The 144,179-nt window shown below is 35.0% G+C and overlaps 1 protein-coding gene across 6 annotated transcripts; it reads left to right on the top strand.

Moving 5' to 3' along the window:
- The first annotated feature begins 10,245 nt into the window (after nt 1-10,245).
- LOC123541182 (zinc finger protein 236-like) lies at nt 10,246-118,270 on the top strand. 6 transcript variants are annotated; one of them, XM_053526993.1, is made up of 5 exons: nt 10,246-10,526; nt 75,944-75,967; nt 82,329-82,460; nt 88,270-88,412; nt 110,432-118,270. In XM_053526993.1, exon 5 carries the CDS (start codon nt 110,506-110,508, stop codon nt 113,554-113,556), a length of 3,051 nt encoding a protein of 1,016 aa, XP_053382968.1. In that variant the 5' UTR covers nt 10,246-10,526; nt 75,944-75,967; nt 82,329-82,460; nt 88,270-88,412; nt 110,432-110,505; the 3' UTR covers nt 113,557-118,270. The 6 variants fall into 6 exon arrangements, with proteins under 6 accessions (XP_053382968.1, XP_053382966.1, XP_045182521.2 ...); XM_053526991.1 differs by lacking the exon at nt 10,246-10,526 and adding an exon at nt 24,176-24,271; XM_045326586.2 differs by lacking the exon at nt 10,246-10,526 and adding an exon at nt 29,835-30,012.
- The last annotated feature ends 25,909 nt before the right edge of the window (nt 118,271-144,179 follow it).

Consider the following 144,179-nt stretch of genomic DNA (forward strand, 5'->3'; position numbering starts at 1 on the left):
AAGTTATGAATGGATGACGATACAGTCTAACCTGTCTTAAGCAGCCAGCCAAGGGAAGCAGACAATTTGGCCGCTTAAGCCAGGTGACCGCTGATCGGAGGTGCAGCCAGTATATGTATTTTTCAGACTTCTGACCAGTTTAGCCTTTAGGCCCATTTCTTTTTTTTCCATTATTATTTTACCAGGATACAATGACGTGCATTTGCCTTCGCAATACGAATGGTCTTCTAAGCAGTCTAAAACTCCAGCGTGGTTTTTTTTACTACAAAAATTGTTACAGACAATTTTCCAACTTCAAAACAAGTTTGTTTACAATTTTCGCCATTTTGGTAAGGGAAGCTACTCTCCGCGCTTATTGTCTACGCTAAATCTAAGATTCCCGTTACGTTCCATAAATAAAAAAGTGGTTTATATTTTTTTTTCAAGCACAATTAATTTCGTATGAATTCAATAATATTTTGATGACAGAAGTATAAAAAAAATCACAAATATTATGCTACTAATTAGTTATCGAGTATTATCTTTAACCGAGGTCAAACTGTGAACAACAAAATTGACACGAGGTGACAAGCTAATTGCCGATAATTACTGGCCATTTGATCATAACAAAAGGGATTACACCTTTGGTTATCAGTTTTAATTGAGAAGCTCATGTCATTTTGTCGTTCTTGTGGTGAAGTCACGCGAAACATAGCAACACGTGCTTCTCAAAAATCGGTTATCTTCGGCGATTATTGCCTAAAAAATAATTGGTTTTCGAAGAAAAATGGCAGCTGAAAGGGGTCAAATACGGCGGTCGGGAGGCAATTTCGGTGGCCGCTGGCCGCGGACGGCAGGTGGCGGCTGAATAAAGTGATAAAATAGAGGAAAATCCGTCGGGGGTGTCATAAAATGGCAGCTGAACGGAGGTGACCGCTGACCGGAGGTGACCGTTAGTAAAGGTTAGACTGTATATGAATGAATAAATGAATTATGCTTCTGATTTCAGACAATTCTATGTATTATGTTGTTTTGCATGAATGTAAAAAGATGCCAGTTTCTATTATACGTATTTTTTTGTAAACAATGATTTTTGACATGTTTACATTCTTCATTGAAATATAGTGTTGGATAATGCTTGAAACCACACTTAAACTGTACAAGAAATTTTTTAATCCAACAGAGGTCTATTTAAATTTTTCCAACATCATATCTTTAGACTAAAGTTGCATGTTGTACAGGAAATTTTTCTTGCAATTTGGTATGACATGAAGTAAAAGGACCATCTTATCGTTTCTCATGTAATATCAAAATGTTTTGCTTTTGTTTACACCAGGTTTACATTTTCACCTTTTACCCATTTTTTTCTCACTTTGTCCAAGAAAGTTGGCTGATTTCTTTTTCCAACCAGGTAAAATAATTTGATGGATTCCATACATAGAATTAGATCTTCCATGTTTTGATTTTTAATGAATGTAAGACTACTTGAGCCGCGCCATGAGAAAACCAACATAGTGGGTTTGCGACCAGCATGGATCAAGACCAGCCTGCGCATCTGTGCAGTCTGGTCAAGATCCATGCTGTTCGCTAACAGTTTCTCTAATTGCAATAGGCTTTGAAAGCGAACAGCATGGATTTTGACCAGACTGCGCAGATGCATAGGCTGGTCTGGATCAATGCTGGTCGCAAAGCCACTATGTTGGTTTTCTCATGGCACTGCTCATTTTGTACAAATTTTAGACAATATTACATTTTCATTGAAGCTTTCAAGTCTCATGTTTAAGTATTTAGTGCATAAATGGGTGAATTCTATGGTGTACCATTTGGGTCTAAAGTCTACAATTTTGTTTAATTAGATTGAGATGCAAACCTTTGTAGTACCTGTCAAGATGCCAAGTTCTAAGATTTGACCAAAATTTATATGAAATAGTGCAAATTGTGTTTTTAAAGATAATTCTCTTGGACCACATCACCATGAATTTTATTCTGTCAAGTACAATTACTTAATGTGAAACAGCAGATCTGGTTGAAGAGATTTGTGTTTTATAAGTTTTTCTATCAGTAAAAAACAAAAGTAGCAAAAATGACTTATGTGGCAGATGTGACTTTAACCTTTAGCCTGCTAAATTTCTAAATAGACTGGTCCAATTTTGGCAATTCCATTACTCACTGAAAATTTGCTGACTAATAGCAAATAGTGCAGACCATGGTCAGCTTGTCACAAAGGCAGAATTACTTGCAGCCAGCGAGTTAAAGGTTAGAAATTCACTCCAGACATTCTGTTTGATGATTCATATACAGTCAAACTTTGTTCACTTGAACTTGGATAGTTCGGACACCACCTGTTCATTGGGGTCCCAGCAAAATCGCTATGATATTATTATACTGTTTGAGGGTTTAAACTACTGATATACAAAATTTGCAAGTCCTGTTGAGTTTGACGAACAAAGTTCAAATGTATTTATTTGTTTCGACTTTTCACAGATTGCCTTGCTACAACACTTGCTACCACAACATGAGGAACTTTACCCAAGTGTTACAGCTTGCTTGTTTGTACTGGGTGTCTGCAGCATCTGTTGAAAGATCTTCTAGCACAGTGTGACTGATCATGGTTTACTTGAGGATCACCACAAATACTTAAGGGTCACCACAATGATAGAGGGTCTCTCAGACCTAAGGCTCCTGAATATGCATTGAGGGAAAAAATTAAATCTGATGCAGTGGTTAAGTATTAAATGGACAGATCTATTCACGAATAATTAATGGTGTTTGCTCTTTCTTAAATATTGAATTACTTTGTTTTTTATTAGCTCACCTGGACTTCGTTCAGAGTGAGCTATTAGTAAAGGTTGATGGTCCAGATTCTGTTGTCTTGCAGTCTGCGTTTGGTGTCAACATTATTTATTTAAAAATCTTCTCCTGTGAAACTATTGGTCAGAATTGCACTAAACTAATGAATGGTCAGAAGCATCCTTCAAAAGACCTCTTTCAAGTTTGTTCAAACGGTTTACTTTGCTCCTTTCAGGGGCCATCAGAGTTAGAAGTAGAAAAAACTTAAAACAATTTGTTTTCATGTACCACTTGATGGATCTTCATTAAACTTTATCTGTAGCATCATTATAAGGTATTCTCCCAGTTTTGTTCAAATGGGGGCACTAAGTCTTGGTGCTCAAATTAGAAATACCTTTTATCAGATTCTTATTATGAACTACTAGATAGATCTTCATCAAACTTGGTCTGTAGCATAATGATAATGTCCTCTCCTAAATTTGTTCAATCGGGGTGATTTGCCCCTTTAAGGGGCAACTTTGCTAAAAATACAAATACCTTAAAATGGCTTCTTCTCAGGAACTGCTACATGCTATAAGTTCCTTTCCTAGTAATCTTCAGACTGGGGCAGGGCAGCTTGAGCTTAAATTAGAAATGCCTTTAAATGACTTCGTCTCATGAACCACTTGATGGATCTTTGTCAAACTTGAGTTATAGCATCATTATAAGGGCCTGAACCACCTTGATTCAATTTGGGCACCTAAGGCCCCTTGTAGGAAAATAAAGAAAAAAACTTTCAGTAACCTTTTTTAATGAAATGCTGAAAGGATTTTCAAGAGACCTTAGGAGCAGGGTCAAATAGTCAAGGTCCTCTTCAGGTGGGTGACTTAGCCTCTTGGTACCTTTATGTTGATTGTGGAGCAAGTTTGAAGAATGTAAGATGACTACATTCTGTTTTAATACTCCTGTCTCTGAAAGAGCTGGGCGTTTTATGTGAATAAGTCAAACAGTTTTCATCTGATCTTCACCAAACTTGCTGACAATGTTTGTAGGCATAATATCTCAGCCATGTTTGATAACCAGCCAAATCGCCATAAGCACTCTTGAATTATGCCCTTGAATTAGAGTTAGTGTACCTGGTTTCTACTCCAAAAACTGCAAATTTAGCCTTGTCTGCTCTCTAAGTCGAACAGTTTTCATCCGATCTTCACCAAACATGCTGACAATGTTGATGGGCATAATATCTCAGCCAAGTTTGATAACCAGTCTAATCACCCCAGTCACTCTTTAATCATAGCCCTTGAATATTTATGCCAAGTTCGATGAAGGGCGTATTTTGTAACAGTCTGTCACTTTTGTTTAGATTTATGAATATTCATGACTATAGCCCTCTCCCTCAAACCCAATGTTTTTTGGGAGCAGTTAGATTTGTCCCTTTGACAGCCCCACCAACCCAATGTTTCTTTTGGTGATGGGAGTTAGATTTGCCTTGGTCAATTTGTCTGTCTGTCAATCCATCTGTTTGTGTGAACTTGTGTGAGCATATCTCAAAAAAGTATCTTACTTAGAGTCAACAGAATTTATGTTCAGCAGTGAAATTGTGCACCTTTTGTTTTAATTGGGATTTCACACAGCCACACTAGAGTAATGGCCTTTGACCTATGCACATAGTGATAGGAGTGGGGCACTAATGTTCTGTGGAAATGGATCTAGTTTTTGTTTGAAACACAAAGATGTTTTACAATTAAGAATATACACTAGTTTGAAGACTGGGCAATCATACTTTAAAGACTAATTTCATCTCTTAAAATCTCTAAACTTGTGGAGTTTCTGATCCGTGGGAGAGGGTTGCTCCCTTCCTTAACCCCTACCATGGCATTGTCATGAACTCAAAATGACCCCCACTTTTTGGTGTGTACACTTGATTTTGGTTTAGCTATGCTTATGGCTTAAACAAGCCTTTGAGTGGATTTACTTCTTGCCAAAAAGAATTATCTGAAAGTAGGTTGCTTTCAACAGTGTAAGTTTGCTAAATGCTTTTCAGAAAATATGGCTTCAAAATCCAATACTTCTGATGCAAAATATTCTTAGATTCTATATTGTTTCTTGGTAACATGTATTTTTTCTCCATATATAGTAAGTTAATGATAAATTTAGTGCTGCAAGTTGAGTTATTTGTCTACCTCTGTGTTGTCAGGAAGATGTGAAAAATGCTTGGTTAAAGGTGCTTTCCTCCAGATTTTTGTAAAAAAAAAAAAATTAAATGGTTATTAAGTACTAGGGATGTGCCAGCTAATCATATTGTTGACAAATCACTAGATGGCCCATAACTTGATCTTTGTGAAGTCCGACATTACCACATGCTGAATACCCAAAAATATGTATCAAACTCTGTATCCTGTTCCAGTGACTGAGTAGACGTTCTTATTAATGTCCATATAGATGTTTTTTGATTATAACAGAATTATGAACAGTTGACCAGTCATGGCCATTATGTTTAAATGTGCAAGGTTATAGATCAAAATCCATAAAGCAAACTCATTTGACTAGTTTTTGTTATTAGCAATATACATTTCTGATTTTAATCATGAATGATTGCCTATTCTTTGCGGAGTGGTGTGGACATTTTGACTGGTCCTCAACACTACACATTCTGTCATGTGATAGTGGTTACAGTAAAAGTAAAATACTTTTGTTGAAGATTTTTCACTGTTTATTAATAAAACAATGTGCAGTAACACACTGCTAACTCTAGATATTAATTTAGTCTTCAGCATTTTTTCATATATTTTCGATGTTTGGATTATGTTTGAAACCCAATAGGATAATTGCAAATGTTGGTTATCCCCTTGGGACTCCAAATGATAGAGATGAGCTGTTGTGATTGGACTGTGTCCATTGGCCGTCATGTTGTCTCAGCCTTTTATCTTTAAACGACTTCTCACAAACCTCATCACCAAACTTGATCAGCAGAATCCTTTTAAGGTCCTTTCTTAAGTTTGTTTAAATGGTTCTGCTTAACCCATTTAAGGGGCTGCCAGAGCTGGAAATAGAAAAAAAAAAACACTTTACAGCTTCTTCTCATGAACCTTTTAATGGATCAGCCCAAAACTTGGTCTAAGCATCCTTGTATGGTCCTCTTGCAAGTTGTGCAAATGGTTCCACTCGACTGATTCTAAAGGCCATCAGAGCTAAAAATATAAAAACATTTAAACAAGTCTTCTTCCAATGAACCTCTTGATAGATCATCACCAAACTTGGCCTGTAGGCTGTTTGTAAGGTCCTCCATTCAAATGTTTTTAAATTGTTTGCTTGACTGATTTAGGAGCGGCCAGAACTAAAAAAGTAGAAAACCTTTAAACAAGTCTCCTTCTCAATCATTAAACACCTTGTCAACAAGCTTGGTCTGTAGCATCCTTATAAGGTCCTCTCCAACATTGTGCAAATTGTCCTGCTTGTCTGATTATAGGGGCAAGTCAGACCAAAAATAGAAAACCATTTGAACAACTTCTCATGAACTGCTTGATTGATCATCACCAAACTAGGTCTGAAACATCCTTTCAGATGTATTCAAATGTGCAAGGTATGAAACATTGCCGACTGATTTTAGGAGCCACTCAAGTTTATAATAGAAAATAAAACTTTATTAAGTCACTTCCTATCATGAATTGCTTGATGGAAGTTACATCACCAAACTTGGTCTGTAGCAATCTCCTAAGGCACTCTCTCATATTTGTTAAGATGGTTCCACTTGAATGATTTTAGGGGCCACTAAAAATAGAAAAACCTGTAAACAACTACTAGATGGATTTTTACCAAACTTGGTAGGTAGCATACTTGTAAGGTCCTCTCTCAGTTTGATTCAGATGGTTCTGCCTGACTGTTTTAGGGGCCAACAGAGCTGAAAATAGATAAACTTTTAAATGATTTCTCATCTTGAACTTCCTGATAGATCATCACCAATCTTGGTCTGTAGCATCTTGGTAAGGTCCACTCTCATTTTTATGCTTTATAATGGGTTAGCTGGACTGATTTTCTAAGGGACTGCCAGAGCTAAAAATAGAAAAAACTATCATACTAAACAGTTGATTAAGTAGGTTATTATGATTAAGTGTGTCATACATACCAAGGTCAAAATTGTTTCAGGTCAGCGACGTAGGGCCATGATGGTCCTCTTCTTTGAAAAACTCTCTACAGCACAAATAGAAGGACTGAAGCAGAAGTGTATATCTTGGTCATAAATATATATCAGTGTCAACACATACTGTATAAGAAGATATATTTGCGGTTCATAAAGTTCGCAATTTAAATGCCATTTCCAGATGTATACTGAAGTTCTAAGCTTAGATTGTTTATCTTTACTTGACTGTGAAGGCATGTCTTGGTGAATGTGGGGATGTAGGCAGGGTGATGAATTTGCAAAATTCGTGAATTTTCCATGTTGCAAACGTTTCCACCTATACAGTAATCGTCAAGCACATTGACACCTGTGAAATTATACAGGCATATTTTGTGATCACTCTATGTTTGAAAAATTGCAGCTGATGCCATCCACAAGTTGTCCCAGTTCTTATCAGGGCAAAATATCTGCCCAGTCTTGATAGCCAGTGAGTCCTAGTTATGGGTAGTGGTCAGTCAGTCAGTCTAGTGCATATCAATGCCTTCTAGTCTAAAATTCCATCCCGTCCAATATATTTGCATTCAACGCATTGCATTTTGAGACCATTTAATACAAAACTTCATTCCATGTATTTAAACGTCAAAGGATGCATTGAAAAATTTGTTGCAATGCACCGTAATTAAGAAATAATTTATAGCAAAACAGTGCTTTATCACTATTTATACACGATGGGTGGTTATACGTCGGGTGTAATAATTTCACGAGGGTACAGCCCTAGGGAAATTATTTCGGACGACGTATAACCGCCCAAGTGTATGAATAGTGATAAAGCACTGTTTTGCTATAAATTATTTCAATTCTTATATGTTCTTTATTGTAAAATTTATATCAAATATGATGGAACTGTTTCTTAGCAGAGATGGCGCCAATAGTAGGTCTTCGTTAAAACACGCCAGGACCGGAAATGGTAATAAGTCTTGCGGCAGAGTTCAGTTCGGGCGAAAATAATTACCAATTATTCAGCAAAGCGAATAACTAACTTAGTATGTGTGTAAATTAATCAACACATTTGTGCATTGTGACATTTTGTTTAAAACATGTTATTAAGTTGAATATTTCATGAAATTTGAAAGCTCTATTTGTTGATGCGTACATGGCACTAAATATCATGTTGACGTGACGTCAACATAACATCGTTGTGATGATTAAAGCATTGATAGTCATATTAGAATATGAAATCATCCAACAAAACATGATACCATGCAGCTCAAAGTGAGACTGTTGAACACAACACGAGTTGGGCGGGGGGCACCAGTCCGGAACGAAGATGTCACCGCCGAGGTGCATAGCAAGGTATTGGAGGGGGGTGCCTTTGCCAGTATTAGGGAATTCAGGGGGGTCTTCCCCAGGAATTTTTTTTTGAAATACAGGTATGAAATGGTATCCTCAGGTGCATTATTGGTGTGTGTACTCCCCTCATATTAGGGAGGTCAGGGGTCTCTCCTACTGGAATTTTTTAAATAAAGGCATGAAATGGTGGCCTCAGGTGCGTTTTAGGTCTAAATTTTGAGGTATTGTAGGGGTACGTTACTGCCCTCTTGATTGGGTGGTCAGGGGGCTCTCCCCATGGAAAATTTTGAAATACAGGTATGTAATGGTGGGTTCTGGTGCGTTTCTGGGTCTAAATTTTGAGAGAAAAAATATTCCTTTACCAAAATAGTAGGGTGAATCTTTGATGAGTATAGGTCACTTCTCAGCCAACTGTGGTGGTGGGGGGGGAAACATGGGCCCCCTTGGCCCATCCCTGGATCCTGGCTTGTTTGTAAACGGAGCGAGCGTAGCAGATACTTGTGGAGATATAGTTAATACTTGTATGAAATCCAGGAAACTGACTGTCCAACTTAAACGAAATACTGTTCAAAAACAGCATAAGATCTTCCCCACCACCCACCCCGAAAAAACAAACATTGATAAAACATTGTATAGCGAAGCACATGTAATTTAGACATACTGTCTAAAAACATAAAAATGTTAACATTGATTTTATATTATTAATGATTAACTCAAAGAAGAAAGATGTTTCGTTTCACAAACGAAAAGTATCAGTTGTGCTGCTGTTGAAATCTAACAATATGTTGTGATTTTATCATCTTGAAAAATATCTTTTGGTGTTTTTATCAGAGTTACTTCCCTTACACAATTCCTTAATTTTGTAATGGTAATTGATAATGTATACATGAACAGGCTTATATGTCAAAATAATGTGCATGTAACCTTCTGGCATAAAGCTTTCAAACCATTTAGCTGGAGAGCAAATACCCATCATGTTACTGTAGATTAGATAATTTTCACAACACTTTTATTTAGAGATTTGATAAACAACAGGTGTGCTCCGATGGACTGCTCAACATTTTAACATTTTTGTTCTGATCTGAAACTCAGTTGTTCCGTTAAAAAGAGCTTAAACACCTGTAAGCATGTCATGACCATCTTGGCCTTCATTTTAATGACAATTTCTTTCCCCCCATGGTTATTTCTGACACTGTTGTTTTAGTACCAGCAAGAATAGTATTAAAAGATATTGCAAACCAAAAATCTTCTTTATAATAACTGACCATTTTGATAAACCTTCTGTCAGAAAATGCTTGATTTATATTCTGCTGTTGATATTTTGAAATCTCTCACTAAAAGTGCATTTTTCATGCCTGAAGTTTGCCTAACGAAACTGATCTGTATGATATTAAATATTAAAACTTGTGTGATGTCATGTTACCAAAAACGATGTTAGATGTTATCATGGTATATTTTTACAATTATTCATCCTGTATGAATGGAGATCCTCAAGTGTCACTCAACCTATGACCTTAACAGGATATTTATGATCGAATTGCAAGCAATTATATTTTGTTGTACACCTTTATGAGGCCTCGTGTTTGCGATATAAAGTGCATCGACCGTACATTTTTAAATGTTCAACTTAAGCTTGAGTCAATATTCTGATTAATGCCTATTCATTGTGATCATACAGTCCTGCACGCAAATCAATGGTATACCGATAGAAGACCGGCGTTAAAATCCAATAATTCGCATTTAAATATTTACATACTTTCAAACCCTGCACAGATAACGAAGAATTTTGTCAATAACTTTTATGAATAAATGTATAACATACCAGAAAACGTGGGTACTTTTTAATGAAATATTTGAAGCTGTTTTCTCTTAATTTGTAAATGGGTCACTCCCTCTGGGAGCCTAGAAAATGGAAGAACGGCTGTTTTGCATATGGATTGCACCGTCAGTTCTATATTCCAATATCGCCCTACATCAACTGCAGCTGGTTGTATATATACATTGCCTGTTAGATATATGTATAAATATGTTGTACATGTATCTCTGCTTCACACTAGAACTGAGTCAACTATTGGCAAATGAATGTACACTTGAGCTAAAGTGAAATTACTTATCATACATATTACATTATACAGATGATCTGGTAGTGAAAAAACTTTAACTTTTGAGGCCAATTTTGGCTGTATATAACAAATCAGCTTTGAGAAAGAAAATAGCTGTTATTATTAAAGTTGTACAGGATTTTTACAGCACTTGGCAGAAAAGAAAGAAAACCAGCTGTGTTGTTGAATAGTTCTTGAAAATAAAGGTAAGTTTTTTTATCAGTTGTTAAGTTTAAATGGTTCATGGTTATTTTTGAAAGCTGTCATTCAGAAATAATAACTGTATTAAAATGTACTATAAACCTATGATTGTAGTTTATCATTTCAACATTGATTGGTACATTACAGATTTGATATTTTAGGCCATTACAAATCAGTTGCTAGAATACCGTCCAATTTTCATTTTAAAAAAAATGGGGGTGGCAGGGAGATCATGCGAGCTAGAATTAAAATAGTTAAAGTACAACAGAAAATAAAACAATAAAACACTTATACAGATACAAATATGATTCTTTTTTCTAAGTAAAAAAATCTTAAAAAGAAAAGTTTGTTTTTTTTAAAACTGAGTGGCATGAAAAATCTGGAGCAGATTGGGTTGATAAGTGAACAGTTAATTCATTATGGCCTTATTTGGGGTGACAGATTTTTAGTCTATCAGGTACTTCATTTATTTGAACTTAGGCCTTTTTTGCTCTCATCCCTTTTAACAGATACAGTCACTTTGTTTTTGAGAGAAGCAAGTTGAACCCAATTTTTTTTAAATTTTTTTTTTAAAGACCACCAACTGAACATTTTTAGAAGTAATTTTCCTTAATACTATCAAGCCAGAATGCCTTATTACGATCCCTTTAAGATTAAAAAATTTATTTTTTTTAAATAAAATTGGGTTTACCATAAATATTCTAATCAATGCCCAATGAGAAAAGTAGTAAGTACAGTATTTCGTTATAAGTGGTGGGTGGCTGATTGAGATCTGTTTTTATCCAACAAACTGATAACATCAAAATACCCTTCAAAATAGACCTTTTTATCTTAATGTACATTAGTTTCTGTAAATACGAAAATGGGGATGAGAGGTGGGGGCCGTACTTTAAAGGATAATGTTGCCCTCCACATCTAACACACACAGAGTTGGGGGGTTGGGCTTATGGGGACAGGAACTGATACCATCTGCTTTATCCAAACCTGTGACTTGTTACCTACCCTGATGTTCTGTACCAGAAGTCACAAGAAATCACTACAGATAATCAACACAATACAGCCATGAAGATTCTTAACAACATAATAATTATTTAATTCTGAAAAGAGGAATAAAACCCAAATATATAGAATATTTTCTTTTATGTATGTAGAAGTATCATGAAAGGAGCATTTCACGGTATGGTGTATTTCGTTTAATGGTCATGTACTGTTACTGAAGGCACAATGTATCTACAATAGAGTGCAACTGAATAGAACTAATAGTATTTTTTCTTTGTCTTTTCTTGTGTTTGCAAGTTCGATTATAAACAGCATGCGGACAAATCAAACTTGTAAGATTTTTCACTGTGATATATGTATACAAGCTGTGACATGTTTGTACATGCATATTGAAATACATGTACTTGTTTCTTTTTACAAATTTTACTTCAGAACATCAAAACTTCTTACCTGTTTGCAAGATAAATACCATATCTGCTGAAAGTTAAAAGGTTTTTACATTTGTCAGAATGTTAAAATTATATTCATTTGTCACTCAAAATAAAGGGGTAACTACCTTTGCGAAATGAACCATTATAGTTCATGAACTATTCATGATTTGTTCATTGCAAGTTCACATACACAATTCATGAAAAATCATCAAAAATTCATCATTGCTAAATGAGAAAAATCTTGAATGGTTCTTAAAAATAGCTGTTCATGAACTGTACATTAACTGTGATCATTTCTAGAACATTTTTGTCTCAAATATTCCTCAACAGTTCATGAACTAGCCAAGCACAACATTGTATGAACAGTCCATTACCTGTTCTTGAACTTGTTGTCCTTGAATAGTTCATGAATTTCTTGTTATGTAATTGTATATTCTCATTTAGAAATCGTGAACTTTCTGAAAAATGTTCTTCAACAGTTCATGAACAAGTCAAGCAAAAATTTTTATATCTACTTCAAGGGCTATTCTTGAACTGGATGTTCTTGAATAGTTCATGAACATTATAAATGGGATATAAAATTATAAAATAGAACAAGCCAATGGCACATCCTATGAAATCTGACAACTGTAGTAGTAGCCAGAGACAGTTTGTTTAGTCTTTGAGTCACTGTGACAATGACATTTTACACACAAGTAAGACAGTAAACTCAGAGTGGGATTGGGAGCAAAATAAAAAGTAAACAATTTCTGCATAAAATACAAAACATTGTGTTAAACAATGTATAATTTACTTTAATCTCCTCAAGATTGAAATTTAGAAACTTGCCTTGCTTCAGGATCATGAAAACTTGTGACATTTTAAAAGGATTCCATATTTTTCAAAATGAATGATAAAGATGATACCATAATTACTTATTTAATATTCAATGCACTCATGTTCCTTTTAAACCATTCCTTACTGTAGTATGATAAATATTTCCTTCTTATTTGCTATAAAAACTTCTCAAACATTTCTAAATCCCATGTGTAAAACAATTCCCAGCATGCAACAAAATAATGGAAGCTGATCATGTGACATTATGAATTTAATGTTCATGAAAGTTCATGAACTTATTATACGCCCAAGGGGACGTAGTATGTTATGACGCTGGTGTCCGTCCGTCTGTCCGTTAGCAATTTCGTGTCCGCTCTGTAACTCTTGAACCCCTTGAAGGATTTCAAGGAAACTTTACACAAATGTTCACCACACCGAGACGATGTGCATACCGCATGTTTTGGATGTCTCACTTCAAGGTCAAGGTCACACTTAGGAGTCAAAGGTCATATCAGTTTGTTTAGTGTCCCCTCTGTAACTCTTGAACCCCTTGAAGGATTTCAAAGAAACTTGACACAAATGTTCACCACACCAAGACGACATGCAGAGCGCATGTTCCGGATGACTGGCTTCAAGGTCAAGGTCACACTTAGGGGTCAAAAGTCATATCAGTTTGTTTCGTGTCCGCTCTGTAACTCTTGAACTGCTGGAAGGATTTCAAAGAAACTTGGCAGAAATGTTCACCACATTGTAACGATGTACAGAGCACATGTTCCGGATGACTCGCTTCAAGGTCAAGGTCACACTTAAGGGTCAATGGTCATATATGACAGCTTTGTGTATATTGCTCTGCATTGCAGTGGTCTTGTTTTTATTTGGCAGATCTCTTTTTTGTACTTACAATAATTTTTTTTTTTAATAACTTCCCTTTTATGTTACTATAAATAGCTTATTTTGAAACTTTTTTATTATTGGCCGTAGGGAAAAACCGAGACCAGTTTTCTGTGGTACAACATGGATGGTACCTCCAATTTTAAGGTGTATTTTTACATACCTATACCTGATAAGGATTTTTTTGTAGACTTTGATTTTTTTTTTGTGGACTTAGATTTGTTTTTTGAAGTTTTCCTTTTGTTGTTCCAGTCCTTTTGGGCTACAACAGTCAAGTTCTTAAAATTTTGCTCCAATCCTATGATGTAAGCCTTCGGGCGTATATTGCCCGCATGGCGGCGCTCTTGTTCATTATTGTAATAGGTTGAATAAACCTGTGTATATAATATTTATTGATACAATATTTTTTTTCAACTAAAGGTAATAATGTCCTAGCATATCTATTCATAAACCTGCTAATTTGGCTAGATCTATTAGATATTTCTTGAGTTATAAAATGTTCCACATTAATTCATAAAGTGTTCATATATATATATATATAAAGAACATTTCATGTGTAAACGTTCATGATACAAATCTAAGAAGAATTCAAGAGCTGTTCTTCATCAACAGTTCCTAGTTGGCTTGAAATACTCATGAAATCATAAACTACATTTTGCATGGGCAGATCAAGGACAGTTCATGAATTTTAAAATGTTCCACATTCATTCATAAAATGTTCATGAACACATTTTAAGAACTGTTCATGTTTAAAAGTTCATGAACGACTTACAAGAACTAATCAAGAGCTGTTCATGAACAGTTCCTGATTGGCTTGAAATGCTCATGAAATCATGAAATGCATTTCACCAAGGTAAGATTTCCCTGAGAGCACTGTGCACTCTGGACTTAAGCCACAAGACTGATAATAAACATATTTCTTATTGTCTAGTTCCTTTCAAAGAGACAAAAGCCAGTCTATTCTTAGAGATGATGTTAAAATTGTCAGACTATGATATTGGACATAGGATATAGACTGGCTCTGTTCACTACATTCAGTCATAAAAAGCTTGTCTAAGAGCACTGCAGACTTAGCCAGAGAACCAGATTTGAGAGAATGATATCAGCCAGAGAAATTTGGACTTATCCGTAAATATTTCAATAAATGCCTCATGTATGATTGGCAAACTTTAATATAATGTCCGATTAATGTTATGTTTATACAGGACAGTATGTGAATTGTTTCATTACAGAAAAGGTACAACTTTCATCAACAGCAGTTTGGGCTTTCAGTGAATGGTTGACGTATAATCAGAAATTTTTTAATATAATGTACAAGAAGGTCTGTGGCGTTCTCCATTTTTTGTTCACAAAGTTACAATTTTCTACCAATCAGTTAGCAGCACTTCAGAGACGGAAATTAAGTTTATACTTTAAATTTTAAGAAACACTTAACAAGTTTCTTATAATTATTAGTTATAAAGACCAAATTCTTTGTATTTCATTGTTAAGCTTATAATTTAAAGTAGTAAGACATCTTGAATAAATACAGTTTAAACCAAGACATCTTGAACATTACTTTATTGTACACTTGTGCAACACTTGTAACTGCTAAAATGTACATTTCGGAAGTAGTTTATTGTGTGGTTTTCTATGTTTTGAAATACATAACTTCCTGTTAGATAACATTTTTTTTTTTAGAACAATGGACAAAAAAATCTTGCAATATTGTTACTCAGATTTTCTTTAGCGATTACTTTGTTTAAATGCAAGATATATTACAATGTTTACAGCTAAACATAATTTATACGTCAAGCTATCCAATGCTCATCTTTCACTACTATCATAAGGTATTTACTTAAAATGTAGAGAACTCTCATCAGACCTATTTAACTTTACTACATGTATATATAAATTATTTTTATGCTCGATTTTTCAACGAAAAAATAGAACTATTGCACTCGCCCCGGAGTCGGCATCGCAATTAGTTAAGTTTTTGATAAAGTCAAAATATCTCTGTAACTATCAAAGCTATTGACTTGAAACTTAAAATAGTTATTTACTATCTAAGTCTTCATCAGGAGAAACAATCCCCATAACTCTGATTAGAATTTTGACAGAGTTGTGCTCCTTTTTAACTTAGACATTTTTGTTAAAGTTTCTGATAAAGTTAAATTACTATCGGAACTTTTGACTTGAAACTTAAAATAGTTACTATCAAAGTCTACACCAGGAGAAACAATCCCAATAACTCTGATTTAAATTTTGACAGAGTTATGCCCCTTTTAGCTCACCTGAGCATGAAGTGCTCAAGGTGAGCTTTTGTGATTGCCCTGTGTCTGTCGTTGTTCGTCATCCGTCGTCCATGATCGGCAACAATTTGACTGTTAACACTCTAGAGATCACAATTTTGGCACAATCTTAATGAAACTTAGTCAGAATGTTACTTTAAATAAAATCTTGGATGAGTTCGATATTGGGTCATCTGAGGCCAAAAACTAGGTCACCAAGTCAAATCAAAGGAAAAGCTTGTTAATACTCTAGAGGTCACAATTTTGGTCCAATCTTAATGAAACTTTGTCAGAATGTTACCCTCAATACAATCTTGAACAAGTTCGATACTGGGTTGTCTGGGGGTCAAAAACTAGGTCACCAGGTCAAATCAAAGGAAAAGCTTGTTAACACTCTAGAGATCACAATTTTGGCACAATCTTCATGAAACTTAGTCAGAATGTTACCCTCAATAAAATCTTGGACGAGATCGATATTGGGTCATCTGGGATGAAAAACTAGGTCACCATGTCAAATCAAAGGAAAAGCTTGTTGAAACTTGGTCAGAATGTTAATCATGATGATCTCAAGGTCCAGTTTGAATCTGGGTCATGTAGGATCAAAAACTAGGGCAACAGGTCAAATCAAAGGAAAAGCTAGTTAACACTGTAGAGGCCACATTTATGACCGTATCTTAATGAAACTTGGTCAGAATGTTAATCTTGATGAACTATAGGTCATGTTCAAATCTGGGTCAGGTGGGGTCAAAAACTAGGTCACCAGGTCAAATCAAAGGAAAAGATAGTTAACACTTTAGAGGCTACATTTATGACCATATTTTAGTGAAACTTGGTCAGAATGTTAATCATGATGATCTCAAGGTCCAATTTGAATCTGGGTCATGTAGGATCAAAAACTAGGGCACCAGGTCAAATCAAAGGAAAAGCTAGTTAACACTTTAGAGGCCACATTTATGACCATATCTTAATGAAACTTGGTCAGAATGTTAATCTTGATGATCTTTAGGTCAATAGATCAGGTGAGTGATACAGGGCCTTCATGGCCCTCTTGTTTAACTTAAAATATTTTGGTTAAATTTAAAGCTCTAAATCAGAGTCAAGCACTGGGAAAAGTTGAGCATGCTGTCTTACGGACAGCTCTTGTTTATATAGAGTTAAATCTACAATTTAATGTCATGCAGTAATACTCAGTTGTTTATTTCTTTCCGACTTATTAAATTTAAATTTGTCAAAAGCACTATCAATACTGCATCTTGTTTTGTCATTACACACATCACAATTCATCATAAAAATTGTTGTCAGTATATTTATGTGTTTTTAATGATGATAAGTAATAATTCACAGCTTTCAGAATGATTTTTGTTCCACTAATGTTGACATTCCTGAATGAAATTAAAGAAGATCCTCTCAACCAAGTCAATTGTAAACACCCATTTTTTTCGAGTGGTTTGAGATGGGGAGGGTGTGGGGAGACTTTTTACAGCCACCAGAGGCAAAAAACCAAACAGTAAGAGCCAGCTGATCAATACAAATTCCAGCTATAGGTCCATATTTTATGCCTATAAAAAATTATACTGTTTGATGTATAGCTTTGACAAAAATAACAACTCTTTAATATGATTTAGTGGCATGCATATGAACATTTCTGGATTAATTCTTACAAGTCGCTTTTTACACTCCCAGGCGTACTATAGCAACTGAACTGTCCATTTGTCCGTCTGTCCAAACTAACCAGATTGCCTACAGTTCACATTTAGGACCTGATTTAGTTCATAACCACATTCAACATTCCTTGTGGCAAGACCTACAAACTGACCTACATATAAATGACCTTGACTTTCATATGACCTTCACCTTCAAACTTAAAACCTTATTAAACAACATTTTTGGTCCTACATCACATAAATGACCCATTTGGCCCAACTGCTTTTTCGTGAAAAAAATGTGTAGATAACATATACACATTTACAACTGGGTGAAGTGTTTGAGAAAAGTACTGAGAACTGATGGCAGAAACTTTGTGCGTAGGAAAGCGCTCATTTTGCTGTCTTTTACCCTCTTTATCTTATGAAAAGCTGTCAAGTAATAAGGAAAATATAGGCAATATAGTACTCGTATCACAACGTTTTCTCTTTGTGTACATTATCCAAAACATTAGCCACCCTGAACTAGCTGTCTGTTCTCACCTCTTTGTGCTTACTTCAAGCCCTCAGTGCTCACAATATGCTGTCATCCATGATCACAAGATCTTGGGTTATCACAAACTCTCAAGCCTGTCTGTGCTGAGACTCCACAAACTCTTTATGATCACCACAAGCTCTGTATGGTCACCATAAACCTTGTAAGCTTATCAAAAGCTCTTACAGCTCTCACAACCTCATGGTGCCCACCACAGGCTCTCAATGCTGTCAATGCTGTAAGCTCTCTGTGCTCACCAAGGGCATTCTTTTCTCAGGGTCTACATGTACTCACCACAAGCTCTCTTTTTCACCACAAGCTCTCTTCTCACCACAAGCTCTTTTTCCTCTCCTTAAGCTCTTTTTGCTTACCACAAGCTTTTTTTTGCTAACTGTGAGCCTCTTTGCTCACCATGAGCTCTCTTGCTTACCACAAGCTGACTTTGCTAACTGCAAGGTCTTAGTGCTTTTCACTTACTGTTTGCACCCCTCAAGCTCTCTGTGCTCCCTACATTAGCTCTCTTCCCCTGTCAAATGTTTTTCATACTTCATGAAGTACTCATGAAGCATTCATGACTTCTTCATGAGGAGACTTCATGAAGTCTTCATGACAAAAACATGAAGTGCAAATGAGACAAATGCATCAGCAGCTCATGAAAACAGATTCATGAATTATTCATGAAGTGTTAAATGCATTAACAATGCATGAAATTAAGCATAGCCTGTGTTCATGAAGAATTCATGAAGTTTGTATTTAATAATCTTCATGAAGAATTCATGAAAATATTCCTGAAAAAAATACTTCATGAAGAATTCATGCATTATTTTGTTCTTTATTTCAATGTCTCATTTGCACTTCATGTTTTTTCTATGAACACTTCAAGAATAAATATTCTTATAACTTCATGACATTTTGTGCTTTTCTTGAATATTTCATGAACAATACAAAAGATTATAAAAGGACTTCTTTGCCTTAAATGATACAATATTCCATCATATTTTCAGTTTCTAAATAATACCTGTACCAATTAAGTAGTACCTATGCACTTGTTATTAAGAGCTGAGATAATGTATTGAAGTTCATGAAACATAAATTTTGATTTTCATGAATATTTGTTAAAAAAACAAACAAATTTCATGAATTTGTCAAGGTAACCTGGTAGGAGTGTAACACTATGAAACCTGAGAGATCTGCATGTAATGGAATTCTTTGGACAATATCAGTATAGCTTGATACAAGAAAAATTCCTGTAGGTCAATCAGTTAGTGGCTAGAGATTGTTTTTGTCTCTGCTGAGTCACTGTGACAAAAGACATTTTCCACCCTCAACAAATGACATGTTGAGTCAAACAGTAAACTAGAGTGGGCTTGGGAGCATAATAAGAAGTGAACAATAATTATTGAGCACTGTATAAAATACAAAAATGTTTAATTTACTTTAATCTCAAGATTGACATTCAGATCAGATACTAGCTTTGTTTCAGGGTCGTGAAAACATGTGACATTTTAGAAGGATTATATATTTTTTAAAATGAAAGATTTATGACAACACCATAATTACTTATTTGATATTCAGTGTACTCATGTTCCTTTGAAACCATTCCTTACTGTAGTATGATAAATATTTCCTTCTCATTTGCTCACAAACTTCTCAAAAATTGCTGAATCACATGTGCAAAAAATTTCCCAGCATGCGACATAATAATGGAAACTGATCATGTGACATTATGAATTTAATGTTCATGAACATTCATGAATAGTTCATGAACTTATTCGTTTATTGTAAAAGGAAAACCTAAGTTTTAAGTTTAATGAATGAACAGTTCAGAAACTCACAATTGGGTTCAAGAACTGGTACTGAACTAAAATTTTAGTTCTTTTAATGAATCATAGATATACTCATTAAATGTTCATGACTTTTTCTTAAGAACACATCAAGAATATTTTAAGAATTTAATATTCTTAAACTGCTCATAAAATGTTAATAATTTATTTCAAGAATTTTTCTTGAATTCTATAGGTATATTGACATTCATGAAAAAATCTTGATTCATTCTTAAACAAGTTCATGAATATTTCAAGAATTTTATGAATCTGTCAGTAATGCTTGATATCTTCATGAAGTAGATCAAACAACACTTCATGCATAAAACTTCATGAAGTCAGATTAAGAAGTGATCCAGAACAGTTCATGAATAATTCATAATGGTGATGAAAAATTCATGATTTCATGAATTCCATTTCGCCGGGGTAAATTACTCACCATAGATCTCAGTGCTGACCACAAGCTATCAGTATCCATACTTCAGCTCCTGCACTTAGTGGAGTTTTCAGCCAGAATTAAACCTTTTTTAAGGTAACTAGTTATAACATTTGTATTGATAGCTAAAATGGCAAAATAGAGTTACGAGAAAGTTGACAAAATTTATATGCCTCCTCTACTGATGTTTAACAAGAGGGGTCTTACGGTTTGCAAACCATGACTCCCCACCATCTCCCCCTCCCCCCACACCTCTCCCCATTTGTCTATCAATCACACTAAATGGGTTCCTGCAATAACTTCAAATTTTTTTTGGAAATCAAGTCCTTTTTCATGAAATTTGGTACATAAATAGATGACAATATGAAGTAGCGTGTTCTTTCATTTTGTTGCTGGGGCAGCAGATGTGGTAGCTATGGCAACAAATAGTCGAAAAATTTGGGAAGAGAGTAGATTCAGGGATACTTAAAAAGTACTAAAAGCACTACTTAAAAGTTGCTGGGGGGGGGGGGGGGGGGTGGGAAGTGTGGTTGCTATGACAATAGAAAAATGTAAAAATATAACAGGTACCATTTATGTTTTCTTTCAATAAATGTGGTTGCTATGAAAACAGGTTGTCAAGAAACATAAGAAATAGGTAGATTCATTAGTAAATTAAAAAAATACAAGATATTTTTTCATGAACTTGAGAAAACAGGTAAATAGGTAGAGGGCAATGTGAAGGATATGCACATCACTTTATTTTGTCAATTTATCAACTGGCACCAGGCCATACTCTACAAAAAAATACAATAGCCCTATTGCGCATTTCTCACCTTTAGCATGCATTTCCGCAAGCTTGCATAATGAACAGTAACGGTTGGTATTTTATCTGCAACCATGTACCAATCCAATGTTTCTTTTTGCAAAGACAATCTGCTTATCTCTCGGGTAGATTATTGAGAGAATTATGATGCAGGTTCAACAATACTAAATTTCAGTACAACAAAATGTGCTTCCAAATATGACAAATGCCTCGTGGATGATTGTCAATTGATTAAACCATAAGCTTTAGGTCACCCTTTTATTTGAAGGCTCATACCATTTTAAATTAGAGCTACTTTTGAGAAAAGCACATGTCTCCTACAACGGCCTAATCATCTGAAAAGTTATGTATCTGAGTCAGCCATCGATGCACCAATACATGTATCACTGGCATCTCTGCATACAGAGTGATTTTCGCATATTCAAGGGCCATAATTCTGAAGTGCCTGGGCTCATTTGGCTAGTTATCGAGGACTTATTGGCAAACACATTTTGTTCAAGTTTGGTGAAGATAGGATGAGAAATGTTCGACTTAAGAGTGTGGACAAGTGTGTACAGAGCTATTTTCAGTAATTCAAGGCCCATAATTCTGAAGTACCTGGGCTGATTTGGCTAGTTATCAAACTTGGCTGAGGACTTAATGGCAAACACATTTTGTTAAAGTTTGGTGAAAATCGGGTGAGAACTCCTCAAGTTAGAGCACAGACAAGAGTAAAAAGGCCAATTTTCGGTAATTCAAGGGCCATAGTTTTGAAGTGCCCATGGCGATTTGGCTTGTTATCGAACTTGGCTGAGGACTTATTTGTAAATACATTTTGTTAAAGTTTGGTGAAGATCGGATGATAACTGTTCAACTTGGAGCACGGACAAGATTTGTGACAGACAGACAGACAGCAGTAAATCAATATATCTCCCATACCACTATGTGGTGGGAGACATAACAAGAGCTCGTAGAACAGGAAATGCCCCCCTTGATGCATTTAGTAACTGCACAAGGAACAGTCACTTTGCACTGGACGTTTGATGTACTGACTTCAAATCATTAACTAGAGCTGCTTTTGAGAAAAGCCCATGTCTCCTACAACTGCCTAATCATCTGATAGTAAGGGCTACATTCATAGACAATACTCCAACACCACTCTCTGAGTACACTCAAATAAATTGCCTAACGGTCAGTCTTTACTAAGGAAAGATTCGATTTGTATTCATAAAGGTGAGTGAGAGTCAAGTTAACTCCCAAGAGTGAGTGAATGCTGAGGGAGGTCCTGGGGACACTTGAGTGTTTCTCAAGGTCTCATAATGTAAGATAAGATGATAAATTTACAATATTTAATTAATTAGAAGGTAAGATAACAGTGTCATGTATGTATTTAAACCGAAAGTTCATATTTGTGCAAGGTATTTTGGAAAAATATATTTTGTTCTTTTTTAATACATGTTGCTGAGGGCGACAAAAACGCAAAAAGACCCAACAAATTAAAGAGAGTAAATTGATGCAAACGGTTAAAATAGATAAAGAAAATCAAATAAACATTTACGAAACCTAATCTAACGGGGCTCAGAAAAACACATCGTTGTAACAAATATTTAAATTTCACAAGCCTAGATACTGGTTAATTCATACATTCCCTTAGATTTAATGCCATGAAGAAAACCTATTTTTATTAAATCTCATTGTTTAAATGACAATGGAAACATTTATTTTATAAAAAATGCGTTTGTAATAATTGAAATTTATTTAGAAAATTCGGGAAAACACAACAATTAACGGCAGAATTAAAATTCAGTTGTTAAAATTAATTTCAATTTCAGCGAAAATTAAACTCATTTATCATGTATCTTTAAGTATAAATTTCATTCTACTAATGCTGATGAGTAGACTGACTGGCAGACGAGCCAATGGACTGAAGGACATATTGTAAAACAAACAGACGGACAGACGGACAAACATACAGACTAGCAATAAGATAACTATTCTATTCCAGCAGAATAGAAATTTTGATTTTATGGTCCGTGAACATTCTTTCTATGCATGCATATTAAAGTTGCTTTTAAGTGTGCAAACTTTTGTTTAATGCCTGATCTACAGGGGAAACAGTGACTAGCTGTCCCAGCTGGTAGCGTTCATTTTCATTTCAATGATATTTAGTTTAAAAACTTCTCATAACAAAATAGATTAAAATTTGTGATGTACACTTGACAACTTTTGTTAGTAACTGCATGTAAATCTCTGCAGAATATTGACAAATTAACAGTGTTTAAAATTTAATAATCATTTTATTTTTATGAAATTAACAGTGGTAACAATCAGAAACTCTTCTGTCCTTACTTCAGTCATCTCCCTTTATTTATTTTGTAGTACTTATTTTTTTCAGTTATCTCCCTTTACTGTCTTTTTTTCTCTTACATGACATTACTCTTATAGTACAGAATGTATGTATATGCAGTTCTGATCTAATTTCTGTAGTTTCCATCATGGGTTTATTAGTTATAAATGAAATTAAACTAGTCTGTGTAGTAATGTGTTATCCAAACATTGACCCAATTCAGTTTAAATGAAGCAGTATGGAGGGCTTGGGGATGAGGGGGGAGGGGGAGGGGCATGACTTTTGTGCTTTACTGAAGCAGTATATTGTTTTTGGTCTTTTTCTTTTTTTAAGTAAACGTATTCTCCTGGGGTAGAGTATGAGTTCATAATCTGCCTTTTTCAAATTAAGCATTGTCAAAATTTGTGCTTATTTTTAATGTCCTCATTAGGCAGATGGTAAACTATTTATCAGTTGTCATTACATGAACAACAAAACCATTACATCAATACGCTCCTGTATGAAAATTGAACTATTTCATTTTTATGTCCTTCAATTCATCACTGCAAAAGATGATAATATCTCTTTTTCACGCAAGCGTAAACATGAGTGTACCAACGAACGTGCTTCTTCTATCGATTATACTGTATTACATACTTGAAAGCATTTGTAAAAAAAAACGAGTTTTACACTGTACATAAACGTGAAGCGATGCAGAACACTGTTAAATGTGAGCTGCAAGGACATTGTGTTTTCGTGTGACGTCCTTTTTAAGGAATTGTGTTTTCTATTGACCGTAAGTCCTATACATTCCTTTTATTTTAAGTTTGAACTTTTAATTTGATTATAATTCTGTTGGGTTTATAAGAGTACTTTTACAGAGTAGAAATATGTTGTTATTTATATTAGGTCAAGGTTTAATAATCAAATGAATTGTTGATAATTATGATTTATTAATGTTTAATGTTTGTTTTCAGAGTTGATTCATGTGGGATTCAGCCTGGATGTTTTTCTCTGTATTTTTATTTAGTTTTCTATTAATATTGTATTTATTGAAATAGTTTGTGTATTTAAAGCTATTATTGAGCTTTATGTAACATTATTGTTAATAATGATAAGAGACCTAATTAAATTCTAAAACAGGAAATTTCTAACCATTTCTATATTTTTCTGGAAATAAAAGATTTTATTTAGGTTTCAGGTTCATATTTCATTATATAAGTTGGAATTGTTGTTTAGGTAAAACATAGCAGTAGGAGGAACTATTATGTCCTTCTGTTTTATAGAAACACGATAAATAATAAGTTTTTATTGTGGATGAAATTTCATGGTTTGGCCAAAAACAGAATTTTTTTATGGATTTAATTGGAATCGCAAATATAGAAATAATTGGGATTTTATTTAATGGTTGGGATTTTATTTCATGGAATTACATAAGTACAGAATTTGTACTCCCCCGCCCCACCCGATGAATATATATGATGCCACAGTTGCTAATTATAGAACTTTAACCTTTAGCTGGCTAAATTTCTAAAATGGACTGGTCCATCATTCAATTTGGGCAGTACCATTTATTATTTGAAGAGATATTCACTGAAAATTGACAGCAGACCAGACCATGATCAGGCAGGTCTTGGTCTGCACTGGTCTACAAAATGTAATAGTTAATTAGATTTTGTTTGAGACTTTAACAATTGACGATTTACACTACATTATGTTCACAAGGAGGTGTTTTTCAAATTTGATTTTCCTATCCCAGTCGCCCAAGCATTATAAATTTTAAGCGTATTAGTTTAAATTTCATAAACATATATTGCCGTAGGAATACAAGAAGTACTATATTATAATTGTCAAAAGATTTGCATTAAGAAATATGTATTCAGCCAAAATTCATAAGAAATTCAAATTTGTATTATTACCTCCCTTTTCCTATTTTGGTTGCACAATCAAGGTAGATTGGTGATATGCTGCACACTGACTTAACTTTTAGCCTGCTGGCAGCAAGTGATTTTGCCTTTGTGACCAGTGCAGACCAAAATCCATGCAGGCTGATCATGGTCTGCATTGTTCGCCATTCAGTCAGTATCTTATTTGGCAAGCACCCCTTTTAACAGTTAATGGTACTGTCCAAATTGAAAGATGGACAAGTTCATTACAGAAATTTAGCAGAGTAAGTGTTAAAACTTGCCTTTTGGTTGAGATTGTTGAAATGTCCAAATATCTATCATTAAACGCAAAATTTATTAATGTAAAACAATTTTTTTTATTGAAGTCAAAAGAAAGTGAGGGGTTGGGATGAGGATTACATTATTTTGTAATTGGGATCTAACTCTGTAATGGGTCTCCTTTTTCTTAAAAAAGAATCTAACAGAATGTTCAAAAACTGAAAAATGTAATTCTTTAAATTGTGAATGACCACCCTTTAGGCCAGCTACAGTTAGTGTTAGAACACCATTCTGAATACTAAGTTGACGGTAGAATGTTTGAAATTATGAAGCAAAGCAAAACAGCTTGTAGTCTCCAAAATAAAATAAAAAAGGTACAGTTGACATATTTCTAGGTTTTACTGGCAAATGTTCCCCTTAAGAACTATAGAAGCTTTATTTGCAGTCCGCTTGAACAACAGCAAAGATTACATTAATATAATATTAATGAGTGCATAACGTGGTTTGCTGGTAGTGAGCCACATGCTGTTTTACATTTTGCAATATCACCAATCCTCATTCCCCTTGCTGCTATTATTGATATTTTGTGTTCTTTGAACTTTCCTCAGATGATGGAGACGGAAACATTATCTTTGTGGAGGGACAGCAATTTTATCGGCTTTATGAAAGTCATGGGTTTATTTGATGCAAAAATACTGTGAAAAGTGGACTAATATTCATAGATTTAGTTACCTGAATAAACATAACATCTGCAAATTCATTTCCCCTACAAAATAACCATTTTTACCTGAAACGCTAATGCAATAACATAATTGAAAAGTACAGTTATCTCCCTTTAAGAAAAAGATAATGCAGCTACAAAAAAACAAAACAAAAAGAGTCGTATGAAATTTGTTAATGTCACATGACTTCACGTTTGAAGATGCTCCTGTAAACTATATTTACATGTACTAAAAAATCGAAATGTGTTTGCAAATTTTGACGCAAAACTTCTTGAAATATTACAGTGTTCCAGACTAATATATTACTTTGGAAATTCTTGGAAAGTCTTATTGCAAATTGACACATTGTCTGCCAGGGTTGCAAAATGTAATATGCTTAAGATACTTTGGGGAATGTTCATTTTGTCTGTAGAAAATGTCGCCTGGAATAATCAGAGGTGACTGGAAGGAGACTTCTGATAGATCAGCCATGGTGTAATACTTAGTACTGTCTGTTGTTTTCAGCTATATCTGGAAACTTCTGCCATAAATTTTACGAGGTAGTTTTTAGAAATATTCTTCCGAAATAATTTAAGTGGGATGAATGCTCAAAGTTGTCAACAGAAACCAATTTTTACTTTTCCGTGTCTTTTTTTTTTTTTTTTTTTTTTTAAGTTATTTTATTTTATTTTGTTTTGTTTGTTCTATTTCGTACACACATTTGAATAATTCAGATTTTTCTCAATGATAACTAAATTTACATTTGAAAGGGAACCTGGTAACTGGAGACACATTAATATGCAATAATCTAATTTTGCCATCAGTCTGAGATGTATTCTGAGTTAAAAAGTAATGACTGTTCCCTGTAAGTAAAACAACTTATAACTGTACAATGACTGTTCTCTGTAAGTATCACAACTTATGACTGTACAATGACTGTTCTCTGTAAGTATCACAACTTATGACTGTACAATGACTGTTCCCTGTAAGTATCACAACTTATGACTGTACAATCACTGTTCCCTGTAAGTAAAACAACTTATGACTGTACAATGACTGTTCCCTGTAAGTAAAACAACTTATGACTGTACAATGACTGTTCCCTGTAAGTATCACAACTTATGACTGTACAATGACTGTTCTCTGTAAGTATCACAACTTGTGACTGTTCCCTGTAAGTAAAACAACTTATGACTGTACAATGACTGAACAATGACTGTGTTCTGCAAGTATTACAACTTATGACGGAACGGTGACTGTTCCCTATAAGTATTACAATTCATGATTGAACAATGACTGTTGCTCGTAAGTATAACAGCTTATGACTGAAAAATGACTGCATGTCCCTGTAAGTATAACAGCTTATGACTGAAAAATGACTGCATGTCCCTGTAAGTATAACAACTTATGACTGAACAATGACTGTTCCCCATAAGTATAAAAACTTTTGACAGAAAAATGACTGTTCCCTGTAAGTATTACAACTTATGACAGAACAATGACTGCATGTCCCCGTAAGTATTACAACTTATGACTGAACAATGACTGTTCCCCGTAAATATTACAACTTTTGACAGAAAAATGACTGTTCCCTGTAAGTATTACAACTTATGACAGAACAATGACTGCATGTCCCCGTAATTATAACAACTTATGACTGAACAATGACTGTTCCCAGTAAGTATTACAACTTTTGACAGAAAAATGACTGTTCCCTGTAAGAATTACAACTTATGACAGAACAATGACTGCATGTCCCCGTAAGTATAACAACTTATGACTGAACAATGACTGTTCCCCGTAAGTATTACAACTTTTGACAGAAAAATTACTGTTCCCTGTAAGTATTACAACTTATGACAGAACAATGACTGCATGTCCCCATAAGTATAACAACTTATGACTGAACAATGACTGTTCCCCGTAAGTATTACAACTTTTGACAGAAAAATGACTGTTCCCTGTAAGTATTACAACTTATGACAGAACAATGACTGTTCCCTGTAAGTATTACAACTTATGACAGAACAATGACTGTTCCCTGTAAGTATTACAATTTATGACTGAACAATGACTGTTCCCCTATGACTGAACAATGACTGTTCCCTGTAAGTATTACAACTTATGACTGAACAGTGACTGTTCCCTGTAAGTATTACAGCTTATGACTGTACAATGACTGTTCCCCGTAAGTATTACAACTTATGACTGTACAGTGACTGTTCCCCGTAAGTATTACAGCTTATGACTGTACAGTGACTGTTCCCCGTAAGTATTACAGCTTATGACTGTACAGTGACTGTTCCCCGTAAGTATTACAGCTTATGACTGTACAGTGACTGTTCCCCGTAAGTATTACAGCTTATGACTGTACAGTGACTGTTCCCCGTAAGTATTACAACTTATGACTGAACAGTGACTGTTCCTCGTAAGTATTACAACTTATGACTGAACAGTGACTGCTCCCCGTAAATATTACAACTTATGACTGAACAATGACTGTTCCCTGTAAGTATTACTTATAACTAGACATTGTCTTTAACCTGTAAATTTAAGACCTATATGAAAATAATATTAATTGTACTCTGTAAGTATGATAATGACTGAACATTGACTGTACATGTACTGTACTCCACATGTTACCTTTCAAGTATAAAGATTGATGACAGAACTTTAACAAGTTATGACTGAACGTCAGCTGTATCCCATGAGTATAACAACTTGTGCAACTGAAAATAAACTGTACCCTATGAGTATAACAACTTCTGACTAAACATAAACTGTACTCCAAAAGTATAACCATAATCATAACAGCTTGTGACTGAACATTAACTGTACCCCCTGAGTATAACAATTAATTGTAATTAACTGTACCCCATAAGTATAAAGACTAAATTTTACTGAACATGAAAACTAAGAATATAGTAGATAGATGGGGTGGAAAGTAATAGTGGGATGTGGTTCTTTAAGAGTTTTTATTTTAACGTTATTTAACATTCTCATTTAGAGATTGAAAAACAATTAGTATACATTATGCATCTGTTCTAAATAAAGACTGTAAACAAGTAATTGCTATATAATGTAGGTCGCTTTAAGGCCAAATATTTTATCAAAAGTACACAGAGTAGGTCCGCTTGATAGTAAATAATGCACTGTAGGGTATAGGTTTATAGATTTTTCTGTTCTAAAGTTTATGCAAGCATGCACAGAACTACACTGTATGTTATGTAGAATATTGAGTAAAAATTGAGTAAGTGTGTGGGCAGGCAAGTACGTCTTTTTGGCCAATCTTATAAAATGACCTAGTTTAAAACACTTGGCAGAGATTGTACGCACTTTCTTTCCCTCAACACACACGGTAGGTATATTTTTAACCTATATGCTCCAGTTAATTTTAATCTGTTTTATTCAGCGTAAGCCTGCTACTGTACAGCGTGTAATAGTATTTAAACTGTACAACAGTAGTATGGTTAAACCCAGTAGGTTATTACAGGATATTGTGCAGTATGGTTAAACCTGTGTGTGCGGAGAGAGATTTTTTTCTTCAATACTGCTCTACAGTTTAGGCAGTTATGTGAATGTTAAATTGAGGAGCACTGGGGAAAAATATATCTCAGTTAATATATTCTGGAGGCAATATTTTGGCAAGAAGGATTGGCTTTGATAAAACAGTAAGTGTTAATAAATCATAAATATGCTGTTTAATTATCTATCTTTCATTTTCAAACTGTAAGGACAACTTGAATTATCTGCGGGTGTATAGTAAGCGTGACTTAATGTTTTCACATTTGTTTGTAATAAAAAGTGTACTCTACAACTGTAAAGGGGTTACTATATGTTTTCTGTTGTATTTGATAAAAGTATTTTAAACTATTTGAGATAATATTAGAGATAAGCGAACTTAGTATCTAAAGGTTACTGTAAAAGTTAAATCATTGAGGGGAGATACATTTTTGACAGCCTGTACCTATGTAGTTTTAGTTTAATTCAGTTCAATATGTATATCAATGGAAATGATATATATCTATCTATCATTTTACAAGTATAAAGGAGAGAAATTGTTGTGTATATTGATATTGTTATGCTGCGGAAATTTAATGAGGCCTTGAATAAAATTTAGGAGGGCCAAGCTGTATATTTGTGAAGAAATGAATGTTTCGTTTCAGTATAAGTTTTTATTTTTAAATGGGTAATAGCATTTTTCACAGATTTTTGATTGAAAAAAAGAATTTTAAAAAGTTATTGGTAAATGTTGAGAGATCGTAAAGGTTTTTACCGTTCATGATCAGGGATATTTTTCAGTAAAGTCGATATTTAATAATTTAAATATAATTAAGGACTTTGTAATACATCATAGTCTTAATGCATTTTTTATATTTTTACAGACTACTAAAGTGCTCTTATTTTTTAATAGATATTAATCAGAATGGTTAAGATTTTTTTAAGAAAGTGAAAATGCTTTAAAGGTGGTTAATCAGATTTTGGTCAACTAATGGATTTGTTTAAAACTTTAACAACTATTCATTTAGACTTAGTTCTTAATACATTCTAGAATTTCACTAGCATTTTTAAATTTGATTTTCCTATCCTGGTAGCATTATTGCAGCATAAGTATAAATCAAATAAATGTATGTTGCCTATGGAATATAATGAATATAAGCACTATTGTATTTAATTTTTCAAAGATTTGCGTTTTATCAAGATATTATTACCTCCCTTAATTTGCATATCTCGGTTGCGCAACCAAGATAGAGTTGAAAATAGATGAATTCCAAAGCTGCATGCTGTTTTAAAACTTGCCTTTTGTTTCAGATAGTTGAAATATCCCAATATTTATCAAATGCAAATGTAAAACTAAAAATTATATTGAATTCTAAAGAAATAGTCCACTTTTATATTAAAGGGAGGCTTCTGTATAAATTACAAAATTTCATGAAAAGTTAAAAAATATACATTTCCAGTAGGGATCTAACTATATATAATGGGTCCTTGTTTTCCTTAAAATAAATCTCTATCAGAATATATGAAAACTGAAAAGTGTCATAAAATGCTGCTCAAAATGTGATTGACCACCTTTAAAATTTTGAAAAACTTGACTGCGTGCATACTGGTTTTTCCACGCTTGAGAAAATGAGTTGATGAGTTGAAAGTAAGAAACAATGTACAGTGCAACCTTTGTAGAGCAACACCCTTTGAGAGATATAAATATTGATTGTTATGTAGAGGTTGTTGTTCTGGAGAGGTAAATTTGATAGTATATTTCAGCTTAGGGAAATTTTGATGATGTTGCAGAAAGTTTTTTGCTCAAGAGAGGGCCACTCTGGAGAGGTTGTACTGTAGTATTAAACTACAAAGGTGATTGAGCTGTTGTTAAAAAATGCATATGCATAGGTTATCTTCCAGTTATTCATTATTACAATTATTATTATCATTATTAAATGTCGTCATGAAAGATCTTAGAACAGAAATTGATAGCAGTGTACTTTCCCTGCTTTATAAACTTCCTTATTTGAACAATGACAAAATCTATTTATAGCAACAAATAGCAGAAAGTAATGAAAATGTAAAGAAAATTAGATTTTTGCTGTTGATAGTAAACAATAAATTTAAGGAAACACCTGTTACTAATAAGTTAATAAATTTGTCTTTGTCGCCAATCAACATTTAAACTGATACTTGATCCTAGGTTACTAAGCTTGTGTTTGGACACCTAAGACTGACGAGTATGCAGCATCTGATTGGTTGATTTTGAGCACTGTTTTAAAATTGACCAATGGCATTGTTGTATTCAAAGACTTGTCTCCAAACTCAAGTCCATTGAGAATTTTCTTTAAACATTATCATTATGAATGCAAAATATGGAAGGATAATAAATATCTAGTATATGGAGCATTATTTTATTCCATTGCCCATATCAGAATTCTCATCGTGACAGCAAAAGTGCTGCAAATAATGTATGACTTTTTGTGAAATATTTTACAGAAAAGAATATCAATCTGAGTGTGAGATTCTTTCAAGTCACCCGAATTCTTTGCAGTTAACAACATTTTACTTTGAATTAATTGAAATTCAGTGAAATACTGAATGTATTGCCATATACTATGGTAATTCCTTACATGTACCTTAATTTACCAGTTAGGTCGATTTTACAAGAATTTCGCACATTTCTCAAATTATAGGAAGAAGAAAACCTCCGCAGCCTGTTAAACATAATTATGTATCATAATACAGAACGATAGCTAATTAACTAATAACCTTGAATTTAGGAAATTTATGAAGGGACCACACCTGAGCATAATGCAGTGCTAAAAATTTGTACTCTTCTTCAAAGAACTATTATGTAACGTAATGTCTGCCAGTTGTAATGCAAAAGGTATAGTTTTAGATGGCAAAGAGTTTGATCCTAATTGGCTAGCCACAATGTTTCCTGTGACTTTTGCCTGAAACCTCAGATTCATGTAAGAGAGGTTGTTAAATACTTACGGAGAGAAAGTAAGACCTGGTACATAATACAGGAACACCAGTTACCCTAAATTGACCATCACACTGTTAAACACAAACACAAATGCCTTATATCAACCTTAGTATACAAATAGGGAGAGCTTGGATATGTTTAAATACTGATGGTTTGGGGTTATTCTGTCAGAATTGTTGCACTTTAATAATACTCAGAAGCAAATTTGACAGTAAATCTTTAAATGTAACGTTTTTGGCCTTTACCTCTGCATGGATCATTTTTGGCATATATTCAAATAACATAGGTAGCTGCAACCTTGAAAACAGGATAGATAAACAAGTCGATTACACGGTGTTGTGTGCAGGGTACCAGTGCATTCAATGAAATTCTCCAATGTAAATACAGCCAACTGTTATATCAGGCTGACAAAAAAATGATTTGTTTCTAAGACAACAGTAAAATTATTATGCATTTATTGGAGACTAAAATAATCCTCTACAGTGGTATGTAGGTGTTATTCTATTGTTACATATAATGCACATGTATTGCACATTATATTACTGATACAATGCACACATAATAACTAACTATAAGCCAGGTGAACATAAATTTAGTACTACTTGCATAGGTGTTTTTATGCCCCCGAAGGGAGGCATATAGTTTTTGAACCGTCCGTCTGTCAGTCTGTCGGTCTGTCCGCATTTTTCGTGTCCGGTCCATATCTTTGTCATCGATGGATGGATTTTCAAATAACTTGGCATGAATGTGTACCACAGTAAGACGACATGTCGCGCGCAAGACCCAGGTCCGTAGCTCAAAGGTCAAGGTCACAGACATTAAAGGTTATTGCATTGATGGGCGTGTCCGGTCCATATCTTTGTTATCGATGGATGGATTTTCAAATAACTTGGCATGAATGTGTACCACAGTAAGACAACATGTCGCGCGCAAGACCCAGGTCCGTACTTCAAAGGTCAAGGTCACACTTAGACATTAAGGGATAGTGCATTGATGGGCGTGTCAGGTCCATATCTTTGTCATCGATGGATGGATTTTCAAATAACTTGGCACGAATGTGAACCACAGTAAGATGACGTGTTGCGCGCAAGACCCAGGTCCATATCTCAGAGGTCAAGGTCACACTTAGACATTAAGGGATAGTGCACTGATGGGCGTGTCTGGTTCATATCTTTGTCATCGATGGATGGATTTTCAAATAACTTGGCATGAATGTGTACCACAGTAAGACGACGTGTCATCCGCAAGACCCAGGTCCGTAGCTCAAAGGTCAAGGTCACACTTAGATGTTAAAGGTCTTTTTTCATGATAGTGCATTGATGGGCGTGTCCGGTCCATATCTTTGTCATTCATGCATGGATTTTAAAATAACTACGCATAAATGTGTGACACAGTAAGACGACGTGTCGCGTGCAAGACCCAGCTCCGTAGGTCAAAGGTCCTAAACTCGAACATCGGCCATAACTATTCATTTAAAGTGCCATCGGGGGCATGTGTCATCCTATGGAGACAGCTCTTGTTTTTTTATACAATTGTGTGCATTAATGTTATATTTACTTTATTTGCGCATTATATAGTAATATGTGCACACATATCCGTTAGTCCGCGCATACATATTTGTGTTTGGACATATAAGCAACATTGTATTATGTGTGCAAATATGCATGTGCGCTCAACAGAACAAACAAATCTATGTCATTTCTGTGCCACCATATACAGTCAAACTTCGTTATCTTGAACTCGACAGGACAGTCAAAATTTGTTCAAGTTATCGGTGGTTTGAGTTATTGAACAATAAAGATTATATAGGAATTTTGCCGAACCTGACAATTGGTTTAAGTGAAGGGTGGTGCTCGAATTATTCAAGTTCTAGGGAACGAAGTTTGACTGTATATCCCCATGACGTGTTCTTTTTAAGCTGCAATCATGAAATTTATAAAGTAGACAAAACATAATGATTGGACAATGCCTATTTAACAATTGACTGTATTTAAAGAAAACTGAAAAAAAAACAGTTACATTATAAAGTTATAAGACAAAACATAATGATTGGACAACACCTATTTAACAATTGACTGTATTTAAAGAAAACTGAAAAAAAAAACCAGTTACATCATACAGAAAGCGAGGGATTGTTTTCTTTGGCCTGATATAAATTTGACGAAAACAAAGTGCAGATCAATTATGACTATTTAATCTTGGGCTCCCAGGAGATTGTCATTTTTCAGTTTTTTGTTTTTTACAGAGATGTTTAAGTGAAGTGTTTGTGATGTTTTAATGTGATGCGTAGATGACATTAAATGTATTTTTGTCAAGTGAGTGTTCAGACCTAGATATTAATTTGAGCGTAAAATAATAATTAATCCTGAGAGTAAATTAAGTGCATAATTACGTAAACATATTATCTATCTTGCTTTTCCTGATCTGGCCACAGGCTGGTATTGATTGAACCTGTATTTCCTCTAACTATCTGCATGGAGTGAAGGTCATTTAAAGGTCCAATACTAAGGAAAGTGAACATTATAATTTCTTTTAAAAAGCACAGAAACTATTTCATTTTATTGGAAAATGAAAGTTGGTATGTAGAAATTCGAAATAAATCGCAGTATATGTACAATTATTTTTCTATGAAGTATGAAGAAAGTTAAAAAGACCTGGGGGGTCATTCTGTCGATTCATGGAAATTTCAACATAATACACATACATTTCTTTGAGTTCCAAAGATCTTCTGTAAATTTTGACCTGCCAATCTTCATTATTTAGTGTCTTGCAGAAGTCTATGCACTGGCTATGAAAAAAATTGCCAACTCACTTTCCCTTAGTAATGGACCTTCAACAGCTGATTAAAACTGTACAGTTTTATTGGTGTATGAAAAATTCCACAGGTTTTCGAATGGAAGGGATACTATTTTCTTAAGGGGAAAATTGCAGTTGGTCTGAGCTGTATTGTTTGACAGTTTAAATCCGTTGCAAGACTCCTGTGGAAATAGCTTACGTCATAAACCTAAACCCCTTGGTAGTGAAACTGCGGCAGAGTTCACTCTGCCATTCTGATACAGAGTGATCTCCCTTAAACAACTTACAGTCAACTTGCCCCTTAGTCAACTTGTACCCCAGTCAGCACGTCCCCAGTTTGGCTATTTCGTATCCCTTGACGATTTCAAAAACGGTCATTTCGTCCCCCACTTTTCAGCCCCTGCTTTTTAGTCTTATTTTTTTTGGTCAAAGTTTACTAGATTATGATTTAAATATTATAATTATGTTCTACATAAAAAACATGAAAATTTTACTTTAAAAACTACATATTGTTTCCCTTTATGAATATACTCAATCATATGTAAAAGTGCAGAGTGCATGCAGGTTTCATAGCTTAAAGTGACACTGCATTGACTAATGTGGCCATGTATCTTCTTGCTCCAGCTTAATCACGTAAAGATTCTTATTGAAAAGATTCTTATTGGACAAACTGCTGATTTGTTGACAGTCTTTTTTTTTGAAAGCATGCTTGTTTTTTGCGGTCATTTCATTTTGTATACCTAACTTTTGTATGAAATATAAATTCCGTATTTCTATATTCATGTATGAATAACAAACATGAAACCTTTTATAATTTTTCTGAAAGGGGTATTTCAAATGTTAAAAGAGATTTTAGAAGAATGATAACTTATTAAATGATTATTGGATATACAGGATTTGTTAGCTGAAAAAAAAAAGAATTTACGGTAAAACTCTTAAACTTATATGTTCTGCTTTTAAATTAATAGTAAATTAAAAGATTTTCTTTTGAAAAATCATTTCCTTAAGAAGTGCATCAGATTCCTTTAGTAAATTCACCAAGCATGTAAAAATGTTGATTTATTACCCTATTCTTCCATGAGCAACCAATGAGGGCTCAGTTTAGGGACCAGTTGACCCCTTTTGGCCTTAAACTAGTCGTCAGGTAGTACCTGATTGGTTCTGGGGACGAAGGTGTTGTACAGAGGGGCGTTATTAGCTGTACGTGGGATGTACTGGCATTTAATGCTTATTTGGTTTTGTACATAATGTAAAAAGACCTGTTTTTTCCGAATTGCCTTTTTTTACGCACAAATTGATTCACCTTGCACAAGATATTTTTTCCGCACCTTAAACCTTTGTGAATGGGATTGAATTGTTAATGTAATGCGATCTTTTATATACACACTACGATCATGTGCATTGAAGCAGTGGGCTGTTTAAACATTTAGTTGTACTATTTTGGTTTTATGTTAAATCAGGTCACCTTTCAGCAAGATAGTGCACATAATATATGAAAAGGATTTAAGTATGTGTTTGTACGCCATTTATTGGTTTTTATAGCTGTGGTTTGTACGTTTTTACTGATAAGTTCACATTTTTGTGTTGAAATATGTAAAAGTCACATGTACTGAATGCAGTAAAAAGTAACACTAGTTTCGTAGAAATTAAAAACTTCTGGAATATTTTGGAAATTCTGGTTTACATGAATGTTTTTACGTGAACGTAAGTATAATCTTGTTTGAAATCTTGAGTACTTTTTTTTTTTTTATTCCATGCTTACGATAAAATCTGACTTACACGCTGATGTTCAGATAAAATGGTAACAAACATACGCTGGAAAAACAACATTAAATCACTCTAATGGAGGGTGGCTTAAAATTATGCGAGTCCATAGAACCAAAAAATTCTTAAACTCATAATTACTTAAGCACTCCTGACTAAAGGCCATGTGAAAATATTATTTATAAGTAATAAAGGCCACATGAAAATTATTCATAAAGGCCATAAGGCCACATGAAAATTATAAATATAATTAAGGTCACATGAATGAAGTGTAACCAAGTTGCTGTTATTGTTTTGAAAAAAAAAATGTATATGAAGGAATTTCACAACCAAAGTCACCTTGCAAATAGGCTAAATAATGTACATGATGGACATGCAGTACTTGCTTTCGATATGCCATAAAAATGCAATGAATTTCACAAGGTTTATGTGAAAATAATAGAATTTAAACTAAATTAAATATAATTTAAACATTGTGGGTATATAGAAGATTAAACAAAAGTTATTAAATTTTTATGTCAAATTTTTGATGTATATACAATTAATGAAGAAGATTGTATTTTCACAGACAGCTGCACAGTAACACAGTCATGTCTTTATAAATACATTCTGCCTATTATTCACTTAGTTATTTATTTTTAAGTTTTGTAACCGCCTCCATAGCCTAGTGATGAGCATCCCCTTTGAATGCTGGAGATCGATTGTGGGTTCAATTCCTGACCGCATCATACCAAAGACTTGAAAAATGGTACCAGTAGCTCCTTGCTTGGTGTTCAGCATTAAAAGGGAAGCTGACTTCTCTTCTCTTATACCCTTGTGGTGATGGATTCCATCTGGAATGACCATGGTGTTGAGAGTGATGTAATATAAGTTGTAGAAATTGCTTCACAATAGACCTAAAATGGAACAGTATAAACTGTGTGTTAGTTAAAGAATATTTTGAATATTGCATTTCCTACTTGGAAAGTACTGCTGGCGCTGATAGAGATGATTATAAAAGGCAGATACATTACCATGGCCAGTATGCTTTTTGCCAAATCTGTTAATTAAAAAAGTCAGGAAATCTAAAAGAAACATCGTGTGAATTTTTTCTATGTGGGTTTCATTCACGTATACAGGCACCCGCAACTTGTCCATTTCAGACAACGAATAATTGTCATTTTAATAGGAAAGAATGTTTGGACAGAGAAACCTAATTTTGAAACTGCCCTGGTTAAATATGTATATACAGCAAATTTAACTAGTGCTTTAAAACACAGCTTCTTAAAGAACTAGATTAAGGTGGGGTTTACATGATGATCCCTTCAGTCTTTCTAAAAGAGAAATTACAGTCTTTTATTTATGATGTATCAGTTATCATTTAGACGGCATTTCTTTTTCTTTTCGATAAGTCCCATATATTTGAGTCTGCATTATGGAACCTCTACCAACATTAAAAGTATTCCATTTGCAACTGTAAGTATGGAGTATTCACACTAGATGTTCCTGCTAAATAATATTAAATGCCTAAATATTTACATGGCCAGCCTCTCTGGATGACTAGCCCCTCCTCTCTCCAATGCAGCATGCGATGGTTGAGGTTGGTGTTTCTGTCATGGTGCCTGCCCATACCATAGCACCTTGATTGTAATGGTGGATCTTAAAATCAGGACAAGAAAAACAAACAAACATAGATATTTAAACCTATGTAACCCTAACTCAGTTACAACATGTGTAAGTTTAACCAATTTGCATTTTAATGTGTAAATTATACAGGCCATTTAAAGGCACATAATGGCTTTGTTTATAATGTGGTCGCCACATCTTTTGTTACCAGCATAAATAAGCCTATTTCTTGTAAAATCCTGCTTTTGGATAATTGTTGTCTCATGTATTTGCCAAAGGTTTTAATACTAACACTGAAGAAAATATTATTGAATCTATTGTTTATGATTACCTCCCTTTATTGGTCTAACTGGTTAAGTTCATGGTAATAATTATTGAAAGAAGTGGTTTTCCGACCATGGAATTATGCATAATATCTATATTTGGATAGCTGTTTGATCTGTTTTTAACATAAAGTTAAAAGTCTTTAGAACTTTAATATATCAATATATAGGTTTGCCAAGTCATATAGGACAGATTTGTCCATTTTGTGCTATTTTCTATAAATATTCTACAGAAAAGCTTGATATAAAATATCATTTGGTTCCCCTGCCAGATTACCTCAAAATTAAATCTCCTTTTTGTTTCCCCTGCCAAAATCTCATTTGGTTCCCTTGCCTAGTCTTAAAATAAAGTGGAAATATTTAATTGTTAAAAGAAAAAAGAATTTAAAAAACAATTCCCTAGCTACCTTATTATTAGTAACCTAGCCTTTAATCATGTGTCAAAAGAAGAGGGGAAGCAAAATTTAAGATATTTTAAAAGCTGGCCTAACTCAATTAACTCAATAGTTTAATGACCTTTTTGACGACCATATAAATTCAGATTGTGGAATTGATATTTTAAAAATATGCTTTAATATTCCTAGGTGATGCAGAGACAGAGTGTTTCAAAAGGTGATCATTTTTGGTTTTAAAAAACCCAGTAAATTGTCATTTTCATGAACAAATTTATTATCTCCTAAAGGCACATTGATTTACATCTTATGCTGTATCCCTGTAAGTAAACGTAATTTACATATTAATTGTAACATCTCCTGCCTCCCCCTACCCTCCCCCTCCACCACCATGCATACAGCACATCAACCAACATGTCAGCCACCTTGCCCCCATGCTGCAAACTGGTCATGAGTGGCTTTCTTTTGTGTAAGAATAATACTATGACTCTTCATCATAACCTGCCTTATTGGAATGCACCAGAGTTTGTTGCACTTATTTCTCACAGGTTATCAACCTATTTCTTCCCCAGTTATATCTTTATCTCAGAGAGCTGAGATCGAGATGTCAATATTTCATTAACAGGTTGTAAAATTTGGTGTATTTATTTAGATATGATATCTTAAATACAAATCTGACATAGTTTCCCATGACTTCCTTCAGGACACCCAACACACAGATATTATAAACAGAAAAACCATAATATGCAACAAGATACTTATTATCCCCCGCCGATATAATCGGGAGGGGGGTATTGAAATGGCGTTGTCCCTCCGTCCGCAGCCATTTCTCAGTAACTACTTGGTAGAATTTCATGAAACTTGAAATAAACATGAACCAACATACTGCGATGATGCCCGTCAAGTTTTTTTTTTTGATTGGTCAATTTCCCTTAGAGTTATTGCCCTTGATTTAATAAAAATGTCCATCTGCAGCCATTTCTCAGTAGCTAACAAGTAGAATTTCATCAAATTTGAAATAGACATGAACCAAGATACTGCGCTGATGCCCGTCAACTTTTTTGTTTGATAGGTCAATTTCCCTCAGAGTTATTGCCCTTGATTTAATGAAAATGTCCGTCTGCAGCCATTTCTCAGTAACTAGCAGGTAGAATTTCATCAGACTTAAAATAGACATGAACCAAGATACTGCGATGATGCCCTTCAAGTTTTTTTTCGATTGATCAAATTTCCATATAGTTATTGCCCTTTAATTGTTTAAAAATCCACAGATCTGTACATAACAAACCAACCAATTGGAAGAATTTCATTAAACTTCTTTCATTCTTTTCCATGAACATTTATTATAAACATGTGATGTTGTGTACCTACACCTGGTCGCTACCTTACCTTGGTCACCCTCCCCTCCCCCCCCCCCCCCCCCCCCCCCCCCCCCCCCCCCCCAATTTATTAGTCCCCTACTGGTTGAAAACCAGTTTTGGGGACTATAGGAATGCTCTTTTCCGTCATTCCGTCTTTCCATCATTCCGTCATTCTGTCATTCCGTCATTCCGTCCGTCCGCAATTTCGTGTCCGGTCCATAACTCTGTCATCCATGAAGGGATTTTAATATTACTTGGCACAAATGTTCCCCATGATGAGACGACGTGTCATGCGCAAAACCCAGACCCCTAGCTCAAAGGTCAAGGCCACAATAGGAGGTCAAAGGTCAACAGGGCTTTTTTCCTGTCCGGTCCACAACTCTCCCATCCTTGAAGGGATTTTAGTATTACTTGGCACAAATGTTCCCCATGATGAGATGATGTGTCGTGCGCAAATCCCGGACCCCTAGCTCAAAGGTCAAGGTCACAATTGGAGGTCAAAGGTCAACAGGGTTGTTTTCCTGTCCGGTCCATAACTCTCCCATCCATGAAGAGATTTTAATATTTCTTGGCACAAATGTTCCCCATGAGGAGACGATGTGTCATGCGCAAAACCTGGACCCCTAGCTTAAAGGTCAAGGTCACAATTGGAGGTCAAAGGTCAACAAGGTTTTTTTCCTGTCCGGTCCATAACTCTCCCATCTATGAAGGGATTTTAATATTACTTGGCACAAATGTACCTCATAATAAGACGATATGTCATGCACAACTTTCAGACCCCTAGCTCAAAGGTCAAGGTCACACTTAGCAGTCAAATGTTAACATAGCATGAACAGGGTCTGTTTCGTGTCGGTCCATAACTCTGACATTCATTAAGGGATTTTAATATTACTTAGCACAAGTGTTCCCATTATGAGACGACGTGTCATGTGCAAATCCCGGACCCCTAGCTCAAAGGTCAAGGTCACAATTGGGGGTCAAAGGTCAACAGAGTTTTTTTCCTGTCCCGTCCATAACTCTGCCATCCATGAAGGGATTTTAATATTACTTGGCACAAATGTTTCCCATGATGAGACGACATGTCATGCGCAACACCCAGTACCCTAGCTTAAAGGTCAAGGTCACACTTTGAGATCAAAGGTCAAGAGGATTTTTTTCCTGTCCGGTCTATAACTTTGTCATGCAAAGCAGGATTTAGATATCATTTGGCACAAATATTCCCCTGGATGAGACAACATGTCATGCGCAAGAACCAGGTCCCTAGGTCTAAGGTCAAGGTCATATTTAGAAGTCAAAGGTCAAATTCAAGAATGACTTTGTATGGAACATTTCTTCTTCATGCATGGAGGAATTTTGATGTAACTTGGACCAAATGTTCACCACCATGAGGCACCCTTGTTTTTAGAATTACATCCCTTTGTTGTTACTATAAATAGATTTTATTGTAACTTTTTTATTACTGGCAGTAGAGAAAAATCGAGACCACTTTTCTGTGGTACAGCATGCATGTTACATCCAATTTTTAGGTGTATTTTGACCTATCTCTACCTGGTAAAGAGTTTCTTGTGGACTTATATTATTAATTTTTTTTTTTTTTTTTTTTTTTTTTTTTAAAGATTAATTTCCCTTTGTTGTTACTATAAATAACTTACATGATAACATTTTTATAATCAGCCAAAAAAATTCAATATGAAAACAACTGTGGGTTTTTATATATGCACATTTTAATCCAAGTGTGTTGTTATAATGTTATAACATATTGTATATGTAGTACAATATTGTTTATACATCATTGACAGATATCAGTTCATTATGTTATACTGCAGTAGAAAAAATTAGGTGCCTTCCAGTAGGGGACTTTGTATTGCATGGCAATACTTCATTCACTTGTTTATTTATTTATTAATTTTTTTTTTTTCATTTTTCGTTTTCTATCAATATTTATAATCGACATGTAAACTGTTGTATCCTCACCCCCCACCCAAACAAACCATTCATTTTCTTTTAATTTGATTTTGACTAATGAAATTATTTGCTTCTTGGTAACATTTTTAACTTTTTGCTGGATATATTTTTTTGCCGTTCCTCACCTCTGACCCTTTCAGCTAGGGCTGTCATCGATAGAAACGATATCGATGTATCAACGATATTTTTTTGTCGATTGATTATCGATTCCCATTTTCAAAAATCGATATTTTACAGAGAGAAAAAACTACCCAAATAAACACTCAGACCCTAAAAAACAACTAAAGTTCACAAAATTGTAAATTTGGATAAATGCAAAAAAAGGAGTGAAGGCAAAATAAAAATGAAAGATGTTATTGATTTTTATGTATTTCTTTTATTTTATAAATACAAATACAACACAATCAAACAGAAATATGGAAAGTAGGCAATAAAACTACAAATAGCATTTACAGGAAGGTATATAGTATGCATATGAACAAATAGGTCCTTAATCTAACTTAATAATCAATATATCGATGTATCGTCGATATTTGTCTTCTGATATATCGGTATCGCCGATACGCCTAAGACCCAATCAATGACAGCCCTACTTTCAGCGGGGGATTCCAATTCATCCAATTTGCTTGTTACTTCTAATTTGTAATGATTTTTTATTAATATTTCACAGACTATCTCTTTCTGGTTGTACTCAGGTGTGGTAAGGAATACTTTGTTTAGGCGGTAAATCAACTGAAAGCAGATAGATTTAACTATCAGCACAAAAATTTCTAGGATGATTGACAATTTTATTTTGAGGAAAAAATATTTTTATGATTCTCTTAATCTTTAATCTTACAGTAATGTTAAAAGAGCAACAGTCAACTCCTTATAACTAAAACTTTGTCTTTAATATACAAATACCTGATCATTTAAATAGATTCATATTGAATTAGCTAAGAATATAATAAAAGATAATACAGTGATATCAGAAAGTAACTTGTTTCGTAATCATAAATTGAATAAACAGTTTAACTGAATCATTTGAGACTAACTAAATGGTACTGCAACAAGTTAAAGTTGTTGCAATGCTATAATAACATGCCCTGGAGTGCTGTGAAAGCTTACTAAGTGATCAGTTTAGAATTACTTAAAAAGAACAATGTTGTACATATGTATAAATTAAATTGAACATTCGAATAATCAAAATTAAACTATTTCAAAAACGATGCTGAAATAAAGTATAATTTTTTAATTTGTTTGGAAACTGGTTTTGTCCAGAATCTGGTTTCCAAAAACTTAATGGAATGACATTTCAAAGGCACACAGCACAATTAGAATACCTGAGTATGGTTATGTCATCTAGTCTAATTTTGTGTATTTTTTGTTAAATATATTACCTGTTGTATAACTTTTTCTATACTAAAAGGAACAAAGAGGAACTACCAAGCAATATTATTTTAGATTTCATTTTGAACCAGTTTTACTTAGAAAACATATGTAATAAATGCACCCAATCTGTTATGTAGATTACAGCACAAACTGTAGAGTTCCCAGCATTAGTGAAAACACTGTAAAATCCTGTCAGGTATGTCCAGGACTTGCTATTCATTTCAAAAATTAAAATTTTGTTGCATGCTCCTCAAAAAAAAGTTTACAACCCAGTTATTTTACAACCCTGCTGTGATATATCCTTTAATTGTGATGTAAGTAATTAAGTGCTCGTAAGGCTGTGATCAATAATGGCTTAACTGACAAATTTATTTTTGTGATCATTATTTTTTGTCTTTCATGACGATATATTATAAATTACAACTTTGAAATGCTCGTAAAATTTCGAACAAATATAAATCCGCTGATATTATTACCAACTTCGAAACGAGGTGAACCTTCAATCCGGAAATAGAAGGTAGTTTAGTACATGAAATTATTTATGGGGCATGTGGAAAGTGTGTGAAGGTATTTTACACCTTATGGAAATTACTAAAACACAATTTATATTTGTATTTAAAGTTTCTTTCGCATTACAAGTGTGATTTGGGTTCTAAGGGAAGGTTGTCCCTCGTGGGGGTCTGGAGGGCGATGATCCTTAAAAGCCGGAAACGCCCTCACATGGAAAATTTAGATTTTTAACACAAAATAGATCTGGTTTTGGATAGTCTCCCTCCATGTTTACTTTTTGTGACGTTTATTCATGCGGTAGAAATAACATGTTGCACCGGTGAATGTAAAAGCTGTATTATATGGTATGAAAACACTGTGTCAACGTCGCCTCGCATGTTTGATTCAATAATTTTCTACGAAAAAAAACAATTGATTGCTTTATTTCTTTAAAATGCGTGTGACCTTGAATAGTAGGCGTGTGAGAGTGATCTAGGGATGCAATGCGTGTGTCTTGACAGGTATGCTGGAACTCATCGTTGGCCCGGCAAAATCCCTCTATAATGCGTATTGTTCGATGGCTGGAACTGCTTAGAACTCAGCCCCAACAAGTTCGAGTGAAAGGAGTTTGTATAATCATTAAGGAGAGGGGAAAAGCCCTATCATATGTTCAGGGTTACCCAAGAACCTCAAGTGGTCTTAAATGCAGGTTTGACTGTATCATATGAATTAACCCTTAGCCTGCTGGCGGCAAGTGATTCTGCCTTTGCGACCAGTGCAGACCAAGATCAGCCTGCACATCCGTGCAGTCTGATCATGGTCTGCACTGTTCGCTATTCAGTCAGTAATTTTTCAGTGAACACTCCTTTGAATAATAAGTGGTATGGCCCAAATTGAATGATGGACCGGTCCATTTTAGATATTTAGCAGGGTAAGGGTTAAAGATTGCTCCCTGTATTCTGAAAAAAAAAACAAATAAAATAACCTCCTGCTTTAACAGCACAGCAAGCCTCAGTTTGAGTTGAGATGGAAATTAAGTTTCATTTTAACACAGTTCTTTGGAGATCACAAGGGGATGAGCTAAAGTGAGCAATGCAAACATACTTTATGAGACCGCAAGATTTGCTGGAATGAGCATGGCTACTGGAGCCACTGATGCTCTGTTGAGAGAGGTACAATGAAAGATGTACAACTTTTTTGTTTGGGAATACAATTGCCTTGTTCAATAATACATGTGCATTATTATAAATCTTGAGAAAATCCACTGGGGGGTAGTTAAATGTACCTGAAGCAACATTTGAAGGGGCCTGAAAATGTAAACATACGCATGCAATATTTTCTTGTTTAAGTTAGATATGGCGCAGCTGCATAAATTGACACATTTCAATTTTGCATGCCTACTGAAATGTTTTATGATCTGACCTATATAGTGTTACACATGAAACATACAAGCACATATTTATTTATGAGCTATAAATATGCATCATAATTAAGATTGAAAGTTTTTTTAATTCTTTTTTCATCTAATAAAGCTTATACGTGAAAAGAACCTTAACCCCTTTGGTAGCCTATAGTGTTAAAAGTCCCTGCTTTGAGTGTGGCAGGTTCTGGGTTTGCTGCCTGACTGCGTCATACCAAAAACATGAAAAATAGAACCTTTGCTTGGCACTTACATTTGAATTTTGAAAAAGGTCTTTCTTACAACTTATGGCAGTGGAATAACTATCTGGAATGATCGAGGCATTGAGAGTGATTTGTTTAAATTGTGAAAAAAATTTTTTAACTCGGCTACAAGATTATTTAAAAAGCATGAAAAAACAATATCTTTAATACTCAGCAGCCATGTTGAAATGGAAAAGAAAACATATTTTGTACTATACAAACTTAGATATAAGATTTTTACGATGATTTCCAACACCTTTTATTTATTTATTTGGGTTTTATGGTGCACCAACACAGTATAGGTTAAACACCTTTTATAAAGGCAGCATAAAAGCTAGATGCAACATGTTGTGCTGAATGTTTCATTGATTAACTGATCATCTCCAGCTATCAGCGAATGCAGATCTTACAGCATAAAATGCTCTGGAAAAAAGGAAAGCTATTGATCAGGAACTAAATGAGCACTGAGAATAAAAACATGTGGTGTACTGGGATTGACAAATTTTTCTGATTGAAGGTAACGGTATAAAATTGAACTTTTAGTAATTTTCTTGCACGTGCTTTGTTCCTAGTATTGAAAGTTTTGAACTTCCCTATTTTGTTTTGAGTAGATCAGAAATTTTAAATTTATTCTGAGTAAAGAAGTGCATTATACTATTTTTTTTAAGTGTAATAGATACTGGATGAGTTGAATATTAGTGCACTTGAAGTATTATTTGAACAGGAAGTTTCATGAATACATTTAGAATTTTATTGTGATTGACAACAAAAAATCCTTCTTACATTTTTTTTTTTACCATATGATGTACTAAATTGTGAATGTGGTATAAGAAATGAAAGAGATTATTTAATCAGTGGAAAAGTAATTTTATCACAGAATATGCTATTTTATGCCACAGATGTCACAGATTTTGCTATTTTTTGTCATGAATGTCACATAATATGCTGTTTTATGCCATAGGTGACACATAATATGCTATTTTATGCCATAGATATCACAGAATATGGCAACTATTTAATATTATAAGCAATTTGTATTTTTTTCTTGTTTTTAATTTTCAATAGAGATGTTATAAGTTACAGGAAAACACCTAGCTTACAATAGTTTTGCTTGGCCTAAATTTTTGGCATGTTCATTTCTTGATACCATAAATTTTTTGGCATGTTCATTTATCAAGAAATATCAACAGGGAGCCATTAAGGTTACATCCATGCTGCTTTACCAGCTAATAAACATAACAACAGTGAGTCAGTTTTTGCAGTGTTTAATCGGTCATTCATTCAGTAATGTTTTAGCTTGGTTCTCAACTAAATCATGTTGCTGCAACTTCAGTTTTTAGGGACTGATGTCCTTGAACCATCACAGTGTTCTATCGATGACAGAGCTAACCATATACTGAGCCAATCCGCTTAGCTCAATAGGGAGAGCACAGATCTACGGATCGTGAGGTTGTGAGTTTTATCCCGAGGTGAGTCTTATGTTCTCTGTAACAGTTTGATAAAAGACATTGTGCCTTGGATTTCGTCCTCTGCCTTTGATTTATAATGTGGATGTGGAGAAGTTGACAGTTACAGAGAACAGGTTAGTACTGGTTTAGAATCCAGGAACACTGGGTTAGCTTTAACTGCATGAAATACTGTTGAAGAACTGCGTTAAACCAGAAACGAAACAAAACAAACAAAAACTGCACATACATATTTTCCTTTCCTGCGTAAAAAATCAATTTGACAGAATCTTTCTAATTTTTGGTAAAACCAGAACAAGTGTAGGATCTCTGTTACCTAAAAAAAAAAAAAACATACTGGAATTTTTCCGCATGTGAAAACACAAGTTCTGCATGGCTTGATACATTGGAAACTTTATCATGCCTTATCTAATGGAAAACTGTTTTCTGGGTTAACAGAGAAATTTCTGTCAATACATGAATGTTATGTGTGTTTTACATCCTGCAGCAGTTCTGTATCAGATTAAGTGCAAAATGTAACTGTACAATCAATACAAAATACATCTGTATGCTGTGATCCATGCTATACTCACTGGTGTAGAGGTGATATATTGGTATCTGAATCATGTGCAATGGTTTATTTTGAATATTTCTGGTAACAAAATGTATAAGTCCAGAAAAACTTGAATAAACAGCATATATACAGCATAAAACTATCTTCATCTTTGGTTATAAAATGACATTTTGCTGATTTTAATTTCTATGACTGCTAGGTCATCCACACAGAGCAAGATCTACCTTTGGCTGCAAAACTCAGACTACCATCTAAATACTTTCCAATTCTTTCTGTAGGGCCTCTATGGCTGAGGAGTTAAGTTCTTTTGAGGTTCAGTCATTTGCCCCTCAGCACTATGTGTTTTAAAACCTCACTCGGGCTGTAGAATTCTTTCATGCGAGGAATATATCCAGCTGGCTTATGAAAAGGTAGATGGACTTTATAATCGAGGTGCCCAGTAATGATGAAATAACCTGGAATACCTAGAGGGGCTCTTTAAGTCTTCTTCCACCGTCAAAAGCTGGAAAGTCAGACACCATATGACATTATAATATCGTGTTGGTGTGGTGTTATAAACCAATAGTAGTATCTCGGTATGTACAACGGTATGAATGAAAATATTGTTACATACAGCATTGAATATAACAACCTGATATTCAACCCTTGTTGGTACATCTGACATGATGGCACTGTCAAATTACCCTAAAAGCAGAGTACAAGATTGTTTCCATTATTTGTTTGATAAGAAACTATAATAGCAAGTGTTGATGAATTTTAACTTGTTTACTTTTTAAGGAATGATTTGCCCTTCATATTTGACATGTGTTCTAAAACAAATAGTGATTATTGTTAGACAGACTAGAAACCACTGTAGCATTATTATAACATTTTTTAGAGTTACTTCCAGTGAGAGTTATGACCCTCACTGCAGACTATTAAACTGAGTTTTCCCATGGAAGTGCTGTTAAATAACATTAAAACCTATTTCTTTTGGCAAATTAGATTGAAATGTGTTTTTTATTGATATACAGTTGTTGAAAAAAAAACTAAGGGAGACAATTTTGATAGAATGAAAAGGTTTAGTGGAGTTAACTCCCTTCAGAAATTGATGTACAGTCCAAATAAGATAAATTCTAGATATTCAGGTCAATGAACTTACTGTTTATCAAAGACTTGCAGGCATAACTATAACAAATTATCATAGGATCAAACTTATGTCAGAAACTTAGCAAAACAAAGTGATTAAGTTCTTTCTAGGCAGAAGACACTCTTTCATGGAAAATCTAAGTGTAGGTAGAAGGAAGTGAAGTTTACTTGATGTAATAAATTCTCCTTGATGCAAGAAGTGGATACTGCATTGGCTAATCCATTGACAATATTGTACTTATAAGGTATCATTGGTGTTTTTATACATGTTGTTGTCTGTTTTAAAACACTGCATATTGTGACGTACATCTGGGGCCATCCCCCTTAAAGATCAAAACATTAATGATGGATCTGTTGTTGTATAGTTTAAGGAATAAAGTAGTTTAACAGTAATTATGAAATACCAGCCCTAGGAGGTTAATTAATGTAACATCTGCAGTTTGTAAGTCTTTTTTTTTTCTTTTTTTGAGGCAGAAAAAAAATGGTTAAAACTCTTTTTGGAAAATTTATCTTTCCCCTTGTTTCATGTCTTTAGGGTTATAAAATAGGAAGTGGCAACCAGTCTCAGAAAACTGCTGTTTCATTGGTCAGTTTGAAAACTATGCTCGGAGACAGTCAATCAAATTGGTCAGTTTGGAAACTGTGCTCGAAGTCAGCCTGGCAATCAAATGCTTTGTTTTGAGAATGCTCTCCAGAATCTGTTTTATAATAATATCAAAAATATTGATAATGCTTATTTAAAATAAAGAGGAAGGCAGTGTAGTACATTTGTTGATTTCCTGTTATTTTCTTTCACACACAATTTACAAAAAGAATTTACATAAAACAGAATGACATGTAAACAATATACACATGATACATCATACAAAGATAAATTACATTTGTACAGAATTGGATCAGCTTGTTTACATAATGTGCACATAGTAATTAGAATATACACATTTTAAGTTTTCTTTAGCTTCTTCGTTCATAATTTATAACTGTGGACTAGGCTCAACTCAGCTGGGTAAAGCATATTCTGCCATGTGCTGATATATGGAAGGGTATTTCAGCCAGAATAAAATGAACTGATTGAAGTGCATGTAATGTTTAAGTTATTTAAACAAGATGCTTGATTAAACCTATTTTCACACAAAAGGAACATTCTTGATAAATATAAGACTTCTATTTACAAATCCTACAAAAAAGCTTGAAAAAAACATTTTTTTGTTGCTTTTTTATTCCAGTCTGCATAAGACGGTGTGGATTTAGTGAATATAATGAAATGTTTGTAAATGTATTAAAAGGGAATAAAATCTGAACAAATGGAATGAAATAAATGTGCAAAAATGAAATGAATATGTTTACTTGTCAATGGAATCGAATGTGTGTGGATGGAATCAGATGTCTGTCAATGGAATGAAAAAGTGTGTAAATGAAATTCTTGTTAATAGAGTTTAATGTGTTCAAATGGAATAGAAGGTATTGAAATGTGTGTAATTGGAGTCCAGGGTTCGAATTTAAGCTCGCATACTCGCGAAATGCGAGTGCAATTTTCAAACTGCGAGGTGAGATTTCAGACACTAGCATTTTTTTGCGAGTGAAAATTTTTGGCCGAATAATGTGCATTTCTAACGGTCATCTCGATCTTACACTGTTCTTTCTTTAACAACTCGCGGTCATTGCAGCGCATTATCATTTGCAGAACGAATTTCGGAGCACTCTTTCATCTTTCATCGTAAACGGAAGTTTACACTCGATACATGTCCCGTGCGCATGTCTTTTCTACTGCTGACAAGTACCTGCACCAATTTTGATGACGTTTACCGCATCCAGTGGGTTTTTTGGTAATCTATAGTAAGTTACTATTTATATAGCGCAAATACGATTGGCTGGACTCGTCACGTGGATGTTTGTGTTAATGTTCTAATAAAGTGACAAGTCGCGGAAAATGCAAGTTGTTTTTTCATTTAGCAAGTTAAAAAAAATACCACTTGCGAAATAATGCAAGTAGAAAATCCGGCTAAATTCAAACCCTGGAATCTGTTGCATAAAACCCAGGTATCAGGGAATCCAATATTACCTTGTTGAAAGGATTTATTATCATTATGAATAGTCTACCTGAGTACCTGTCATCAATAACATTGCACTTTTACATCTGCATGAAGACCCATCTGATACAAGTAGAAATTAATTAGAACACATTTCAAAAGTTATAGAACCAGACTATAGTTAGCAAAGACTTACAGAACCAGACTAGAAATCTACTTCCTGTTGGGTAATAAGTTCTGTGCATTTAACATCTCCCCAGCTGCATAAATGGAAATTAATTTGATGAGATTTATTGCAAATTGTAATATAATAAGTCTTTGATGAACATTAAATTGGTGCCTCTGTACATCTGAAAGCTGCAATTATTTCCACTTTCATCTTTATTATGAAAGTAGGGTACAGGTGTTGTTTAAAGGTTATACTTACATCATTTTCCATTAACCTGACCCTCCCCATGCTCTCAAAATAAAGTCATTTGTCAACAAGCAGTGTCAATTTTTTTTGCAGAGAACTAAATTTTAGATATGGATGAAGTGGTTTTTTTTGCAGGCACTGGCTGTATTACAAGGTCAATGTCATTGTGGTTAGTTTTATACTATGTCTTTACCTAATTTAACTCAAAGACAGAGGCCTAATTGACCTTCAGGGTCAGGATTGATGACTCACCACTATTTATGGGAGTCTCTACATGGGTTGAGTCCCTCTTGCCTTAGCACATGGAAGGTTGCTGCCTGCCCATGCCAGAAGTAATACTGAAAACATGAACAAACTTAGAAATTTACCATATGATTTTAGGTACCATTGGATTTACCTGGGATAGTCTGAGTTACTCCCCTTTGTTTTTATTAGCTCACCTGTCACAAAGTGACAAGGTGAGCTTTTGTGATCGCGCGGTGTCCGTCGTCCGTCCGTGCGTCCGTAAACTTTTGCTTGTGACCACTCTAGAGGTCACATTTTTCATGGGATCTTTATGGAAGTTGGTCAGAATGTTCATCTTGATGATATCTAGGTCAAGTTCGAAACTGGGTCACATGCCATCAAAAACTAGGTCAGTAGGTATAAAAATAGAAAAACCTTGTGACCTCTCTAGAGGCCATATATTTCAATGGATCTTCATGAAAATTGGTCAGAATGTTCACCTTGATGATATCTAGGTCAGGTTCGAAACTGGGTCACGTGGGTTCAAAAACTAGGTCAGTAGGTCTAAAAATAGAAAAACCTTGTGACCTCTCTAGGGGCCATATTTTTCATGAGATCTTCATGAATATTGCTCAGAATGTTTACCTTGATGATATCTAGGTCAAGTTCGAAACTGGGTCACCTAGGGTCAAAAACTAGGTCATTAGGTCTAAAAATAGGAAAACCTTGTGACCTCTCTAGAGGCCATATTTTTCATGAGGTCTTCATGAATATTGGTCAGAATGTTCACCTTGATGATATCTAGGTCAAGTTCGAAACTGGGTCACGTGGGTTCAAAAACTAGGTCAGTAGATCTAAAAATAGAAAAACCTTGTGACCTCTCTAGAGGCCATATTTTGCATGAGATCTTCATGAATATTGGTCAGAATGTTCACCTTGATGATATCTAGGTCAAGTTCGAAACTGGGTCATGTGGGGTCAAAAACTAGGTCAGTAGATCTAAAAATAGAAAAACCTTGTGACCTCTCTAGAGGCCATATTTCTCAATGGATCTTCATGAAAATTGGTGAGAATGTTCACCTTGATGATATCTAGGTCAAGTTCGAAACTGGGTCACGTGCGGTCAAAAACTAGGTCAGTAGGTCTAAAAATAGGAAAACCTTGTGACCTCTCTAGAGGCGATATTTTTCAATGGATCTTCATGAAAATTGGTCAGAGTGTTTACCTTGAAGATATCTAGGTCAAGTTCGAAACTGGGTCACGTGGGATTAAAAACTAGGTCAGTAGATCTAAAAATAGAAAAACCTTGTGACCTCTCTAGTGGCCATATTTTTCATGAGATCTTCATGATTATTGGTCAGAATGTTCACCTTGATGATATCTAAGTCAAGTTCGAAACTGGGTCACGTGGGGTTAAAAACTAGGTCAGTAGGTCTAAAATTAGAAAAAACCTTGTGACCTCTCTAGAGGCCATATTTCTCAATGGATCTTCATGAAAATTGGTGAGAATGTTCAACTTGATGATATCTAGGTCAAGTTCGAAACTGGGTCATGTGCGGTCAAAAACTAGGTCAGTAGGTCTAAAAATAGGAAAACCTTGTGACCTCTCTAAAGGCGATATTTTTCAATGGATCATTCTGAAAATTGGTCAGAGTGTTTACCTTGAAGATATCTAGGCAAGTTCGGAACTGGGTCACGTGGGGTTAAAAACTAGGTCAGTAGATCTAAAAATAGAAAAAACTTGTGACCTCTCTAGTGGCCATATTTTCATGAGATCTTCATGATTATTGGTCAGAATGTTCACCTTGATGATATCTAAGTCAAGTTCGAAATGGGTCACGTGGGTAAAAACTAGGTCAGTAGGTCTAAAACTAGAAAAAACCTTGTGACCTCTTTAGAGGCCATATTTCAATGGATCTTCATGAAAATTGGTGAGAATGTTCAGCTTGATGATATCTGGTCAGGTTTGTAACTGGTCATGTGCGGTCAAAAACTAGGTCAGTAGGTCGAAATAGAAAAACCTTGTACCTCTCTAGAGGCCATATTTTTCAAGAGATCTTCTGAAAATTGGTGAGAAGTTCAGCTTGATGATATCTAGTCAAGTTTAAAGTGGGTACGTGCTTCAAAAACTAGGCCATTAGGTCAATAATAAAAACCTTGTGACCTCTCTAGAGGCCATATTTTCATGGATCTTCATGAAAATTGGTCAGAATTTTTTTCTTGGTGATATCTAGGTCACATGTGCTCAAAAACTAGGTCACTATGTCAAATAATAGAAATAATGACGTCATACTAAGTTCAACACTGGGTCATGTGGGGATAGGTGAGCGATTCAGGACCATCATGGTCCTCTTGTTACACCATTTGCTTGTCAATGTATATGATATCCCTTACATATACTGAAGTATTCTTTTAATTTAGATCAGCAGAAATATGACTTAACTGTATTGAAAATAATTGTATAAACACTAATGATGATTCAAACTTTTTACATACTGTTTAGTTGAGGTTTATGGTATAATTACATAAGAATTTTTCTTGGTTTTCCAAGGGGGTTCAAGCTCGTCTGAGATGTCTATAGTGTGCTTAAAACGCAATGAAAAAGTTTTACTGAAGCTCTAGAACCTAAACTGCTTCAGAAAGTAGATTTAGGAGTTTCAAATTAAATGCAATAAACATACATTTTTCTTATGTTCAAGCTAGCGGACAAAAGCATTCCTTGCATATGAAGCGAAAAAACTTTTACAGGTATAGAGTAAATATTACTAGCCCATTAAACCCATTTCAGCATATGTTTTTTGTTGATGTTCATTTCTTATGTGTGTGCACTACAGTGTATAAGTTTGGCTCTGCTCCAAATGATAGATCATTTTAGATGTACTTGTTTTATTTAGGTGTGCCATAATATTACATTGTGTAGGCTGTGATTCACATCAAATTCTTCTTCATTATGCATTTCGTAGTTTCATCGCTAATGTTATGCTTTAGTAGACACTGGGAAGAAACGTTCTTCCTACTTATGAATGCTTAATGTATTAGTATTGTTTTTCATCAAGTTGTTTTTCTGATGTCTTTTTTCTTTCAAAGTCAAGGTTAAATATTAGATGGATCAAACCTGGGTAATTGATTGACAAGATGATCTGAAAATTGAACTATTCAAGGTCTGTATGCTTTAATTTTTAGGAAATGTGAATTGATTAACTAAAACTGTTGTAATAATTTTATATTATTAAATTAAATACTTTAAATTTCTTGCCTCAAACCTTTTCAGTACAAAAATAAATGCCCCACCCCCCTGAATAAAAGATATTTACAGTAGTTGCCAGGAGATATGGCATTCTTTCGGGTATCAGATTTAACTAAAACACAGTACTGCTTTAATATCTTTCCATGTGAGTCTCATTTTAAAAAGTTGTGAGTCGTGTGAAAAAGTTGTGAGTCATTTTAGGAAGTTTTAGACATCTGAAAAAGTTGTTAGGTAATTAATTATGTGAAGAATTAGTGAGTTATGTGAAGAAGTAATGAATCACGGAAGAAACAGACTGAATCATGTGAAGAAGTTGTGATACATGTGTAGATGTTAAGTCTTTCAAAGAAATTATGAGTCATTTGAAGTAATTGTGAGTCCTGTATAGAAGTATTGAACAATGTGAAGAAGTTGTGAGTCATATGTTGCAAATCGTGCTAAGAAGTTATAAGAGTCATGTGAAGAAGTAGTGAATCACGTGTAGAAGTTGAGTTTCGTATGGAGAAGTTGTGAATTATGTGAAGAAGTTATGAGTCATTTGAAGAAGTTATGAATTATGTGAAGAAGTTATGAGTCATTTGAAGAAGTTATGAGTCATTTGAAGTAGTTATGAGTCATGTGAAGAAATTGTGAGTTATGTGAAGAAGTTGAGAGTAATTTAAAGAAGTTATTAGTCATTTGAAGTAGTTATGAGTTATGTGAAGAAGTTGTGAGTTATTTGAGGAAGTTGAGAGTAATTTAAAGATGTTATGAGTCATTTGAAGTAGTTACGAGTCATGTGAAGAAGTTGTGAGTTATGGAAAGAAGTTATGAGTAATTTAAATAAGTTATGAGTCATTTGAAGTAGTTGTGAGTCATGTCAAGAAGTAGTGAATCATGTGAAAAAGTTGTGAGTCATGTCAAGAAGTTGTGAATCCTGCTAAGAAGTTGTGAGTCATACAAGACTTAGTAGAAGCTGAGATTTGAATGAAAAAGTTGTGAGTTATATGAAGATATAATGAGTTACTTTAAGAAGTTGTGAGTCATATGAAAAAGTTGTGAGTCATGTGAAGTAATTCTGAGGTTTGAAGAAGTATGAGTCATTTAAAGAAGTTGTGAGTCATATGAAGAAGCTGTCAGTTGCAGAGGGAGAAAACATGTGAGCCGTGCCATGAGAAAATCAACATAGTGGCTTTGCGACCAGCATGGATCCAGACCAGCCTGCGCATCCGCGCAGTCTGGTCAGGATCCATGCTGTTCGCTAACAGTTTCTCTAATTGCAATAGACTTTGAAAGCCAACAGCATGGATCCTGACCAGACTGCGCGGATGCGCAGGCTGGTCTGGATCCTTGCTGGTCGCAATGCCACTATGTTGATTTTGTCATGGCATGGCTCATGTACTGATAGCCTAGTCTTCATTTGGCGTCTTGTCGGCTATGCAGATACAGAGCTACATGTCTATAGCAAAAAACACACACACCGAAAATGCATAAATAGGATATGACACTATCATCATTGTTATTGTCAATTTCAGGAACTTATTTTATTAAAATGTTAGAAGCCTCAAGTGAATAAGTATTTATAGGTCAGGATCATTTCCGTTGCAACCAACTAGAGATTCTGAGTGTTCAGGCTCTAAGCACAGTGGCCTCCCCTCACAATAAAGAGACCTCCAATTGTTTATTTCATCCTTTGATACTGCAGATATTGTTTTGGGTAACTTTTAAGTTTACAAAGGACTGAGGCTTATGTAGGTGATAACATCAGGTGAATAGCTTCAAAGAATAGAAAAAAATGAATATATTTGCAATGGCCATGTGATTTTCATTGTCGCATGATATTGCTACATACTGCTAAGGGAGATAATTACAATGGGAATTTTGTTTTTTTTACACTATTTCTGGTATCTTTTTGGCTGAGCTTATCAGTGTATTTTGTTTCTTATAATGAAAGCTTATCTTGAGCTTGCCCTTGGGCTTTTAGTATATTAAAATGTACAGAAGAATTTTACCTCTTATTACTTGACATACCTTCTCTGGCCGTGATCAGTGTTAAAAGGGAACATCAAACTTCTTTTTCAAAAATGTATTCTTGTTTAGAGTGGTAGTGTTGGTCACATTAACCTTTACCCTGCAAAATTTCTATAATGAACTTGTCTGTCTTTCAATTTGGACAGTACCATTAACTGTTAAAAGAGGTACTTACAAAAAAAGATAATGACTACATGAATGTGCAGGCTGATCATGATCTACACTAGTAGCAAAGGCAGAATCACTCGTGTCCAGTATGATAAGAATTAAGAAAGCTCTTGTGTGTCTCTTTTCAGTTTTCAAATACAAAATTAATATTTGAAATTAACATGTTTTGTGACCCCAAAAAAACTCCCCCCATCGAACCCTGTAAGCACACACATGCACAGATCTTCTTAAACTTCTAGAAACGTAACATCCTATCTTTGCCCCTGGAAATGAATAAAAAGTCTTGAGATTACTGTACATTTAAAGCAGTTACAAAAAATTTTGTGATAAATTTCCGACAGTTTTTCAGCAATTAAATCTTAATAAAGCTCCTCAACATTCATTTCTAAAATTACTCTGTTTTAATGCTTTGCCTTTCGGCTTTTTCAGACAATAAACGCTTCATTTTTTTTGCATGTAGAACTTAGAACTCAATAAATTATGGTTTTGTACTCATTTTCATGGTGCTCAGGTTTGTATTGCAATTTTTTGCAGTCCAGTAATTTTTTCTTATACACAGAGAATGAAAAGTGTGTGGGAGCTCAACTTAATGATACAAATGAGCTGCACCATGAGAAAACCAGCATAGTGCGATTGTGACCAGCATGGATCCAGACCAGCCTGCGCATCTGGGCAGTCTGGTCAGGATCCGTGCTGTTTGCTAATGGTTTCTCTCATTGCAATAGGCTTTGAAAGTGAACAGCATGGATCCAGACCAGACTGCATTGATGCGCAGGCTGGTCTGGATCCATGCTAGTCACAAATGCACTATGTTCACTGGTTTTCACTTGGCGCAGCTCAAATAAAAAGCTGAAAGCAGCTACTGATAAAATGTTCTACCAAATTAAATTTGCAATTTAGCTACAATAATATTATTGTGAGGTCTAGTTTATCTAGTAATTTAAATTCATGTAAGGCAAGGTCACACATAAAGCATAAAAAAACTTGAAAAGTCACTGTATGACAGTATGATGCTAAAACCAACAACAAAAAAATCAGTAGTAACTTGGAAACAAATCTTTTGGCATGCACACTACTTTGAAAAAAAAGCGTGTAAAAAAAATGCATGTACATTTTTTTTTGCAAGTCTCTGCCATAAGGTGAAGATTTTTAGTCTTTCAAAAGTCTGTACAACATAGTGAAGGTAAAATATATTTTGAAAACGGCAAGTCGTACTCTTGAACCCTGTTACATTGATCGTAGATCCTCGTACCCTTGAATTCTAGATATTGATGCACTACTGCACAGGAAACTGGTCCTTTTCACTCAGTATCCTGCTAACTTCCTGAACTGTCAACAATTTGTACTGCGTCATAAATGTTTGTGCATCAGGATTTGAAGCTTGACAAAATTTATCAACATAATCATTAATTTTTTATTATATTGATTGAAAAGTGAAATAGACTATATAACTTGGAGGATATACGAGTACAGCTCCTAGAGAAGTAAGTTGAACTACTTTTTTAAAGCAGTAAATCGAGGGCTTAGAGCGAAACTGGTCTATCTGTATATAGAAATAGAAGCAGATAGACCAGTTTTGCTCTAAGCCCTCGAAATTAACCTTTAGCCTGCTAAATTTCTAAAATGGGCTGGTCCATCATTCAATTTGGGCAGTGCCATTTACTGTTCGAAGGAGTTTTCACTGAAAATTTACTGACTGGATAGTGAACATGGCAGACCATGTTCAGCCTGCACGTCCATGCAGGCTGATCTTTGTCTGCTCTGGTCGCAAAGGCAGAAACACATGCCGCCAATAGGTTAAAGTTTAAGAGGTAATTTTTTAGTTGTGGCATATTAACAGGTAAAATGTAAGTTTTATGTTGTGAAATATTTATTCATGACCATAATTATAAACTGCTGTTTTCAGTCAGTTAATTGCAGGAGTATATAGTGATATGATTTCTGCTGTTGATAAAAACAAACTTCAGTTGAACTCCCCTGATATTAGTTTTCATATTTTATGCAATAATGACTTGTATCGTGATGCAGATCATATAGAACAAATTGATTGAATTCCCCGATAATCTCAAGGTCAATAAAAAAATTCTTGTTTGGCCCTTTTCCAGTAACGATAGTGAAAACGACAGCCATGGTATGCCTATTGTACCATTGGTTTGCACTTCAATCAGAAATATAAAAAATATTTGTTTGCTAATTTCCTCATTGTATTCCTTTGGTTCGATAACTTAATAGGAGACTGTTTTATAATTGATAGTCTCCAACAGGATCACAAAACGTTATTGATTTTCATAGAATATGAATGACGTTTGCAAGCAGTACATCCCATTAAAGTTTTATGCATATACTGATGTAAATCATTAAACTTTGTCACCACAGACAAAAGCTTGGGCCATTCATGATTGCCGGGCTGTTGCGGGTATTGTGTTCAATTATTGTATTTCATACATAGCGACTTTGTTTCCAATCTAGATACATGTACCATTATTTAGAACAATGCTGTAATTTGATCTGATACCCTGATTATTTTCCGTGCTGCAAACTTCAAAACAATAAAGTGTTCTTATCTGTTATCGGATTATGTTTGTGCTGCAAACTTGGACAATGCAGTGTTTTATCTGTAACTTGAACTTACTGTCTTGCAATTTACATAACGTGTAACAGATGATATATCAGCTATATTCCCTTATAAGCTTCCCCAGGAGCATTACATTTTTCAAAAGGGTGAGGATGGGGACATTTTATAAAGACCCCTTTTTTTTGTCCTCGCCTTTTTCAAAGAAAAAATGGGGGGCATAGAAATAGGCTTCTTCATGTCTGACCCATAACTGTGCCATCCATGAAGGGATTTTGAAATAACTTTGCGTAAATATTCCCCATAATGAGACGATGTGTCATGCGCAAGATCAGACCCTAGCTCCAAGGTCAAGGTCAAACTTAGAGGTCAAATGTTAACAGGGTCTGTTTTTCGTGTCCGGTCCGTAAATCTGCCATTCATCAAGTGATTTTGAAGTCACTTTGCACAAATATCCACATAATGAGATGATGTGTCATGCCCAAGACACAGACCTCTAGCTCTAAGGTCAAGGTCACCTTTGGAGATAGAACATTTTTGGTTTGTTTTTAATTTGTCTGGTCAGTAACTTTATATTCAGATAACTTGGCATAAATATTCACCATTTACAACAAGACATTGTGTCAAGGTCACAAGCACCCAGGGAAATTTTCTTTTTTTGTTGTTGTTTGTTTATGAGATTACCTCCCTTTTATATGATAAAGTACAAATTTAAAGTATGTTTACAATTGTAGACTTGTAGAATGCAGACCCTTGGGCACAAGTTATAACTTAATGCTAATGTAGGTAAATGCAGCATTACTATGATTGCAACACATTAGGTTGATCTGTAGTGCAGCTCTGCATTAACCAACAGTAGAATTAACTTTTTCTGGTGTGTAGCATCTCATTTGTTTATTAATTACTTCCCTTTAGTATGATAAAATATTTCATTTTTTCCTTAACAATCTAAAAATAAAATCACATTAAATCTTTAAAATACAGAATCTGATATTATAAAAAGCATTTGAAAGCAATCACCAATTCACCAAGATTTCCAGACATTTTCAAACTTCATTATGTCTTCATCAGTTATACGATATGTAATTATGATTTAAGTACATTATAAGTATGTTCCCTTTTACTTAGAAGATGTATTGGCCTGCAAAATGTTTTGTGAATAATGTCCCTAGTCGGGGGACGTTGATAACTCTGATACAAATTCTTGTTTACATTTTGAGTAAATATAAAGTATAAAACCAACTTATAATCAATAAATTGAACAATTATAGCACAACCATAGTGCTGGTATTCACTTACGACCTACATCTACTTGAGTGAGGGAGCATTTATTAGAGCGAGGGCGGTAGCTAGGGAATATACAGTAAATCATTTTTATATGGATCTGGATCTTAGTAGAATATGCTCCCACAACTACTAATTTTAGTGCCCCCCAAAGGGAGGCATATTAGTTTTCAACTGTCCGTCCGTTCGTTCATCACAATGTTAACTTTGTGCATGGAGGCACTTTACTCGCGAACCACTGCACCCAGGACCTTCAAACTTCACATGCTGATAGTACTTATTGAGTACACGACCCCCTACTGACTTTAGGGTCACCAGGTCAAAGTTCAAGGTGCTGCGGGGGGGGGGGGGGGGGGGGGTGGCATTTGTCACCATTAATGACAGCTCTTGTTATATTTAGATTGTATATAAATCTGATATAATATATAAGTCTGGTACAATATATATAATTTATATTGTTACTATATTAGTCATAATGTGCTATCACTTTGCTGTGCAATTAAAAAAACCTAATAACATTTTTGTCTTAATGCTACCCACATTTCTGTTGAGGTATAGGTCCATGTTTCAGAGAAAAATGTTCGAGCATCATCAAATCATTGAAAGAAAGTATTGTTTTACTTGAAAATTTAATAGCCTATAAAACATTTATATTATTCTACAAAACCATTTTCAATTTACTGATATATATATTGAATTCCGGAAAGGGGCTGCATGAAGGGGCCACACTTCTGGACAGTTCAGCACCTTTAAAAACTCACCATTTTTATACGCCTGTTTGAAAAACAGGACGTATTATGGGAACGCCCCTGGCGGGCGGGCAGGTGGGCGGCGTCCACAGACCTTGTCAATAGCATATCTTCTACATGCATGGAGGGATTTTGATGAAACTTGGCACAGTTGTTCACCATCATGAGACGGAGTGTCATGCGCAAGAACCAGGTCCCTAGGTCTAAGGTCAAGGTCACACTTAGAGGTCAAAGGTCAAATTCAAGTATGACTTTGTCCGGAGCATATCTTCTTCATGCATAGAGGGATTTTGATGAAAGTTGGCACAATTGTTTATCATCATGAGACGGAGTGTCATGCGCAAGAACCAGGTCCCTAGGTCTAAGGTCAAGGTCACACTTAGAGGTCAAAGGATACAAGAATGAAAACTTTGTCCGGAGCATATCTTCTTCATGCATAGAGGGATTTTGATGAAAGTTGGCACAATTGTTCATCATCATGAGACAGAGTGTCCTGCGCAAGAACCAGGTCCCTAGGTCTAAGGTCAAGGTCAGACTTAGAGGTCAAAGGATACAAGAATGAAAACTTTGTCCGGAGCATTTCTTCTTCATGCATGGAGGGATTTTGATATAACTTGGCACAAATGTTCACCACCACAAGACGGAGTGTCATGCACAAGAACCAGGTCCCTAGGTCTAAGGTCAAGGTCACACTTAGAGGCCAAAGGTCAGATACAAGAATGTAAGGGATTTTGATGTAACTTGGCACAATTATACACCATCATGAGACAAAGTGTCATGCGCAGTTCCCTTCTTTAGAATTACTTCCCTTTGTTGTTACTATAAATAGCTTATATTGTAACTTTTTCATTACTAGACGTAGGAAAAAATCGAGACCACTTTTCTGTAGTACAACATGCATGTTACATCCAATTTTGAGGTGTATTTTGACCAATCTCTACCTGGTAAGGATTCTTGTGTGGACTTACAATTTTTTTTTTTTGGATTTTTTTTTTTTTTTTTTTTTTAAGATTAACTTCCCTTAGTTGTTACTATAAATAACTTATATTGAAACTTTTTTATAATTGACAGTAGGGAAAAACCAAGACCACTTTTCTGTGGTACAACATAGTTGTTACTTTCTAATTTTAGGTGTATTTTAAGGTATCTCTACCTGGTAAGGAGTTTTTTTGTGGACTTAGAAAAACAAAAGAATTACAATGATTACTAAACAACCACAAAATTAAAATTACATCTGCAAATGAAGGTGCTAGAGTAAAGAAATTTGCTGTGACGGGCGTATATTGTGACATTCTGGCACTCTTGTTTAAAAGCTGTTACACGTCTTCGTTTTGATGCATTTGCAACATCATGCGAGTGTTTAAACTTTACATAAATAGGTTAAACACCGTTTTTGACAATTGTTTACATTTATTTCTTTACAAATGGCATTCTTATTTAAAGGGGGACAACTCATTAAGAATATTTTAAGTATCCAACTCTGTGGGACAGAACAGTAAAGCATGTATTGGACAGATAAGTTGTGTGTCAAGATGCTGTTCATTCGTTAAAAAAATATGTTGTTTTGTGATATACTGGTTGGAACAGTTGCAATTCATTCTTCAACATTTGTATGATGACAATGTGATCAGTAAAAGAGAAATTTTATACCTTCCATTTTGATCTTGGGCAGGGAGCAAGTAATTTTATTGAAATCTTTAACAGTCACTTAAATACTGTTTAGGTAATAATTGTGGCATAATTGAAGACAGTACAAAATGACAGTGTTCTTTTTACCAGCAGTGTGCTTGGACTGTTAATTTATTTCTCGTTTACTCAACTTGGGTTAGAAGTAATGGCACAGTATCTCCATAAATTAGCATACTGCACGCTTGGTTGTGCTATCAGGTAGAATTTGAAAGCCTATTAATGTTCCATTATTGTGCACCTTAATTTTTATGTGACCTTTTATAGTAGAGGGTATAATTACCAGCGGGAATTTGATGGGCGTGCAACAGTTAGGTTCACAGGTGCTCACCTTTAGTATCTAACATCTAACGTCTGATTTTAACAGTTCTTTGTTATTATTTTGCTCCACACATTGTTGCATTCCTTGGGATCTTTATCAGAATTTACTTCAGTGACAGCTTTACTTGTTGCAATGTTTTGTTGCTGATTTGAACATTTATTTTGTTGAGTTAAATACTATTTATGTCTCCCACCACACAGTGGTGTCGGAGACATACTGATTTACTCCTGTCTGTCTGTCACAAAGCTTGTCTGCACTCTAATTCGAACATTTCTCATCCGATCTTCACCAAACTTATACAAAATTGGTTTGCTAATAAGTCCTCGGCCAAGTTCGATAACTAGCCAAATCGGCCCAGACACTTCGGAATTATGACCCTTGAACATAATTACCGACACTACCGATACAGTGTTGTAGACCGGTTACTCCAACATGTGAATACCAATAGGCCACAAACAGTACACAAAGACAGACATACTATTCAGATGATTAGGCAGTTGTGGGAGACATGTGCTTTTCTCAAAAGCACCTCTAGTTTAATACTAACTTGGCTATTTGGTGCTGAGTGGTTACTGATGTTAACTGCAAATTAAGTACCAACCACACTGCTAAGGTTTGAAACCTTTGAGTTGTAAAATTCTTTTACCTAAAGAAGCAGTCCATTTGACTCACAGACAGTCAGTTGTTCTGCCAAGATGCCCAGTCAAGCAAGAAAAAATACTAGAAGGGGTATAGTAGTCGCAACTTGACCGCGATGGTTGACCTTAGGCCGATTATTCATATCGATTATTTCATTGTAGAAATATGGGGTGCTTAGGGTGGCCGCGTAAATTTATATGGAATGAGTTTGTATACAGCGTTTTACGTACGCACCTTTTCAATAATAGGTTGTGCCTCGTTATATATTATAATACAAAGGTCAACCATCGGGGTCAAGTTGCGTCCACTATATGTGTGACTTCGAACCCAGGAAACAAATCTGAAGGATTTAAACTGTATACTTGAAGTTGTCAGTGTTGGAAGCTTTTACATAGTATTTTGTACATAGTTGACTAACTAATGAACGTGACAAAGTTCTGATTAAAAGTCAGTATAAAATGTTTTGAAACTGAATAGTGTAACATATTCAGTTGGGAATTTGAGGAAAGTTTGTAAATAAATTATGGTCTTGATTAAGTTCTGTCAGCTGTTACTGTGTAGGTCATAAATCATTGCATTGTAGATACAGGTTGATAAAACAGCTAAACCCCTGAACTAGAGGACTGTCATTCGCACAGCAAGTATCAAGGTAAAAGACTTGAACTATTTAACAGCTTCCATGGTCTCTTTCTTCAAATCATCTGTCCCTCACCTCCACCTCTGGGTTGGTGCCTCATTCAGATCTTCATGTGAGGGAGAGCAGGCTTTCAGAAGATCCTGTTTCTACCTACCCATACCTGCCAGCAGGGGCTTGGGGTGGGGGAGGGTTATACCTACAACTTCTGCCCACCTTTAGAAGCTTGAAGTTTGCTATATGAACAAACTGTCCATTAATATCCAACCGCCTCGGATTCATGTGAGGAAATTGTTGATATTATCATATGAGGCATAAGGTTTCTGTAAAAACAACTAATAAGCAAGGGAAAAGGTTGCTTAACACAACAAAAATCCCTTTGATATCTTGTCTTGCAGCTTTCAGATTTTGAAGTCTTGAAAAACAGTTCAAATGAGTTCGAAAATTTCATTGAACTATACACTCAAATTTATGTCTTAAATCTATAATTAAAATTGTATGTTGTTTTCTAATTAAAACACTAGCTGTAATTTAGTAAACATGTAATATTGCATAATAAAGTTTATGAATAAACCACTACTAGTACAGAATTAATACAGCTTCACAATCTGCAGGAATTGCATTGAACTTCTGCCAAACATCTCATTGGCATTTTGTTCTGTTTACCACACACATAAGAAAAAGTGCATTTGTGACGTCACAATCTATTTGCACTGCAGAGAGAGAGAAAAAAAAACAGTTAATAGTGTTGTTCTCAACTTGTATCATTTTATTGATTATGGCCAAGATCAGCAAGCCATATTTACTGCTGGTGATTTGAGTGCATTGCTTGCAAAAGCAGTAGCAGTAGGCATTCAGCTACATCATATGTATACATCAGTATCAATAAAGGCTTGCATATCTGACTTGTCAATATCAGAAAAAAGCTTTCTGCTAATATCTGGGTCATGAAAAGGCTTGGTAGTACAATCTCAAGCTTTTTTGTACTTCAATAAAATGAGGAAACTTTGTACACGCATTCCTTACTAATGCAACTTGTATACACTTTTCATACTTTTAGCCAAAAAAACTTGGTGATTATGAGGTGAAGGATTATTAATAGCAGATGTAAATGCCCGATAAAACTCATCAAATACAACATTATAGTAGCAATTTTTTTCTTAATGTTAAAAGAAAAACTCATCCAGGTTTAAGAATGACAGTTATTTATGGGTGAAATATAGGGTTTGATGCAAGTTTTGCAAAAAGTACATATTTTTTTGCACAGTGAAGCAGGAATTAGTTTAGGAAATAACTGATTTTATGAACTAGTAGTCTTTGAATTTTTATAATATGGCCACTACCATGATCGATCAATCCATATTTGATTCCCAGTTGTGGTTTATTTGTTTGTTTTGGGTTTAACACGGTTTTTCAACAGTATTTCAGTAATGTAACGGCAGGCAGTTAACCTAACCATTGTTCCTAGATTCTGTACCAGTACAGACCTGTTTTCCACAAATAACTGCCAACTTCCTCACATGAATCAGCCTGCCCGCTTAGCTCAGTAGGTAAGAGCTTTGGTCTATGGATTGCGGGGTCACGAGTTCGATCCTCGGGCGGGGCGTATGTTCTCTGTGACTATTTGATAAACGACATTGTGTCTGAAATCATTAGTCCTCCACCTCTGATAATTCATGTGGGGAAGTTGGCAGTTACTTGCGGAGAACAGGTTTGTACTGGTACAGAATCCAGGAACACTGGTTAGGTTAACTGCCCGCCGTTACATGACTGAAATACTGTTGAAAAACGGCGTTAAAACCAAAACAAAACAAAAAAAAACAAAAACACACATGAATCAGAGGCATAGGACAAATGATTTTGGACACAATGTATCTTATCAAATGGTCATGGAGAACATACGCCCCGAATGGGGATCAAACTCATGTCCCCGCAATCTACACTGTAGATCTGCACTCTTATTGAGCCAAGTAGGCCTGCTGATATTCTGGCCGGTGTTCAGTGCTTGGTGACTTTAAGTAAACTGGTACTGTTTCCAGCTGCATTGGCCTAGACCCAATGCTGAGAAGGTAACATCAGTCATAGTCTAAACTAAAAATAAGTTCAGTGGATTCCAGGTTGAGACTTTCATTGATTTACTTTTCTTCAAACAACCTTGATAAAATGTCAAATGACTTCCTTCCTCTAGTTGAATACAAATACACTTGGTTCATGACCCAAAATTGTCATACACTGATTAGAATGGATTGAAGACTAATTTTATGGTAACCCATTTGAAAGTTACCAACCACAAACAGAAATTGAATCAGGATCAAATCAGCAAGCACTGTACACATAGCCAGAGTGTTAACAACTTCGCCACTGGCTCACTGTGTGTTTTTTACAATAAGAGATCAAAGTTTGGTTAACACTGAGATTGATAATTCTTCTTAAATATAGAACTTCCAAAAAACTATCACAGCCTGTTGGTCCAACTTTCCTATAGACAGCTAGTAGCTGATTCCTTTGATGTAAAGTTTAACAATTATCACCAAAATAATGCTAAAACTCATTTATGTTTTGTCAACTTTGCGATTTCGATTTTGGTAAGTGGGTAGGGACAGTAAAAGCAGGGAACAGTGATTCAGGATCAGTAAATTTCATGGATTTTATGGTTTTGTTAATCCATTATATAGTTAATCCATGATATAGTTAATCCATGATAAATAATATCAGTGCGCATATAAAATTGCCATTTAATCTGTTTAGAAAAGTTGAAATCCATGAAACTGCTTTCTTAGGCTGCAATCACTATATTTTAATTAAGAAATAATTTATAGCAAAAGAGTGTTTTAACACTATTTATACACGATAAGCAGTTATACGTTGGGCGTAATAAATTCACGAGTGCGCAGCCTGAGTGAAATTATTTGTAGGACGTATTACCACCCGAGTGTATAAATAGCGTTAAAACATGGTTTTGCTGTTAATTATTTCGATTCTAATATGCCCTTAATCTAAAACAGTAGATAAAATATAGTAGCGCTCTTTCTTGGTCGCAACAAAAACATTGACGTCATTGTAGCGTAAGTGCGTGTTTTAACAGAGATAGCATATTAGAATGTCCTTGAAAATAAATGATTTCACAGTGTTAGAAATGTTTCTGTGATAAAATAGCAATTATATCATCAATTTAAATGTAAAATAATTCATTCCATAATACTGGTACATTTATTTGGGCACTGCTAAGAAGAAACCAACCATTAGGCTTTTTGTTAACCTCTAATTTGAATGACATTACCATGAACATACTGGAAAAACATTTATATTTTATTAAGGAATGACAAATTTCTACGATGCATGTCCCATTATTGGCTCCACATATACCGCTAGGAAGTTGATGTTGAATAAAACATGATGGAGATTTTGCAATTCAAATATTTGATAGCGCAGATTTTACACTTAGTAAATTGTTCGTTCAAGCCTGTTATTGTATAATATCACATTGGATAGGTGAAGCTACATGCGACAGTTTGTCTAAGTGTATTTTTTTTTCTTTCATCTATTTTAAGCTCATATTCATGTGACTAAAAACACCAGTTTTTTTACTATATAAAGAATATATATTTTTTATTATCCTGTAGAAGCCTCTGAAGAAGCCGAAACGTTGGTCTTTAATAATAATAGGCAATTTTCTAAAAATGCATAAAAATGTGTTATCGTTTGACAATCTGCTGAATATATAATATTGTGACCTATAAAAAAGACATTAAATGTTCATCACCAGCGTGGAATTAATGAAATCAAAACAGCTTTAAGCACATTTACCTTTAGCCTGCTGGCGGCGAGTGATTCTGCCTTTGGGAACAGTGCAGACCAAGATCAGCCTGCACATCCGTGCAGTCTGATCATGGTCTGCACTGTTCGCTATTCAGTCAGTAAATTTTCAGTGAACACCCCTTCGAATAATAAATGGTATTGAATGATGGACCAGTCCATTTTAGAAATTTCGCAGGCTAAGGGTTAAAATTCCAAATATGTTTTTGTCATAGTATATCTATTTCATCATCTTTCTCTTGCATATTTCTGAGAAGGGGTTATGACAAATGAATTGAGTTTTTTATGTTAAAAAGAGTATTTTTTTCTATAGTCTGTTGACTCATTTCTATCCATAAGGATATAGGTATTTTATATGCCCGAAGGGACGTATTATGTTATGATGCTGGTGTCCATCTGTCAGTTAGCAATTTCACGTCCTCTCTGTAACTCTTGAACCCCATGAAGGATTTCAAGGAAAGTTGACACAAATGTTCACCACAATGAGACGACGTGCAGAGCGCATGTTTTTGATGTCTCGTTTCAAGGTCAAGGTCACACATAGGAGTCAAAGGTTATATCAGTTTGTTTCGTGTCCGCTCTGTAACTCTAGAACTGCTTGAAGGATTTCAAAGAAACTTGACACAGATGTCCACCACACTGAGACGACGTGTAGAGCGCATGTTTTGGAATACTTGCTTCAAGGTCAAGGTCACACTTAGGGGTCAAAGGTCATATATGACTTTGCTTTGTTTTTATTGCTCTGCATTGCAGTGCTCTTGTTTTTATTTGGCAGATCCCTCTTTTGTTCACACACAATAAATTTTGTTTTTGAATAACTTCCCTTTTATGTTACTATAAATAGCTTATTTTGAAACTTTTTTATTATTGGCCATAGAGAAAAAACGGGACCACTTTTCTGTGGTACAACATGGATGGTACCTCCAATTTTTAGGTGTATTTTGACATACCTTTACATTGTAAGGATTTTTTTTGTGGACTTAGAATTATTTTGGAATTTCTTCATTCATGCAGAGTTCATGTAGTGTAGAAGCCAGAACATCCTTAGATGTTAAGCGTTGTCGTTTCTTAGGCCCATTTGAATTTGTTTTCCCAATTTGGTACTAATTAGTTATTATCATTATTATGGTTATCATGAGTTCTTCCCTTTGTTGTTCCTGTCCTTTAAATTTTGCTCCCATCCTCTGATGTAGCCCTTCGGGCATATGTTGCCCCGCTTGGCGGAGCTCTTGTTTTATTTTTGACAGCATTCAGATGTTGCGTATGTATGCATGATTTTATTAGCTCGACTATTCATAGAATAGTAGAGCTATTGGACTCGCCCATGCGTCGGCGTCCGCGTCGGCGTCCGCGTCCGCGTCCGCGTCCCGATTTGGTTAAGTTTTTGTATGTAAGCTGGTATCTCAGCAACCACTTGTGGGAATGGATTGAAACTTCACACACTTATTCACTGTGATAAACTGACTTACATTGCACAGGTTCCATAACTCTGTTTTGCTTTTTTACAAAATTATGCCCCTTTTTTGACTTAGAAATTTTTGGTTAAGGTTTTGTATGTAAGCTTGTATCTCAGTAACCACTTGTGGGAATGGATTGAAACTTCACACACTTATTTACTGTGATAAACTGACTTACATTGCACAGGTTCCATAACTCTATTTTGCTTTTTTACAAAATTATGCCCCTTTTTCGACTTAGAATTTTTTGGTTAAGGTTTTGTATGTAAGCTGGTATCTCAGTACTCACTAATGGGAATGGATTGAAACTTCACACACTTGTTCACTGTCATGATCTGACATGCACAAAGCAGGTCCCATAACTTTATTTTGATTTTTTACAAAATTATGCCCCTTTTTCAACATAGAAATTTTTGGTTAAGTTTTTGTATGTAAGCTGGTATCTCAGTATCCACTAATGGGAAAGGATTGAAACTTCACACACTAGTTCACTTTCATGATATGACGTGCAGTGCAAAGGGTCAGTAACTCAACTTTGCATTTTACAAAATTATGCCCCTTTTTCAACTTAGGAGTTTTTGGGTTAAATTCTTATATGTAAGCTGGTATCTCAGTACCCACTAATGGGAATGGATTGAAACTTCATACACTTGTCCACTGTCATGAGCTGATAAGCACTATGCAGGTTCCATAACCCTATTTTACTTTTTTACTAAATTATGCCCCTTTTTCGACTTTCTTATTCATTCAAGCGACAAGGCTGTTAAATAGTCGAGCGTTGCTGTCCTCCGACAGCTCTTGTTATTTTTAGCAGTATTATGGTCACCTATAAAATCTAAAGAAAGGGAAATTACAAACTTAAGTTTTTAACTCTGCAAGCTGCTTCATTAAACTTTATAGGTTTTAACATCAGAAAGTTTGTAAAGAAATTAAGCATGTGGTTTATGCACATCTGTTCAGTGAGTAAAATTGGAATTTTGTTCACAAGCACACAAGATACTTTGTATTATACATTTATCTAACTAATGGCAGAGTTTAATAGCTTCTAGCTAATAACTGAAAAGCAAATGCTAAATGTATTTGGGATGGTTATTTTTGATACTAACAAGGTAGGATGGGTCTTGGTGTTCCGTACTGACTTCGAACTTCCTTTGGATTATAGGAATTCAGTCAGGTGAGCATGAAGTCATCCAACTATTTTATGACATTTGCTCTGTTAAAGATTTATTTCGGGAACAGAAAAGACACATTCAATACAGTTAGGTCCCTTAATAAAAGGGGAGTGGTGGTCTAGTGGATAAGGTATCGGCTGCTCAGTCCAGGTGTTTCAAGCCCAACTGGGGTCACAACCATGACTTCTTATATGACACCAGTTTTTCTAGAAGTGTACTCGAGAGTTGGTTACAATAAGCTTGAAGCTTTCATCACAATCGAGCTAAAACAGATTAGTATAAACTAAACTAAACTAATAAATTCATATTTATTTTATTTATAAAATTTATTTTGGTAGTGCTACCTGATGGGCAGGAGGTTATCATTAATTTGCGTTTCTTAAAATGTGAATTTCTGCTAAATATGTAATTATCGGATGGAATTCTTGACTAATATAATACAATAATTATGTTCTTGTTTAGGTAAAGTATGTTTTTCATACTTTCACTAAAATAACTCTAACCTTGGTTCAGTATTGATTGCCTGTTCAAAATATGTTTGTGAAACAAAATGTAACATCATGCAAAAATATCTTATCATAATGGGAGTGTGTGGATTTTAAATGATTTGTTATTAGTTTATTAAAACAGAATGATGAAAAGCGTGTCTGAAAAGCATGTCAGTGCACTAGAATTTAATGATGTTGCCAGTTAAAATGACACATCATTTTGTCATGTAAAATATCAAAAACACGTAGGACACCCTTACTAAGTATAGTTCTTTATCTGATTAAAAAATGTCCATCATTGTGATCAAAATTTTGAAAATTTCATGATAAATGAAAAAAGAATGATTTTCCCCATTCATTGCCTCTTTCAGCCATTAACCTTGCTATAAATACCTGAGGTGAAGGTCAAGCACCTTTGTGATGTATACTTACATCAGAGGTTTGCAGATGCTTGCAGCTACAAGTCTGTGAACAGTCTATCACTGCACTGACCAACAGATAGCCACTGACCAGATATTGGATTTTTCATTACCTTACATTCCCACACTTAATTACTGACCCAGTCTAGATAGAATGACTGGTCAGTATATACTAACACAGAAGAAAATATATTTAAATCCTGCACAATAACTCAAATGATAACATATTAATTCTTCATTAAAAGGTTTCAAAACAGAAAATATTTTTGTATAACATTACAGTATGCACTTAACTTCTATCATTGGCAACTGATGTATGAGAACCATAACAATCAAAGGATGATATAAACATGTTGTCATTTAAATTATCATGCGGGGTGGGGGGGGGGGGGGGGGGGGGGTAGTACATGTGATTTTTGGTATACACCAATTACTGGTTTTTGTCTATTTGAAAATACAATATATTGGGTTAAATATTTTCAATTACTGTAAAATCAAAACTTTTCATTAGAGTTTTATTTTTGTTATATAATAGATATATATATAAGCTACCAAAGTGCTATTAATTAAAATATGATGGTCAAATATTTTGAATGAATATTTAGTTTCAATGACTAATATCAAAAAAGCGAACTTTAAGCGCCATGAAAATATCTGATGTGAATGTATACAGGAAATGATTATTATACAGATCTGTAAGTTTGTTCTGAAACAGAATCCAAAGAACCTCGAGGGACGTCGAAAACTTACTCGATATATGAGCTGAGTCATGAGAAAATCAACATAGTGGGAGTGCGACCAGCATGGATCCAGACCAGCCTGCGCATGCGCGCAGTCTGGTCAGGATCCATGCTGTTCGCTAACAGTTTCTCTAATTGCAGTAGACTGTGAAAGTGAACAGCATGGGTCCTGACCAGACTGCGCAGGCTGGTCTGGATTCATGCTGGTCGCAAACCCACTATGTTGGTTTTCTCATGGCATGGCTCATATATAAAACACAATTTTTATGTGGCCAGCCAGTGATGTAAATATGGATAAAGTCTATCATGCTGTTTGATTTAAGATGATTCTTTGCTCCTGTTCAGAGTTTCCAGATCATTTCATACAGATATATACCAATGAAAATAACTTACTGTACAAGTCACTAGGTGATATAATATTATAACCTATTCACATCAAATGACTGTAAAACCCCAAAAAGGCAACTATAATTTTTTGCATCACAATAGACTATCGCAGGATATTTTACACGTTTGTATTTCTAAAAATAAATGCGAAACATGATAATTACATAAAATAAAAGTTAATAATTGCTATAAATCGATCTTTTTAAAATTTTTCACATGTTTTGTTTTCGCAGTATGAGAATGTGATTGCCATGTTTTATTTTTGCAAATATTTTCCATTTGCAGAAAGTGCAATATTTCCTGGCCATCGTAAAATTTATCACTAACACGGTTAGTGCTATATTATGCACTAAGATGCAGCAAAAGTACATCTGACATGAAAACCTAATTGATTTCTCCAGAGAAAAGTGAGATATTCTGCACGTAGTGCATTTCCTGGACATGAATTCAAAATAACCTTGAGCGGCACCATCTTCTGTGAAGTTGATATTGTACAAAATTGGCTAATTTTCTGGAGATAGGGTTTGGGGATAACTTTGGTTAGCATAATGTTTATTGAAATCTTGATCTGATATGTTTTATTTGCATTAAAGAGCTCCAGAAATGTTACAATTTCTGTTTTGGTTACCATGGTAACTATATTTGCTTTCTAAAAGCATTGGATCTTCTGGTACTGGTATTGATTTTAATTGAAACCAAGACTTGCTAGAATCTACATCTCTTTGACATGCTTGTTTAGTTTTTTTGGTAGTTACTTGTTATATGTAGGTTGTAAAATTGTTATTGAATAGAGATTTTTTTAGGAGCGATAAGTGATGCATGATCATGTGACTGACCATGTTGTATTTATATGTAAGATAAGTGATCAACATTGGGCAAAAGAGAGCACATAGCAGGAGTTGGTAATGTGCGAATGAGAGCTAAGTTAGAAAAAAAATATGCCTTAATGGTGCAACTTGCGAGTGCATCAGTTAATTTCTATACACATGATTTAAGGTTAATTAAGCTAAGAATTGATAAATACTAAAAAATGTTTATATTAAGAAATGATATATAGAAATGAGATGTGTGTTTAAAATAATTAAAACTTGACAAAGAAGTTAAACATCCCATTGAATACCTTTACAAGGGAGTAGCCGAAGAAAATAATTCTTATTGAATGAAAACTGCTTCTGCCTCTTGGTTGGCATGGCATCACTGCTTGCATGTTTTAATATTAAATATAAACAAGATTTTTCATATTTAAGACAGTATAGGAAATGGTTGAATGTATTTTGTATTTATGAAGGTGGTTCAGAAACATTTATATAGTTTTAGAGCCTGAAAATTCATGTAACTACTATGTGAGTGAGCAAAAATTCTTATTCGTCTTCTTTTTATTTAAAACGTGGCACATTTGTGCAAAAAACCACATTTTCAAATTATTTATCAACATTTTCTTAAAGAATATTGTCTAAGAAAAGAAAAACTGGAAAAGCAATATGCCACTTCTTTAACTTGTTTGAAAATGAACTTGATTCAAAATACAAATCAAGCCTACAAAATTGAATACTTGACTGAGATTGAATGTTGAAGAAACTATTCCAGTAATTTCTTGGAAGAATTCTTTCATTTTCTGAATCAGCTGTAATAGAGAGAACATCAAGAGTATTGAAATTGATTGAATTTACTGCTATGTAAAGTTGTTTTTTCCTGTTATCGATTAATGGTGTGTTTGGCTGCACCAAAGATTGCATGTTAATGAACAGTAAAAATTCCAATTTTGTAATAATTCTTGTTCTTTCTTTTTCAGGAAAAAGATTTCTTATGGGTGTTGGTGAGTCAATTTTTGCTTCTCTTAGTTTAAATACAAAGTTAGTCAAACTTAATACAAGTTCAATAAAATCTCATTTTCTTTCAATAGCAAAAGTTCTTACAAAAGCTTACTGGAGTTTCTAATATTTTCCTTCCTTTTTTTCGAAGAAAAATAAAGGGGACATAGAAATAGGCTGCATCCATCTGTCTGTCAGTCTGCCAATCTGTCTCTCCGTATGTCACACTTATGTTATACGCCCGAAGAGACGTATTATGTTATGACACCGATGTCCGTCTGTCTGTCCGTTTGTTAGCAATATCATATCCGCTCTGTAACTTTTGAACCTCTTGAAGGATATTTTCGAAGAAACTAGACACAAATATTCACCACATCGAGACGACATGCAGAGCGCATGTTTTGGATGGCTTACTTCAAGGTCAAGGTCACACTTAGGAGTCTAAGGTCATACAACTGTTTCATTCATGCTCTGTAACTCGCACAGATGTTCACCACATCGAGACGACATGCAGAGCGCATGTTTTGGATGGCTCACTTCAAGGTCAAGGTCACACTTAGGAGTCAAAGGTCATACGACTTTGTTTCATTCATGCTCTGTAACTCGCACAGATGTTCACCACATCGAGACGACAGGCTGTCTAGCGTCCCTAAAATTCCTACTTTTTCCTATTTTTTTTCAATTTGGCTAAAATTCCTATTTTTTTTAAAAAATCAAAGGAAATTCCTAAAAAGGCCCTATTTTTTCACAAAGATTCCTAATTTTTTAACTTTTTTGCAATGATCAAAAAGAGAAAATGTTGTAAATGTTGTTTAAAAGTTCTTCTAATTCAGAAAAAAAACAATTTAGCACAGTTCAAAACAGTGGAAAGCTAGGAGACGTCTTTTCTGTAAATAAAGCACTATTTTTGAGTTACTTTTATGTCAATCACATAAGGTAAGCACATTACATGGTCTTTAAAGTCCATATTTTGATTTGAAAATTCCTAAATTAAGCCCTAAAATTTCCTTAAAATTGTACCAAATTCCTAATTTTAGCCCTATTTTTTTGTACAAATTGCCCTAAAATTAGCCCTAATTTTTTGTCGGGGTATGCTAGACAGCCTGAGACGACATGCAGAGGGCATGTTTTGGATGGCTCACTTCGAGGCCAAGGTCACACTTAAGGGTTAAATGTTAGCTCTGTAACTCTTGAACCCCTCAAAGGATTTCGAAGAAACTTGACACGAATGTTCACCACATTGAGACAATGTGCAGAGCGCATGTTTCGGATGGCTCGCTTCAAGGTCAAGGTCACACTTAGGGGTCAAAGGTCATACCTTCGGGCATATATTGCTCCGCATTGCGATGCTCTTGTTAGCTTTGTTATACATGGCGGGGTTCTGAAACAACTTTGTATAAATGATCAGTGTCAAAGGAAAATGTGAAAGAGACATTTGTTAGGTTTGTTAAACTTTAGCCTGCTAAATTTCTAAAATGGATTGGTCCTTTATTCAGTTTGGGCAGTATCATTTATTATTCAAAGGAGTGTTCACTGAAAATTTACTGACTGAATAGCAAACAGTGCAGACCATGATCAGCCTGATCTTGGTCTGCCCTAAGGCAGAATCACTTGCCACCAGCAGGCTAAGGTTAGGTAAAGATCTATTTCTTTTACAAAACTGATTTCATGATAGTTATAGATGTCGGTCACAGAACTTTGCAGGGCATAATAGAATTTCGAAATAGCTCTGCACAAATAGCAGTGTGTCCTGAGCAAGAACTGTGTTGCGAGGTCAAGGTCACTGTGCAAAACTAAATTATTTGTAGAGATAAAAGTTACATGTGTCTGACCTTCAACTTGGTAATGCACAATGGGAATTCAGATATAGTGTTAAACCTGTACCAAAGAAAAAACAAATCCATGATGGGGTTACAAAAAACAAAATTAATGCATGATTGGATTTCAGATATAGTGTTAAAACCAGGTATACCAAACAAAAATCAATTTCCTGATGGAATTTAGCACTGACCCTATATCAAACAAAAACAAAAAAGAAATGCCAGATGGAACTTCAAGCATAGCATTAAACCCATAATTATCAAACTAAAATTTAAATTCAAGGTTAAATCCATACCAAACAAAAAATTGCATGATGAGATTTCAAATTCAAGGTGAAACCCATACCAAACAAAAAACAATCCAGAAGCTTTTTATACGCCCGAAGAGACGTATTATGTTATGATGCTAGTGTCCGTCCATCTGTCCTTCCGTCCATTAGCAATTTCATGTCCGCTCTGTAACTCTTGAACCCCTTGAAGGATTTCAAATAAACTTGACACAAATGTTCACCACACTGAGACGATGTGCAGAGCGCATGTTTTGAATGTCTTGCTTCAAGGTTCAGGTCACACTTGGGAGTCAAAGGTCATATCAGTTTGTTTTGTGTCAGCTCTGTAACTCTTGAACTGCTTGAAGGATTTCAAAGAAACTTGACACAAATGATCACCACTTGCAGAGTGCGTGTTCCGGATGACTTGCCTCAAGGTCAAGGTCACACTTAGGGGTCAAAGGTCATATATGACTTTGCTTTGTGTTTATTGCTCTGCATTGCAGTGCTCTTGTTTTTATTTGGCAGATCCCTCTTTTGTTCACTTAGAATAAAAAAAATTTTGAATTACTTCTCTTTAATATACTATTAATAGCTTGTTTTGAATTTTTTTTATTATTGGCCGTAGGGAAAAACAGACCACTTTTCTGTGGTACAACATGGATGTTATCTCCAATTTTTAGGTGTTTTTTTGACATACCTTAACCTGGTAAGGATTTTTTTGTGGATTTAGAATTGTTTTGGAATTTCTTCCCTTTGTTGTTCCTGTCCTTTGGGCTTCACACGCAGAGCTCTTGTTCATCAGTGGAATACAGTAAATGTTAATTTTGCATCAATGTGCAGATGGTATATACAGGAATTCAGAAAAATCAATTTAATAATGAACATGATGTATAAGCTTTTTTATTGGACATCGACATGAAAATTAGCATCCACATGAATAACACTGATGGAATGGCGCTTGATTTCATTAGGCTTTGATAAATAACAAAGATGCCATAAAGATAATGATGGAGACTTAACCAAGTATCATCCGTTCAATAATGTCTGTTTCAGATATGCAGAACCATATTTATTATATATAGCTACATACATTTTGACAAAAATAAGGCTTGTATTTCAAGATAATATGAACAAGCAAAAAAAATTCCATATTGTACCTTTTGTATTGTATGTTGCCGGACTACTTTCATTTATCATGCATGACCTGGTACATTTCTATGAAACATCACTCATTTCTATTTTAGTATCAACATACCTTTAAGTTTTCGTTAGATAACAAAACAACAAACAAAAAGGTGGAGGTATAAGGTATAGCTAGATCTGGGATTTTGTATTTGGCTGTCATGGATTTTGCAAGGACAGATCACACTTGCGTACCTTGTGAGATCTGATCTGGCAAAATCCACTTGAGCAGAATAAAGCATCCCAGATCGAGCTACTGTTATATATAATAACCCTATTTTATCTATCTTTTGCTTTTATGCCAACACAACCATATACAGAAAAAACATTGTTTGAGCTGAAGCATCCCTTTTTCTATTGCCTGACACCGATTTCAGTTTCTCATACCATTTTTATTTACAACTGATGTACTGTTGGAATGTGCAAGCACCTGTCTGTCCATCAGTCCATCATTATTTCTTGTTCAGTGGATAATTTAATAACCATTCAAGGTGTAGACTTTAAAATTGTATACAGGTAGGTGGTAATGAGATGAAGGCCTTCTAAAAGCAGTTTCACAGATTGTAAGGCCCTCTATAAGAGCAGTGCCTTGGACTGTTCAACCCTCTGAAATTATTATGAATCATGTAGCCATGTACTCCAAAATATACAAAAGCGCAGGGGCTTTTATTAAACATTTTGGGGAGAAATGACATATACCTATATTTGCTATTTTCCCAAAAATGAGTCTTGAAACAGTTCCTGTGCAGAGCAGTGTCTGAGATTCTGAACTTGAATGCTGCACACACCCTACCTCCACCCCTTATACAACATAATTATGTTTGAAATACTGTTGAAAAAGCGGCGTTAAAAACAACAAACAAACAAACAAACAACATTATGTTTTTTGCTTCATTTTTTTTCCTAGAAACAAATATTGGAAAATATCAAAAGTTAAAAATGCATCGCCGAACCAGTCTAGTTGAAAGACTGGTTTTACGTCATGAATGATAGGACTAGAATCCCTCGAGATGATCAAATATTTTCCAATTAAGTCTTGCATTATTCTTTCAGCTGCCAATTAAGGAAGCTACTGTACAAAATACAAACACTGATCAATACCAATTAAGTCCCTGATTGCCGCTAAACATGGAAACTTGCAGCACCATTAATGTTGCTGTTAGACCAGATGCAGTTAGGCCACTTAAGATAAATGCACTAGATTTTTTACTAAGTGAATAAGCATTTTACTCTCCAGTTTTCCCAGTATAGAGGCTGATAAAAATGTGGAAGGCATTTGAGCCGTGCCATGAGAAAACCAACATAGTGCATTTGCAACCAGCATGGGTCCAGACCAGTCTGCGCATTCGCGCAGTCCGGTCAGGATCCATGCTGTTTGCTTTCAAAGCCTATTGCAATTAGAGAAACTGTTAGCGAACAGCATGGATCCTGATCAGACTGAGTCAGCACAAGCTGGTCTGGATCCATGCTGGTCGCAAACCCACTATGTTGGTTTTCTCATGGCGTGGCTCATTTGTTTTAGTATTTTGCTGTAAAACAGTTGGAGAAAGAAAAGTTTGCTCAAGAGCTGCCCCATTGATTGCTCCATGTGGGGGTTACAATTTAGGGCCATTGTAACTTAAAGGCATATGCTAGAATTCGGCAAAAATTTTTCCCAGTAATAGAATTTCTTCAAACTTAGTATCATCATAAAAACAAAAATATGCAATAAAAGTCGTAGGTCATTGATATTGAAAGAGTTATCTGCCCTGAAAACGGTATTTAATTTCCCCAAGAAAGCTGTCTCAATTTGGATTTTACATAGTCAGTGTAGCATCATGGCATGAGCCCTTAAAGAGTTTTCTAATGGTTCTACCCTTATCTATAAAAGTCAAGTTCAGCTTGATTTTAAGTTATTAATAATTTTGAGACTAGTCTCTAAATGGACCTTTCCATTGGTCAATTTAAGATCTGTACACAGAGTCAGCCAATCAGAGGCAAGAGTTCTGAGACTGACCTGAATGTGCTACTTTCAAACCTTAGACAATTTTAAGTTGAGACAGATGTTTATAAGCAGTTAGGAAACAGTAAAAGTAGGTGGATGAGTAAAACAGTTGAGTTACTCAGGCTTTCTTGCACTCTGAACATAGAAAATATAAGACAAATGTCCAGGGACCACACAGATTGCATGAGCTTGCCCAAATGCCCTAGTGAGGAGTGTTTTCATTGGACTTGATCCCTAATTTTAGATTTTCTAGTTGCAGGTTAGCAAAGAAAAGCAGGGAGAAAAGGTCCCAGGAAGAAGTTGTTATAATTTCTCTGAGATCTATTCTTATCATAAGCAGGGAGAATTGATTCTTACTGCAGGTCTACAAATGTAAGCAGGGAGAAGTTGTTATGATTTTGTCTTCATACCGCAGGTCTGCAAACGTAAGGAAGGAGAAGTTGTTGTGATTTTGTCTTCTTACTGCAGATCTGCGAACGTAAACAGGGAGAAGTTGTTATGAGTTTGTCTTCAAACTGCAGGTCTGCAAACCTAAGCAAGGAGAAGTTGTTATGATTTTGTCTTCATACTGCAGGTCCGTAAACGTAAGCAGGGAGAAGTTGTCATGATTTTGTCTTCATACTGCAGATCTGCAAACGTAAGCAGGGAGAAGTTGTCATGATTTTGTCTTCTTACTGCAGGTCTGCAAACGTAAGCAGGGAGAAGTTGTCATGATTTTGTCTTCTTACTGCAGGTCTGCAAACATAAGCAGGGAGAAGTTGTCATGATTTTGTCTTCTTACTGCAGGTCTGCGAACGTAAGCAGGGAGAAGTTATGATTTTGTCTTCTTACTGCAGATCTGCGAACGTAAGAAGGGAGAAGTTGTTACGATTTTGTCTTCTTACTGCAGGTCTGCAAACATAAGCAGGGAGAAGTTGTTACGATCTTGTCTTCTTACTGCAGGTCTGTGAACATAAGCAGGGAGAAGTTGTTATGATCTTGTCTTCTTACTGCAGGCCTGCAAACATAAGCAGGGAGAAGTTGTTATGGTCTTGTTTTCTTACTGCAGGTCTGCAAACATAAGCAGGGAGAAGTTGTTATGATTTTGTCATTTGTCTTTTTACTGCAGGTCTGTGAATGTAAGCAGGGAGAAGTTGTTATGAGTTTGTCTCCAATGTGATGCAGGGACAAAATGTTGTCCAAACCTGCAGTGTTATCAGGCCCTAAACAGGGGTCTGATGCAAGGTGTAGCCACCTCAAGGTAAGTGCAAGGGTATGTCATTGTACAAAAAACCTTCAACGCTGTGTCAAGGCCTGCCATTTAGGTCATTTATAAAAAAAAATAGAAGTTATTTTATATGAATTGTGATGGACAGTGAAACAGTGCTTGAATGTATGGAAGGTATTTTGTGCCAGTCTATGTAAGTATTGCAGTAATAGCCGTTAATTCATAATGAAAGAATATTGCTGCCAATTTCATTCTGTGGCAGACTTCCTTATAACTTTCGATACATTTGTAAGAGTTATAGCCTTGTAAAGTTTTCTGTTGAAATATTTATGGGAAGAGTCACAAACTTTTGAACGTACAATTTTAAGTGCTGATGAAGAATGAAAGTAAGAGAGCTGTAGAAAGAGTTACAGCCCTTGGTCTATTCGGCAGACATTTGAGCCACGTCATGAGAAAACCAACATGGTGCTTTGCAACCAGCATGGATTCAGACCAGTCTGCACAGTCTGGTCAGGATCCATGCTGTTCACTAACAGTTTCTCTAATTGCAATAGGCTTTGAATGCACAGGCTGGTCTGGATCCATGCTGGTCGCAAAGTCGCTATGTTGGTTTTCTCACGGCATGGCTCATTTGCATATTTGAGCAAAATTATAGAATAGGTAAGAGTTACAGCAATGTGCACTTGTTCTCTGTAGTTACCCTGGTAAGAATCAGGTTTTTTTCTATGCATATTGACTGCAGATTTTATTCCACTGCAACATCTGGCTATTCTCTTTTCATAAAACTATAATAAGACACTGAATTGTAATGCAACCACACAACCAAAGCAGGTTTAGTTTAACAATTTTGTTATTATTGTTTTGGCTTTTACAGAGCCTTCATTATAAAACTGTTCATGAAAAGAGTACCTTTAGTGATGTAGTGAAATTATATAACAGTATGCATTAGAAATGTGCAACATGTTTTCCATCCAATACATTAATTAGCCTTTGCAACATGTTGCAACTATGAAAAGAAAATCTCCAGATTGTAAAATGCTACTGTAAATGTTATTGATTACAAACATTTAGTGGTTGGTTTCTTAAGAGAGAAGGATTAAGTTTGCTTTACATAATAACTGGTACCAAATACTTTAAGTGGATTCATTTTTATCTCGCAAGAGCAAGAAGTGCTCATTGTGAGTTATTGTGATCACTCTGTGTCCGTCGTCAGTCGTATGCATTGTCAACAATTTCGTTTAAATGATATCTTCTCCAAAACTGCTGAATAAATTTTAATGGAACTTGGCCAGGATGTTTCTTAGGAGGTCCCACTACCAAAGTTATTCAAACTGTTCCGCTTGGTTACATTTAGGGGGCAGCAGAGCTAAAAATAGAACAAGAGCTGTCTGATGACAGCGCACTCGACTTTTCTCAGTGCTCGACTCTGAATTAGAGCTTTGCCAGTAAAAACTTTATAAAACATTAACCAAAAATTCTAAGTTAAGGTAGTTCTGCACGTTTGAATCGAAAAATTTTCTACAATGTAGAATTTGATTAAACTTTGATTTTTCTAAACTTCAGAATATATCTAGAAAATTCAGCAAATAAAAAGGATAGGGTCGTGTGCTTGAGTTTTTGCTAGACTAATTTAAAGAATTTGGACATCATGTAATTTTTCATAATGGGAGTCTATGGGAAAATAGCAATTTTCATAACATTTTCCCGAATAGAAAATTTTCTACAATGTAGATTTTAATGAAAGTTCTCACAGTCGTAGATAAACATATGGCCTAAAATACAGTGAAATAAAATGTATAGGTCCGTGTGCTTATTTCTGAGATACTTGGCTATGATTAAAGTGAGCCGCCTATTTGAAGCTAATTTAAAGACATTATTTTGAATTATTTAACGTGTCAGATGTTTTAATATCATATTTTAACTTTAGAAAGATAGAGACTGTTACAATTCAATAAATTTATTGACAGGTTGCCTTTAATTCATAAACTGATTTTCATTTCCGTACGCCGAATCCAGGCTTTATTCTACGTTTTCCGGATAAATGACATTACGCCATCACTTCCGGTATATCAAACCTGCAGAACTACCTTAAAAAGGGGCCTAACTTTTTCAAAATTCAAATCAGACTTATAGGGATTGTTTCTCCTGGTGTTTGATAGTAAATAACTGTTTTAAGTTCAAAGTCAAAAGCTTTGATAGTAACAGAGATAGTAACAGAGATATTAGACTTTATCAAAAACTTTAACAAAAGAAATTCTAAGTTAAAAAGGGGCATAACTCTGTCAAAAATCATATCAGAGGGCCGCCAGAGATTGTCACCTCCATCTATATGTATACAGTAAAAACTTTAATAATCTTATTGTATGAACCTGCTTGCTGGATTTTTAAATAAGTGACCTTCTTTAAAGAGTGTTTAAATTATTCTGATTTGTAAAAAAGCATGGCTGCCCGAGGTTTGGTCACTTTTCTCTGTGTGTATATAGTTGAAACTTAAGAAATTTTCTCTAGAGGCTATATTTTTCATGGGATCTGTATGAAAGTTGGTCTAAATGTTTATCTTGATGATATCTAGGCCAACTTTGAAACTGGGTCAACTGTGATCAAAAACTAGGTCAGTAGGTCTTGAAATAGAAAAACCTTGTGACCTCTCTAGAGGCCATACCCTTGAATGGATCTTCATGAAAATTGGTCAGAATGTTCACCTTGATGATATCTAGGTCAAGTTTGAAACTGGGTCACGTGCCTTAAAAAACTAGGTCAATAGGTCAAATTATAGAAAAACCTTGTGACCTCTCTAGAGACCATAGTTTTCAATGGATCTTCTTGAATATTGGTCAGAATTTTTATCTTGATAATATCTAGGTCAAGTTCAAAACTGGGTCACATGAGCTCAAAAACTAGGTCACTATGTCAAATAATAGAAAAAACGACGTCATACTCAAAACTGGATCATGTTGGAAGAGGTGAGCGATTCACGACCATCATGGTCCTCTTGTCAATATTTACTCTTACTAAATTCATCCTTATCGTTTTCAGAATTTTCTCCTACTGGAATCATTCTTATGGTTTGGCAGATTTTCTCGTACTATTGTTTTCCAATTTACTCTTACTGGATTCATTGTAATGGTTTGCCAAAGTTACTCTTACACTGGATTCATTATTTTGGTAACAGGTTTACCAATGTTACTCTTACACTGGATTCATAATTATGGTTTGTCAAAGTTACTCTTACACTGGATTCATTGTTATGGTTTACCAAAATTACTTTTACACTGGATTCATTCTAATGGTTTTCCAAAGTTACTCTTACACTGGATTCATAATTATGGTTTGTCAAAGTTACTTTTACACTGGATTCATGGTTTTCCAAAGTTACTCTTAACTGGATTCATTATTATGGTTTGCCAAAGTTATTCTTACACTAGATTCATTTGTATGGTTTGCCAAAGTTACTCTTACACTGGATTCACAAATATAATTTGCCATAGTTACTCTTAACTGGATTCATAATTATGGTTTGCCAAAGTTACTCTTACACTAGATTCATTTGTATGGTTTGCCAAAGTTACTCTTACACTGGATTCACAAATGTAATTTGCCATAGTTACTCTTAACTGGATTCATAATTATGGTTTGCCAAAGTTACTCTTACACTGGATTCTAAATTATGATTTGCTAAAGTTACTCTTAACTGGATTCATTATTATGGTTTGCCAAAGTTACTCTTACACTGGATTCACAATTATGGTTTGCCAAAGTTACTCTTAACTGGATTCATAATTATGGTTTGCCAAAGTTACTCTTACACTGGATTCTAAATTATGGTTTGCCAAAGTTACTTTTAACTGGATTCATTATTATGGTTTGCCAGAGTTACTCTTACACTGGATTCACAATTATGGTTTGCCAGAGTTACTCTTACACTGGATTCACAATTATGGTTTACCAAAGTTACTCTTACACTGGATTCATAATTATGGTTTGCCAAAGTTACTCTTAACTGGATTCACAATTATGGTTTGCCAAAATTACTCTTACACTGGATTCATAATTATGGTTTGCCAAAGTTACTCTTACACTGGATTCACAATTATGGTTTGCCAAAATTACTCTTACACTGGATTCATAATTATGGTTTGCCAAAGTTACTCTTACACTGGATTCACAATTATAGTTTGCCAAAGTTACTCTTAACTGGATTCATTATTATGGTTTGCCAAAGATACTCTTACACTGGATTCACAATTATGGTTTGCCAAAATTACTCTTACACTGGATTCATAATTATGGTTTGCCAAAGTTACTCTTACCCTGGATTCATTATTATGGTTTGCCAAAGTAACCCTGACACTGGATTCATTGTTATTGTTTGCCAAAGTTACTCTTACACTGGATTCACAATTATGGTTTGCCAAAGTTACTCTTACACTGGATTCACAATTATGGTTTGCCAAAATTACTCTTACACTGGATTCATAATTATGGTTTGCCAAAGTTACTCTTACACTGGATTCACAATTATAGTTTGCCAAAGTTACTCTTAACTGGATTCATTATTATGGTTTGCCAAAGTTACTCTTACACTGGATTCACAATTATGGTTTGCAAAAATTACTCTTACACTGGATTCATAATTATGGTTTGCCAAAGTTACTCTTACACTGGATTCATTATTATGGTTTGCCAAAGTTACTCTTACACTTGATTCACAATTATGGTTTGCCAAAGTTACTCTTAACTGGATTCATAATTATGGTTTGCCAAAGTTACCCTTACACTGGATTCATTGTTATTGTTTGCCAAAGTTACTTTTACACTGGATTCATTTTTGATAGTTTGCCAAAGTTACTCTTACACTGGATTCACAATTATGGTTTGCCAAAGTTACTCTTACACTGGATTCAAAATTATGGTTTGCCAAAGTTACTCTTACACTGGATTCATAATTATGGTTTGCCAAAGTTACTCTTAACTGGATTCACAATTATGGTTTGCCAAAATTACTCTTACACTGGATTCATAATTAAGGTTTGCCAAAGTTACTCTTACACTGGATTCACAATTATAGTTTGCCAAAGTTACTCTTAACTGGATTCATTATTATGGTTTGCCAAAGTTACTCTTACACTGGATTCACTATTATGGTTTGCCAAAATTACTCTTACACTGGATTCATAATTATGGTTTGCCAAAGTTACTCTTACACTGGATTCATTATTATGGTTTGCCAAAGTTACCCTTACACTGGATTCACAATTATGGTTTGCCAAAATTACTCTTACACTGGATTCATAATTATGGTTTGCCAAAGTTTCTCTTACACTGGATTCATTATTATCGTTTGCCAAAGTTACCCTTACACTGGATTCATTGTTATTGTTTGCCAAAGTTACTCTTACACTGGATTCATTTTTATGGTTTGCCAAATTCACTCTATCTGGATTTATGTGTTATGGTTTTCTGAATTAACATCTATTGCATCCATTCTTTTGGTTTGCTAAATGTACATTTACTGGATAAGTTCTTATGGTTTGCCAAATTTACAATAATTGGATTCATTCTTGATTGTATACCAAATTTACATATATTGGATTCCATCTTCAGTTATTGCATTCAGTTTTTTTGGTTGGCTAAATTAACATTTACTGGACTAATTTTTGGTTTTTTTATATAACCAAATTTTTTGTTTATAGTTTGCTGAATATACATTAAGTTGATTTATTAATGTTACTTTCTAAGTGAAAGTTATTGATTTATCCATTTGGTTTTAAAAGTTCTCTTCAATTCATAATGACATTTAGCTCATTTCCAATTTTACATTTTTTGATATTTTTTTCTACAGGAGTGTATTGAGGTGAGCAACCCGCTGCAGTGCCCCACCCTGTTGTCCCTGCGACACACTATGGTGGGGCGTAAAGGACACAGAAGCTATGAAATATTAAATTATTTTAACACAGAGCATTTATTATTAAACTCAGGTCTCAGGTAAGAAACATATTTTTTCAACATTTTTCTTCTGCTGATGTCTTACTAAACTGTGTTGTGAAGATACAGCACTGAAGATGTTTTAGCCAGGTTCCAAACTTATAAAACTTAGATTGGAAACCAGTCTCAAAACTGATTTAGCATCTGATTGGTTGATTTTGAACTCAGTTTTGGAATTAACCAATGACAGGCTTCATACTGAGACTGGTCTCCAAATTCAAGTTCTGTAGCCTTGGAAACAGGTGCCAATTCATCAAAAAATATTTCACCTGGATTGTCCTTGATAACTGAATGAGGAGGCAGCAACATTTATCAGGCTGAAACATTGTGATGTTATAAATAGTGAAATATAAAAATCAAACTGTCATTCACTTGAGAATAACAGCTTTTAAATTTTAACTGGTGACTATGCTTCAAATGAAAGTATTGCATTTGATGTCACACCATAAATATTTCAATCTTTCATGGAAACAATTAAGAATACATCCTCGTAGGCATTTTAAGTTGTAGCAATTAGTTAATGAACAGCATTTTAAAAATGTATATATAAGTAATGTACAGCAGAGGATTGAAATTGACAGCAAAAACATTTAATCCTTTAGATGAATTTAGAAGGAAGTTCACTTATCTGAAGTGATTGTCTTATAATATAAAAAAAATTAATGCTGGTTTTTCAATATAGCTTAGATTATCAGTAAACAAATACAAAACGGGGAAATTAAAACTGTTTAAATCTTCAAATTTGAAAATTTGTTTCCCTTTCTTGAGAACATGTTACAAAACATTAAAAAAAAAAAGTAATGTTCCCTTGTTTATTCTATTCTCATTTTTTTACCTGAACAACGAGAATAGCAATATAAGATGAAACACAACATGAGAGAAGGCCATGCTAATGACAGGAAGCAAACCTGTTTCCATTCTTTCAATTATTAATATACATGAAAATAGGCATACGGAAACTTTCAAGGTAAAAATTTTACTTGCGTTAAAACTATTTCTTCCTCGCTGCCCACAACACACCAAACACACACTCAGAAAGTGATAAGATATTTTTAAAAATCACTAGCAGTATTAAGATAAGGTGATCTGAAACAAATAGTACATACTTTATTTACAATTATACCCTGTAAGGTTTTATGTAATGTATACATGACAACTTACTTCTTTATAGCCCTTGATAAAAAGGCAAAACGACTATAAATGGAAGAATTAATTTACATCAATCTATATAGCAAATACGGAATAAAAGCTAAAGAAAGGTCATATACCCTATGGCAGATTCTGTTGGGTGCCAATTATCAGCCTAGATGAACAAAATTATCTGTCCACAAAGTTGTGCAGAAGTAACATAATTTATTTAAGTTTGTATTCATATAGATTTCAACTAATTAAATTAGTCAAACGAGTATTTTTTAAACTATTTGTTCCACAGCAGACCTTCATAATATAATATGAAAGCAATTTGGTACTATAAGATAAGTTACAATATAGAAAAAACACTGGATAGTTGAATTTTACACTTTGGTAATATTAAGGCTATTATATATGACAGAAAATCTATACTTTGTGGAATAATTGTTTGTGGAAAACAAATGAAAACACAGGAAGTTGATTTTGTCATGCATCCATTTATTTGTTGTTTTTTCTTCATGCAAATGGTGTATTGAATGATTTAAATGGAGGTAATTTATCATCAAGCAGGTTCCATTTTGAGTGCAAATTCTGGACCCATTTGCAGAGCTCTTGATTTACATTCAAGCATCTTTCTTTCTTACACAACATCACTTCGTGGGTTTTTAAAAGCTTTAAAGTATATAGAATTGTTTTATAGCAGTCAATTCAATTCAGTTCAAATTTATTCAGGCATAAGATCATATATCAAAATAAATACATACAAGTTTAAAACCTATTACCTACCACATCAGTTATTTAACCCTTAGCCTGCTGGCGGCAAGTGATTCTGCCTTTGCGACCAGTGCAGACCAAGATCAGCCTGCACATCCGCTATTCAGTCAGTAAGTTTTTAGTAAACACCCCTTCAAATGATAAATGGTACTGCCCTAATTGGAAGATGGACCAGTCCATTATAGAAATATAGCAGGGTAAGGGTTAGATATTTAGGTAATATATTGCACATGATCTTATGACTAAAGCAATACAAGTCACTTATTTCCAATGGTGTCCCTAAATTTATTTCCAGGAAGTCATCCTGTTGGCTTTTGCTAGATTCTTGGTTTAATGTAGATATCTTTCCATGCCTGAAATAATGTCGGGAGAAGTTGGTTTCTTCATCTACATTTAAAAGCTTGAAACTCAAAATAGAGCCTAAAGTTGTGTAAATGTGAATTTAACCAGAACAAAAACATACATACATCATTTGTAAATAAGATATCAATACTTTTGAATCGTGAGATGATTTTGAAATTCGCTTTCAAATTGAATTCCTCCCTATCATCTCATCCATATATACTGATTGTATTTCAGTTTTTTCATCCAACTAAAAAAATCAATTGTATAATGAAGCTTTTCACTAAGTCATGAAGTGTCACTAGCCATGCATAAGTAATGTATAACTGCACCACACATGCCCGGACATGAAATGAAAGCTATACAAATGCTATGCAAGAGAACTTTGGTACATGATGCCTGAAAAGCAGACACGTACATCCATACAAAGGCAGATATTTTCATTTTCAATTGTATACAATCTTAGTAACCTACCACACAGGAATAACCTCACAACAGCTATCAAACTTGAGATTGCAATTGGTGTAAATTAACTTTCCCTAAAAATATAACCTCACTACAACAAACACAGCCTCACTACAACAAACACAACCTCACTACAACAAAACCAACCTCACTACAACAAACACAACCTCACAAGAAATACAACCTCACTATGACAAACACAACCTCACTACGACAAACATAACCTCACTACAACAAACACAACCTCACTACAACAAATACAACCTCACTATGACAAACACAACCTCACTACAAGAAATACAACCTCACTAAGACAAGCACAACCTCACTACAACAAACATAACATCACTACAACAAACACAATCCTTACTACAACTAACAATCCTTACTGCAACAAACACAACTTCACTGCAACAAACGCACCATTACTGCAACAAACACAACCTTACTACAACAGACACAACATCACTGCAACAGACACAACCTCACTACAACAAACACACCTTCACTACAACAAACACAATCCTCACTACATCAAACATAACCTCACCACAACAAACACAACCTCACTACAACAAACACAACCTGACTACAACAAACACAACCTCACTATTATTATTATTATTATTATACCAGATTTATATAGCGCCCTTTTCATGATCAATTTCACGTTCAAAGGCGCTTTACTTAGTTCAAATGCAGCCACACAGGGTGCATAATTCATCCTCTACTAGTACAGACACCAGAGGGACAGAGTGAGACAAAGCACCAACGACTGAGAGATCAGAAATCAGATACAGGCTTGTCCGGCTAACTTAGCCTAGCTCGTTTCGAATAGACAGCCTGGTTCTTTAACGTGCCCAGTGTATAGCACTGATGCACGCAAGGATTGCCTGGGTTCCTGACCAGTACACCTCTGGTTGGGTGGGAAACACTGAAAAGCGTTTCTGAAAATTCCCGAGTAGATGCCGGGGATCAAACCCCTTGACAAACATAACCTCACTACAACAAACACAACCTCACTACAAGAAATACAACCTCACTATGACAAACACAACCTCACTTCAAGAAATACAACCTCACTATGACAAACACAACCTCACTACAACAAACAACTCCACTACAACAAACACAACCTCACTACGACAAACACAACCTCGCTACAACACACACAACCTCACTACAACAAACATAACATCACTACAACAAACATAACATCACTACAACAAACACAATTCTTACTACAACAAACACAACCTTACTGCAACAAACACAACTTCACTGCAACAAACACAACCTTACTACAACAAACACAACACACTGCAACAAAACACAACCTCACTACAACAAACAACCCCACACAACTCACATACCAACAAACACAACCTCACGCACACATACAATAAACAACCTCGCTGCAAAAACACCTTTAACTGCAACCAACACAACCGTTACATCACGTGCAGTGTTTTTCTTATTGGGGCTGAATGACCAATAAGACGAAATTGGTTTATTAGTTAATTAATATAAATTCAGCTACTTCAGATAAATTTTGATACAGTTTATAGATTTTCACCCTGTCATAGACCTATTTTCCACAAGATTCCATACATTTGCTTCAAGAAAAGGAAAAGGGGTATTGAATAAGTATGCAGTGAACTGAAATTCAGCTGAAGTCAGGTACCCTCATATTGCTGTATTTCAGAAAGCTGTCCGCAGAATAAACACCCTACTTTCGTTTTCAAGTAAACAACTCGAAAACATGTGAATATAAGCATGAAAAGTGTCTTATTTTATGTAAAATACATTCCACGAGTGAAATAATGCCCACTTGACCCTTGGTTAACATGTAAATGCGCTAAAAATAGAAAAATTACTGTCTGTTTATTAGGGATTTTTTTTTTCAACTACACCACGGAAGCACATTTTAGACCGAATTACTGCTATATAACCAGGAATATGTAAAACAGCAACAAGATTGAAATTGTGATTTCTAGGAATTGGAAGCCTTTGCCCTACTAACAGATTTTAATGAAAAGTGCAATGATGCTCTTTGGGTCCATACATAATTGAATGTGTTTAATGGCCCTGCAATTTGTTAGATATGTTTCCATTGTACTTTTCAAGACTCGAATATACCCTACACTATTTGTAAGTACTGCATATTACTTATTAATGTGGAGTTCAGAAAAAATACTTACTAATGTATGCAAAAAGGAAACGCTAGATTAGACTGTAAAGTTTGGGGCAGTCAAGTCAAGGAAGATGATAGGAAATTATAATTTATTCATGTCTTCCTGTGATTTGAAATTTTAAACCTTTCCAAAGGTACATGGCTACTTCTGGTTTAATGTTATGGCATCAAGCACAGCTTGATGGTTTTTCATTCAACAGTTACCTTTTCTAAATGAGATATAATTAATGTTGTGATCTTAACGGGGCCTGGTCATCATCGGTGAGTAAACATAAAATAATTTTACCTGTCACTATATCAAGATCAAGGCTTTTTAAAAATGAAAAGTATTATGTTTGTTTTGTATTTAAAGAAGGAATATTTGTAATGATAATTTAATGATTTATGAAATTTATGATCTTTAAAGGAAAGAATGATCATGAAAAAATAATGAATAAATAAAAACTTAAAAAAAAACAAAAAAGTAAAAAACAACATGACTTAGTTATAACAGACAGTTATCATAGCTACATTAACAATTTGACTGCTGTGCTTTGCTTTAAATTCAGATTTTGGTGATTAAGTGTACTGCAAATAGAACTCCCTTGATAATTTTTTTTTGCAATATTTTTCATAGTACAAACAAAAATATGTTGTCAATTAAACCTTTTAATTTTCAACATGTCGCTTCTACCAAGTTTGGCATAGAATGTGTAAGACATTGAAAAGTAGTAGAGTTTAAAATATTGGTAAAAATGCGAGAAGACCATTATTTCAAAATACTTACATTTGCCGTATTCTTTTCCATTGAAAATTATGATGCTCATTTTGTATAAACAGCAAAAGGAAAGGCGCCAAAGTTAAGACAATGCTGTATAGTGATAATGGACTGCTGTTTTATAGTCAGAAAGTTCCTTAGATGACATCGCAGTTGTTCCGTCTGGTAAACAAAATGGCTGGGAAGCTGATTTTAATGTTAATGCAACAAAATTTATAATACGTATAACCTTGTTTACAGATGGAAAGGAAAATATAATGTAAATATAAGAAATGAATCAATTTTTTTTTGAGTTCATGCGAAATAAAGAACAGAAAGAATCGGCAAATTAAACATGAATGGCTATGGCAGATTTGCTGATCCTATTCTGTCGTTCATTTTGCATGAACAGTTCGAACACTGAAAAAATTATTTCAGTTTTTAGCTCGACTATTCATAGAATAGTGAGCTATTGCACTCGCCCATGCGTCGGCGTCCGCGTCCGCGTCCGCGTCCGCGTCCCGATTTTGGTTAAGGTTTTGTATGTAAGCTGGTATCTCAGTAACCACTTGTGGGAATGGATTGAAACTTCACACACTTATTCACTGTGACAAACTGACTTACATTGCACAGGTTCCATAACTCTATTTTGCTTTTTTACAAAATTATGCCCCTTTTTCGACTTAGAAATTTTTGGTTAAGGTTTTGTATGTAAGCTGGTAACTCAGTAACCACTTGTGGGAATGGATTGAAACTTCACACACTTATTCACTGTGATGAACTGATCTACATTGCACAGGTTCCATAACTCTATTTTGCTTTTTTACAAAATTATGCCCCTTTTTCGACTTAGAAATTTTTGGTTAAGGTTTTGTATGTAAGCTGGTATCTCAGTACTTACTAATGGGAATGGATTGAAACTTCACATACTTGTTCACTATCATGATCTGACATGCACTAAGCAAGTCCCATAACTCTACTCTCTTTTTTTTCAAAATTATGCCCCTTTTTCGACTTAGCAGTTTTTGGTTAAATTTTTGTATGTAATCTGATATCTCAGTATCTACTAATTGGAATGGATTGAAACTTCACACACTTGTTCACTGTCATGATCTAACATGCACTGTGAAGGTCCCATAACTCTACTTGGCATTTTTACAAAATTATGCCCCTTTGACTTAGCAGTTTTTTGTTAAGTTTTTATATGTAAGCTGGTATCTCAGTATCCACAAATTGGAAAGGATTGAAACTTCACACACTTGTTCACTGTCATGATATGACATGCAGTACAGAGGTTCAATACCTCTACTTTGCATTTTACAAAATTATGCCCCTTTTTCAACTTTTGTATTCATTCAGTTGACAAGGCTGTTGAATAGTCAAGCGTTGCTGTCCTCCGACAGCTCTTGTTAGCTCACCTGTCACAAAGTGACAAGGTGAGCTTTTGTGATCGCGCGTTGTCCGTCGTCCGTCCGTGCGTCCGTAAACTTTTGCTTGTGACCACTCTAGAGGTCACATTTTTCATGGGATCTTTATGAAAGTTGGTCAGAATGTTCATCTTGATGATATCTAGGTCAAGTTCGAAACTGGGTCACGTGCCATCAAAAACTAGGTCAGTAGGTCTAAAAATAGAAAAACCTTGTGACCTCTCTAGAGGCCATATATTTCACAAGATCTTCATGAAAATTGGTCAGAATGTTCAACTTGATGATTTCTAGGTCAAGTTCGAAACTGGGTCTCAAGGGGTCAAAAACTAGGTCAGTAGGTCTAAAAATAGAAAAACCTTGTGACCTCTCTAGAGGCCATATTTTTCATGAGATCTTCATGAATATTGGTCAGAATGTTTATCTTGATGATATCTAGGTCAAGTTCGAAACTGGGTCACGTAGGGTCAAAAACTAGGTCATTAGGTCTAAAAATAGAAAAACCTTGTGACCTCTCTAGAGGCCATATTTCTCAATGCATCTTCATGAAAATTGGTCAGAATGTTCATCTTGATGATATCTAGGTCAAGTTCGAAACTGGGTCACGTGGGGTTAAAAACTAGGTCAGTAGATCTAAAAATAGAAAAACCTTGTGACCTCTCTAGAGGCCATATTTTTCATGAGATCTTCATGAATGTTGGTCAGAATGTTCACCTTGATGATATCTAGGTCAAGTTCGAAACTGGGTCATGTTGGGTCAAAAACTAGGTCAGTAGATCTAAAAATAGAAAAACCTTGTGACCTCTCTAGTGGCCATATTTCTCAATGGATCTTCATGAAAATTGGTCAGAATGTTCACCTGGATGATATCTAGGTCGAGTTCGAAACTGGGTCATGTGCGGTCAAAAACTAGGTCAGTAGGTCTAAAAATAGGAAAACCTTGTGACCTCTCTAAGGCGATATTTTTCAATGGATCTTCATGAAAATTGGTCAGAATGTTTACCTTGAAGATATCTAGGTCAGTTCGAAACTGGGTCACGTGGGTTAAAAACTAGGTCAGTAGATCTAAAAATAGAAAAACCTTGTGACCTCTAGAGGCCATATTTTTCATGAGATCTTCATGTATATTGGTCAGAATGTTCATCTTGATGATATCTAAGTCAGATTCAAAACTGGATCACGTGGGGTCAAAAACTAGGTCAGTAGGTCTAAAAATAGAAAAAACCTTGTGACCTCTCTAGAGGCCATATTTCTCAATGGATCTTCATGAAAATTGGTGAGAATGTTCAGCTTGATGATATCTAGGTCAGGTTTGTAACTGGGTCATGTGCGGTCAAAAACTAGGTCAGTAGGTCGAAAAATAGAAAAACCTTGTGACCTCTCTAGAGGCCATATTTTTCACGAGATCTTCATGAAAATTGGTGAGAATGTTCACCTTGATGATATCTAGGTCAAGTTTAAAAGTGGGTCACGTGCCTTCAAAAACTAGGTCATTAGGTCAAATAATAGAAAAACCTTGTGACCTCTCTAGAGGCCATGTTTTTCAATGGATCTTCATGAAAATTGGTCAGAATTTTTTATCTTGATGATATCTAGGTCACATGTGCTCAAAAACTAGGTCACTATGTCAAATAATAGAAATAACGATGTCATACTCAGTTGAACACTGGGTCATGTGGAGATAGGTGAGCGATTCAGGACCATCATGGTCCTCTTGTTAAAGTGTTGCAAGGGACTCCCTTCTGCACAGTACTTTTGGTTATCTATTAGATATATATTGCAAAAAGTTGTGTAAAAAAGTAAATGTCAGTGTTAAAGTTTGTACCACTGGTTTTTTTCACAGTACCCACGTTTTATGATTTTTGACAGAAAAAAAATCACTTTTAATGTGTGAATAATCAAGTCACTTAACTTTGAGAGGGTTTCATTTCTGCATCCACTGACTGCAGTAATGTTGTAAGACCTTAGTATGTTAGACAGAAAAAAGTAATTTCTCTCAATTTGCATTCCAACGTTTGTTAATGGTCTGAAAAACTAAACATTTATTCGAATTAGCTTACATTTCTCTGACCGATTATTTCGTTACACAAAGGCTAAGTAGGCGGGTTGCTTTACAAATTCAAAAAGTGAAAGTTATTTGCATTTGCATAACCTATAAGATGAACTTAACATAATTTGTAAAGGGGCTGTTCAGTTGCTCCCGCTCCTTCAATAGGGGTGTGCATTCAGCATTTGTCAATGATAATTTGAAGGACGCTGCTCTTTTGACCTCTGTCATATGATCTGCACTATAAAACATATAAGCGTGTAACGAGAGCTCATTGAAACAGCTACCTGAAACCTGTTTCTAGATGTCGTACAATACACATCCATTCAAAAATAAATCATTGATTCTTCCTTAATGTGGCAGTATTAGGCTACCACCCCCATCGCATAATCATTGATCCGTTAATTCTGAAAGCCTCAATTTAGTGTGATTTCATTAGGATTTGACTCCCCCTTCCCCTAATATTTTTCCTCACAAGGAATAGAACAGTTGTAACCCGCATTGTTCAAATTATTCAGTACAACACTGGCTATGCAATAAGGAAATTAAAACATATTAAATGGCTGTAAACACACGCTTGAGCTAGCATAAGGAGTACATTGTGGTTGTATGTTCCAAAACTTACAGCTATATACATACAGCTGTCACCGAGATGACTATTCTGTCATCATTTTAATGGAGAGATCTATTTTTGCATAAAATTCATTTTAGCATTTGTCATTCAGCTTACTCTGACAACCAAAAATTAAGATAACCGTTTTTTCTTTCTGTTAGCGGTTTTATTGGAAGGGTCATTTACAAGAGAATGTATTTTAAGAGGGAAATTTCCTATCTTTTCAAATAATGGAGAACCATACAGCCTAATTCACCTTTCAGTTGCAATTTTCTTACAAGGATGAGAGGTGGAGGACGAATTTATCTTTTTGGACATATATAATGTCAGATTATACTGGAAATAGGAATTCATAATTTTCTGCTCTTTTGCATTTGATGCATTTGTTTGGTCAATAATGATGCCACATACCATAAAAAAAACAGTAACTCCAGCACAAAAACTAATTCCAGCACAAAAACTAATTCTAGTACATATTTACTACATATATTTTGACTCAACATTGTGATGTTTTCTTACAGCCTGACTGGTTGCTCTGTCATTTTTCATCCAAAACAGATATTGGCAAATATCTTGCATTTCCCATGTAAATCATTGACAAAATTTGACAGTCACTCTGTTTGGTTATTACTATAATTATAGATTTGACTCAAACTTTAACTATTGTCCAACATCCTCATCCTCATTTGGGGGTATTAATCATGTCAGTGATAGCTCTAGTTTACCTCAGATATACCCTATTTCACTACCGTCAGGCTTGCTTTCTCTTCTGACAGCTGTTGCTGCTCTGCAAGTCGCCATTGCAATCAAGTTACTGACTCTTAAGGCTTTAGAACCCAAATAACAGAACTTCCTGTTTGTCGCAGATTGAAGCAAAATGAAAAGGATAATGACATTTGTTAGAGACATGATAGTTAATAAAAGCCTTCATAATTTATATAGAGGATATTACATGAGTGTCTTTTCATACTGAATTTATTAAATGAGTTGAATAAAATGATAAAATGCGAAGCTCTGCCGAGCATTTTATCAATTTTATTCAACGAGTTTAATAAATTCAGTGTGGAAAGTCACAAATGTAATATTCTTTTTATCATATGTTAGCCTTAAATCCTGTCGAACATCAAAAATTCTACTGTCTTTTACTATATAAACAAGTCAATTTGACCAACGTCACCTACACTATAAATGACGTCGACGTCAAAGCTTTATTGCACTATAGTGTATTATCATTTTTATGTAATGGCTTTATTACACTCCCGCGACGTCAAATATGTGATTATAATATTTATATGTTGTGGCATTTTATTTGGAGAAACTTAAAACTGAATGGCATGCATAATGACATAGTCACGGTGTTTCGTCAAATTTTGTTTATGTTAAGTAGTTATTTCTCAAAAGTGAACTTTATCAGCTTATTATGATCAACTCAGGAATTGAAAGATATATTCAGTGAGTGTTGTTGGCATATAAATATTTGTTCATGTTGAAAAATGACAGAGCATCCAAGTGTAGACCAGTCATGATTATACTGCATTGTCAAGTAAAAAAAAATAGTTTAATAGATACAGTACAACCTCTCCAGAGCAGCCTTGTCTTAAGCAAAAACCTCTCCATGACAGCATCATCAAAATTTCCCTAAGATGAAATATACTATCAAATTTGCCTCTCCAGAACAACAGACATTACATAACAGTCAATATTTGTATCCCCCAAAAGGTGTTGCTCTACAGAGGTTGCACTGTATATAGAACATGAGTGCTGCATTTATTTTTTGTCCGGGAATGTCTTTGAGTTTTTTCATTCCTCCACTGTGAACAAAGAAACCAATTTGCCCTACACGTTCTCAACCCCTGTTTCAAGTTGAGAAGTTGCAATATTACAAGCTGAAACTGGAAAGAATCTGGTAGAAACGAACATTTATGTGACGTCTATGCAAAGAACCATTTTTATCCCTACGCCTGCTAAATTACTATAATGAACTTGTCCATCTTTCAATTTGGACAGTACCATTAACTGTAAAAAGGGGTGTTTACCAAAACTTTACTGACTGAATGGGGAACAGATCTGCACTGGTCGCAAGGGGAGAATCAGTCATGTCCAGCATGATAAGGGTTAATTGAGGGGATGAATTTTTAGGAAAAAAACTGGCTAAACTTAAACAAATTATTTGTATATATGCCTTTATTCTCCAACAAAAACACTAAACATCAAGTATGAGGGAAAATTGAGACCAGCTGCATTTATATTGTCGAGTTCACTGCCCTGCAGTGTACATTTTCCCCAGAGGTAATAGTTCACTAACCTGGCTTGGTAACTGCTGTGTTATGCACTGAAAAATTTTTTTCATTTGAAATTGAGTGGTCTCATATTTTAAGATACCTATCTGTATGTAGTATGATATATGTAAATATAAATCGCCATCCTGTAGGAATGGTTATTTTATCTGTGTAAAGAACATCTGGAACACATTTAATGATATTTTGGAGCAAAGTATAAAATTGAAAATTTACATATAAAATTAATACTTAATGGCATTAAAAAATGTAGATTTTACATATTAAGATGTGTTGTATGGATGATACTTTAAGGTAGAACTGTAAAATCATTTAATTTTGTTAGTACGAAAGTTCGAGGTTTTGGCCAGAAATGTGTATTTTTTGTACAGATTTGACATTGTGGACTGCAGATTTGGAAGATAAATAGAATGAGAATTTGTTAGTACGTTGAGATTTACTATCTTGGATTGACTCAACAATTAAAACTATGTAAATTATTCCCTCATGAATATTAATGACTTTACATCAACTGTTGATTTCTGTTTTTACACTATTCATTGTAAATAGAACAACAAAAGTGAGTCAGAAATTTTGCATCATATAACATAGATTTTTTCTGTGTTATACAAAATGGCATTGATTTTATAATTTTGTTGTAATGCAGCTTGAGACATGAATAATTAAGATTTGCATAATTAAGAATTTGTGCCAAGCATCTTTGTGTTTTTTATGCTGCTTAGTATGTAAAATGGTTTTCAGTTTTCAAAACTAATGAAAATTAATGCATGTGAATCTCACAAATATTACAAATTGAAAGCTCAGAAACACAAATTTCATGAATATTAATGAAACCAGAGCTCATGAATATGTTACCAGATGTGAAACAAGTTAGGAATATTAATGAATAGGAGACTTACAAATAATTAAAATTTATAAATGTTCTTGTCTAAAACCTTAACAGCCCGCTAGCTTAGCTCAGTAGGGAGAGCTATGGTCTGTGGATCATGGGGGCGCGAGTTCGATCCCTGGGCGGGGCATATGTTCTCTGTGACGATTTGATTAAAGACATTGTGTCTGAAATCATTCGTCCTCCACCTCTGATAATTCATGTAGGGAAGTTGGCAGTTACTTGCAGAGAACAGGTTTGTACTGGTACAGAATCCAGGAACACTGGTTAGGTTAACTGCCCATCGTTACATGACTGAAATACTTTTGGAAAATGGCGTTGAACCCAAAACAAACAAAAATCTTAACAATAAAAAAATGCAATAATCAAAAAACTGTAACCTGTCAGATTTCATTTTTCTTTTTTATGCCCCCGGCATCTACTGATGCGGGAGGCATATAGTGATCGTCCTGTCCGTCCATTCATCCGTCCGTCCGTACGAGGTTAACCAAATGGAACCGTTTCGTCTAGCGTCAGTACCCCTTACTAGAATGACTCGATACTAATGCAGATGTAACCTGTGAACATTCATCATTTTCAGACATCACCTGACCTCAGTTTGACCTTGACCTCATTTTGGACTTAGGTTGCTTGATATGGGCCATCTCTTGGTTAACCAAATGGGACCGTTTCCTCTAGCATTAATACCGCTTACAAGAATGAATTGTTACTAATACAGATGAAACCTGTGACCATTCCTCATCTTCAAACATCACCGTGTGCAATTATTAATATGAGCATACAAACTGGAAAGTTTCCATCCTCACTGAAACAGTCTAAAGTAACACCAATATTCAAAAAAGGCCAAAAATCTGACAAAAACAATTATAGACCTATATCAATATTGCCTGTCCTCTCTAAGATATTTGAAAAACATGTATCAGATCACTTGAAACTATTTTTAGAAACTCATAAATTGATCTTTAACAGGCAATCTGGCTTTAGAACTAAACACTCATGTGAAACAGCTTTGATTAATATAACTGCCAACTGGATCAATGCAATAAATGATGGTAAACTTGTTGGGACAATATTTCTTGACCTCTCAAAGGCATTCGACCTAGTAAATCACAGAGTTCTTCTTGAAAAACTCCACTTTTATCATCTGTCTCAAAAGTCAATCAACTGGATTACATCATACCTCTCCAATAGAACACAGAGAGTCAGTGTTTCAGGTACCCTTTCAGAACCTGAAGAGGTTCTGTCCGGGGTACCGCAGGGATCAGTTTTAGGGCCTTTACTGTTCATCATTTACATAAATGACCTGCCATTTCATGTAGACAATTCTACCACAGATATGTTTGCAGATGACACTACAATAACAGCCTCAGGATACTGTGTTCCTGAATTATGCCAAAACCTTCAAGCTGACCTTGACAATGTAAACAGATGGTGCAAACAAAACGCGATGATTTTAAATGCGCAAAAAACTAAAGCAATGTATATATCCTCAAGAAGCACAGACTCAACTAGCAATTCAGATCTATATTTAGAAAATCAAGCCATTGAATTTTCTAAAACTGAAAAATTGTTAGGTGTTTACGTGGATGATAATCTAAACTGGAAGACTCAAGTTGAAAAAGTACTTAAAACATGTAACTCTCAATTATATTTACTGCTGAGAATCAAACAGTATCTTGAAATTCACACAAGGAAGTTATTCTATAATGCCTAATATTTACCACATTTGGACTATTGTTGTACAATTTGGGGTAACTGCAACAATGAGTTGACCACAAATCTAATCAAATTTCAAAAAAGAGCAGCAAGAATAATTCTAGATAAAAGCTATGATACTCCATCTGATGCTTTATTTAGCGAATTAAAATGGATGAAATTTGACGAGAGACTTCAATACAAAAAGGCAATAATGATGTTCAAATCCATCAATGCTGACTCCTTTCCTGAGTATATGAAAGATAAATTTCAAAATATTAATCAAAGGCATCATCATAACTTGAGATCTGTAAATAACTCTGAAATAGTCATTCCAAAACCGAAGAAAGAACTCTTTCGTAAATCATTGGTGTACTCAGGTCCCAAACTATGGAATGATATTCCACTTAATATACGAAAGTCTGAAACACTTAAGGAATTCCAAGCTTCATACGTTAAGTGGAAATTCTCTTCTCATATGTGAATAATGCAATTATAATCTACATGTTCCAACAAAAATATATTTTGCTTTGTGTTAAACTTGATATTAATTATTTGAGTATGACAATCTTTAAATTATGTTAACAATGCCACATTTCTTATTCAGTTTGTACAAAACTTTTATTTATGTACCATTCTTATTTGTTTTGTATTGTAACTTTGTGTAATGCTCTGTTGTTTATATGTATATATGTTGAGGCCCACATGGAAGATTGGGAAACCAAATGTGTAGCCTCATTAAATAAAGTCTTTACTTACTTACTTACCTGACCTCAGTTTGACCTTGACCTCGTTTTGGACTTAGGTTGCTTTGTATTGACAAGGATGCCACCGGGGGCATCAAGCGTTTATTGAACGCAGCTCCTTGTTGTTTTTAGCTCACCTGAGCAATGCTCAGGTGAGTTTTTCTGATCGCTCGATGTCCGGCGTCCGTCGTCCGTCGTCTGTCGTCTGTCGTCTGTCGTCCGTCGTCTGTCAACATTTAGCTTGTGTATGCGATAGAGGCTGTATTTTTCAATTAATCTTCATGAATATTGGTCAGAATGATAACCTTGATGAAATCTAGGCCGAGTTCGAAAATGGGTCATCTTGGGTCAAAAACTAGGTCACTAGGTCAAATCAAAGAAAAACCTTGTGTATGCGATAGAGGCTGTATTTTTCATTTAATCTTCATGAATATTGGTCAGAATGATAACTTTGATGAAATCTAGGCCGAGTTCGAAAATGGGTCATCTCGGGTCAAAAACTAGGTCACTAGGTCAAATCAAAGAAAAACCTTGTGTATGCGATAGAGGCGGTATTTTTCAATTAATCTTCATGAATATTGGTCAGAATGATAACCTTGATGAAATCTAAGCCGAGTTCGAAAATGGGTCAACTCGGGTCAAAAACTAGGTCACTAGGTCAAATCAAAGAAAAACCTTGTGTATGCGATAGAGGCTGTATTTTTCAATTGATCTTCATGAATTTTGGTCAGAATGATTGCCTTGATGAAATAAAGGCCGAGTTCGAAAATGGGTCATCTCGGGTCAAAAACTAGGTCACTAGGTCAAATCAAAGAAAAACCTTGTGTATGCGATAGAGGCTGTATTTTTCAATTGATCTTCATGAATTTTGGTCAGAATGATTACCTTGATGACATCTAGGCCGAGTTCGAAAATGGGTCATCTGGGGTCAAAAACTAGGTCACTAGGTCATATCACGTAAAACCCTTGTGTATGCGATAGAGGCTGTATTTTTCAATTGATCTTCATGAATTTTGGTCAGAATGATTACCTTGATGAAATTAAGACCAAGTTCGAAAATGGGTCATCTGGGGTCAAAAACTAGGTCACTAGGTCAAATCAAAGAAAAACCTGTGTATGCAATAGAGGCTGTATTTATCAACTGATCTTCATGAATTTTAGCCAGAATGATTACCTTGATAAAATCTAGGCCGAGTTCGAAAATGGTCATCTGGGGTCAAAAACTAGGTCACTAGGTCAAATCAAAGAAAAACATTGTGTATGCAATAGAGGATGTTTTTTCAATTGATCTTCATGAAATTTGGTCAGAGTGATTGCCTTGATGAAATCTAGGTCGATTTTGAATATGGGTTATCTGAGGTCAAAAACCAGGTCACTAGGTCAAATTAAAGAAAAATCTTGTGTATGCGATAGAGACTGTTTTTTTCAATTGATTTTTATGAAAATTTGATCAGGTTGATTGCCTTAATGAAATCTAGGTCAAATTTGAATATGGTCATCTGAGGTCAAAAACTAGGTCACTTGGTCAAATCAAAGAAAAAACTTCTGTATGTGATAGAGGCTGTATTTTTCAGTTGATCTTCATGAATTTTGGTCAGAATGATTGCCTTGATAAAATCTAGGTCGAGTTTGAACATGGGTCATCTAGGGTCAAAAACTAGGTCATATCTAAGAAAATGCTTGTTTTATCGCAATAGACCAATTTTTTGGTCCAATCTTAATGAAAATTGGTCAGAATATTTGTTTCCATGAAATCACTAGGTCAAACATGTTTTACACTGTTATGGAGTGTTTTTTCGTAGGTGAGCGACCTAGGGCCATCTTGGCCCTCTTGTTTTTCATTTTGATGGAAATTAGGGTCGGCCAGTCTGAGAATTGAAAAGTCAGCAAATAATGGTCCTTACTAAATACCATGCTTTTCCAGGATAGATCATGAGTCAGTACTTAATTTTGTTGTAATAGAACTCTTTGACTTAGTACAGTACATTTTGTTTTAAGAGACCAGCTAAGGGAAGAACAAAAAGGGATCACTTAACACAACTGCTCTCTTCGTACAACAAACAATGAAACTGAAAAAGAGGTATCTGATTGCAAGTGGTCTCTTAAAAGACATGGTCTCTCAAGCAAGTTAATATTGAAGAAGCAAGCATAGTTCATTTAAATGCCATTTTCATTCATACCCTCTGTAAAGTTGTTTAGTGTATCAACAAAGTAAAGTTTTCCTATTGATCTCTTTTATCAGCTGATTGCAGGAGAATGCAGTTGAGTTCATTGGCCATGTGACCTGAAATATTGATCTCTCATAAACAGTGACAGTGCACTTTACCATATTTGGTCTAGAAGTCCTACAAGGGGAGTTTAATAGGAAGAACCTTGTATAGAACATAATATCGATAAATAACAGGGAAAGTACTTGCCTCCTTCACATACCATCAAATTGAAATGTAGATAAGGGAATTTTTAGTTTATATATCAAATACTAATTTCTTTACAGACAAGACACCATGACTGCGTCACGTCACCATGACAGGGTCATGTGACTCTTGCCACTTTTCCTATTTTGCATTTGCTAAAACAGTAGCCATTAACTCAATTTATATGCTATCTACTCAGATAGATATTTACCTGAAATGTTATTAGTTTTACACAATTATGTCAAATTATTAATTAATGTGATATCATTAAAGTGGTCAGTAGGCATATTGTGTTGGTCATTTTTCAGCCTTTGAGACCAGTGCAGACCAAGATCAGCCTGCACATCCGTGCAGTCTGATCATGGTCTGCACTGTTCGCTATTCAGTCAGTAAATTTTTAGTGAACACCCCTTCAAATAATAAATGGTAATGCCCAAATTGAATGATGGACCAGTCCATTTAGGAAATTTAGCAGGCTAAGGCTTAATAAACTTAACTAAATAATGGGAATTACCATACTAAATAAACATTAGAAAAGGTTTCTGCAGAATAAAGAATACAGCAATGTGTAAATGATGGCATGCACACACTAAAATGGTTGCCTCTGGGACCATAACCGTCCATCTTCATAAAATTCAAACTGTCATATCTTTTTCAGTGCATATGTACTTTATTCTTTTAGTGTTATGAAAGATGAGTGAAAATCACCAATTCACAATTGCAACCTCTAGGACTTCCAATAACTTCCAGAACTCTGAGAATCTTTTCTTGTATTATTACAGGGATCATCCTACAAGGCGATTTGAGCGATATCGTCGCTTTAAAGTCGGCCACTTCGCCTAATTATCGCCTCCGGGCGAAATCCGAATCGCCGAGTTTTTCAGAAAGTGATTACCTTTTTACTTAAAGTTGTAAAACTTTATGCATATTCTAGATTAAATTATTGATAAATCCATAATCAACCCCGCCTGCTCGCCTGTCAAACTTCAGCCAATCGTAGTGTTAATATCCCACAGTGTCAATCAATATTAATATTGTAAGCTGCCGCCATTTTGAAAATTTTAAATTGGCGTGTAAAAAGCCGATAAACTTAACGAGAGCATGATCTTATGCAACAACTGTATATTTTTTTTTTTTTTTTTTTATTTTATTCTTTTATTTACCGGTATTTTTATTTTTTTTTTAAATCTTTCATTTTATTAAAGATTACTTCAAAATTTATTTCAATTACCATGGTAACGATCAATTTCTGTAAATGAATTGCTCGGGTACTGCGGATAAAAAATGATTTCGCCGACGTCAGAACTGCCGTACAAAATATTGTAAAAAGATCGCCATTACCTACGAGTTTGGTGCTATTTTCGAAAAAATAAATAAATAAATGAATTATATGTATAAATCTGAACAAATTGATGCAAAAATCAGGCATTATAAAAGCACGAGAATCGAAATATGAATGAAAAATTTCATGGCGTTTTGATCGTGCACCTGTTAAATTACGAGTTTCGGACATGTAAATTTCGGATAAAAATTTAAAGGCGACTTTTTCATAGCTAAGTTTATACTTTATTTAGAAATTCATGAAAATGATAATGCAAAAATCAATTTCCTTAAATAATTACTTTTTGTAAGTTACAGCTAGACCCACAGAAAGTGATATATATAGGCAGGAAACTGAATGCTATGCTGATTCTTCTCCTTAAATTCCTCAACTTCTCCCTAAATTCTGCGGAGGGAGAAGTCTCCCTCCCTAAAATTTTGACCTAGGATGATCCCTGATTATTATTATTTTCTTTCCAAAGTAATCTAGGAAATTTCTAAACACCTGATGCTATCTATAAAATTCATTTACCAGAGAGTCTAGGAAAGTCATGTACAATCTGTCACATAAAAACAATTTTAAAACCATGGTCGAATTTAACATGATTAGATGAAGACCATTTGATACAATTACAGTTTCTTGGGACACAAGCAATGTACAAATGGGAAATATCTTCAGCTTTTTGTAATGTCCAAAAGGCATTTTTGTCAGATAACATTGATATATGTAGATAATAAATTTTTAGGCTTTTTTTAAGAATAATCTTGACCTTGAAAGAAAGTTACAAATTTCTCTGGGTTCCGCAGAATAAAAAGATACTTGTGATTTAGTTTGACGAAGAAAAATAGCCGCACAAGAGTACCTACCCCTTCAATGCGCATATGCACAACTGCACATCTGCACAAGTTTCCAAATGCGGCCCTCACAAATGTACAAAAAAAATGTCTGCCCTGCAATTTACATGTCTATGTAAGACTATGTCATATTTACACAAGGGGAGTAAGCCTTGCTTAGTGACAGCCTCACCAACAGTCATATTGCCCTTCAATCCTTAAATCACTACTTAAATAATTCAAATAGGCTTTATAGAAATGAAATAAAAAGTTATACACAGGTTAGGTCAGCTAATAACATTTACCTAATTATATATTGCAAAGTGAGAAATAGCACAAAAGAATCACAAATGACCAACACACTGTACAGCCGATAACCTGCTACACAAGGACATTTATTATAAAGTATGCCATCAACATGCCAAAATGATGCACTGAAGTGGTATAAATATGTAGTTTTCTGTCATATATGTTGCTATTTAAGGAATATCGCAGGTCCATAAACAGTGACATCAATCTACACATAATGTGCACCTTGACCAATGTCCTGCAAATTATGTTGGATGTCTGGGACAAATATATACTGACCTTAGTTTGTATGTCAAGGCCTCCTGACACATACTTAAGAATGTTTAATGGTTATTTATTTTGTAGAATAATATTTGTGAATTTAATTTAGTGTTTAATTTTCTTTAGCATATTACGAAAAAAAAAAAAAATATATATATATATATATATATATATTTATATCATAAAATGATAAAATGACTTCACATGCTCACTTAGATTTTCTTAAATTTGGTTAAAAAGTCACAAACTAGTTTCGCCGTGAATGGCTCATCAGTGTGTCTAAATATATATTTTAAAAAATCTTTTAGTTTATAGACTATGTGACATTATTACATGGCTCCTTATGTAAATTGCTGGTTCTTAGTTTGACACTATTTTTTTTTTTTTTTTTGCTGGACTTGTGTTAAAACTATGAAAATTTATTTATGATGTCATGAAATAAAACAATTATTGAAGGGTTTCTGGTCAGTAATAATTTGTATATTTCACAGAAATTCTTTGTCTGATTTGTTAAAGGCCATACTTTCTTTTAAAATCAATAAAATCTACAAACTTGTGTACAAGATGAGACTTTTTTTTTTTCTTTTTTTTTTCACCAATAGATGATTATACTGATAGAAACCTCGTTATTGCTTCAGTTTTTTATTTCTTAGAATTTTAAAACAATTAAATTAATGACACTTTAAGAAACCTCTCAAATGCATCCTAAATGTCGGAAAAATAATTTTTTTATCAGTGTGAAATGTATGTCTGATAAAATTCACCTATAAATTCAGTCTCAATAAAAGGACTGTCTAACAAATTCTAAATTGAAGAAACATTTCTTAGGGACAGATGACTTAAAATCAATATTAATTATAAGAAATGGGAATTTTTGACAGATTTCATTAGATTTCTTGGAGAGAAAACAGAAAACGATTTTATTTTTGCCTTCTTTTTGTAACACGTAATTGGTCTCAAGAATCAATTTGCAATTCACAAGCTGACTAGTTCTGTTTTAACTTGATTTAAAACGTTTTTTATAATAGTCTTGTTTTAAAAAAAAAAAAATTTATAAATGTTTTTCTCCCCCTGATATTTTATCGCACTTACTTAAAATTTCATCAGTTTTTAGGTCAACAGAAGGCAAGCTACTTATTTGATTTTGTGAGAGCCAGCTAAAACTTTCTACATCATTCTGTCTGTATCTGGAGGTGGTTAGAGGAACTTCTGATATAAAATTTTGAATTATTTTCTTTTTAAAGAACTTTCTTTTTGCATTGCTGTTATGGTAACTAAGATATTTTGAAATGGATCCTGTGACAAATGGAAGCAAAATTGCATATATTTTTTCTTCAGATTTCATGGCTAAAACTTCCTGAAATCAAAATGTTTTTTGATGATAAATTCACAACTGGTGAACATTATATTTTTTAAAATGATTGGGTCTTTCAGAGAGAGGTAACTCTTATTGACTTATATAATATTTTTTATGAGTTAGTTCCCTTTAATTATTCTTCTAACTCTTTGTTTTCTTTTATCTTTTCAGGAACAATTTCACGGGTGTTTAGTGCGCAAGTTGGCGTGCAGACTGTACAATATTTTATATATACCTCATTCATCATGGATTTATCGGGGAAAGGGTTTTCCCCAGCTCATAGTTTTCTTCAGAATGCCAGTAGTCTTGTATCCGCCTATGGTCTTGGATCCTCAATGGTTGCCGGACAGACGCCACTGACTACTTCTATGTTTGCCGGAACAAGTCATGGGCTCACTAGCCCAGTATACTCAGGGAGCTTGTCTACTTCACTATCCCCATCTCATACGTCATTCAGTAATGGTCACCATATTTCTCTCCATCGACATTCAGAAAAACAAGACGGGTCAGCAAAATCACAAATTTACGCAAGTCCAGCTCCTGTCTTTAACAGACACAAAGATTCATTTCCGTATGGCATAAGTGGTGTCCCGATGCCGAATTACAATTACCATGGGGATGTGTATCAGTTCACTTCAAATGGGTACCCTCGTAAATCTCGAACCTGCAGCTATTGTGGAAAAGTGTTCACTCGATCAACAACACGGCGTTATCACGAGAAACGATGCCCACTGCTAAGAGCTGCAGTTTCAAGTTATATGGGGGACGAAAACTCAGGTACGTCAACGGCTGCGGCATCAACACAATCTCGGGGAAGGTCAGCGGAATTAACTACACATTCTTTTAAAGGTCCGGGACAGTCACTCGGATCATCTATGTCAGGGATTAATCGATCTAGTGAGCCTCAGGAATTAGCTACCTCAATGTTGGCGAAGTCTCCAGCTGGCGAGCGACGTGCCAGTGGTGATTCATATTTAAGCGGGTATCAGACTAGTGTCATTGTTAAACAGGAACCTCATGAACTTGAAGCTTTGGCTAATATGGCCTCAGGGGCTTCGGCCTCCTCATTAAATAAGAAACATATAGTGCAGTCTCAGGAGTTGTCAGATAGTATGCTTCGTTTCTCACCTGGTTCTGAAGACTCAGACTATAGAATTGACACAAGTGCTAATGTTTCACCAGGATATGAACCTGGTTTAGATTTAACTGTATCAAAATCACCATCCCATACCTCAGGTGGTGGTGAAAATGTTCATAAATCAAGTGATGATTATATTCGTGGACAATACGGGAATAATAAAACAGAAGACAGAACAGAGATGAGGCAAGATCGTGGTGTAATACCGCCACATCTTGCACCATTGCGATTTAATTCTGATAGTAGAAAAGATAGCCAAGAAGAGAATGAAATGGATGTAGTTGATGACAATGCGGGTGGTAATAATGAAATGTTTGATAGTAACGGAGAACTGCTGAAAAGACGGAGGAGCATCATAGATGCAGAAGGTGGAGAAACTGAATCGGTCACTTCAGACAAAAGAGATGGAAAATCGTACAGTAGTCATAAATGTGGAATCTGTGGGAAGACGTTTGAGAATGCTGGTAAACTGCACCTACATGAGCAACTTCATACAAAATTCAAGCCATACGCGTGTAAATTTTGTGGACAGAAATTTGCCAAGGCTGCACAGAGAATTGAGCATGAGAAGACGCATAATGGTATGGAAGTTACCCACATTTGCGCTGTTTGTGGGTCATCATTTACCCGGAAGTACAGTCTCAAACTCCACATGAGACGTTGGCATCAGGAAGGCCCATGGCTGTGCCGCCATTGTGGAAAGGCATCTTTGACACAAATGGAACTGAAGACACACCTCTACTCGCATAATCTACCCAAACTGGAGAGGGAGTCCCTGCTATATATGCCAGATATACCTCACAATTATTCTGCCACATCTACCAACGTAGAAGAAGCAGATGGGAAGGATTACAGTATGAAACAGGTATCAGAAAATGACGGTGCATCTGGTCCGGAGGTTGGTCTCCAGAGCATGCAAGAAATGGAAATGTGCCAAGAATGTGGTCGCGATTTTCCAAAAGGATACCTTAGGTACCATTTGAAGTCACATGAAGCCCAGAAACCTTATTCTTGTCCCATCTGCGCAAAACGTTTCGGCTACAAGAACAATATGAAGTCACATATAAAACTTCATACTGGTATCAAACCGTTTCAGTGTAAGATATGTGGAGCAAAATTTACACGTGGCTCAACACTTCGTAGGCATGCTCGTCGTCATGGAATCATTGCAGATTCAGTATGGGATTTATTCGTAAAACCGAATTATAGTAAAAGTGGCGAGAATCAATCTCGCAACAATAAACTTGATACACTACCTACCTCAAGAATGGATTTGAATGTTAGTACAGGCAATCAATCTTCCACGGGTTCCGGAGCAGGGGACAGTGGAGAACCAAACTACCTCGTTACCACTTTGTCATCAACGCCCACACATGGGAGTCTGTACCCATTGTACGCTAGCCTTGGGCAGATGCCACCTCATTTGAGTCTATACTCGGGCCTGTCAGTTTCTACCTCTTACTTAGCGCCACAATTACCTCATTCTTCCATATACGCAGCCTCTAGTCAGCGGCATCCTCAGCAGCTGGATGCACTAAACCTCAGCTTGAACAAAGCTTCCAATGACCTCCAAAGTGACCAGTCAAGCTTCTCAAATGTATCAGCAGAAAGGTCCCGTTCTAGGTCAAGGTCATTAAGTGGATCGGAATCACATCGTTACATACAGGGAGATAATGTTAAAATGGAGGTCAAGGATGTAGCGATACAAGTGAACACCTGCTGTGTGCCAGTCCCAAACCATAAACAGGTGAAGTCTGATGAATCTATCGGGACGCCAGCAAAAACTGAGAACCTTGCTACTGGGTCGAGTACATCTCCAACACCTCAGTTGCCCAACACACCCTCGCCATTGGCTGTTGTTCCATACATTGTTACCTCCCCTTCTCAGAGACCATCAAACATTGATTCTACCTCACCCGCATTGTCTGTTTCATCTGCCAAGGACTACTCTATGGAGACGATCTCTTCACTAATTGGTTCGGGGCGGATGTTTAAATGTTTCCATTGCGAATGTTACTTTGCAGAGTATGCAATGTATAGGATTCACTCGAAAATGCATATTAGCGACACAACTCATCCGTTTGTTTGCATGGTCTGCGGTGAGGATTGTCATGATAGAGTGTATTTTGCGCTTCATCTAGCGGAACATTTACGTTAACGAATATATTGTTGAAAGTGCAGCACCTACTTTGGTCAGATAACATGATACGGGTTTATGGAACATTTTTTATGACTACAAATTTTATTGTGTATATATATATATATTATTCTATCCTGATATGTGCTTAGTAAAGTGCTACAATACAAAGGAGAAGTGTTTTACTGGAAAAACTCTGCGGACTATGCCTGGAACAGGCTTGGGCATAGATAGTTTAGCTCAGTTTAGACATTTTACACAATATCATCTCTAGAGGCGTTTGAGACATATAACTTTGTGTTGTATTGTATGTATCTAATCAGGGTTTTTAACACTTGTATGATGTAGGACTGTATTTTTTTCTTGATGTGTACTTGTACATTTTATTGACAAAAACAGTTGCCATATTAGTTTTTAGATTTTTTGCTTGTAAATTTGATATAGAGGTGTCATAATAACATTTTTCTCATGTTTTATTGTATGTTTGTGTAAGCTAATATAATTGTTCTTGGTAAGACAATTTTAGACTATTTTTGTTCAATCTTCCATTTAAATTTGTTTTTACTTTGTCTTTTTTCACTTCTGGGCCCCATTTAACCAGGTTTTATAATTTTAAACTGTACTGATATTGATTGTTCCACACTTCCTATTTATTTTTTAATAATGTCATTTTTTGCAAAGGAAACAAACACTCAAAGGAAACAAATTAATCAATATTATATTTTCCTGAAACACAAACAAAATCAGGAACAATTTTTTTATCTTTTCACTTCAAAAACAATCTTAAGGTAATTAAACACTTTAGATTTATAATTTAAGACCTTGCCTGCTTTACTCCGATTTGCTATTTAAATTCAGTCAATTAAAAACCTTTCCTGACTTGTTAGTTAAATTAGGGCAGTTTAAATCTTTGCCTGCTTTGCTTCTTAAATCCATGCAATTTAACATGTTATCTGGTATTTTTGCTATGTAAATGCAGGCAATTTAAAACCTTTTCTGATTCGTTGGCTGAATTAGGGCAATTTAAATCTTTGTCTAGTTTGCTATTCAAATCTATGCAATTTAGACCCTTGTCTGATTTGCAGTTAAAATCAAGGCAGTTTAAATCTTTGACTGATTTGCTATTTAAATCAAGGCAATTTAAATCTTTGACATTTGCTATTACAGGCCTATTAAGCAAATTTTGTTATATTGAGAAAATGTTTCCTTCACAATATATAATTTTACAGTAATTTGGGAAAAGATAGAAGTATAATTCAAAAATGAATAAAATAAATATCATTTATTTAATATGTATGATTTGACATAGATATATGTATGATTGATGTATACATGTTTGAACAATTTGTTGTCATCATGCATAATATGTTTTTAGCTCACCTGAGCATGAAGTGCTTATGATGAGCTATTGTGATCCCTCGTCATCTGTCGTCCATCCACATTTTTCTTCAAATGACATCTTCTCTGAAGCTGCAGGTCAGAATTGCACCGAACTTTGTCTGTAGCATTCTGGCATGGTCCTCTGATGGATCTACATAAAACTTGGTTACCTCTAAAGTTTGTTCAAGTTGGGGGCGTGGGGAGGGAGGGATGGGGGCATGGCCCTTTGTACTGGCCACTAGAGCTAAAAATAGAAAAAACTTTTAAACAACCTTCTCATGAAGGTTTTGATGAATCTCCATCAAACTTGATCTGTAGCATCAATTTAAACTTTATCAAGTAGGGACACTAGAGGTAAAAGTAGAATAACCTTTAAAAGACTTCTTTTCATGAACTGCTTGATTGATTTTCATCAGATTTGGTTTATACCATCTTTGTAACATCCTTTCTGCTTTTGGGGGCCACTAGAGCAAAAATTAGAAATACATTTATGCAACTTGTTCTCCTGAATCACATGATAGACCTTCATCAAGCTCTGTCTGTAGCATCATTATAAGGTCCTCCCCCTTTTTTGTTCAAATGAGTGTGCTTGGTCACTTTTAGGGGCCACTAGAGCAAAAAATAGGCATACCTTTAAACAAGTTCTTCTTGTAAACTGCTTGATAGATCTTCGTTAAACTTGGTCTGTATCATCATTGTAAGGTCTGCTTCCAAATGTATTCAAATGTGGATGCTTGGACCCTTTTAGGGGCAGCTAGAGCTAAAAATAGAAATACCTTTAAGCGACATCTTATCATGAACTGCTTGATGGATCTTTATCAAACTTGTCTGTAGCAACATTTTAAGGCCCCTTTCCAGATTTGTTCAAATGTTGGGGTGGGCACTACAGTGAATATAGAAATACCTTCAGACAACTTCTTATAAACCGTTGGATGCAGATTACTATTATAAAGTGACCTTCCAAAACCCAGTTCTGTGTGTATTTTTTCCACCAAATTTTAAGAGGTATTTAGTATTTGAACTGTCAGAATCTGTCACACTTTATGTTATCAGCTTCTACTTCCTCTGGAACATTCATCTCCTAGAGTTTTTATAATCCTTATCCAAAGTTGCACACTGTCTAGCCTGTTTAAGCTCGAAAACTCAGGTGTGTGATGTAGGGCCATCATGGCCTTCTTGTTTATATGACTGATGTGACATGAAAACTGAAAATAATTCAACCCCTGATTTTTAAAGAAACCTAATGTTTATATTACTGTACAGGTGGTATGTTACCAATGACTTTTTAAAAATCTTTCTGCAATCATTTTGAAAGTAATTTTCAGTAACATTTTATTGCACTTGTTTTAAATTTCATATTTAATTGGATTATGGATACAAGTAATGTTATATTGTTAAAGATAGAGGTTGCGATATCTTTCTTGTATAGGTACCCATATGTGTAGGACTTTGTTTCTTATTTCAGTAAACACCTGAAGTGTCACTGTCCAAAAAATCACAATTTTCACAGAAATAAGTCATACATACACATTCAAAATGTACTTATAAAACCACTATCTGAAGTTTAAATATGTAGATTTACATGCAATTTGAATAAATTTATCGAAAAAGTTTTAATTGTGTAAAGAGATTTATAAACTACATAATCAGCGTACATGTACAAGAAGAAACTGAACCTCTCTGTAATATCTTCAGTTTTGGTACATTTTTACCTAAAACTGGTTGAATTTCTGAAAGTTTTCATTTTTTTCAGAGGTACCAGTTTCTTTTTATTCTTTGAGGTCAAAGGGATTGACCACCAGCCTAAAGTCAGAATTTTCTAATTTTGAAAACATTTGAATATGTCTAAGAGAGCATTTAAACTCATAAATTGTGAAAGACAGTTCTATTCTTGCTTTATTACAGCAGGCTAAAAAAAAATTTTTAAATGCTTAGAATTTGTTAATTCAATATTTTGGGGTTTTTTGTTTTTGTTTTTTGTTTACATTTTCTATAAATGAAAATGTAATCAAAATTTTTGGGGTAAAAATACTGCAATTTGGAGGCTTCCCCAAGAAAGGACTTTATTATAAGATATAAAACACATGCAAAGTACATATTCTTTATCTTAAAGGAAATTAAATGGCATGTAAAGGAGAAGAAATAAGTTTTCATTTTTTTAACAAAACCTGATTTTTAAATGCATTGTAAAAGATTTTGAATGTTAAAGACTGTTATAGCAAAAGAAGCAGCCCCTTTTTTCTCCACAGTTTGAAGCAAACCATTTTCATTTATCCAATGTCAAGATATTCAAGTTGTCATGTGAAAAAGGATCACCTGGCCGCAGCTTTTAAGTTTCTTATTTAAAGCAGATATTATCTTATTGGTTAGGAATGGTATTTTTGCATCTGTCTATTGGCATTATTGATCAATTTCAACATTTGCTTTTACTTCTACATACTTTTATCTAGAAAATATCTTATGTTAGGATATATTGATAATTGGTAGAAATTTAGAGCAAGTGCTCCCATTTTGGCAGCAGTATAACAAATTTATAATATAGTGATTCAAGAATAAAATCGAGTACTTTTAGAAAACTGTTGCCATTACTAAGGAATAGCAACATTTATGTTCTCCAAAAGTAAAAGCCGGTCCTCTTTTACATGACCGACATCGCAGTTCTTCAGTTCACATACAGATCTTTTCTCATTGCCATCTTGTTTCCTAACGATAATTGTACATGTATGTCCCCTTCATATTTTAATTTGAATCATCCTTTCTTACTAAACATTTCAGAATTTAGAATCAACTATTCTTGAAAAAAGGAAAGTGAAAAGTAATGCTTAGGAACATATCATAATGGACCCAACTGAAGTTTGATAAACAAAAAGAAAAAGATAATTTTATAATTGCAATTGCAAGATATTGTATTTTCTCCTTTTTACTATGATATTGTTAAATGAAAAATGAACCTATCACATCCACACCCCTACAGATGGTCTGACTTTTTTTCCACAGCCAATATTACAATTATTTGACAGAAGAAAATAGAAACAGTGGATAGAAAGTAAATATCTCCCTATTTGACTAAAACCAATGGCTACAGTTGGGCCCATGTTGAAAATCGCATCTTTGGCAGCTATTTCCCACAAAATCAGGTTTAAATACATTCATTACCAGTATCACTCAGTATTTTTAGGCGAACCTCATTCATATGATATTACAGATCTTGTTCCATTACACGTCTATAAATAGCGTTGTACTGTGTAAAGTTCTATTGCAATTGCGACAGGACTATTTATATTTGAATATTAATTGATAATGAAAATGTTTCATCATCTCTCTACCTCAAACAATAAATATTGTCATGTTGAAAGTCGTATATTATACATATATATATATATAAATATATGTTATCTATTTTGTCATTTATAATAACCTTTGCGGATGTTAATCGTTTGTTTTGTCCCTTTAAAACTTTTCAGTGTTGGGTTTTATTAATACTGACAGTTTAAGCGTTATGTAAATTGTTTTTTTCCCTTATATCTTTTTTGTTTCATGAGTTTCATTTCTTTTCATTGGCACCAGATTATATAGGAAGTGTAACAGTTGAATTTACATCATATTAAGGAGCTATTTCAAAAGAAACAGCAGTGTTATTTTTTTAAATAAAGGAAATACTGCAAGGCCAAAACCAAAAGTGTGGTTCCTTCTTTTCTTCATTGTTTTCACTTACCATCCTTAAAAAAAAAAAGATAAAAAGTCTTTTAAAAGTATAATGAGGAAGAAAACCAATGACAAACAGAAGTAGAAGAGAAGAAATTTTTTAACTCTTAGCCTGCTGCAGGCGAATTTAACAGCCTTTGCAAACAGCTTGGAACCAAATCAGACGCCGATTAAATCGGCGTCTGATCAGGTTCCAAGCTGTTTGCTACTCTGACAATATTTCTTCCAATTTTGGAGCAAATTGAATGAACTTTACAATTTTAGCAGACGACATTTCCAGCAGACGACAATTTATCTAGCATGCTAAAGGTTAATAGACAGAACCTTAAGATTAACAAGAACACGCAAACTGAATGAACAATGGCATTGCCAAATACATGTAATACAAAAAATCGCTGAAGGAATTCCAATCTACTAACCTTATTTTCCATCAGTCTCTGTGTACCACACTTTTTCTTTTGGCCTCATAAAACATCGATGAATTTTTATTCGGTTTCATCATACAAAACCAGAATGTTTTGAAAAAAGAATTTAACTTTTATATATAAGACACAGGAGAAGTTTTACAGCAGGTATTATCTTATGAAGTAAATAATTTGAGCCTCACCATGAGAAAACCAACATAGTGCATATTATGTTGGTTTTCTCATGGTGCGGCTCATTTTAATTTTCATTCAGGAACAGGTGCAAGAAAGATACAGATTATCCATTTCAAAAGATTTTATCTTTAGTTTCTCAGGGATTTTTGAAGACTAGGCTCAATTTCTTTTGACATTTTTTACGCAACCAGAAAACCAAAAATATGTAATCGACATTCATGTTTTTGGGGGTTTGTTTTCATTATCTATTTGACTGGACAACATAATGTTCTCAACAACTTTGACAGTGTTTGAAAAGGTTTGAAAATATGTAAAACTAATTAGCTTAATGTTTAGAAAAAATACTTTTCATCCAAACAAGTTTTTGTGTGGTAGTGGTATTGGCATGTATGTCCAGTTTCAGTTAGGATGGCATACATACCCCAGTAATTATTTGGAATGAAAAAAAAAGTCAACATTAAAAACAAGATCTTTATAATGTATATAGAGTAGGATTTTGTTTACTACCTCAAACTTGATATTCTTAACAATGTATTGCCTCTTGTGTTCTACTGTATTTTTTAGGTTATCCATTTTACTGCAAAGTACCACATTTACCTGACTATTGAACGATCCTTAATTAAGGCGAGTGCTTTAAACAAGCAGTATTTTAGGCTCTTTTATCAATACTTTGACTTACTTATAAAATGGGACAACACAGCTCTGACTTTTAAGGGGGGAAAAAAACCTTGTCTTATAGTTGAGTAAGCACTGTGGTGATCCTAATTAACTTTATCATCAACACTGTTGAAAAATGGTGTTAAACCGAAAAGAAACAAATTATCATCAGCAGATAGTTATACAAAAGTTTCATACAAACCTTGTTTTGGTTACCTTTCTGGTAGGAAATGCCAGAAGTTCTCACCATTTTTTCCTTTAGTATTTTATCATAAAACTTTTTAACAGGTGTGATTTTTGTTTTTCTTGGATAAATACAGAAAGTTTTATGTTTGTTTTACTGCATTGTTACTTATCATGATGAAATTTACCTGAATTACGAAGTTTGAAAAAAACATTCTTAAAGGTGATTATAACTTGTAATGTTTTTGAATGAAAGCACTTTTCTGTAATTGAGCATTTTTTATGGTTTGTTTATTTAGTGATATCTTGGCGATACTATTTCTTTTGTTTTTGTTTGTAAGTGCTGTCAGACATGTGTGAAGCTGTTGATACAAGTGGCAGTTTGGAAAAAAGCTAACCTATAATGGTTCTTAAAGTTTAAAATAGTTGGATTATGACACTTCCCCTGTTAGAACACTTACTGCATTGTGAATCTTACATTGGAACAGGTTACAACATTTAGAGGGACTGGTTACTGCCCTTTTAAATATCACTGCCTATCATCTTTAGAGGGGCTACCGGTATTGTTTTTGTGGCCAGTTGTCCTGTACAAGGATTACTTAACTACATCTTTTATGACAAGTATCTACTTTATCAAAAGTAAACTGGCAAAGGCATCTTATTACCTCAGTGGAACAGTTGATTAACTCTTTTCAGGGATATCTTCATACCTCTGTTTAGACAACTTGTTACCTCAAAATAAACAGCTGATTACCTCTGTTTAAACAGCTAGTTACCTCAATTTAGACAACTGGTTAAGTCTGTTTAGACAGCTGGTGACCTCATTTTAGACAGCTGGTTACCTCTCGAGCAGTTGTTTACCTTTTCAGGGGTTGGAAGGGTCACATACTAAGTTACTGCTTTGCTGGAGTAACTGACTACTTGTATTGACAGCTACATATAGGTGTGGCTGTTTTCTAGTGCTGTGGAGAGGTACTGCCTAAACACTATACCTTTGTTACAAACATGGCAATCCTAGATTGTCAAGGATTGTTCATATTTTCTTTCTTTTTATCCTTAATGCCTTTAGAAGGCATCATTCAAAATGCCATTTTATAGAACTGGGCAGATCTTTACTTGAGGTACATAAATTGATAAACATTTTAGTGCGATTTCACTGATAGAATTATCATTATCATTTAAGAAGAGCAAAAATGACTATGTAAAGTTGGTTTATAGGGCTTTTCAAACTGTTAAAGGAATTTATTCTGGAGTATGGCAACAGATTCAAAGTTTGGATCATAATACATGTATATGTATGCTGAATTGCATTAATGCAGTTCAGAATTTAAAGCTTAACCTGTTTTCAGTGTTATAAGCAACATAATGCGTTATCTGATTTCACTGTGAACCTTTTAAGAAATTTGAAACGGAAATATGTTCATTTTAGTACAAATTAATAGGAAAAGAAAGTTATTATATTGTATTTGAATGACAATTGCATTTCATAACAAGCAAACAGTTCATGTAAAATAAATACAGTCTATGCCATATTAAACAAACACTTAAGTTATGTTGGCATATATGTCAGCTACACATCTTCATAATGGTGAGCATGTGAGGAAGCCATCCAGCTGGCTTACAGAAGGTCGGTGGTTCTACCAAGGTACTCACTTGTGATGAAATAATGCACGGAGGGGAACCTGGGGTATTCCTCCACCATTGAAGCTGAGAAGTTGCCATATGACCTATAAACCTATAATTGTGCCGGTGCGACATTAAACCATCATAATGGTTGGCTGTTTATTGTGAAAAATATCAAAAGAATATTATATGCATTATTGAACATGTGTGTCATGCTCATGAAATGATATTGTGAATGTATTCATAGACAGTCAGCTTTGTAAAACATTTGTATTGATCAGAAAGCTAAACAATAGAGGTAACATGTGTTAGAAATCACTGACCGTAAATATCTACAAGGCAAAGAGAAATGTACATTAGGAAAATAAAAATGATGACTGCTTTAAGCTGAAGCTAGTCTTTCATATTTTGAGTGAAAAAGTCAAAAAAAATTACATTTGCAAAGATGCTGTGAATCTGATATTGAGAAATAAAATTATAAGTAAAATCAGTTAAAAATTTGAAAACAGCATGGAAGTGCAGGCTGATCTTGGTTAGCTCTGGTAGCAAAGGCAGAATCAGTTGCCGCCAGCAGGCTTAAGGTCAAGCAAGTACAACATGTGGAGTTCGACTTTCTTTACACCTTTCATTTATTTCAACATGTTTTCATTCCTAACAAATGTTATGTAAAGCCTTGTAGGTCAGTTAGGTAAATAAAGTTTAGAAACAAATATTTAGTGACTGAATCACACATTTAATAGGTTAAAATTCGAACAATGTTTATGATTTCGGCTGTTAAGCACAGGACTTTGCAGAAATAACAAGAATTAAAAAAGAAAAAAAAACTAGGAAAACTGTCCTTTTATCAGTTCTGATCGAAATTACAGAAGTATTGAAAATGTATATAACATAACACCTTGAATAACTGCACAGATCTGTGAAATGGCATTTTAGTTCACATTCAGTAGAAAATGGCATAAAATGTACAAAAGTGGTGTAAAATTATAAGTGTGAACTTTAAAGGGTGTTTTTTTATAACAAGGTTGAGTTTATTCTAGCTAAAAGCTTATGTAAATGCTCTTTATTTAAAAAAAAAAAAGACAAAAAGGCGAACAATTTATTTATTGCTACCGTTTTAAATATATCTCAGAGTTGCACTACAAATTGTTTAATGAAAATGTCTTGGGACATTTGGTGGAAAATATTACATGATACTAAGCTAGCTGTTTTAGGTGACTTTGAAGGCGCTATGCATAATATCATTTGACGAATTACATTTTATTTTAACCTGTTTGTCTTAGTTTTGTTATATTATGGGGTATTTTTAGACCTGCAAGTTTCATATTACTGATGAACTGTTAAGGAAAAAGCACTGGGTCGTTTTTTTTAATACCATTTTTTGATATCATTTGTTGCCATTTAACAACAACATCATTATATATTCCAGAAACATTGAGAACTTTTTTTAGCTCACATGTCACAAAGTGACAGTGTGAGCTTTTGTGATCGCGCAGCGTCCGTCGTCCGTCGTCCGTCCGTGCGTCCGTGCGTCCGTGCGTAAACTTTTGCTTGTGACCTCTCTAGAGGTCACATTTTTCATGGGATCTTTATGAAAGTTGGTCAGAATGTTCATCTTGATGATATCTAGGTCAAGTTCGAAACTGGGTCACGTGCGGTCAAAAACTAGGTCAGTAGGTCTAAAAATAGAAAAACCTTGTGACCTCTCTAGAGGCCATATTTTTCAAAAGATCTTCAAGAAAATTGGTCAGAATGTTCATCTTGATGATATCTAGGTCAAGTTCGAAACTGGGTCACGTGCCTTCAAAAACTAGGTCAGTAGGTCAAATAATAGAAAAACCTTGTGACCTCTCTAGAGGCCATATTTTTCATGGGATCTGTATGAAAGTTGGTCTGAATGTTCATCTTGATGATATCTAGGTCAAGTTCGAAACTGGGTCAGCTGCGGTCCAAAACTAGGTCAGTAGGTCTAAAAATAGAAAAACCTTGTGACCTCTCTAGAGGCCATATTTTTCAAAAGATCTTCATGAAAATTGGTCAGAATGTTCATCTTGATGATATCTAGGTCAAGTTTGAAACTGGGTCACGTGCCATCAATAACTAGGTCAGTAGGTCAAATAATAAAAAAACCTTGTGACCTCTCTAGAAGCCATATTTTTCATGGGAACTATATGAAGGTTGGTCTGAATGTTCATCTTGATGATATCTAGGTCAAGTTCGAAACTGGGTCACATGCGGTCAAAAACTAGGTCAGTAGGTCTAAAAATAGAAAAACCTTGTAACCTCTCTAGAGGCCATATTTTTCAAAAGATCTTCATGAATATTGGTCAGAATGTTCATCTTGATGATATCTAGGTCAAGTTCGAAACTGGGTCACGTGCCTTCAAAAACTAGGTCAGTAGGTCAAATAATAGAAAAACCTTGTGCCCTCTCTAGGGGCCATATTTTTCATGGGATCTGTATGAAATTGGTCGAATTTTCATTTGAGATATCTGGTCAAGTTCAAAAACTGGGTAGCTGGGGTCAAAAAACAAGGTCTTGGGTCTAAAAATGAAAAGTTTTGTGATCTTAGAGGCCAACTTTTGAATGGATCTTCATAAAAAAATGGTCAGAATGTTCTCTTGATTATTAGGTCAGTTTGAAAGGGTCACGTGCCATCAATAATAGGTAGTAGGAAAAACTAATGAAAAACCCTTGGCCTCTCTAGGGGGCCATATTTTTCATGGGTTGTATAAAAAAAAAAAAAGTTGGTCTGAATGTTCATCTTGATGATATCAGGTAGGTTAAAAAAACTGGGTAAATGAGCTAAAAAAATAGGTCCTATGTCAAAATAAAAAAAAAAAAATGAGTCATATCATTTTCAAAAGGGTCATGTTGGGACAGGTGAGCGATTCAGGACCATCATGGTCCTCTTGTTTCATTTTAGATATTTTAACAACAATTGTAAAGTAAAGCAGCAGCTTATACAGGTATCTGTAAAAAAAAAATTGACATATTTTTTTGGAGTAGTTGTTTTAAGATGGTGGTTATAAACAAGTTATTTATTTATTTTTTCTGAAAAAAACAAACAAAAAAAAACACAAGAAACCTAGGATTATCCTATTACCATTGATAAGAAGTTGTAAGTAAACTGTTATGGCATATACTGGTGAATTTTAAAAATCTGTAATTTCTTGCTTTTCCCTTATATCTATTTGCATCTGAAAGTGCTAGTAATATTTGTGCTCATGTAACAGTATACAAACTTCGCTTTAGATCAATTTTTAATTCTTTTTATTATTTTTTTTCGTTCATTCAGTTATTTTTTCAAGAGGGAAAAGGTTTTTTTCATGTACGCGGGGCTTTAAATTTCATTTTTTAATGTTCATGTATTGAGATGGGTTCATTTTTAGTTTTGTTATTAAAATTTTATGCATATAATTGTGTCATATTTGTTTAGGTTATCCTGTTTTGATATACCCCATTTTAACCCGTTTTTATAATTCATGCAAATTAGGCAACAAATCTTGCAGATTAGCCAATCATTCATGCACATCGTGCAAAAAAGGAGAAATTCTAACTTGAATAAAATCCTCTTGAATTAAAAGAACTATTTACCTGTTTTATAGAGTTTAGTGAAAATGTTTCTTTGAAGACAATTTTGACAAGCCCTATTTCAGTCGCACTATTTTTTCTTTAGAAATAGTTCTATAAATGTGAAAGTAGTCCATTTGCATGAACTCTGGAATGTAAAAAATATGGGCGCCCTGAGAAAACCAAAAATAGTGCATTTTTTCCGCATGGATCCGCCAGCCCGGTTGCGCGTCTTTCTGCCCTGCTGTTCACTTTCAAAGCCGTAAAGCAATTAGAGAAAACCGTTTAGTGAACAGCATGGATCTGACCAGACTGCGTGGATGAGCAGGCTGGTCTGGATCCATGCCTGTCGCAAATGCACTATGTTGGTTTTCTCATGGTGCGGCTCAAATGTGTATATTTAGAAGCACATGTTTAGTTCATGTTATACATACACATCCCAGATTGGGGTTTAGGTTATCACGTTTTGTAAAAAAATCTGTATTGTGCCACACTACATGACACTATTCATTTATAATCTCACATTTTTCTCCTTTTTTGTTCTGTATAATTATTCATGTGTTGTCTTGAAGCAGATCTTGCACCTTTGTTTTTCTCTGTATCATAAAATGTTAAAATATTCCTTCAGGTAATATGACTGTCAGTTGACAGGGAAATGCTTCTTTGAATAACGTGGGCAAACAAGGCTTTCAGTTAAATAGTTTCATCTTCACTAGTTCTTCCTTGAAAAGCTTTCTAATATTTCAAATTTTTATTGAAAATATCTTTACAGGAATTCTGAACAAAACATCATGCAACAAAAAAGAAATGTCAATTTATGTAGGCATGCCTAGAAATATGACTGCAAGATAATTAAAATTTATGTTGTGATATCATGTTCTCGATTCTGCTACTGTATTTTAAGATAATTGGTCTGGTAACAAATTAGAATTAATATTTATGGTGACCTTCCTTATATTTCCAGTCTATAAAATCTCATTATTTACTGTCAGATAAAAATGTAACATATAAAAACAAAACAGATTCAAATTTTATGCAGTCTTACATTTTCAGTCTACAGTCGGATAAGAATGTAGGTGTACATGCACAAACATCCTCAAATCTTAAATAATACTTAATTTTAGTCCCAGTATGGAGAAGTATTTTGTCCTATAGAATACACATTGCAAGGACAAAAAAAGGACTATAAATGTCACGGGACTAACATTTTCAGAAAATATATTTAAAGAAAAGGGGAATTTATAGGCAGCAGTGTTTTCAGAAAGGGGAAATAACTCTGCAGTGAAATGAATAAGAGAAAAAAACATCTTAACAAAAGAAAAGATAAACATTATAGAGAAGGTACTTTTTAAGTATTTAGTTAAAAAGAGAAAACTTCATTTCGTACAACAAAAAGATGAAGATGTAAAGGGAATTTGTTTTGGAGTTATTAAGTGTTCAAACAAATTAAGATTAACCTTTAGCCTGCTGACAGCAAGTGATTCTGCCTTTGCGACCAGTACAGACCAAGATCAGTCTGCACATCTGTGCAGTCGGATCATGGTCTGCACTGCTTGCTATTCAGTCAGTAAATTTTCAATAAACACCCCTTCAAATGATAAATGGTTCTGCCCTAATTAAATAATGGACCAGTCCATTATAGAAATTTAGCAGGGTAAAGATTAAGAAAGGTACAAGATAAGCTTCTAGACTATGTCCCATCTACTGAGATGCGGGTAGCCAGTGACTGTTTACCAAAGTTTATCTGTTATGTTAACCTATTTTTAAATGCATTGAGCAGTTCGGGTCCAAAATCAGGGAGTTTACACATGTCTCATGCTCATCAGGGATTCTTGACATACTCTATACTTTTTGAACAAAGACGGAAATTCAGAAGAGGTATCAGAACTTACGTGCTTCTGACTAGCCTAAGTTTTATCAAACACTGTTTTGTTAAGGTAGCGGACACGTAAAGACAAATGTTTTGTTGAGGTGTGGATGTTTATTTTTATGTTAAGGTAGTGGGCTTGTAACAACTAATTTTATGTACAGGTAGTGGAATCGTCACGGCTAATGATGTGTAAAGGTAGCAGACTCCTAATGGTTAATATTATGTTTAGGTAGTAGACTCCTAATAATTAATGTTAAGATAGTAGATTAGTATTGGCTAAAGATATGTCGGGTATTTGACACCTTATGACTGTTGGCAATTTCTATGTGATTACATTTCTCTAATGCTTTAGTCATTATGCATACAAAGACTACGTAGATATGATTTTCACAACCGGTTCACTACCTTAATTTCAGTTCAGGAATGATTTATATATGAGCCGCGCCATGAGAAAACCAAACCGGATGCGCAAGCTGGTCTGGATCCATGCTGGTCGCAAAGCCACTCTGTTGGTTTTCTCATGGCGCGGCTCATATGTGTGTTAAAAGGTAATATTGATTCTCATAAATCATGGTAAACAGTCGCTCGCAGATAAATATAATGTTATTTTACAAATGCTCTTTGTTTCTTTAAAACTCTGTTTGAAACTTCTTTTTTTTTTCTTGGTTTAATTTTTTGTTTATTCAGAAGACTGATAAAAAAAGCAGAGAAGCCTGTTTCAGTTTTAAGAAAAATGCTGAGTTGGCTCAACCTGAGCAAGTGGTGCTCAAGGTGAGCTGTTGTGGTCACCTTGCTTCTGTTGTCACAGTTGGACTCTTGTTAAATGTCACAATTTTGGTCCAGTCTTAATGAAACTAGGTTACCATGATCTTCGACAAATTTAAAACTTGGTTGTTGATTGAAAAGATCGGGTTCACCTGGTCTGATAATTTTTAATAGAAAAAGCTTATTAATACTCTAGACAACATTCTTTCTGTCTGATCTTCATGAAACTTTGTCAAATGTTTGTCATTATGAAGTCTAGGTCAGTTTAATAACTGTGTCATCTTGGGTATAAAATAAGATCACTTGATCAAAGGTGAGGGTGTGACACAATTTATTTCCTCTCGTGAATAGACTCCATCAACTTGAGTCTGTTCTAATTGCTTGCATGGTTACAATTATTTCTATGCTTCTAAAGGAACTTCTTTTTATGAAGGAAAATGCATAAGCAGTTTTATTGCAGTATTTCCAGTCATTAATATTGAAACAGGCTTCTTTCTTATGACAATTTTAAAGATTGTAAGATTATTGTTCATATTTGGAAATTATTATTGAGTTCAAGCATTTGTTATTTAGAGTTTATTTCATATTAAAAATGTAAGCATCTGTGTTTGATTATAACAATCGGGTGTTTCATTGTTTTCTTATTTGATTGTTCAAGGTGGAAGGTTATAAAACTTGACTTTGCAGCCCTGTCATTGGTTGCTTTCAAATGTAAAGCTCAGAAACAACCAATCAGATGTTAGAGTTTAAAAAATAGTCTCAAACTCAAAGTTTTATAATCTCAAAACCTTCAAAAATGTTTAGATTCTGTTACAGTGTTTAAGTTGTATAGTATACAGTGTACACAATACCTCAGTCTCCTCATATTTAGATTTCTTCCGTTTTACAAGAAAAGAATTACCTCATACATCAAGCCTTCTGCTGTCAATTGGTATATACTATAGTAATCTATTGTCATTTCAACTTCTCATAACTATGTTTAATAAAAACTTCATATTAGAATTTGAGTGTTGTTGTTTTCTAGACACTGTTAGCTTTTAGTGTAAGTGGATGGTCATCCATCATCCTGCCTCAACATTTTTTAGTTCACCTGTCGCGTAGTAACAGGGTCAGTTTTTGTGATCGCCCTTCGTCTGTCGTCCGTCTGTCATCCACAATTTCCTTGTGAATACGATAGAGACCACATTTTATATTTGATTTTTATCAACTTGCACACAACTTGTATGGGCATAATATTTCGGTTCCTTTCGAAAACTGGCTAGATCTCATCATGGGTTCCAGAGTTATGGCCCAAATTTGCCATTTTTGGTTTTTGAACACAATAGAGACCCACATTTTGCGATCAACTTTAATAAAACTTGCACACAACCTGTATTGGCACAATATCTCGGTTCCTTTCGAAAACTAGCCAGATCTCATCATGGGTTCAAGAGTTATGGCCCCTTAAAGGAACAAAATTTGTTATTTTTGGCTTGTGAACACGGTAGAGACCACATTTTGCAATCAACTTTAATCAAACTTGCACACAACTTGTATTGGCATAATATCTCGGTTCCTTTTGAAACTGGCCAGATATCATCATGGATTCTAGAGTTATGGCCCCTTAAAGGGCCAAAATTTGCTATTTTTGGCTTGGAACACGATAAGAGACAACATTTTGCAATCGACTACAATCAAACTTGCACACAACTTGTATTGGCATAATATCTCTGTTCCTTTCGAAAACTGACCAGATCCCATCATGGGTTCCGGAGTTACGGCCCCTGATTGACCCCTGAAAGAGCTAAAATTTGGTAATTTTTACCTTGTGAACATGATAGAAGTGTTTTTTATATTTGATTTTAACCACACTTACACACAACTTAAGTCACAATAAGATATCGGTTCCTTTAGAAAACTGGCCAGATTCCATCGTGGGTTCTAGAGTTACTGTCCCTGAAAGCGGCAAAATTTTCTATTTTGGCCCTTTCAGCCATATAGAGGTTTCATTTATGCTTAGATTTGATACAAACTTGCACAGAATGATTATCTTGATGATCTCTAGGCCTGGATTGAATCCGGGTCATGTCGGATCAAAAATTAGGTCATCAGGTCAAATCAAAGGAAAAGCTTGTTAACAACCTAAAGGCCACATTTATGACCCTATCTTCATGAAGCTTGGTCAGAATGTTTATCTTGATTTCTGGGCCAAGTTTGAAACTGGTCATATGGGTCAGAAACTAGGTCACCAAGTCAAATCAAAAGAAAAGCTTGTTAACACTTTTCAGGCCACATTTATGACCCTATCTACATGAAACTTGGTCAGAATGTTTATCTTGATGATTCCTAGGCCAAGTTTGAAATTAGATCATATGGGATCAAAGACTAGGTTACCCAGTCAAATCAAAGGAAAAGCTTGATATGTTAACACTCTTGTTCATTTGATGTGCATGAAACTTGATCAGAATGTTTGTCTGTATGAAATATCAAATGAACTTTTTATCTGGGTCATGTTTGGTCAAAAACTAGGTCACCAGGTCAAATCAAAGAATAAGCTTGTTTACACCCTAGGTGGCACATTTATTTTATTCTATCTTCATAAAATTTGGTCAGAATGTTTTCATGAAGTCTTCAAAACTAAGTCGTGTCATAGGAAAAGCTTGTATACACTCTAGAGGCCACTTTTTTGCTCCAATCTTCCCAAAACTTTGTCAGAATGTTTTGTTTTCATGAAATTTTGGACAAGTTCGACTCTGGGTCATGTAAGGTAAAAAACTTGGTAACTAGGTCAAATCAAAGAAAATGCTTGTTTTCACTCAAGACGTTTTTTCGTCCAATCTTAATGAAAATTGGTCAGAATATTTGTCTCCATGAAATCACTAGGTAAAACATATTTACACTGTTATGGTGTGTTACACAGGTGAGCGATCTAGGGCCATCTTGGTCCTCTTGTACTTAAGCATCTCATCCTTTGAAACTACTGGATAGAATTATACCAAACTTGGTCAGTAGCATCCAAGCAGTTCTCTATCAAGTTTGTTCAAATGGTTCACCTTGGGCTCTTTTAGCTGCTGCAAGAGTTAAAAATAGAAGAAAAAAAAACAACTAGATGGATCCTCATCAAACTTGGTCTGTAGCATAATGAAAAGGTCTTCCCCTAATTTTAATTAGATTAGGGCACTTGGTCCCTTTCAGGCACCTCAGTTAACATCAGAATTTAAACGACATTTTCTCATGAAACGTTATATAGAGCTTCATCAAACTTGGTATGTAGCATCATTATAAGGGTCTCTAAATATTGTTCAAATGGGTATAATCGGCCCCTTTAAGAGGCCGCTATGAATAAATATAAAAAATACCTTTTAACGACTTCTCACCAACTGCTCAACGGATCTTCATCAAACTTGGCCAATAATATCATGATAAGGTCTTTTCCCAGATTTGTTCAAATTGAAGCGATTGGCCCAAAGGGGCCACTGGAGCTATAAAATAAATACCTTAAAGTAACTCGATCAGTCTTCCCGTTAACTGCTTGAAACTTAACAAACCTTGTCTATAGCATCATTTCTCAAGTTTGTTCAAATGGGGCTGCTTGGCCCCTGAAAACTAAGGCTGAAAATAGAAATGCCTGTAAATGACTTCTTCTCACGAACCGCTTGGCTCATCATCAAACATTTTTGTAGCATTATTTTAAAGCCCTCTCCCATCATTGTTCAGTGGTGGTGTTTTGCCTTTTTAGTGTCCGGTAGAGTTAAAGATAGAAAAAATATCAAACTCATTCTGTTATCAACCGCTGGCTGGATCTTCATCAGACTTCGCCTGTAGCATGACTGTACGGTTCCTATCCCAAGTTTGCTAAAATAGGGACACTTTGCCTCGTTTTAGAGGCCGTTAGAGCTAAAAAAAAATCCCAACATTTTAATGACAGCATGTGTACTTTATTTTAGACAATGGCTATCCCTTGGGATACAGGAATGAAAAATATGCCATTTTTGAGTCGGCTAAAGGCTGAAAGCCTTTTGACGAGTCCTTGCTGTTCAGCGATTCTCTAAATGGACCGAATAACACGTGAAGGGATGTAGTTCCATTAGATTTCTCAAATTTCAAACAGTTCACTGCATGAATTAAGTTAAGTTGTGTCAATTCCCTTTGCTATGACCAATATACGATGTAATCTGTCATATTTATAACTTGTAATTGTGCAGTACTCGAATGTAACTCATTAAGCATAAATGTGCATTTTAGGACGGATTACACCAAACCGGAAGCGACTACTCAGTGTTACATGTGAAGTAGTCCAAAATGTAGTTCCATGCTATGGATGAAATCTGGTATAATTAGTGACATGAGGAGGTGACAGTTAAATTTTTGGCTTATGTTTATTGCTTATAGTATTGAGAATAGATCTAGACCATTTTCATTGTAAATTTCTTGGAATAAGTTTTATTCTTTGCGAAAAATGTCTACCTACGCGTAACTGCTAAACGGCTGTTTTCATGGGGGCATTTTTAGAGGGTGATGTTTCTCAGAACAGATTATTTTTCTTATATTCAACATATCATGTCAATATTTTTCTATTTTTGATAAGAAGACATGTTATACTAAATGACCATATATGGTTTTCATATCATTGAAATGCTCTAAAGTGCTGAAAATGAGGTCTGAATGTTTTGTTATTAATATGAAATAAAGAAGGACTTAAATTGGTAGAGAGTAACCTTTTAAGAATTGCGCAGGCTTACAAAGCTTGCGTAACATCCAGCGAAAGACAAAAAATAGTTCCACAGGGCTCCAGATAAGATGCGTATTAGCGTAAATTACGTATAGAAATAATGCAAATACGCATGTCTAATAATTTCTAAGCGTATAAAAACGTATATAAAATTACAGAAACGCACACAATGCTTTATTAAAAACAAAATCTGAATCGTCTGGATGCGTTAGGTAACATAGCAGATCAGCCTTAATTCTCCCACATTGAACGTATACACGCATCGTATGATTTCTATAAACTTTGCGTGGGTTGAATTTTGCAGTCAGCAAACAGATAAATTATCGGAAGAAGAAGCTCTTACACGGGTGGTAAACGGGCAGCCCAATTCCCGCTGGGAATACGCTTAAAATGGGTTGCGCAACGTCCGGTGCTGGTGTTGCGCGTAAAAATAGACGAAATTGAGGTATGTGAAGTTATGATTTTGCTTAGTATGAGACAAGAATAAATTTTTATGAAAAAAGCAAAATACTATTCGACACAAATATTATAATACATCATATGTGTAAAATATCTGGTTTGTAATTTATGATTCGGCTCTATTATCACAAAAACTCAGGCGACACGAAGCTTGAAAAAAGTATGAAATCAACAAAAATGGAAGTTTCTGACCTCATATGCCTAATCTGAGAACATCAGATGCTTTTTATGATAACTCAACTGTTATAAAGTAACGAATATCAAAATCATTTGCTTCAAATCCTGCTAACGGGGACATAATTGACAAAAAATCATTGGGAATGGGGTTGCGCACCGGGAATGGAATTGCTCGTATACATCATAATGTATATAATGTATACGCGCAACTCCATTCCCGGGGCGCAACCCCATTCCCGATTATTTTTTGCCAATGTTTCCCCCAAAAGCAACATTTCATTCAAGTGTATGTAATATTCATGACTGTTTTACACGTGTTTGATCATTAGAAGCGTCACATTTCCAGAAAGAAGGCACAAGAGTTAGAAAATCTGCATTTTTCATGACTCCATGCATTTTTGACAGTTCGAGCCAGCAGAGTTTTCGTGTTAACAGAGCTGATTCTTAAATTAATAAGTTGGTATTTCACGCATATGATCTTTATTCATTTTTGCGTCGAATAGCATTTTTCCTTTTTTCGAAAACACGCTTAAATGTGTCATTATTTACAAAAACAAAAACCCACCTACCTCGATTTTGTATATAGTGATGCGCAACACCAGCACCGGAAGTCGCGCAACCCATTTTTAGCGTATTCCCAGTGGGAATTGGATTGCGCGTTTACCACCCGTGTCTTACTGGTTTGTTTAGTTACTACTGATATTAAAAATGATTTTAATTCTTATTTTTCGAGAAATAAACAAATCGGCGAAACATTAAATTGTATTTTCTTGTAGTTTTTGAAATCGAAAGTAGATCGTCTATGTTTGGCTGCTTTCACGAAACGAAACAACTTTTTTATGAAAAGATTTAAATAAGCGGTAATTTAACCGTAAACTTCAATGTCAGATACTGCCAATTGCTGCTAAATGTCTCCGTATCATCACAATTTGTAAAATATATTGTTGAAACTGGAGAAAAGTGTAATCGTATCCGGATATAATATTTTGGGTAAATATCGAGCTGTGTTATGAAATTTTAAGAAAAAAACTAAAAACAAACTGAAACTGGTAGACTATACTGTCAGTACATCAATCATTAGCCGACTCAGGCCCTTCAGGCCTTTGATTTCGACTTGGTAAGTTTTTGTGTGGGCTTGTATCTCAGTACCCACTGATCTGAATAAATTTAAACTTCACACGCTTGTTCTCTGTGGTGATCTGACATTCTGTGCTCAGGTTCCATAACTCTACTTTGCAGTTTTATTAACTAATGCCCTTTTTTCCGACGTAAATTGTTTTGGTTAAGTGTTTCAACAGTTTGTATGTAAGCTGGAATCTCAGTACCCATTTATGGATTGAATCTTCACACACTTGTTCACTGCGATGATCTGACATCCACTGCACAGGTTTCATAACTCTGTTTTGCATTTTAACAAAATGGTGCCTCTTTTTCGACTTTTATATTCATTCAACTGACAAAGCTGTTGAATATTCGAGCGTTGCTGTCCTCCGTCAGCTCTTGTTTATTCCACACTGTCCCTTGGATAGGAAAAACCCTGTCTTACACAGGCAGACATGTAAGACCCTTATCATACATATCAGACTGCAGAATGTATATCGAATTACGTTGTCTCGAAATGTTAAGCTCCTGACAAGATTTAAATTAAAACAAAAGATCACAGAGTGATCTTGGCGCCCACCAATGTGCCATTTTTGAGAATTCCAAAATTTTAAGACTTACTGACTAGCTCAAGGTCAAATTTCATTTCCGTACAAAACACTGTGCATGCGGTCAAAATTCGAAACCTGTAGCTTGAGAAATGTGAAAGTAGGTCACTATATCAATTTCAAGGACAAAGTTCTTTGTACACAAAACTATGCATGTGCATCAAGTTTGAAGGCTGTAATTTGATAAATTTGAAAGTAGGTCACTAGGTCAATCTTAAGGTCAAAGTTTATTTTGGTACACAAAACTATGCAAGTGGTCCAAATTTGAAGGCTGTAGATTTAGAAATGTGAAAGTAGGTCACTAGGTCAAAATCAAGGTCAAATTACACTTCAGAATACAAATCTATACATGTGGTCCAAATTTAAAGCCTGTATATTCAAATTGTGAAAGTAGGTCACTAGGTCAATGTCAAGGTCAAAGTTTGCTTCGGTACACAATCCTATGCATGTACGTCTAAATTTGAAGCCTGTACCTACAGAAATGTGAAAGTAGGTCACTAGGTCAATCTTAAGGTCAAAGTTCATTTCGGTACACAAAACTATGCAAGAGGTCCAAATTTGATGGCTGTTGCTCGAGAAATGTGAAAGTAGGTAACTAGGTCAAAATCAAGGTCAAATTTTAGTTTGGAACACAGAACTATGCATGTGGTCCAAATTTGAGGACTGTACCTTCAATAAAGTGAAAGTAGGTCACTAGGTCAATGTAAAGGTCAAAGTTTGTTTCGGTACACAAAATTATGCATGTGGTCCAAATTTGAAGGCTGTAGCTTGAGAAATGTGAAAGTAGGTCACTAGGTCAAAATGACGGTCAAATTTCATTTCGGAACACAAAACTATGCATGTGGTCCAAATTTGAAGGCTGTAGCTCGAGAAATGTGAAAGTAGGTCACTAGGTCAAAATCAAGGTCAAATTTTATTTCGGAACACAGAACTATGCATGTGGTTCAAATTTGAAGCCTGTACCTTCAAAAATGTGAAAGCAGGTCACTAGGTCAATATCAAGGTCAAAGTTTTTTTCAGTGCACAAAACTATGCATGTGGTCCAAATTTGAAGGCTGTAGCTACAGAAATGTGAAAGTAGGTCACTAGGTCAAAATCAAGGTCAACTCGTGTCAAGGTTCATCTTGCCACTCAAAACCATACAGGTGGTCCAAACTTGAATGTTGTAGGTTATTGACAAGAAGATTTTAAAAGCTTTTCCCTATATAAGTCTATGAGAACCATGTGACCCCCAGGTCGGGGCCATAATTGACCCTAGGGGATGATTTGAACAAACTTGGTAGAGAACCACTAGATGATGCTACATTACAAAGGCCAAAGCCCTAGGCTTTGTGGTTTGGACAAGAAGATTTTCAAAGTTTTTCCCTATATAAGTCTATGTAAACAATGTGACCTCCGGGGCGGGGCCATATTTGACCCTAGGGGAATAATTTGAACAATCTTAGTAGAAGACCACTAGATAATGTCGCATACAAAATATCAAAGCCCTAGGCCCTGTGTTTTTGAAAAAGAGGTTTTTCAAAGTTTTTCCCTATGTAAGTCTATATAAACCATGTGACCCCCGGGGCGGGGCCATATTAGACACCAGGGAAATAATTTGAATCATTTTGGTAGAGGACCATTAGATGATGCTTCATACCAAATATCAAAGCTCTAGGCTCTGTAGTTTTGGACAAGAAGATTTTCAAGTTTTTCCCTATATAAATCTATGTAAATTATAGAAATAAACAAAGGGCCATAACTCACTAAAGAGTTGTTGAACCAGTCTGATTTTCAGGGGGGACACAACTAGGGTACCAATACATCATTCTGACAAAGTTTGGTCAAAATCCCCCTGGTAGTTTCTGAGAAGATACGATAACGAGAAATTGTTAACGGAAGGACGGAAGGACGGACCACTGACGCAGAGTGATTTGAATAGCCCACCATCTGATGATGGTGGGCTAATAAGAGTGGACAGGGCAAGAAATTCAGACTGTCAACCGCATAATACACAAGGGCCCTAAAATCTTAGTGTTGAGGAAAATGTCGCGCTTATTTACATAAGCGATAGTTCTAAATTTAAGGATATTTTAGAATTAACTTAACGTTTCCGAGACTTTTTCGAATTCGATAACTTTTCTAGGAAACATTGATCGTTTCCGCATGATATAAAACCATTTTAGACTTTGGATAACCTTGATCTTAAACCGTCTGAACAGTAAAACAACATGTCATTTACTTCAAATAAAAAATAAAAGGTAATGGTAGACGGTATGCATTATGCATGAGTAAACCGTTTATAGTAATTCCCCACTTTTCGTGGGTGGGGGCACGTACTTTGCTCCCGTCGGCTTTTTATGGTTGTTTAATTCGTTGTCAACATTTTTTATTTCAGAAATATTTACTTCTGAAATTTCATTATTTCCAGTAAAGTCTGCAGCTATATTCGAATCGAATCGAGTGATGTATTATTTTTCAAAAGCAATTTTCTCAGTATCTTGTAGTTGATTGATCTGTCTTTTCTTGACTTGTTTATCTTGCAAGAATTGGTTCCCTGTTTTGTGTGTCTGTAAGACGTGAGACAAGACAGCAGCCTTTCGTAGTTTTCGTCTTAAGACTTGTGCTAAGAGAATTGCAATAAACACACCACAGGGAAATATTTATTTCTTAGAATTTTACTATTTTATATTGAACTACAATTTAAGATATGGTGACACTAAAATGTAAATGTATAGCGGTGTTCTATTTTCCGCCACTTTTTTCTTCAGTTTTGCTCAACGTATCGTCATTAGTAAATGGGGTAACCAGAGAAACCTCACGATACTAAAACATTATTCTAACACGACCCGATTTTTATTGATGTAGTGCTGTCTGCCTGTCTATCTGTCTGTCTGTCACTAAGTTTGTCCACACAACTCCTCTGACACCACTGGACGGATTTTCACCAAAATTCACAATAGTGATCATCAAGTCCAGTTGTGCATATTGTCAGCATTTCCCGGTTCATTGATTTTCAGCGGAGTTATGGCACTTGATTCGTAAAGTTTTATTATGTTTTGGCTACTTCTCTTGGATTATTGGGAAGATTTCCACCAAACTTTACAGGAGTGATCAGTGCCAAGCTTCACTGTGCATTTTGTCGGCATGTTTCGGTTCAGTCATTTTTAGTAGGGTTCTTGCCCTTCATAAGTTGTATTTTACCTTTTCCGGGAAACTGCCCCGATACCACCTGGAGGAATTACACCAACCTTCACAAAAGTGGTCATTGCCAAGCCTTGTTGTGTCTATTCTGGGCATGTTCCGATTCAGTGTTTTTCAGCAGAGTTATGACCCTTGATTCATCAAATTTTATGCTGTTACAGGAGTGATCAGTGCCAAGTCTTATTATGCATATTATCGACACGTTCCATTTAAGTAATTTTCCAGGGATTTTTTGGCCCTTTTTGTCCAATTATATGATATTTTGGTAACTTTTCTTACACCACTGGGCAGATTTTCACCAAGCCTTACAGGACTTATTAGTACCAAACCTAGTTGTACATATCATTGGCATGTTCAGTTTCAGTGATTTTCGGCAGAGTATTGGTCCATGATTTGTCATATTTTACAGTTTTTACACTTCTTGCTGTGTACAATTAGGCTGAATTTCACCAAATCTCGTGTTAAGTGTACTGTTGTGGATATCAGTGACATGTTTAGATTAAATTATTTTCAGCGTATCATGACCTTTGATTTGTCAAATTCTTTGATATGTGTGCTTCTTCTCTGACACGACTGGTCGGAATTCCGTCGACAGAAGTTACCACTGTCAAGCTTATTAGCTATAGTTAGAATGTTATGTTACACTGATTTTCCCGGGAGTTATGGCCCTTAATTTGTGGCATTTTATAATTTCTTCGTGGTAAGAGGTTGGAGACATGTGGTTTTCATAAAAAAAACAATCTCTAGTTTCCTGTTACCACTAACACGATGCAATTTATTTTCCTGTTAATTCTAACACAGCCCGATTTATTTATTTCACTAGGAAGACCGAAACTGCGTGTTTTAACTTTTAGCCTGCTGGCTGCAAGTGAATCTGCCTTTGCGACCAGTGTAGACCAAGATCTGCGCAGGCTGATCATGGTCTGCGCTGTTCGCTATTCTGTCAGTAAATTTACAATGAACACCCCTTTGAATAATAAGTGGTACTGCCCAAATTAAAGGATGGACCAGTCCATTTTAGAAATTTAGCAGGATGAATGTTAAGCAACAGACGCACTGCCTGTAACTTCGCAACAATGGTTTTATTCAACGACGAATCATTGTTTGGTATATGAGCCGTGCCATGAGAAAATCAACATAGTGGGTTTGCGACCAGCATGGATCCAGACCAGCCTGCGCATCCGCGCAGTCTGGTCAGAATCCATGCTGTTCACTAATGGCTTCTCTAGTTGCAGTAGGCTTTAAAAGCGAACAACATGGATACTGACCAGACTGCGCGGATGCGCAGGCTGGTCTGGATCCAGGCTGGTCGCACACCCACTATGTTGGTTTTCTCATGGCGCGGCTCATATATTATTTCTTAAACAAAGAAGTAATTATGCAACAGAAACATTTGCCGATAAATTCTATATAGTTTATAGGGTTGCCTCTCGTAATGAGGACTGCTTTCCTGTTGCTTTAAATCATTATTCATTATCACTTTTTTCTTCAGTTTTTTTCGCCTGAGAAACCTTACGGTTTAGCGAACATTTATCATTATCATCTTCATTTTTTTCTGCAGATAAACGGATTCAGTTTTAAAAAATGGATCTTAAGTTGTTTCATTCTTTTTTATATTTCTGAAGTAGAAATTTGAACTCTATGGTCATGCTGGTCCTACTTACAGGTGTTGCTCTATTTGAATCGAAAGAAAATATTTTATTTTTCAATATCTTGCACATTCTCTATATGAGCTGCGCCATGAGAAAACCAACATAGTGGGTTTGCGACCAGCATGGATCCAGACCAGCCTGAGCATCCGCGCAGTCTGGTCAGGATCCATGCTGTTCGCTATTAGTCTCTCTAATTCCATTAGGCTTTAAAAGCGAACAGCATGGATCCTGACCAGACTGCGCGGATGCGCAGTCTGGTCTGGATCCATGCTGGTCGCAAACCCACTACGTTGGTTTTCTCATGGCACGGCTCAATATTATATAAAGTCTGCATTTTCGTGACGTATTTCTCTTGTTTAGATAATTTCTTGTTTGTTTTTTAATGGATGTCTGACTTTCTTCGTATTTGTTTAGAGACAGAATAACAACCTCTGGTGTGTTTTTGTTTCAGCCTGAAACTGGTACTTAGATGTCGCGATTTATATCATAGACTCGATATTTACCATTTATAGAATGTCAAGGGCGCATTAAGTGTTTTTAAAATCTGGAAATAAATTGAATAAAATTATCGTTGACATCTGAGTGGTTTTCTGCTGGCAGTTAAAATATTTCTTCCTTTTATCAAAACCTTAAAGCATTTCATGTCAATAATTAAGATATAATACATGTGTGCGTGTGAGCTCACTTATAGTAACCATTGGTAACCCATATTTGCGGCTTCTGCAGAAAAATGTCAGTAATTTTAATAGGAGGATAGTGCAAGATACAGAAGACACACCAAGTATCCTCAGAGAAAGATAAAATGTATTTGAGACGTGTTCACATTAATGTCATGACAACATCTGGAAAAGGGCCACAGGTAACCCCAATGGCTAGCTAAATGTATCAAGTTTTGAGGTCCTGCTTGACTTACTTGTCCCTATATTGTCAGCAGATGGCTATTTTAGGTTAAAGTGATGCCTATATCTGTTCAAATGAATTGTATGGATATGCAGACGACCATAAATTAACGTTCAGAATTCAAGCTGAAATTGTGCAGAATGAGACAAAGGTTCTTCAACATCTAAATGAATGTCTTAATGATGTGATCTTGTGAGTGACAAAAATTCAAGTTGAAAATGAACATTTCAAAAACTGAGATCATCATAATATGGAACTAAGCATCAACTAGCAAAACTGAACATCTCAATTGTAAATGTTGGTGGATGTACAGTGAAGTGTGTTGATCATGTAAGAAACCTAGGTGTATATATGGACTGTTCTCTTAATTTCGATATGCATATAAGAAAGAAATGTCAAACTGCGCACAAAAGTCCAATGGTGCATGGACTTATAAATTATCATCTTGACTTTTGCAATGACCTTTTCACTAATTATCCTTGCCTATCAGATAAACAGACTTCAGAGAGTGCAAAACCAGGCAGTCAGATGTGTTACTAATGCTCGAGATGGTCATCCTACAACAGAAATTCTAAAATCTCTTCTTTGGCTGCCTGTAAGGGCTAGAATTATGTTCAAAACTCTTGTTCTTGTATTTCGTACTGTACAAGGAAACGCTCCATCTTATTTGAGTGTTTTGTTAAAGTGTGCTCAAGGAAAATACAGATTAAGATCTTCAAATGACATTCAGTTTACTGTCTCAAGAACAAGAACGAAACTCACTGATAGATCCTTTGCTGATGTTGGACCAAACGAATGGATCAATCTTCATACTGACCTTAAATATATGAAAAATGAATAATCTTTCAGAAAAGGACTGAAAACTTACCTCTTTAGAATGTTTTTTGGTTGAACCGCTTAAATGTCTTTATGTCATAGAATGGAATTTGTAATTAATCTGTAACTGTATGAAGTGCAATAGAATGTTTTTGAAATACTTTTTGCGCTATACAAACGTATTTGTATTTGTATTCTACAATCAATAATGTGTAAGGTTACCATGGAAACCCTATTGATTCACAATCAAAGATATTTTACAAATTACTTTGATATCGATATCAGTTTTGACTCAAATATTCCGAAGAGCCTCTACTGTTTTCTGTCTGGGATTATATTGTTAAAAACGTCTTGTATACGAATCGAGACACACATAATAGTTTTCAAAAGCAATTTTCTCAGTAAATTGTACTTTCTTCAAAATGTTAAATGACTCTTACTGTTCTTGATTTGTTCTCTTAATAAACAGATTTCTTTTTGGTCTGTTGTTACGCATATATTTAATATTTTATGTGCTTTTGAGCTTGGTGCAGACCTCGTTAATATATATTTAAGAATATTTTCAGCATCGTTAATCTTCAGGAGAGCTAAAAAAGCATTAAATGATCTTTAACATTTGAGTGCCGCTGGGCGAAAACCAACATTAGGGCTTTGTGACTAGCAAAGATTCAGATTAGTGCACACCCATTCTATTCGTATAACCCCACACCAGTACTGTTCCTATAACCCTGAACCCGTACTGTTCATACAACCCCGCACCTGTTCTGTTCGTATAACCCCACACCCGTACTGTTCATGTAACGCCACCCCCGTACTGTTCGTATAACACCACACCCATTCTGTTTGTTAACCCCACACCCGTACTGTTCGTATAACCCCACACCCGTACTATTCGTATAACGCCACACCCGTACTGTTCGTATAACGCAACTACCGTACTGTTCGTATAACCCCAAACCCGTACTGTTCGTATAACGCCGCACCCGTACTGTTCATATAACCCCGCACCCGTACTGTTCGTATAACCCCGCACCCATTCTGTTCGTATAAAGCCGCACCCGTACTGTTCGTATAACGCCGCAACCGTACTGTTCGTATAACGCCGCACCCGTACTGTTCGTATAACCCTGCACCCGTACTGTTCGTATAACCCCGCATCCGTACTGTTCGTATAACCCCGCACCCGTACTGTTCTTATAACCCCCCTCCCGTACTGTTCGTATAACCCCACACCTGTACTTTTTGTATAACCCCACACCTGTACTGTTCGTATAACCCCACACCCGTACTGTTCGTATAACCTCGCACCCGTACTGTTTTTATAACCCCCCTCCCGTACTGTTCGTATAACCCCACACTCGTATATTTTGTATAACCCCACACCCGTACTGTAGGTATAACCCCGCACCCGTTCTGTTCGTATAACCCAACTCCCGTACTGTTCGTATAACGCCACAACCATACTGTTCGTATAACCCCACACCCGTACTGTTCGTATAACCCCACTCCCGTACTGTTCGTATAACCCCGCACCTGTACTGTTCGTATAACCCAACTCCCGTACTGTTCGTATAACGCCACAACCATAATGTTCGTATAACGCCACACCCGTACTGTTCGTATAATGACACACCCGTACTGTTCGTATAATGCCACACACGTACTGTTCGTATAACCCCACACCCGTACTGTTCGTATAATCCCACACCCATACTGTTCGTTTATCAATATATAGGCTATCAGCATTTGTATACAGCTGATAAGCACGGCTGTGCAGGTTGATCTGGATCCATACCTTTCATGTTTGTTCTAATCCATTCAAAAGTTGCTGAGGAGAGGTAGGCTTTTGAAACATCAAAACAGTAAATTTTGAAATGCCTTCTTCTCTGAATTGTCCGACTTCATAAAAGATTAAAAGATTTTGCTTTTAATTTCAATTTTGTTTAAATAAACCATTGAAGGTAGGACTGTTTCCCTAGGTTGGATATGCATCCGGATCGAGATAATTAGTAGTTGTGATTTTTGTTAAGGCCAACAAATTTTGAACAAATATTGGGAACTGTTATAACTTAAAAATTCACCGAGAGAAAAATAATCATCTCTTTAACTATACATATATATATATATAACATGACCGTCTGTACCTCGGCAAAAATTAAATACATGCTTCTGTCAGAAAATTGTATGTTTTGTAAGTAAAATCCCCTAAAAACACATAGATACATTAACATTTATTGAATGAAACACCAAGAACATGTCGACAGGTAGTTTTGCATCATTAAAATCAAATGTCACACATTTTCGCGACCCGATTTTCCCCCCTCGAACACAGACACTACTGTTTGGAAAATGCAGTTGCTGTTGGGGTAAAAACTTACAGAGTGTAAAAATAGTTTGAACATGACAAAGTAGTAGTTATTTTTTTGCAAGGTCTGTCTAGAATCAGCACTGAAAAAATCCTTAAAACGGTAAATTCTCTAAATTTCACGAGGGGATTCTTAAGATTTGTAATTCATTTGAATGCTTACCATAAAACTTGAAAATAAAGTTTTAAACTTATACGATTAATTTTGGCAATTTACCACGTAAAAATTCCCAATTTGACCAGGGGCCCTTTTTCCAAAAACCTAGACTAATATCATAGGATAGGAATATGTCTGCGAAACTGGAAACAAACACAGGTTT

This window comes from Mercenaria mercenaria, chromosome 16 (genome assembly GCF_021730395.1).
Source record: "Mercenaria mercenaria strain notata chromosome 16, MADL_Memer_1, whole genome shotgun sequence".
In the NCBI taxonomy this organism is placed as follows: Eukaryota; Metazoa; Mollusca; class Bivalvia; order Venerida; family Veneridae; genus Mercenaria; species Mercenaria mercenaria.

Bases quoted from the DNA above. Each gene is read 5' to 3' on its own strand.
- LOC123541182 (XM_053526993.1), top strand. From the start codon at position 110,506: ATGGATTTATCGGGGAAAGGGTTTTCCCCAGCTCATAGTTTTCTTCAG.